The 144,179-nt window shown below is 39.5% G+C and overlaps 2 protein-coding genes across 9 annotated transcripts; one reads left to right on the forward strand and one right to left on the reverse strand.

The window, feature by feature from the left end:
- Positions 1-26,258: 26,258 nt before the first annotated feature.
- On the reverse strand, positions 26,259-81,021 carry Wac (WW domain containing adaptor with coiled-coil). Of its 8 annotated transcripts, none has more exons than XM_052157729.1 (14): positions 80,931-81,021; positions 80,497-80,533; positions 78,789-78,984; positions 53,634-53,740; positions 49,009-49,124; positions 48,338-48,450; positions 43,470-43,778; positions 37,777-38,022; positions 36,229-36,351; positions 35,368-35,516; positions 33,599-33,717; positions 32,292-32,478; positions 31,914-32,041; positions 26,259-27,251 (listed from the first exon to the last, which is right to left on the reverse strand). In XM_052157729.1, the coding sequence occupies exons 1-14, from the start codon at positions 80,969-80,971 to the stop codon at positions 27,182-27,184; spliced, it is 1,941 nt and encodes a 646-aa protein (XP_052013689.1). In that variant the 5' UTR covers positions 80,972-81,021; the 3' UTR covers positions 26,259-27,181. The 8 variants fall into 8 exon arrangements, with proteins under 8 accessions (XP_052013689.1, XP_052013687.1, XP_052013688.1 ...); XM_052157727.1 differs by having other exon boundaries at positions 48,344-48,450; positions 78,789-79,001; positions 80,496-80,533; XM_052157728.1 differs by having other exon boundaries at positions 36,229-36,342; positions 78,789-79,001; positions 80,496-80,533.
- On the forward strand, positions 80,994-93,590 carry LOC127665268 (translation initiation factor IF-2-like). Its single transcript, XM_052157736.1, has 2 exons — positions 80,994-82,097; positions 93,329-93,590. The coding sequence occupies exon 1, from the start codon at positions 80,994-80,996 to the stop codon at positions 82,032-82,034; it is 1,041 nt and encodes a 346-aa protein (XP_052013696.1). The 3' UTR covers positions 82,035-82,097; positions 93,329-93,590.
- Positions 93,591-144,179: the final 50,589 nt, after the last annotated feature.

Raw genomic sequence — 144,179 nt, forward strand, 5'->3', positions numbered from 1 at the left:
TCAGTGCTTTGTAGTTATTATACTGTTCTGTAAAGTGTGGGGGTGGGGGAAGGGCAGAAGGCACTGCTAAACTAGAGCTGTTTACCACAGAATTCACTTGGTTCTTGAATTTCTTAATGCTTTGCTATCCAGCCCTCCTCTTTTCTGTGACTGTCTGATGTACCTGTTTCTCTCTCAGGCTCTATAGTAGGTTGACCTCATTTTCACCCACATGCCATTAAATTTCTTTCCTTCAATCCCCCAAAGTAACTCACTTTAAGTAATAGGCACCCTTTCAATTTATAGTCTAAGAAAACCCATGGGAAGTAGACAGAGAACCAAACCAACATGGACCCCTGAAATGTGAACTTTACTCTTTGGAGTCATTTTCAAAAGGTTATTTCTATCTGAATTCCAGGCTTCTGGGAACTATGGTCTTGTCATGTAGCCCAGGGCAGACATTCCGGACTACATTTTATCCTTTGGAAGGCTCATCTCTCCTTGTCCAAGGGAGAGCCACGCAGGCTGCTTCCCCTCCCTTCACTCCTACCTGACCTTGCTATTTCTTTGTGATTTCCATCATTTGCAGACTCTACTGTAGCTCTGGTTTTCCCTCAGCTCTTTGTTTGTTTCCTTCATTTTCTCAATCTGTATATCACAAAGAGTTCACATTCAATATACCATCCTAGTAAGATGGCACCTTTACATTATAAAACAGCTGTTAATGCAAAGCTGATGGTTTATTAATTTTTCAGTTTATTATATATGCAATATAACTAGACATCATCATTTTAGTTTCAGTTTGCTGAAAATAAGATACAGACTATGTATATGTCAAATATAGGTTTTCTTTACATTTATACAAGTTTTCCTTCAAGAGATTTAATGGCTGTAGTCATAATAGTGAGCAAGAGAATATAGCTTTAAAAGTGAAAAGCTGTCCATTTAATTTGATATTGACAGTTGGTTTGCTGCATGTTGCTTTTATTATGGATAGGTATGGGCCTTGAATTCCTGATCGCTCCAATACTTTTAACATAAAGGGGTGTCATATTTTGTCAAATGCTTTTTCAGCATCTAATGAGATGATCATTAATTTTTTCTTTGAGTTTGTTTATATAGTTAATGAATTTTCATATATTGAACCAACCTTGCATCCCTGGGATGAAGCCTACATGGTCAGGCTGAATGATGGCTTTGATGGGTTCCTGGATTCAGTTTGCTAGTATTTTATTGAGTATTTTTTTTTCATTGATGATCATAAGTCAAATTGATCAGAAGCTCTCTTTCTTTATTGGGTCCTTGTTTGGTTTATGTTTAAGAGTAATTGTGGCTCCATAGAATTAATTAGGCAGTGTTCCTTCTGTTTTTATTTTATGGAATAGTTTGAGAAGTGTTGGCATTAGCTTTTCTTTGAAGGTCTGATAGAATTCTGCACTGAAGCCATCTGGCCCTAGGCTGTTTTTGTTTGAGAATATTTTTTTAATGACATCACCTATTTCCTTAGGGGATAGGGGCCTATTTAGATAGTTTACATGCTCTTTATTTAACTCTAGTATGCGGTATCTCTTTAGAAACATCATCCATATCATTTAGATTTTCCAGTTTTGTTGAGAATAGGCTTTTATAGTATGATGATTTTTTTTTAAATTTCCTCAGTTCCTGTTGTTATATCTCTCTTTTCATTTCTGATAATTTGTATACTCTCTCTGGTCCCTTTGGTTAGTTTGGATAGGCATTTTTCTATCTTGTTGATTTTCTCAAAAAATCATCTCTTGGTTATGTTGATTGTTTGTATCATTCAGAGAAGGCTAATATTCAAGATATATAAAGAACTCAAGAAACTAACCACCAAAAAAACAAATAACCTAATCAAAAAGTGAGGTATAGAACAAAACAGAATTCATAACAGAGGAATCTCAAATGGCCAAGAAACACTTAAAGAAATGTTCAGACTCCTTAGTGATCAGGGAAAAGCAAATCAAAACAAACCTGAGAGTCTATATTACACCAATCAGAATTGCTAAGATAAAAAACTCATGTGACAACACATGTTGGTGAGGATGTAGACAAAGAGGAACACTCCTCCATTGCTGGTGGTACTGAAAACTGGTACAGCCATAAATCTGGAAGATCCTCAGAAAATTAGAAATAGATATAACTGAAAACCCAGCTATACCATTCGGGCATATATCTAAAAGATGCCCCACCATGCCACAGGGGCACTTGTTCCACTATGTTCATAGAGGCCTTATTTGTGATATCCAGAAGGTGGAAACTTGTGATTCATTTACAAAATGGAATATTACTTAGCTATTAACAATGGGGGCATCGCCAGGCAGTGGTGCACACCTTTAATCCCAGCACTTAAGAGGCAGAGGCAGTCAGTTTTCTGAATTTGAGGCCAGCCTGGTCTACAGAGTGAGTCCCAGGATAGTCAGGGCTATACAGAGAAACCCTGTCTCAAACAAACAAACAAACAAACAAAAAAGAATGAGGACATCATGAGTTTTGTAAGCACATAGATGGAACTAGAAAATATCATGCCGAGTGAGTTAACTCAGACCAAAAAGGACATGTGTGGTATGTACTCACTAATGAGTGGATATTAGCCAAAAATAAAAAAGTACAGAATAATCAGGATGCAATCCTCAGAACTCAAGAAGGTTAACAAGCTTAAGGGCCCAAGTGCCTCAATCCCACTTGCAAGGGAGAGGAAAGCAATCTTGTGGAACAGAAAGGCAGGGACCTTGGTGGGAGAGGGGACAAGGGAAAAGGGGAACATGATCAGGTATTCATGATTGGGGGAAACAGGACTGAAGCCCTGAGGGCTAGCAGAAAGAATGGAAACAGTCAACACGGGGAGGTAGGAGTTGGGGAAACCCCATAAATTTACCAGAGTCCTGGGAGACAGGAGTCCAGCATGGCTGCTTTCTGAGAGGCACAACAAGCAGCTGAAAGAGTCAGATGCAGATACTTACACCCAACCAATGAACAGAAGCTGAGGACCTCTATGGTGGAATTAGAATAAAGCTGGAAGAAGCTGAGGAGGAGGGTGACCAGCAGTCTCATCTAACCTAGACACCTGAGATCTCTCAGGCTCTGAGCTGCCAACCACACACCAAATGATATGAAACCCCTGACACATATTTACCTTTCATTGTCTGGGTAAATGCCTAATTTTGTAAGTCCATATGTGAATACCAGCAGTTTGAAAATCCAAATGGTGTACTTTATGACAACCTTATTCTCTCTTAGGGAGAAAATACAATATACAGTGTTGTATATATTATTCATTGCCATTGTCAAACTCATATTTCTGGTACATTTTGTATTTTATCCTTAAGATCAGTTATTCATCATGAAATGCCTAACTTTAAGGGGTTATTTGGCTTAAAGTTCTAGGTTACAGTTCATTATAACTGAGAAATCAGAGACAGGATTTGGTCATACCACATCCACAGTCAAGAAATGAATGAAACAAAAGCAACCAATGTTTTCTTTTTTGTTTTTTATTGGTTGGTTTATTTATGTACATTTCAAATATTTTTTCCCTTCTTGGTTTTCCTTCCACAAATCCCTTATCCCACCCTTCCCCCTTCTTGTGTGAGGGTGCTCCCCAACTCACCTGCCCACTCCTGCCTCACAGCCCTACCATTACCCTACACTTGGACATCTAGCCTCTTCAGGACCAAGGGCTTCCAGATAAGGCAATCCTCTGCTACATACAAATGCAGCTAGAGCTATGGGTCCTTCCATGAATAAGGAACAGAGTGGAGCAGAGACCAAAGGAAAAGCCATCCAGAGATGACCCCACCTAGGGGTCCATTCCATCTGCAGACACTAAACCCAGACACTACTACTAATGCCAAGAAGCACTTGTTGACAGGGGCCTGATACAGCTATCCCCTGAAAGACTCAGCCAGAGCCTGACCAATACAGATGCTGAAGCTCCCAGCCAACCATTGAAACACAATGGTCTCCATTAGGTTAGGGGAAGAACTCACACACTACATGCTCACACACATACACACACACACACACACACACACACGTGCACACACACACACACACACACACACACACATAAACACTTTCATACACACTCAAAAACTCACAGGCACACATACAGACACACACACATGAAAATAACTTCAGTCCAAAGAATCAAACTAAAGTAGAGCCAAATGCTAATGTAAAGGTTTTGCAGTTAAATTCATGTATTCTTTTGTTAATGTCATTTTCTCACGTTACAGAAGAAAATGATTACAGAGAGTATGTTAATTTATACCTCACATGGCCTACTGATAAAACAACTATAAGTGCAGTCTTGCTAATTTCTTGATTTATGGTTTGTGAGTGATAATTAATACAATTATTAATTAAATTTATTAAAATGCTTACAACTTTAAATATAAATCATTGAACTCCTAAACTTTATCTATTCTTTTTACTCAGTAGTTCGACAAATTCACTGTGATTCTCTATTATGTAGCACACTTATTCTATAGCCTGTAAATGCCTCTCACCCTTAATGTGTGCAGATTTTTCTGTGCTGAGTAGCAAGTTTAGAGAAATGGTACATTTACACAATGGAATACTGCTATTAAAAACAATGACTGCCGGGCGGAAGTGACGCACGCCTTTAATTCCAGCACTTGGGAGGAAGAGGCAGTTGTATTTCTGAGGCCAGCCTGATCTACAGAGTTCCAGGACAGCCAGGGCTATACAGAGAAACCCTATCTCAAGAAACAAAAAACAAAAAAACAGAAAACAAAAACAGAATAAAACATGACTTCATGAAATTAACAGGCAAATGGATATCATCCTGAGTGAGGTTTCTCAGTCACAAAGGTGACATGTGATATGTACTCACTGATAAGTGGATATTAAGCAAAGAGTGTGGAATACCCATGATACTGATAGACCACATGAAGCCCAAGAGGAAGGAAGACCAAAGAGAGGATGCTTCAGTCCTACTTAGAAGGGGGACTCAAGTCCAATAGAAACTTGACCTATTTATTTTCAAATAATATTTCTGAAATTAGGACATTGTAACAAGTAGCTACTTTGAAGAATTATACCACTATCTGAAACTACTATTAATTGAAATATTAGTTAAGAGAAACTTCTCATTTCTTCACATTGTATAAATCTAAATAATGAATAAAATTATCCATACTTTCCCATTTGAGTCCTGGTTTTTCTTTAGCTAAAGATTTAGAATTCAAAGAAATAGTTAGGTTCAGATATAATTTGCTATTATCATATCCTCTTTTTACATATTGAATGTATTTAAATATTATGACTAGAATTCCCAGAATTCTTTATAATACATCACATATGATTTAATGTAACCATAGTTGGTTATGATTTCTACACACTTTATGAATTATGTAACCTAAAACCCGCTATCAGGAAAAATTAATACCTCATGAGTTATAATCCATATCCTAATGTAATGTTGTCAGAGTGTGAGAAGAACGGGGTCATAAGCCAAGCAGAGTGTGTTCACTTGTGTAGTCATGTACACGTGGCCTACAGTGGGAAGATTGCAAGTTTAAAGCTCCTGAGATACATGGTGAATTCAAGACTAGCCTGAGCGCTGTAGCAAGACTATGTCTCAAAGAAAAATATCCAAGCATCGAATTGCTGAGCAGTTTCATGCTAGAAAAAGCTCTAAATTCTTTGCATGATGTTTGTCCAATAATTCCACTATGACCTGTAAGATGAGCTTATTCTGATTCCCTTTTTATGTATGAGGGACTTAGGTATGCAGAGAATAAAGCTGTGGGTAGCAACAGAGTTTAAAGTAGGAATAGAATCCAAATTGAGAGTTCTACTTTAGAAAGGTTATTTTGGCCAACTGTGCTGGATAGTTTATGTCAACTTGATACAAGCGAAAGTCATCTGAGAGGAGGGAACCTCAACTGAAAAAAATTCTCCATAAGATCTGGTTGTAGGCAATTCTGTAGGGCATTTTCTTAATTAGTCATTGATGGCATAAGACCCCGCCCATTTTGGGTGATGCCATCCCTGGGATGGTGCTTCTGGTTTCCGTAAGAACTCAGGCTCAGGAACAGATGGAGAGCAAGCTAGTAAGCAGCACTCCTCCATGGACTGCCATATTCAGCTCCTGCCTATGGGTGTCTCACTGTTTGAGTTCCTAACCTCACAGCTTTTAGAGATGAACTGTTTTCTGGAACTATGTGTGAAATAAGCCCACACATCTCCAAGTTGTTTTGGTCATGGTATTTCATCACATAATGAATGGAAATCCTAAATATGACAAATTGGTGCTAGCTTAGAGGGGCATTGCCATGACAGAGCTGACCATTTTTGAGGGGAGAGGATTGCAGAAGGATGTTGGAATATTGTGCAAGAAATACCACTGAGTGAGTTTTGAATGTTTGATGAGCTGTTCTGTAGAAGCTTGGCAGTTAAGAATGAATTCAGTGGATGGAGGTCTGGCTTGGGAAGCTTCAGAGGAATGATGAAAGACTCTATCAGGGCCATTTCTATTTTCCTCCCCATGTTGCTTTGGTTATGTTGTGGAAACCTAACTAACACACCAGACATTTTGCTCAGTGATAGCATCCTCTCCTCCCATACTATGTGCCATGATTCCAATATTGGAAGCAAAAAAAATTCTTTGAATTGGCTGCCCCAAGTTAATGAGAATTACATGAATAACTGGGTGATTTTGACCTAGTTTTATAAAAATTCTTAAAAAGTCTTCATTTTCACAGAACTATTTTGCACTATGCCTGTGTGCATGGCCATCCTGATGTAGTTGCCCTACTAATAGAATGCCCTCCTAATAGAATTGTGACATTGATCTCTGTGACAGTGACAACAGCACAGCACTAATTAAGGTAGAAAGCAGCCAACAGTTTTAGTGTGACACGGATTGGATGGGAATTCTGGTAATAAACATGATCTCAGCTAAATGCAAACAATTAGTGAAATCTATGAAAATTTTGTTTTTCTCATCTTTCTGATCTATTTCTTGATGCAGTGCCCACAGGCTTCACAGTATTAGCATGAAGAATGTGTGGCCATGTCATTAGAACACAGTGCTGATCCAAATATTAAGGACAACAGTGGGAACACAGCACTGCACTATGCTGTTTGGCATAACAGCACCTCAATGAGAGCCAAACTGCTGGCACACAATGCTGACTTCAGTATAAGGAATGAGGTAGAGAAGACACAGCTTTGATTTATAGATTATTTGCTACATTTTTAAAAATATTACATTGGGATCCTGATACAGCTTTGACATAAGAATCGATCAAATGCTAAATGTAATAAGTGAATTTTATAACACTTCTTTGATGAGAACTCCTTCTTCCCAAGCTTTCTTTCCCCAAAACACTGCATGCTCTCTCTCCTTTACTCTTCTGAGGAACATTCTAAAGAGAATTATTACCTCCATCCATGGCAATTCTGAAGGTCTTTGTAATTTCCTTATGGGCACTCTCTTAACTGTATCCTTTCAGGATTTTATGTTGTCTCATACTTGAATGCATCAGATGAACAAACATCAATAAGACACCAGGTTTCTACATTACAAATGTCTAAATTACAAATGCACAAAATGGCTTGTTTGATGGAACTAGTGAACATCCATGATGTAGTGTGGTGTGCTCAGGGCTTTGTGCTCCTCATATGCTACCATTTTCAGTAGTATGATAAAGGACTCAGTGAAACTTATGTAAACTCACTGTCACACTACCTAACAGATGATCAGTTGCAATAATATTAATGCACTCACACTGTGATGAGTGTGCAATCATATAATGTAGCTCACACTGTGATGAGTACTCTTCGAAGGCTTTTATTCAAAGTTGCTAATTCAAGTTAGAAACTTCATGTCCATTTTTCATACGAAAATCTCAACACCACAAATATTACCTTACCTTGTCTGAGCCACAGTGCATAATGTATGTTTAAATCATAGAGAGGTGCATATATAAACAAGTCACTATAAGGGATTTTCCTGCTTATCATACTTGGCAAATTTATTCAAGGACTGTGCAGTAGTCCGTGACTATGGGTCTTTAAATACCACTGAAATTACCCAGATGATGTGACATTAGGCATTGTGGACAATGACATTCCTACTACAGTTGCTGAATGGCATTATAGGTGTAGCTTTACATAGCCACAGCAACATGCAAAAGAAGTGCTGGCTGTGTTCTAATTTAATATCAGCACAATATGCAGGGTAGACATGTTGATCCAGAATGTAACAAAAGTTATTTTTCCTGGTTCTTTACAAAAGTTCATTGGAGTTCATAGTGCATGAGACATGTTGGGCAAGTCAATGGAATGAGTCCAATGGTAAAGCTTCAAATCATCAAAACATGGTGACTATATGAGATTTAAACTATAGCACTCTTCTTCTGACCCCCCAGAGGCTCGTGGACATCTCACAATGCAAAATTTACTCAGTCCAAGTTCAAAGGCCAGATAATTTTGATAGTTTCTACATTATTCATGATGGCATTTTCCTCTAAAACTCAAGTCCAAATCCTAGTTAAGAAAACTTCATAAAATATGAAAATTACTTAGGTTTTTATGTCTATTACTTAACATACACCAAAAGATAATAATAGGAAAATATTAATGAATATTATACCAAGTACAGCCTGAAACCCAACAAAACAAACATAAAAAAAACACAGTCTGTGGTACATGGTGATACCACCTACACTCCACCAGGACTGGGCAGCCCTGCCTCTGCAGTGCCATATAGTACATGTGGTCTGATTCTTGGGCCAGTTCCATTCGTTTGCTGGTACTTCCATCACTTAAAATCTTCTATTTCTGACACCTGCAACATCCTATTACTTCTTAGTATCTTGACGACTTAGGTGTCACCTTCACTCCTTTATACACAAGCCACTCAGACATTCTGTATATGAACTCTAACAGCTTCACATGGTCTTGTCTCACTGACTTTTCTATGCAATACTGCTTCATCCCACCATTGCCAAGTTATGCTTGACATACACTGCAAGACCATCACAAGAATGGTTACTACTTAGTGATTTTGCAGCTCAAGTAACACCCAGGTCTGTGGACACAGGGCAGCCATACTTTCAGACTCACTTCCCTATCTGGCTTTTTGCAGCAGAGTGTCACAGAGGCTGTCTTCAAGGTGCCCTTGAGAGTCACTGCTATCCTAAAGACTGCATTGCCACTTCGTTTTCATTTTATGCCTGTACTTTTGAAGGGTGGCCTTGTCTCAAAGGCAGTCCTCTTAATGCAAAGTGGTCTAACCTGTTTTACTTAGCCATCTTTTCTAAACTTTGTCTACTTCTACCAAGATGATATCACATTTCTTTCTAAACTGCATACTTTTAAACTCACTTGCTTGCCCTTTTTACTCTTGAATATCACTGTAAGCAAAGCTAAAACTATGAGCATTAACAATGTGATAGCCCGAAGTGTAATGACTTTTGGAATATTTCCTCCATTAAATAAAATAATCGACTACTTTGTTTTGTTTTGTTTTTGTTTTTGTTTTTTTTATTTGGTTTTTTTCAAGACAGAGTTTCTCTGTATAGCCCTGACTGTCCTGGAACTCATTCTATAGACCAGGCTGGCCTCGAACTCAGAAATCCGCCTGCCTCTGCCTCCCAGAGTGCTGGAATTACAGGCATGAGCCACCACCGCCCTGCAATCAACTACTTTTAAACTCCATATCCCTGAGAATTTTAGGCATGGATACATATTACAAGACAGAATCTAATGTGTATGACCTCGGGTCAACTCCGTAGAAGAGTTCTTTATTCCACCTGAAAGCTCATGATCTGCATTTATGTAAATAAGGTTCCTGGTCTCATGAACTCATGCAAGAGTGATTCATTAGTCCAGCCTCATTTTGAGCCAACTGTAAACCACAGTCCCCATATTTTCTAAATACCCACAAATCAAGTCTTCAAAGTCTAATAAGTACATGAATAGTTTTATTACAGAAGTGATTATGTGGTACCAACTTCATTTTTAATCACTTTCCTCACTACTAAGGTGATCTCTCATAAGTCATCTTGATAGAGCAAAATGATATTGACTCAGTGTTTCAGAGAATTTCGTCTATCATGACAGGAAAGATCTGATGGCAGTGTTCAGTTTTGGCAGCAGGACCATGGGGCACTGTCTACCTAGTGCTTCTTTTAATTGCATGACGTACATTATGAACACACAGACACTGTATCATGAGCTTGGGACATGAGGGTCACTTCACAGAGGCCTATAATGGTAGCACTGTGCTGAATAGCTCTACTGTTTTCAAGGAAGTAATGAAGAAAGAGAAATTGCATTATTCATATTAATTACACACTTTTGAAATCAGAAAATTCTGGTCTTAGGTACTCAAAATTCATTGCTTACATTGGTGGATGGTATTCACGCCATGTGTATGTGCTTTGTATGCTTGAAAGTTTGATAACCACTAAGACAAAAATGAAAATGTGTATTTCTTCAAATTACCTCTAAAGTTTATACAGACAAAGGGACACACAGAAAGGAATACAATTTCCAAATCACTATCTTTCACATTTTTCAGAATTCGTGTAATCATTCGCATGTTTTTTTCAGAAACTAACTTGGTATTTTCAAATGTGGCAAGTTATGCACAATCATTGTAAAACACATTTTTAGGCTCACAGCTGAAAATTCAGAATTAAAAGCTGCAATAAGGCTCCAAGCAGTGGAGAATTCAAGAACCCTAGTAAGTACACACTTATGAAGTCCATTTTGTATTAATTCTCTAAGACTCAAAATATATGTTCCTGTGTCCAGAAGTAGCATATAAACACATTTTAGGAGATACAAATATTCTCCCTGTTCAAATATTTGATATGTTCATATTGCTGCTATTTGTTAGTAGTCATTAGGAGTCAGTTTAATTCTCTGCCCACAAGGCAGTGCAGTAGTAGAAGGCTCTCCATTAAGGATATGATCTATTTAGTCACAGGTTCTTGGCTCTGACAATGGTTCCAGGTATGGGTTTGACATATAGAATGGTTTTACATCCAATTAGAAAATGGTTGATTATTTTCATGATAGTCAAGAGTCTTATTGAACACCAGCAATGCAGTCATAGTTGCAGGCAGAAGGGTTTACATCTGGGTTAGAGTGGTGATTTCTTTTCTCCTCTACCAATATGCATTGAAGCTTCTAGGACTATGAAAGCTAGCTAGTGGGAATAATGCTTCCAGGTTAAATTATAGAATTCCACATGTAATAGGACTCAAGATGTGAGGCCTCTAGGAATAAGTTCTTACCATCAAGGTCTAGAGGGTAATTAAGAGCATTAGTAATTACCTGAATATTTGGGGTTTCGTATGACTTAGCTTGTCAAAAACTGCAAAAGAAGAAACCCATTCCCAGAACAGCATTTTTTTTATCCCTACTGTGTTGAATAGATCCATCATAACCCCATTATAGGGTAACTTTTTTTTCCACTCATTTTATTGCTTTCTGCGTGATTATATTATCAATTTTGGAGAAGGTTCCATGAAGTGCTGGGATTAAAATATATTCTTTTCTGTTTTGGAGAAAGGTTCTGTAGATGGCTGTTAGATCCATTTGGTTCCTATCTGTTAATTTCATGATTTCTGTGTTTAATTTCATTCTTGATGACCTTTCCATACCTGAAATTGGAATGTTGAAGTCTCCCATTATTGATGTGTGGGGTTTGATGTGGTATTTAAGCTTTTGCAGTGTTTGTTTTACACATGTGTGTACTCATGTGTTTTGGGCATAGCTATTCAGAGTTGAGATATCTACTTGGTAGATTTATTTCCCTTTCATTAGTGTGATGTGTCCTTCTCTGTCTCTTTGATTAATTTTGGTTGGAAGTCTATTTTACTATATATTATAATGGATACCCCAGCTTGCTTTTTAGGTATGTTTGCTTAGAAAAATTTGTTCCAGCCCTTTATTCTGAGGTAATGTTTGTCTTTATTGCTCAGATTTGTTTCTTGTATGCAGCATAATGATGGATTTTTTTTTACATCACTTCTTTAAGCCTGTGTCTTCCTATTGAGTAAATTAGTCCATTGATGTTGAGAGATATTAATCACCAGTTATTGTTATTTCCTGTTATATTGATGATGATGTTGTTAGTGTTTGTGTAGTTGTGTGGGATTCCCTTGTATTTGCTGGTATGTAATTATTTATTTTCTGTGTGTTCTTTGATATAATTATCCCCCTTGTGTTAGAGTTTTTCTTGTGTTTTTTGTAGGAGTGGATTTGTGGATAAATATACTTTGAATTTGGATTTGTCTCCAAATATCTTGTTTCCTCTGTCAATGGTGATTGAGAGTTTTGCTGCATAGAATAGTCTATGTGAGGTTGCAAGATACCTGACCATGCTTTTCTACTGCTTTTAGAATCTCTGTTGAAAATTTTGTATAAATGTGATAGGTCTGCTTTTGTATGTTACTTACCCTCTTTCCCTTGTGGGTTTCACTATTCTTTCTTTTTTTCTATAGATTTTCTGTTTTAATTATTATGTGTTGGTAGAATTTTCATTTCTGGTCCAATCTAATTGGTGTTCTATATGTTTGGTCTATGTTTATACCCATCTCCTTCTTTAGATTTGGAAATTGTTCTGTGATTTTGTTCAGAATATTTTCTGGGCCTTGGAAGTGAGACTCTTTCACTTCTTCTATCCCTATTATTCTTAAGTTAGGTCGTTCAATGGTATCCTGGATTTCCAGGATGTTTTCTGTCAAGAGATTTTTAGATTTAATATTTTCCACAAATTTATTTCTTCCATTTTATCTTCTATGCCTGAGATTCTTTCTTCCATCTCCTGTATTCTGTTAGTTATGTTTGCATCCATTGTTCCTATTCTCTTCCCTAGGTTTTCCACCTACAGGATTCCATCAGTATGTGTTTTCTTTATTGCTCCTATTTCCACTTTCAGGTCTTGTATGGTTTTATTTATTTCTTTCACCTGTTTATTTGTATTACCCTGTATGTTTTTAAAGGATTGATTTGTTTCCTCTTTAAAGACCTCTACCTATTGGATTGTATTTTCCTGTATTTCTTTACATGATTTATTCATTTCCTTTTTAAAGGCCTCTATCATTTCTATAAGATTGAATCAAAGGTAATTTTCTCATGCTTCAGTTGTGGTAAGATATCCTGAGCTTGCTGTAGAAGTTTATCTGTGCTCTAAAGGTGTCATATTGACCTGGCTTTTGTTAATTATGTTCTTTTAATGGCCATTATTCATCTGTATGGCTTTGGTCCCTTGAGGTATCTTTTATTGTTGGTATTGCAGGGCTTAAATACAATAGTCCTGGTATGGTAGGCCTCTGATCAATATCCTTGGATTGTATGGTTCCAGATCTGCAGGTCTCTGGTTAAGTAGCTGCAGATCTATTGAGGGTATACAGAGAGAATGGGGGAGAATGGAGGTTCCCCTGGGATATCAGGATGCTCAGAGCAGCTGGGTTTGCTCCAGGGGACTCAGAAAGCAGGGAAGACGGGTAGGGGAAAGGAAGGTTACCTGAATGGTTCCTGCTCAGCATATCTGAAGAAGGTGGGCAGACAGGAGAGTGGAGGTCCAGCAGGGATATGAGGCTGCTCAGGCAGTTTAGACATTTTTTTTGTCTTATTGATTTTTGCTTGTATTTTTTGGTTTCCAACTTTATGAATGTGGGTATATGTATGTTTCTTGGTCTATTTTGTTTCTTGCCTTTCACAAAAAAAAAAAAAAAAAAAAAAAAAAACAGAAAGAAAAGGCATGAAGTTGGGTTTGTAGGGAAGGGGGTAAGACCTTGAAAAATATGAGGGAAATGAAAATTATGATCAGATTGCAATGTTTTTCAATACAAAATAAAAATATGTAACATATCATTGTTAGACACTTATAAATAGTATTCTAGATTTTTTAATGTACATATATGAACACTACATTTTTCTTTCTTTTTTATTAGATATTTTCTTTATTCATATTTCAAATGTTATTTCCTTTTCTGGTTTCCCCTCTGAAGTCACCCGATCCCATCCCCCCTCCCCCTGCTCATCTATCCACCCACTCTAGTTTCCCTGTCCTGGTATTCTCCTATTCTGGGGCATTGAGCCTTCTCAGGAACAAGGGCCTCTCTTCCTTTTGATGTCCGACAAGGCCATCCTCTGCTGCATATGCAGCTGGAGCCATGGGTCCCTCCATGTGTACTCTTTTGTTGGTGGTTTAGTTCCTGGGATCTCTGGGGGTATCGGTTGGTTCATAGTGTTGGTCCTCGTATGGGGCTAAAAACCCCTTCAGCAACCAACCAAACAACCAAACAACCAAAAAAAAAAAAAAAAAAGAGCCGGGCATGGTGGTGTACTCCTGTGATCCCAGAGGCAGGCAGATTTCTGAGTTCAAGGCCAGCCTGGTCTACAGAGTGAGTTCCAGGACAGCCAGGACCTCACAGAGAAACCCTGTCTCGAGGAAAACAAACAAACAAACAAACAAACAAAAACCCCTTCAGCTCCTTGGGTTCTTTCTCTAGCTCCTCCATTGGGGACCTTATGCTCAGTCCAATGGTTGACTGAGTGCATCCACCTCTGTAGATACTGGCAGAGCTTCTCAGGAGATAGCTATATCAGGCTCCTGTTAGCAAGCATTTATTTGCATCAACAATAGTGTCTGGGTTTGGTGATTGTATATGGGATGGATCCCCCAGTGGGACAGTCTCTGGACGGTCTTTCCTTCAGTCTCTGTACCACAGTTTGTATCTCCTCCCATGGGTATCTTGTTCCCCCTTCTAAGAAGGACCAAAGTAATGATACTTTGGTCTTCCTTCTTCTTAAGCTTTGGTTGGTCAGTGAATTGTGTCTTGGGGATTCTGAGATACTGAGGTAATATCCACTTATCAGTGAGTGCATACCATTTGTGTTCTTTTTTTATTGGGTTACCTCACTCAGGATGATATTTTCGTGTTCTATTCATTTGCCTAATAATTGCATGAATTCATTGTTTTAATGGCTGATTAGGATTCCATTGTGTAAATGTACCACATTTTCTGTATCCATTCCTCTGTTGAGGAACATCTGGGTTCTTTCCAGCTTCTGGTTATTATAAATAAGGCGGCTATGAACATAATGGAGCATGTGTCCTTATTACATGATGGAGCATCTTCTGGGTATATGCTCAGGAATGGTATAGCTGGGTACTCAGGTAGTACTATGTCCAATTTTCTGAGGAACCGCCAAACTGATTTCCAGAATGGTTGTACCAGCTTGCAATCCCACCAGCACTTGCTGTCACCTAAGTTTTTTATTGTAGTCATTCTGAGGTATGAGGTGGAATCTCCGGGTTTTTTTGATTTGCATTTCCCTGATAACTAAGAATATTGAACATTTCTTTAGGTGCTTCTCTACCATTTGGTATTCTTCAGTTGAGCATTCTTTGTTTAGATCTGTATCCCATTTCTCCCCCCACCCCATCCCTGCCCCCAAGACAGGGTTTCTCTGTGTAGCCCTGGCTGTCCTGGAACTCACTCTGTAGGCCAGGCTGGCCTCGAACTCAGAAATCTGCCTGCCTCTGCCTCCCAGAGTGCTGGGATTACAGGCGTGAGCCACCACCGCCCAGTTCTGTATCCCATTTCTTAATAGGCTTATTTGGTTCTCTGGAGTCTAACTTCTTGAGTTCTTTGCACATATTGGATATTAGCCCTCTATCACATGTAGGGTTGGTAAAGATCTTTTCCCAATCTGTTGGTGCCGTTTTATCCTATTGACAGTGTCCTTTGCCTTACAGAAGCTTTGTAATTTTATGAGGTCCCATTTGTCAATTCTTGATCTTAGAGCATAAGATCTATGGTATTCTGTTCAGGAAAATTTCCTTTGTGCTCATGTGCTTGAGCCTCTTCCCCAACTTTCTTTTCTATTAGTTTCAGTGTATCTGGTTTTATGTGGAGGGCCTTGATCCACGTGGACTTGAGATTTGTACAAGGAGATAAGAATGGATCCATTTACATTCTTCTATATGTTAACCATCAGTTGAACCAGCACCATTTGTTAAAAATGCTGTCTTTTTTTCCACTGGATGGTTTTAGCTCCTTTGTCAAAGATCAAGTGACCATAGGTGTGTGGGTTCATTTCTAGGTCTTCAATTCTATTCCATTGATCTACCTGCCTGTCACTGTGCCAATACCATGCAGGTTCTATCATGATTGCTCTGTAGTACAACTTGAGGTCAGGGATGTTGATTCCACCAGAAGTTTTCCTATTCTTGAGAATAGTTTTTGATATTCTGAATTTTTTCTTATTCCAGATAAATTTGGAAATTGCTCCTTCTAACACTATGAAGAATTGAGTGGTAATTTTGATGGAGAGTGGATTGAAGCTGTAGATTGCTTTCAGCAAGATGGTCATTTTTACTATATTAATCCTGCAAATCCATGAAAATGGGAGATCTTTCCATCTTCTGAGATCTTCAATTTCTTTCTTCAGACATTTGAAGTTCTTGTCATACAGATCTTTCACTTGCTCAGTAGTCACACCAAGGTATGTTATTATTTCTGACTATTGTGAATGGTGTCATTTCCCTAATTTCCTTCCCAGCCTGTTTATTCTTTAAGTAGAGGAAGGCCACTGATTTAATTTTATATCCAGCCACTTTGCTGAAGTTGTTTGTCAGGTTTAGTTCTCTGGTGGAATTTTTGGGGTCACCGAAGTATACTAACATATTACCTGCAAATAGTGATATTTTGACTTCTTACTTTCCAATTTGTATCCCTTTGGCTTTTTATCTAATTGCTCTGGCTAGGAATTTGAGCACTATATTGAATAGGTATGGAGAGTGGGCAGCCTTGTCTAGTCCAATTTTAGTGGGATTACTTCAAGTTTCTCTCCATTTAGTTAGGCGTTGACTGTGGGATTGCTGTGTAATGCTTAGGTATAGGCCTTGAATTCCTGATCTTTTAAAGACTTTTATCATTAAGGGGTGTTTTATTTTGTCAAATGCTTTCTCAGTATCTAATGAAATGATCGTGTGGTTTTTTTTTTTTTTTTTTTGAGTTTGTTTATATGGTGGATTACATTGATGGATTTCCATTTATTGAACCATCCCCAGGGGGGATGAAGCCTATTTGATCATGATGGAAGATTGTTTTGATGTGTTCTTGGATTTTACTTGCAAGAATTTTATTATTTTTGCATCAACATTCATAAGGGAAATTGTTCTAAAGTTCTCTTTGTTGGGTTTTTGTGTGGTTTAGGTATCAGGTAACTGTGGCTTCCTAGAACGAATTGGGTAGTGTTCCCTCTGTTTCTATTTTGTGGAGTAGCTTGAAGAGTACTGGTATTAGGCGTTCTTTGAAGGTCTGATAGAACTCAGCACTAATCCCATCTGGTCCTCGTTTGTTTGTTTGTTTGGTTGGTTGAAGAGTATTAATGTATGTTTCTATTTCTTTAGGGGTTATGGGATTGTTTAGATGAGTTTATCTGATCCAGATCTAACTTTGGTACCTGGTATCTGTCTAGAAAATTGTCCATTTCATGCAGATTTTCCTGTTTTGTTGAGTATAGGCTTTTGTAGTAGGATCTGATGATTTTATGGATTTCCTTGGTTTCCGTTATTATGTCTCCCTTTTCATTTCTGATTTTGGATACTGTCTCTGTGCTTTCTGGTTAGTCTGGCTAATGGTTTATCTATCTTGTTGATTTATTCAAAGAACCAGCTCCTGATTTTGGTTGATTCTTTGTATAGTTCTTTTTGTTTCTACTTGGTTAATTTCAGCCCTGAGATTATTTCCTGCCGCTACTGTTCCTGGGTGCATTTGCTCCTTTTTCATTCTAGAGTTTTCAGATGTGCTGTCAAGCTGCTAGTGTGTGCTGTCTTCAGTTTCTTTTTGGAGGCATTCAGAGCTATGAGTTTTCCTTTTAGCACTGCTTTCACTATGTCCCATAAGTTTGGGTATGTCATGGCTTCATTTCCATTGAATTCTAAAAAGTCTTTAATTCCTTTCTTTCTTCCTTGTTCAAGTTATCATTGCATGTTGTTCATCTTCCTCCTGTATGTGGGCTTTCTATTGCTTTTGTTGTTATTGAAGACCAGCTTTAGTCTGTGATGATTGGATAGGATACACAGGATTATTTCAATCTTCTTGTATATGCTGAGTCCTATTTTGTGACAGATTATATATATGGCCAATCTTGGAGAACATACCATGAGGTGCTGAGAAGGTGGCATATGCTTTTCAGGATAAAATGTTAAATCCATTTGGTTCTTAACTTCTGTTAGTTTCACTGTGTCTCTGCTCAGTTTGTTTTCATGACTGGTCCATTGATGAGAGTGGGAAGTTGAAGTCTCTCATTATTGTGCGAGGGATAATGTGTGCTTTGAGCTTTAGTAAATTTTCTTTTATGAATATGGTTGCTTTTGCATTTGGATGATAGATGTTCAGAATTCAGAGTTCATCTTGGTAAATGATTCCTTTGATGAGTATTAAATGTCCTTATGTTTTTTGATGACTTTTGGCTGAAAGTCGATTTTATCTGATATTAGAATGGCTATTCTAGCTTGTTTACTGGGACCATTTGTTTGGAATATTATTTTCTAGTCCTTTACTCTGAAGCACTGTTTGTCTTTGACACTGAAGTGCATTTCCTGTATGCAGCAAAATGCTGGGTCCTGTTTACACATCCAGTCTGTTAGTGTATGCTTTTTTATTGGGGAATTAATTCCACTGGTGTTAAGATATTAAGGAATATAATTGTTGCTTCCTGTCATTTTTTAATGTTATTTTTATGTTTGTGTGGTTATCTTGTTTTGGGTTTGTTGAAAGATTACTTTCTTGCTTTTTCTAGGGTTACTTTCCCTCCTGTTAGCATTTTCCATTTATTATCCTTTGTATGGCTGGATTTGTGGAAAGATACTGTGTAAATGAGAATGGTGGTTTAAGCTTTATTAAAGTTTCTTTTATGAATGTGGGTTTCCTTCCATTTGTAGCATAGGTGTTCAGAATTGAGAGGTCTCTTCTTGGTGGATTTTTTCCTTTGATAAATATGAAGTGTTCTTCCTTATCTTTTTTGATAACATTAGGTTGAAAGTCGATTTTATTCAATATTAGAATGGCCATACCAGCATGTTTCTCAGGACCATTTGCTTGGAAAAATCTTTAGCTTTTTACTTTGAGGTAGTGTCTGTCTTTGTCACCGTGGTGGGTTTTCTGTATGAAGCAAAATGTTGGGTCCTGTTTATGTATTCAGCCTATTAGTCTATGTCTTTTTGTTGGGAAACTGAGTCCATTGACATTAAGAGATATTATGGAACAGTGACTGTTGCTTCTTATTTTTGTTGTTAGAGGTGGAATTCTGCTTATGTGGCTATCTTTTTTGTGAAAAGAATATTTTCTTGCTTTTTCTAGGGTATAGTTTCCGGTCTTGTATTGGAGTTTTTCACAAACAATATAAAGTATCTTGGTGTGACTCTAAACAGACAAGTGAAAGATCTGTATGACAAGATCTTCATGTCTCTAAAGAAATCAAAGACCTCAGAAGATGGAATGACCTCCCAAGCTCATGGACTGCCAGTTTTAATATAGTAAAAAGGGTTATCTTGACGAAAGCAATCTACATATTCAATGCAATCCCCATCAAAACTGCAACTTGATTCTTCATATAGTTAGAAAAAGCAATTCTCAAATTAATTTGGACTAACAAAAAGCCCAGGATAGTAAAAACTATTCTTAACAATAAAAACTTCTGGCAGAATCATCATCCCTGACCTCAAGCTGCACTACAGAGCAATCCTGATAAAAACTGCATGGTAGTGCTACAGTGAAAGGCAGGTAGACCAATGAAACAGAATTGAAGACCTAGAAATGAACCCACACACTCCACACACCTATGGTCACTTGTTTGAAAAAGGAGCTAAAACCATCCAGTGGAAAAAAAAGACAGTATTTTCAACAAATGGTGCTGGTTCAACTGGTGGCTAACATATAGAAGAATGTAAATGGATCCATTCTTATCTCCTTGTACAAATCTCAAGTCCACGTGGATCAAGGCCCTCCACATAAAACCAGATACACTGAAACTAATAGAAAAGAAAGTTGGGGAAGAGGCTCAAGCACATGAGCACAGGGGAAATTTTCCTGAACAGAACACCAGTAGCTTATGCTCTAAGATCAAGAATTGACGAATGGGAGCTCATAAAATTACAAAGCTTCTGTAAGGCAAAGGACACTGTCAATAGGATAAAATGGCACCAACAGATTGGGAAAAGATCTTTACCAACGCTACATGTGATAGAGGGCTAATATACAATGTATACATAGAACTCAAGAAGTTAGACTCCAGAGAACCAAATAAGTCTATTAAAAAAAAATGGGGTACAGAACTAAACAAAGAATTCTGAGAATGGCTGAGAAGCAGCTAAAAAAATGTTCAACATTAGCCGGGTGGTGGTGGTGAGTGCCTGTAATCCCAGCAGTCTGGGAGGCAGAGGCAGGCGGATTTCTGAGTTCGAGACCAGCCTGGTCTACAGAGTGAGTTCCAGGACAGCCAGGGCTATAAAGAGAAACCCTGACTCGGGGAAAAAAACAAATCCAAAAAACAAAAACAAAAAGTTCAACATCCTTAGTTATCAGGGAAGTGCAAATCAAAACAACCCTGAAATTTCACCTCACACCAATCAGAATGGCTAAAATAAAAAAACTTAGGTGACAGCAGATGCTGGTGAGAATGTGGAAAAAGAGAAGCACTCCTCCATTGCTGGTAGGATTGCAAGCTGGCACAACCACTCTGGAAATCAGTTTGGAGGTTCCTCATTTAATTAGACATAGTACGAGGACCCAGCTATACCACTCCTGGGCATATACCCAGAAGATGCTCCAACATGTAATAAGGACACATGCTCCATTATGTTCATAGCCGCCTTATTTATAATAGCTAGATGCTAGAAAGAACCCACATTTCCTTCAACAGAGGAATAGATACAGGAAATGTGGTACATTTCCACAATGGAGTACTACTCAACTATTAAAAACAATGAATTCATGTAATGCTTAGGCAAATGGATGGAACTAGAAAATATCCTGAGTAAGGTAACCCAATCAGAAAAGAACACACATGGTTTGCCTTCTCTGACTAGTGGATATTAACCCAGAAGTTTGGAATACCCAAGATGAAATTTACAGATTACATGAATCTTAAGGAGGAAGATCAAAGTGGATACTTGGGTCCTTCTACAGGGAAACAAAATAACCATGAGAGGAGATACAAAGTGTGGAGCAGAGACTGAAGCAAAGGCCATGGAGAGAATGCCCCACCTGTGTATCCATCCCATATACAGTTACCAAACCCAGACACTCTTGTGGATATCTTCAAGTGCTTGCTGACAGGAACCTGATATAGCTGTCTACTGATAGGCCCTGCCACTGCCTGACAAATACAGAGGTGGATGCTTACAGCCAACCATTGAACTGAGAACAGGGTACACAACAGGGAAGCTAGAGAAAGGACCCAAGGAGCTGAAGGGGTTTTTAGCCACGTAGGAGGAACAATTATGAACCAACCAGTACCCCCCAGAGCTCCCAGGGTCTTAACCACCAACCAAAGAGCACACATGGCTCCAGCTGCATATGTAGCAGAGGATAGCCTTTTGAGACATCATCCTGTGAAGGCTCCATGCCCTAGTGGAGGGGAATGCCAGGACAAGAAAGCAGGTGTGGGTGGGTTTGGGAGCAGGGGGATGGAGGATAAGATAGGGGGATTTTGGAAGGGAAATGGGATAACATTTGAAACATAAAGGAAATATCTAAGTTTAAAAAAAGGAAAAAAAAAGTTGGCTCAGCAAGTAAAAGCACTGCCTGCCAAAGTTAACAGGGCTGAATTACTAGGAGAAAGCATACTCCCTTTGTTCTGACCTCTACAGGCACAGAACCACACGTAACTAAATGTACCAACATTTAGAACAATACAAAAAACAATGCTACTGAACCTACTGGAACTAAATTTTTAGATGAATAAAACACTCAATTTAGTCATGTTTGTCTTTTCTCTGTTCTGGTAGAGGTCACTGTTTGAACAACAGCTTTTACTTGCCTCTTTGGCTTAAAAAGTTGAGGGTGGATGGCTATGACCCAAAAGGTAATGGATGCTTGAGGCACTAGCCTAATAACATGAGTCCAAATCCTGGAACTCACATAAAGGTAGGGAAGAACTGGCAGTACAACGGTGCCCTCCACATGTGAGCATGGCACATACATACCCATATACAAATAGTGAATACAAATTAAAAGGGGATAGTTGGGAATGGCAGGAAGGCTAATTAAAGGCTAGGCACACAAGCAAAATTAAAAAATAGGAGAGAAAACACTTATATATGGGGGAAGAGGAAAAGTCTGAAATGCATAAACAGAAGGAGACACTACCTGTAGGAAGAAAACAAAAATTGGAAGCAGAGGAGGTGATTAATCAGGTATGGCATGTGTTATAAAATCCGCCTTTACACACAAAAAATGCACTTTTAAAACAATTTTCTTCCCTTCTGGTGTTGCAGAAAATGGCCCAATGCTGCCCCCTAAGGCCTGCCACTGAGGAGGGAAGGTGTGGCTAGAATCCCATCAGCTTAGGGGGGCACCCTGGTCAGTAGTGTCTTTATCCTTATGTGCTATCTACCCACAGGCCCAGCTTTCTAACGTTTTAATTCCCCACTTAACTCATGATCCTGCCTTGGGGGTGATTACAAAATGTGTGTGTGTACTCATGTGCTCTTATAGCCATCGGTTCTTGGATCATAAAGGAGGGTTGAGTGATTTTTATCTGTGTGAAACAATGTCCTGTCATTTTAAAACCTGAAGCCATTTTGACACTTTCAGCATGAATTCATCAATTATTTTAAGTAGGACCTTTGAAAACCCACTTCTGGAAGGTATCCACGGAAAAACAGCCTGTCACAGGATTGAAAGTGAGTCGATGCTGTGACAATGACTGTCAGGAAGCAGACGAGGAGGGGGATAATGGCTGGACTGTAACAAAAGATTAAAGATAATTTAAAACAAAACAAAAATGAGTATACTGTTATCTTAAATGTCAGAAGGAACTGGTTGGGTGAATGGGAAATCCCCTGAACCTAAGTATAGGTCTATTATCTTGGGAAACCTAGAGCCACCACCTCCTCCCATGTCTCATACCATTCTATGCATGGTGGTCCAAGACTTCCTGGTTCATACCCCAAGGGTGGTCCCAGGAGTAGCACTGTCTTAGTTCTCACTGGCTTAATCTCTCACAGGCTTCTGCTACATGCTCAGTTGATTCCTCCTGCCCCAATAAAATATAGTACCATGCTAATAATTAAGGCACATGGGGAGTTTAGTATTTGGTTGTTTTTATTAGACTCAACCAGTATCAAACCACCTCATCTCTCTGTTCTTTTCTTGCTTTACCAGTACTCAAAACAATATCAGAGAAGAATCAATTTTAATAACCTTTGCAAATTCTAAATTCTGTCCTAAAGCCTCTGACAGATGGAATTCATTCAACATTAAGGAAGTATTATGTATTCAAGACAAAATGCATAGGGCTGTTTAGAGTGGAGAAATGGACATACTATGAATAGACAGCAAGATTTCCTAATTCTACTAAGTACATATGGCCTGCAAACACGCAAGGAAAGCACTGAGTTGGTGTTTCAGGCTTAACTGAGAAGATCTGGCAGATTCCCTAAACATGTAGTTTTACTTCTCATGCAGGCAAAGGCAATGTATGTATAGAGGCATAGAATTAGGGCAACAGCCTGTGAGAACCTAAAGCAGAAACAGAAAGGTCTCTGTGCCAGGATCCTACCTGGTGACAGCAGAGCAGACTGCTATTGTCAGTGCTAAGTGCATTTTGAAAGGCAAAGCTGATGAGTGGGTTACACATGGCAAGCAGCAAACACGTGCACTTGAGTCTTGAGTAACTACAGGGACCTATTCTGAAGAGAACTTTTAAAGGTGCTCACCTCATGAAGGTAAATATCTACAGATTGTCAGCCCCAGTTCAGAGGCCATCTGAACATAAATTTCCAAGGCATAAGCCATTCAGGCAAGCTGGATACAGCATACCCCAAAGGTCAAGGATTCAGGACAGGCAGTGAAACACAACAGGACCTCTAAAGTCTGAGCAAGCCCTCTGGGGAAGGAGGGGGAAGAGATGGACATCAAAGTCTGGATTCATAAATGCAAGCACTAGACTGGACCTGCATGCCTATAATTGCAGAAATATTCAGGCTGAGGAAGAACATTTTAAAACAATTAAAAGTAGCTATCTTGAACAAGTGTTTCAAATTTTCTTCAGAAATACACAATTTTGTCCTGAAGTCTTTTTTACAGTTCTGAAATAATTACACCATAGAGTCAAAACATTTTTTATTACTTTTTTGTATCATTTTGCACACTTCTGTACAAATACAAGAATAAAAGCAGTGTTTACAGGTATTGAAAAGAACTCTGGATATTTAAACTCAGCACCTAAACACAGTAGCTTGAAGCAGGAACTTCAAGGCTCTGGTAGGCGAGTAAATGGTCTTTCCTGCACGTTCCTCTTTGAAGAATTCCCTTAGAGCTAAGGTATACAGAATATTAAATAGGAAAAGAAATCTCATTTGCTTGTTTTCAGCACTTCCTCCAGATGATTTTACAAGCATGAAACAAACATAATGCTGTCTATTTAGGGAGCAAAAAATCTTACTTTTTAAAAAAAGTTTTTGTGTATAGAATATTTTGGTTTTTTTTTTTTTTAAGTTACAGTCCCAAGTTTTAAAACTAACTTAAGACTAAATAGATCAAGAAAAAAAAGGAGACATGCTGGTTCTTTAGGGAAGATTTTTCTAGCAGATTTATCACAACCCCATGGGGCAAGAGCAGTTAAATAGGCAAGAGGGGGAGAAAGGTCTTCTTGAGCTATGCAGAATTTCTATTTCAAATTCCTTAACATTTCCTTCAAATTTCTAGTTCAAATTCATGGGACTAAGGATAACCCAGGATATTGAACCTGCTCTAACAGATATGCCATAGTCACTTCAGGAGGTCAGGAGCCAGACACCAAATGTAGATAAAGGGCAATGTTTAAAGTTTTACTACAAAAATGCAATTGGATCAAATATTACAAAATACTTCAAGAAATTTCAAATTAATCATTTTTTCCAAAATATTTAACTTATCCACTTAGGGCTGTAAACATTAAAACAAACAGGGATAGATGGAGTACAGACAACAGATATGACTTATGCAACTCACAAGTCAGCTGCACCTGACCAGGAAATGATACCCTCTTACACTACAAGCCTGTAGCACTTTGCCCCAAAAGACACTGTACAGGATTTACTTGACATAGCTCCTCAAGATACCATTAACACATATAAGCACAGTTCAGCAAATGGTAATAACTGCATAGATTTGGACATTTCATTGTAACTCATGACATTTGTCATTTCTTAATGTTTAAAAAGTGCTCGAGAGTAACAAGGACAAGCCAGCTTTCTGTAACCCTGTGCTTCAGCAAATACCAATACTATCATTTCAGATTTGTTAAAGTTATAAAGTCTTAATGTTACCTTCTGTACCTTAAGTATAATTAAATAAATATAGTCAAAGCAAAGAAGTAAAGTTTAGATTTCAGTATTTCAGAAAGTTAACATTGATTCTGGTATAAAACAAAAACCATCCCTTAGTGACTATAGGAAATACACACCTGCCCCAAAAATGGCATTTCTTAAGTCGGATGTTACAATTTCCATACATACAAAAACTCTAATATTTGGTACAATCCTGAAGTGTCATGCTAAGGTCATGATGATTAAAAATTTTAAGCTAACAGGGGGAGAAAAAAAAGCCAAGGTAGCTTTATAGTAGCAATAGTTTTTTTTTTTTTTTTAATTTTAATACACTTTAGGAAACACTATACAAAGCTGAGCTTTCCCACTGTTTCTCAATGACAAAAACTGTTTTGATGCTAAGAGCAGTCAGCACCAGACTTGAAGAGTTAGGTACAACACAGACATTCTTCAAAATGAAGAGTCAGAATAGCAAGACAGGTAAATCAAGTTGAACAAATGACACTACTTGGGAAGTGCTTCCTCATTCTTGTTGAATCTCACTTTCATTAAATATCTTTTATACAACTTATTGTTAATATGCTTTAAACAAAACCTCCCTATAAGGAATTATTACTTGCAATAAGATATATTCAACAAGAATAGTTTTGATAAAAAATCCTCACGTAGTTCAACTGCAATATGTACTGGCCGAAGGAAAAAAAAGTAACAAAATGTATTTGTTTAAACATGTTTATTACAACAGATACAGGTCACATCTGACTAGCGTCGCTCTCCTTTCCCCTCCCACATCCATGTTCATTGGGCCGCTTCCTCATATTTGAGCTGTCAGTGTCCTTTCAGCACACCTGCCCAGCAGTACTTTTAAGTCCATTCTTACAGGGTGAAAATGGATTTCAATAATTTATACAAACATGGGTTATGCTCAATCACTGCAACTTCCAGCTACTGTACACAGGAATGAGAAGGTTATAGAAAAGTGCCACAGCAACAGTGCCCGAAGAAAGGAAGGGGGCACCTTTAAAAAAATGGATAAAATCAGGCCAAGGGACTTCAGAGGGAATGGAACATACAGGAAATGAAAACATTTCTTTGCAAAACAAATGGAGCAGCACTGCTCTGGATCAGGTGCAAGTGCTGTTCAGTTGTCTCATGATATTTGTACACTGCTCATAAGGTTCAACATCGTATCCTCAGACACAGATCACCTGGCGCTTGCACTGGATTTTTGGAAATGCAAGATTTCTGAATGATAAATTAACCCCCCAAATTTTTTCTTTTTTTTTTTTAAAAAAAAGCTAATTTTGCAGACAAGTTTTCATGTAAAAGGCTAGGTATTTAGCCACCTCAGCATTGATTAGTTTCAGATGTCTAAGCTCTGTTACACATGGCTTCCCATGGCTTCACTCTACAAAACATATTTACAACGTGAAGATACATCTACAAGAAATCTACATTTCAAGGGTTTTACAAATCAATCTTGTATCTTCCCCCTGAATTGACTCTCACAGACCCCGTCCCCATGTCATTTCATTTGCCCAGCTTAACGGTCCATGGTCTACTTAAATGCAGCTCAAAATGTTATGACTGGGCAACAGATTTACAGTTCCTCTATGAGATCATGTGCAATTATTCACATCTTCAAACCATGAAGGAATTCTGATTTTTTAGCTTTTCGAGTTCCTTAATTTGTTGTCTCAAAAATAGTATCCTGAAAAATAAAAGTAGATATTAAGATCTATATGTTACAAAAAAACTTTGTAAACATTAAATGAGTGTACTGAATAATAACATTTTAGTAGACAGTTAAAAGTATTTAACACACACATTAAAATACTGAAAAAGAAAGCTAGAAATTTTATTTTCTGGTAAATTTTCACTATTTACTTCAAATATAGAGAATGATTTGAAATGTATGTGTAGTGTAAGCATTAAAAAGTTAGGTAGTAAGTATGGGGTGCATCTATACCTCTTTTATTCTTCCTTATTGTTTCAAATGTACACCTAAGGAAAAAAATTTTTGCTGGGCAATGGTGGCATACACCATTAATCCCAGCACTTGGGAGGCAGAGGCAGGCGGATTTCTGAGTTTGAGGCCAGCCTGTGTCTACAGAGTGAGTTCCAGGACAGCCAGGGTTACACAGAGAAACCCTGTCTGGGGGGTAGGGGGAGGCCCGGTTAGAAACAAGAAACAATTTTTTTTTCTCCCAAACATATTTACTTTATTTTCTACGTGTGTGTGTGTGTGTGTGTGTGTGTGTGTGTGTGTGTGTTTCAGCATCTTCTCAGTACAGGTGTTTATTACAACTAGGACAGCTACTCTCACAGTCACAGATGCTTCTACTGGACCTGCTCCTTCCTATATATCTACAGACTCTGGACAGCAAGAAAATGGCCTACTCACCTGAGACTAGACCAACAACTCCATACCCATTTTCCTAGGTTCACCCCAAAGTCAGCAGGATGTAGCAAAGATCACCACAACCCTATTCCTGCTCCACCATTGATTCTAATTTTTTTCCTCTTTTAATTAAACCAAACCAGGGGAATACTGGTATCTGCCCCGCAGTTACCTGGCAACAGTCAGATGTGCCTGACTCACTACAAAAGAGGCTCTGCTCCTTGCCTCCACTTCCTCTGTCCTGTTGCCCCTCACCCCCCTCTGTCCCCATTCCCCTCCCCCACCTCTCCATATGCTAATGCTCATGGCCTGCCTTATTCTTTCCCTCTGCTACTCTCAACTCCCCTTTCCCATTCCCTGAATAAACTCTATACTGTAACACAGTATGGCTGGTCCCTCAGGGGGAAAGGATGCCTCAGCATGGGCCCCCAGAAGCACATCCTTCCCCCACACCTGACTGCACATCCAACAACCATATTCCTTCTTTCTTCTTATCATTTTATAAAAACACTTATAATATTCTTAAAATTAAATAGAGAGGCCAAAATTACTACAAAATAATTACTGCAGATGTAGATATATAAAGCTGATGCCAAATAAAATGTATCATTTCAAAATTGCTACTTAAGGTAATTTGAGTGTGACAAATTAGCCTAAGCCTCTTTCAGGGAGACATTCAATGAATATATCACAATATAGCACAAGAATACATACGATTAAATTATAACAATTAAAAATGTACCTAGAATCAGTCTTTAATCATTCTCCCATCTGTACTTTTAAAGTGGAACACCAACTGATTAACACACACACACACACTCACACAAACGCAAATACTTAAGAGATAAAACACAAATTACACAGTCATATATTCTCTCATCTAGAGTCTATTCTCTCATGTGGAATACAGTATTCACTGCCTGTACTGCCAATGAATTATGTACTGACTTGATACCTGACCAGGGAATTTTTTTTACAATTCTCTTATATATGTGTGCACACTGTCCCTGTTTACAGACACACCAGAAAAGGGCATCATATTCCATTACAGATGGTTGTGAGCCACCATGGGGTTGCTGGGAATTGAACTTAGGACCTATGGAAGAGTAGCTAATGCTTTTAACACTAAGGCTCCATCCCCCAGGGAAATGGTTTTAAGACACATTAACCAACTGAAAAAGTCAAATGCCTGACTATTAAGTCACAATGCTGTTTGAGTGGTAGAGCTAATTCCTAAGCAATCCTACAATCAAAGAATTCCAGCTGATATTTAAACGTAGTAAATATCACTAGGCTAACAAAATCTAGGAAAAAATTCAAGATTCCAAGTTAACTGAATAAATCACAACCCTATGCATATTGATAAATTGGAGACAACAATAATTATTTCCCCTGAATCATGATGTACATAGACAAGCTATAATATGTCACTAAGAAGTTTGCTCTCACCCAGATGTCCCTCAAGAGAGGAATGGATACAGAAAATATGGTACACAATGAATACTACTACTCAGCTATTAAAAACAATGAATTCATGAAATTCTTAGGCAAATGGATTGAATGGATAGAAAATATCATCCTGAGTGAGGTAATCCAATCAAAAAATAACACACATAGCATGCATTCATTGAATACCCAAGATACAATTCACAGACCACATGAGCCTCAAGAAGGAAGGCCAAAGAGTAGATACTTTGGTCCTTCTTAGAAGGGGAAACAAAACACCCAAGGGAGGAAACGCAGAGACAAAGCGTAGAGCAGAGACTGAGGGAAAGGCCATCCAGAGACTGCCCCACCTGGGGACCCATCCCATATACAGTTACCAAACCCAGACACTATTGTGGATGCCAACAAATGCCTGCTGACAGAAGCCTGATAACAGCAGTCTCCTAAAAGGCTCTGCCAGGGCCTGACAAATACAGAGGGGGATGCTCTCAGCCAACCATTTAACTGGGCACAAGGTCCCCAATAGAGGAGCTGGAGAACAATACCCAAGGAGCTGAAGGGTTTGTAGCTCCATAGGAGGAACAACAATATGAACCTACCAGTATCCCCAGAGATCCCAAACTAAACCACCAACCAAAGAGTACACAGGGGGGGGGGGGGGTGACGGACAACTTATGGCTCCAGCCACATGGGTAGCTAGCAGAGGATGAGAAGAGAGGCCCTTCCACCTGTGAAGGCTCATTGCCCCATTGTAGGGGAATGCCAGGTCAGGGAAGTGGGAGTGGATGGGTTAGTGAGCAGGGGGAGGGGGCATGGGATAGGGGTTTTTTTGGAGGGGATAACATTTGAAATGTAAATAAAGAAAATAGCTAATAAAAAAAAAAAGAAGAAGTTTGCTCTCAAAGCACATGTTTCAAATATACCTAAGCTATCTAATACCAGATAATATCATAAGCTCAAAGAAAGCTAAGATTACACAGATACACTCCATTTGGCTAGACAGTATAAAATCATCTTTATTTTCAAAGGATCTAATAATATAAACAGTAATCTAAAATTTTACTAAACCAATTTAATCACAAAATGTACATACAACTTAAATCAAGAGGGGCATTTCTAATTAGCTACCAGCAACATCTCATTTTTAAAGTAACATATCCTAGTGAAGAAGAGTTATAAACCAAGGAGTATAGTGTTATAAACTTAAGAAAAACCCCAACAAAGTGACTATAAATGAGAAACCAAGACACCGTAGCATGCCACAGGCCAACTAAATTATAAAAATATTGGTAGAACATGATATTACAAAGACCATAAATTGACTCTTCCAATTCCCACATCCAAAACCATGTGAACTTCACCATTCTGAAGTGGATAATCATGTGGTTCTTCCCACAGAACTTTCTGTTCACAGGCTTATCTAAAGTCATTTACTCACAAGCTGTCCCTTCCTTAAGGGTTAAAGACACCATCAAAGGTACCCTAATCAAACAACTGTCATATCAAATCACCTAGACCTTTTTTTTTTATGTTATTTTTAATCTCAAAAAACCCAGGAAATGAATTTCTGTGTTCTTTGCTGCATGGGTCCCTTCATGCCCCTCTCGTCCTGCCTCTCGCTACGATATAAAGCACCATCTTGTACAAGCTGTGCATGGTATCCCCACCTATTACTCATGCAGTCCCTTTCTTGAGTATCAGATTGGTCTGTGCAATATCGAAATGCTTGTAATAAAAAAAGCTATTCTTTTCCTAAATAATACACCTAACACAGATATGATGCTGGAAATTCCACATACAGATCCAGAAACATCCAACAGGACATTACCAAGTCACAAAGTGTATCCTTAAATGAATAAAAAGATAAGGTTGATTAATTTAAAAAGAAAACAACAAAAAATACTGTGGATCAGTAAGCTTTAGAAAGTATTTTCTTTCTAAAAAATTGACTAGCAAGTAAATAAGAATCATGCTAATTTTACTACTGTAACCCAAACTGCAAAAGCTATGAAGACAGCCAAAACTTGTGTAGGTAATGGTGAAGGCATTAAATTAAATGGTCTCCATTAACCAGTTATAAATATCTAGTGGGGGCAGGAAAAAAGCATTATACTCATTTCTAAAAAGACAATGTATGTCAGGGGCTAGAAAAAATGGGTCTGGTAAGAGAAGACTAACTGCACAAATACAAGAATCTGACTGTAGCCGGGCAGTGGTGGCAGAGGCAGGCAGATTTCTGAGTTTGAGGCCAGCCTGGTCTACAGAGTGAGTTCCAAGACAGCCAGGGCTTAAAAAAAAAAAAAAAAAAAAAATCTGATTTTGTATTCCCAGTACACGCATTAAAAAGCCAGGTATGACAATATATCCGTGATTCCAGTATTAGAGAGGCAGAGACAGGAGGATCTCGGGTTTGCTGGCCAAATCTGACTTCCTAAGGTCATTCAAAACCAAAAACTATATATAATATATATTAATATCATGTAGAAACACATATACAGAAACATACACACAAAGTGAAAAACTTACCTCTGCTCTCTCAAAGTTGCTTGAATTTCACATACTCGAACTAATGATCTCAAATTTTTTAACTCAGTACATATTTCTGACATGTGTACACTTCCCATATTATGGGCTTCTTCACGCAATCTTGATGCCTACAGTTAATGAATTGAAGCTCACATAAAATATGAACATACATGCAAAAGAATGTAAGTCAGAACTTACACTAAAAAGGCCATTCAGATAATCCCAGTGCTCTAGCAGATGAAGTGATTTAAGATACCAATTCAGAGCCACCTTGTTTACACACTAACTTTCAGAGCATCATTACACAAGAAACAAAGAGAAGTAAAAAAGTAGAAAAGAGCGGAGAGGAAGAGGAGACATGGTAAGAGAGAAACATACCTGTTTCTCCGCATGGTCTGCAGGCCAACCTTGCACATGTTTTATGAGATTATCATTGAAGTGCGCTGCTAGAGTTGGTGTTAAAGAGCACGCAGGCCTAGCAGATGCATTCTGCGGTACAACAGTTGCAGTCGATGCGTTACTACTACAAGTATGATTTGGACCAGGTGATGGACTTCTCTGGCTACTGCAAGACAAACAAGTGTATGTGGGCTTCTAGATGGCATAAAAAAGTTCTAGAAAACAGTGTGTGTAAATAAAAACTATCAAATAGAACTGCTGGTCCATGTATTACTGAACAGCCTTTGGAACATTAAGAGTTTTTACAGTTAACCTCAGAACATACACAAAGAGAAGGTCAAATTTTTATAGCCACAAATAAGGCACATGTGAATATTTCATTTTATAAACACCTAATTAGCAGCACATGTGTCTGTTCACTAGCAAAATATTCTTGAATCAAATCTATGAAATAACATCAGGAAAAACATAAGCACGTCACTGGAGAACTCTCAACAATTGATAAAATGAGATCAAAAAAAGAACACAATGAGATTAGTTGTCTTCCTTAAAATCTGAATACTTTGGGCCAGGGTTTGGGAAAGACATGGTAATGAAAACCAAAATCTCAGCCATCCAAGTTGATTTCCTACCTGCTTGACCAGACTTGGCTCTGAACGGATTTCAGTAATTCCCCACAACTAAATTTCTGAAAGGATTTTCATCATTGAAGATCATATAAAGTAATACTGCATCCTCTAAACATTATTTAACATAAGAATTTCCCAACACTGTTCTGAGCAATGGCAATGCTGCCGACTGTTGAAGGGATGATGTGGAATGAAGAAATTATCATTTCAACGTATAAATTCTGAAATACTTGTTCAGAAAGGAAGTATAAACAAATACCATTCAAAATGAACACAGAAAAGTACAAACACAATATAACCATAACAATATGAAAAGTGATCTGTATAAGGTCAGATTTAAAGACTTTAAGGATGTGTAACATCAATTTTGGACGTGAGGGTTTTTTCTTTTCTTCTACTTCATCAATACTCTCAAAATTTCTTTGAGTAGGTTAAAGAGAAAACACAGTGGCAAACATGATGCCATGTGCCTTTCTTGTTGTACAAGTAACCATATATCTATTCTAGTTACATCTTAAACAAGGCAGTCTTTGTAAACTGTGTGACCTGTTCAGTAAATTCTTCTGTGATGAAGTACCTGTGATCGGGTACATCGTGCTCAAACAACATAAGATGCCATATTAAAAATAAGTAGTAACACAGTCTCAACCAACTAACCTTAAGCGCTGAAGACTTCGTGGAGAGACAGGATCATGACCCTGCTGCTTGTCAGCAGTTACAGGCTGCTGTGTAGCCGAATGTGACACTGGTCCTTGCTTAACTACTGGAGTACTAACCTAAAATGTCAAAATCTGGTGAGACAGGCTTTTATCAAATGAGAAAATCAGATTACATTAATACTGGTAACTCAAAGTTATACATATATCCACATATCTACTTTATAAGCATAAAATTAGCAGTTTGCACAAAGTCAAAATTAAAGTTGCTCTGTGTGCACCTTTGCCCGTGTATGTGTGATCTAAGTATTAGATCCCTTGCACCAAGTTCTGGGTATCTATAAGTCATGGAAATTAAAAGCTGGGACCCAAACTTCCATCTTTATTCAGTAATTACTCTTTAACAATTTAGCCATGTCTCTGTCCCAAAAGGTAAGTTTTAGACCATTCTTTTTACAAAGCATCTTATAGTAAAAATCCTAAAAGCATATTATTAATGCCAGCAGCTTTCTAATACAGCATTTCTTTTTATGAATTCTATAAAAATACCCATTTCTGGTACACAGATACTCTGATTTCAAGCACATATCAACATATGTTCGCAAGTATGTATAGTGTATGTGTATTCTATTTGCGATATCATAGAAGCTACCCTATAGACAGATAAAACAAGAGGCCCATGACTGAAAATGGTGAATACACAAATGCACATACGCACACCCTAGACAACGACACACACACACACACACACACACACACACACACACACACATTCAGATGTCCTACACAAAAGAATGTAAAGTTTTAATAATTCTCTCAAAAAAGTTCTTAACTTTCTCATTAAAAACAAAAGACAAGCCCAAATACATTGCAATCTCTAAAGTTTACTTACTCATGGATAAAATCTTAATTTTAAAAAAAGTTGGAGACATGACTCAAATGGAGAAAGCCCCTGCTATACAAGAAAACTTAAGAGTGAATAGAACTCCCCAGAACTTATGTAAATGCCATACTAGCAGAACAGCCAACCTATAAAATCAGCACTCAAAGGACAGAGGCAGGACTCCCAGATTAAATTAGATAGCCTGCCTAGCCTTAATCAAAAACTCTTGCTTCTTGAAAAGACTCTGCCTCGATAAATAAGGTGATAAATAACTGAAGATGAGTCCCCACATGTACTCGCCAGCATACATACATAAACCTATTAAAACACCGCCCCCAACTGTGCACACACACAAATACTCACCAACAAAAACAAAATCAGAGTGAATAGTGGTCATTATTAGATACATGACAGGGGCAAAAGCTATTGTACCATTAGTAAAATCCAGTCATATTTCAGTTATATTTCACACTGAGTACTAAGTAGGAATTTATAGGTTTTCCTTACCTAAACATAGCCATTCATCCCTACTACTTCAAAAACTAGATTTACATAAAAATTTTATTAAGTGAAACAAAAAGAATGTGATTCTCTAACAAAAATTTTAAAATGTCATATTCTTACTAGAGACGCTGGTTCAGTTTTAAAATGAAATCATAGGAATAAAAAGTTGCAAGTCACCAATCAAAAAACCAATAAGGAATAAATCATGAAGTACACAAAAGACGTTGAGATTCAACTCACCCCTGCTGCCCCATCTAATGTCAGCCATCTGCCCTTAATTCCACCACTACCTCATTCTCAAAGGGCATTTCCTGGGCCTATAGATTCGAAAATCCTATCATTTGTAAACATTAGTCAATTCTATAATTAGTACAATGACATACCTTTGGCTGTGATGAAACAGGTGGAGTACTAATCAAAGGTTTAAGAGGGACTGTGTTAGTCTGAGGTGTGCTTATTCTTGGAGACACATAGGATCTTGGGGATGAAGCATCAGACGTCAGAGACATTGGAGACTGATTAGATGGCTGGGCTGCAACAGAATGGTGTAATCAATTTCAAATGACCCCCAAAATTTCATGTATGCAGTGAGGTTTGCTATGTTACTCCATACACTGCAAAGTATACACAGATGAATCTATCAGAAACCGATGTCCTTACTGAACAAACAAAGCTTCCATTACGGCTTCTGCTCACACTGGAAAACTAAGCCCATACCTAGTCTCACACAGTAGCCTCCTGAGCATCCGTAGTTCATATTACTCTCTATATAAGCATAGGAACTGTCTATCAGGCTAGCCAAAGAGTTATGAATGTTTACCATTAAACTTCTACTCCTCACTATGCTGTGTCTGCTTTCTTTGTGGACTCTCTGACAGAGACCCTTATACTGCAGCATCTCCCCTTTTGCATACATTTGAGAAGAGATACAATTAATTCAAATGCATACTTCTGCATATTTCTGCTTCCTCTACTCAAAAAGTTTCCAACAACAATCCAAAGAAAATTTTCACTTCAAGTATGTGCGGTGTTTCAAAAAGACTGAGGGTAGATAGTTTGTTTTTTGCTTTCAGTAAAATTTATCAATACATTTATATTTTGATTAAAATATATGATTAGATGAATACCAAAGTCTGCAGTGAAGGAAATAAACAGACATGAGAACACAAAAATATTGAAAGGCAAACAAAATTTCAAAAAAAAGGGAAAGGCAATCTTTCAAGCAACCCAAGAGGAAAAACTACCTTGTGTAGAAAGCTGGGCAGCTTGAGAAATCAGCGAGGTGATGTTGAAAGCAGATGGTCCAGCAGTAAGAAACTTGTGGATGATAGACTGCAGGGAAGCTTGTGTTACAGCTGCTGTAAGAACTTTAAACATTCAAAGTCCAATCAAAACAAAGAAAATCATCTTACATTACTAACTTAAACTCATAGCTAACAAATAGTAACAGTAAAAATACAAACTGGTTTCATAAAATTTTTAAAATGAAAGCTTGGCAAACACAATAAGTCAATAGGCACAAAGACTGGAAATGGGACTGGAGAAATAACTGGATAAAGAGCATTATTGTTGCTTACTCTTCCAGATGATCCAACTCAGGTTCAATTCCGAGCACCCACAGAGGAGTAACTCTAGGATTTGACCCCTCACATAGAAAAACATGCAGGCAAAACACAAATGCCGATAAAAATCAATTTCGTAATTTTTAAAAAATAAAAACTTGAAAGGGTCAGAGGAAGAGAACGGGCTAACAATAAAGGTAAGTTGATAATCTCAACTCTAAAACTGCTAAGACATGTTAAGAGCAACAGGAGCTGAGCTGCCAGTGGTGGCACACACCTATAATCCCAGCAATGTGGGAGACAGGCGGATTTCTGAGTTCGAGGCCAGCCTGGTCTAGAGAGTGAGTTCCAGGATAGCCAGGGCTATACAGAGAAACCCTGTCTCGAAAAAACCAAATCCAAAAAACAAAAACAAAAACAAACAAACAAAAAGAGCAGCTGGAACCTATGCATGTTATTCCTTACTGCTTGATTAGCAAGAAAAGGATGCTATTTCACATGACTATTTATAACAAGCTGACCAATAAAGCCTGTATACCAATACAATACTCACCATGTCTTAAAAAGGTATACCAAAAACAGCTGGCATTTAGGAATACCTTATATTTTTGATGCCTAAGAATGTTTTTTACAGCTGGCTTTATATAATTTCAGACTGTTTATACAAAATATTTAGCCAAAAACAAAAACTAAAAGAATTACAGTTATCTTAAAGAATAAGATAAATACACTGAAGTTGAGAGTAACAAGAAAATCAAGCAGTTTGAGAAGGTTCTAACTTTTGGATAATTAAAAACCAATTAATACCTTCTATTATGAGAAAATGCATAGAGAGACTTAACATTTGAACTATAGTGGCTTCAAATTAAAACCAAATCCATTTTTGCTCGGGCTTCTATGAGGTGTTGGTTTAAATACATTAGAAATGGGGCGGGGGGAATCAAATTCATATGATTACACAGACAAAACAGACAAACACACTACTAAAAACAAACAAAAAAATTACTAGAGATATTTCTAAGATCTTCATATTAACAGTCTTGAAAACATCTACAAACACTACTAACTCAATTATATAACCAAGTACATTGGAGGTGGAGATACTAAAGCAGAAAATTGTAACATAAATTTGCAAAGAAAACTAAGAGTCATTTCTTGAGTTGAGAATTTTAGAAATAATTTTACATAATGCAGATAATAATGTTAAAAACTGTAAGTATGGGTATTTACCTTCATTTATTTTGGATATGTCCACATTAGAATTATTAAGCTGTAGCGTGGCTTGCAAAGCAGGAAGCAACTGTCTAAAAAGATTTGGGTCCTGGAGTAATGGAGGTATTGTTGATTGTGGAACGGGAGAAACAGGTACTGCTGAAGCAGATGCTGGAGGTGCAGATGTAGGGTTCAGGCCAGGGGCTGAAGATGTGGAAGGAGTTGTGCAAGAATGTGATACTGATTTGTCTCCTGGAGCAGACTCTAAATGAAAGGAAGAGAAGGGTCATATTAAAAAAAAAAAAAAAAAGATAGATAGATAGATAGATAGATAGATAGATAGATAGATAGATAGATAGAGATACAGACGAAGGAAGGAAGGAAGGAAGGAAGGAAGGAAGGAAGGAAGGAAGGAAGGAAGGAAGGAAGGAAGGAAGGAAGTTTCAACATCAGAAACTAAGCCAACTATATCACAGCAATTATCTTCTGTGTGCTACACTTAAACTATATTTGAACCTCAGCAAATATGTCTGTCTGTAATATACCGAAGTAGATAATCTTATAGCCCTATTTATCAGTGAGAAGATAGAGCATGAAAGATTCTAGTTGCTTAACTTTAAAAAGCTTAAAAATGATCTTCATGTATGATTTGAAAATCATACTGCTTTTATACCAAACATACACACAAGATGTTAATTGAAGATAACAAGGCTACAAAAGTACTTAGGACTACAGTAACAACCAGCAATGACGTTAAAAGACAGGTATCAGGTAGGTACTATACCATACATAACCAAAACAAACTTACATAAAAAACCATAATGAATGACAAGATTCACAATATATTTTATGGAGGTTAGGATTTAAAATTTTTCAATGAATATTAATATCTATAAACAAGTTCTTTAATTAAATAGTAAAAATAAAGGAGAACCCATTTTCTAGTATCTGGTAATAAACGATATTTGACTAGGCATGGAAAGCTCCAAGTTCTTCTTTTTCAATGCACCTGAACACAAAGCATCAATAGTGTAATCTTTATTGTATTTGACAAACTGGAAATATAAATCCTCAAGACTTTTATCAACTTCTGATGAAAGAGAACACACCAGCAAGCCATACCCTGCCAGATTAATAACAACCCAATTTAACTTGTATGACTGTGTCTTTAGTTATGAGAGCTGGATGGGACTGTAAATAACACGTCTCCAAGGCCTGTGGGCTGCAATAGTGAGACACTGTCACATAGTAATAGTACACCGCTAGATTTTATTAAACAGAGAGAAAAATGCCAACTTAGAAAAAAAATGAACTTAACATATAACACAATTTAAGTCAAACAATATACTAGATTCATACAGATTAAAGAGAAGCATTTATTTAACATTTATGAAGGAGACTAAAGTCACACTGAATACAGCTCATGTCATCTAGAACTTCCTTGACGACTGTCACAGAGACTGTGACACAGACACACACACACTCGCATTCATTTACATATGAGCACACATACACATCCAATCATAACTAAGCACTATTACTTTAGCTCAAAACTGGTAATAACTCAAGCTTACCAACAAGAAGGAAAGAGCAAGTGTTCCTTTTGTGATATCTAGTTCAACTCACGAAACATTAACCATGTAAAGGATTTAAGAAATATGGGCACTTAGATAACATCAGATTAGACAGTTCAAAATGTTCAGTTTTCCTACCCTACTAACACTGACATAAAAAGTCTATCAACATTTGCTAAAGCATCACTTTCTCTCTACATTCACTTGTAAGAATCATATACATGTTATGACTAATAAGGCTGCAAAAATGAAGCCAAGAGTTCAAGTGTAAGATTCAAGAGTGCTGCATGAGAATTACACTGTTAATTAATGTGAGCATAAACATCTAGACTTAATTCTAGAATCTAAAAAGGAAACCTTCATGGCCCCAAAGAGCCAAGTACAGTCTTTTTTCACAGTATCACTTCCATGGAGAAATATAGGAATGACATCTTTCTAATGTACAGGTTCTAAAACTATTATAAATACATTTCATGGACATGCTAATGAACTTATCAGCTCAGATGTTCTAAAGAATCTTTCAAACTTTGAGACTAGAAGACTAACTATCACTTCTAAGCACTGATGCTTTGGGTCCTTAGACAAAGGAAAGAAACATTATTGAAAATAATTCTCTTCAGGAAAATATGTTGTTACAAATTTGGTTTATACCTTAAACTAAATTGTAATTTTTAATTTTCTTTATATCCCATGCCTTAAAGACATTTTTCTTTACCTTTCTTCAGAAAGACGAAGGTGCTATTTTATTTACTGTATAAATTATTAAATCAGTACTTGTATTCTTATGGTATTACCCTCTCCTTTGTTAGATTGCCAACGATTAGGCAGGGTAATGTTTTTGAAGACACAGAAAGTTCAGTTTTGTTTCATGCTACTTTATCTAATCAAGAGGTTTGAAATATAAAATCACCAAATAACTGAAAAATCAACAAAATGACAGTAGTAATTATCACAGTAAAGATTATAAAATGGAGAAATGGAGTATAAATCACTACTAGAGAATATCCTTAAAGCTATGGAAAGCTTTAACTTCTAAATTTAATATCATTATTTACTAAAAAAAGATGTATATAGTTTGGTGAGACAAAACAATGTGTCTGGAAGATCAGTTGTTCCCACTTAAAATTTATGGTTTCCTTGGGCAAGTGTCGTCTTTCTCTCTCTTTTTTATTTTTTAAAGATTTAATTATTATTATATGTACGTACACTGTAACTGTCTTTAGACACACCAGAAAAGGGCATCAGATCTCATTATGGATGGTTGTGAGCGACCATGTGGTTGTTGGGATTTGAACTCAGGACCTTCCGGAGAGCAGTCAGTGTTCTTAACAGCTGAGCCATCTCACCAGCCCAAGTGTCATCTATTAAGGCTTGAACTCTCTATTCTGATTTGGGTATAAGTAAGTATACATTCCAATACTCAGGAGTCGGGGTAGATGTAGCTAAGTCTGCAAGCAGCCTGGGTGACACAGTAAGTTCCAGGCCAGTCAAAGTGACAAAGAGAGTGATTCCACAAAATGCAAAACAGTGTTTGCTCTGAATGCTAGTTCTTGAATCACCTTAATTATGTAATATGTACTGAAATACATAGCAGGGAACAACACTACATTTTTTAAGCTATATGTCCAAAAGAGAGATACCAACTCACCTTCCTTTATGCTTTTACTTATAAATTGTTGATTTATACTCTTCCAACTTTTGCCAGAAGAGAAAAGAACTTGTAGTACATTCTGTTCCTAGTTATTCCAAGCTATCCAACACTGGTCAACATATAATTCTGATCCACACTCTTCTGGTTTGACAAATAACTCCCTACTGGTACATGGTAAGATTTTAAGGCTCAGGTAATAATACTACTAACCAATTTCCTGTGGTGTTCTAATAAGGTAGCACACAGAACTCAAGTGTTTGTTTCTTGACCAACATTATTATATAACAGAACAACAACATGGTGCAACAGTAATGGCTATTATGTGCAGATACAGGCGTATGTTATGTGTGCGCACAGAGACATGTATAGGTATACACACTTTTTTCTACACATGTATATAAACATACATGAATGTTTACAATTATTACTTTAATTAAACTGAAAAAATCTGATTGTTATTTGCCAACTTGTTTTTCTCCTTTTTTCATCTGTCACAGAGTCTTAGTAAATGTCTAGCACTGTAAAATTCATCTAGTTGTAGAGCAGCAAACATTTCTGGTATATTCCTTGCTCCCATTATGAGCAATTATTTTCTAATATTCTTTTTACAAGGTTTCTGTTACATTTTTCAAATGCCACCAAAAATGTACAAGATAAGCATTTTTTCTGAAACTTTGCAAACATTTTTAAGTTGATCAAATATAAACTAATTGCAAATAACATTTACTTTACCATATTGACTAAGATATATTCAAGAATTGTCTATCTCAACCAATCTCTCAATTTTTATGAAAATACTTAGGATCCTTAAAAGAATTTTTAAAACAAGGAGCATAAGACTGAGGAAGGTCCACTTTAGTTAATGTATTCTTTATGTCAGCAACAAAAGGGCATTACTGCCTAAACACATAGCAAATCTAAGGCTCATTCGTTTGTGTTTGGGGATAACATAAAACAGAATAAGGAATTTTACACTAAGTACCTGATTCACCCAGCATATCAATGAATGACTATATGTTCCATTTCTGAACTGGATTGTTAGCTATTAGACTTAGTTGTGTTAAGAGCTCACTGAACAGGTCTGCTTTTACAGCTGTTTTGTGTTAGCAAAACAACATAAAATACATCATACCTTTACTTACTAGATGAAAAACTTGTAAACTTACATCTAGGGCTTAACATGGGCTTACTTGACCATAGCAAGGGCTCACTATGGGTGTGTATCCATTGTTTGTTTTATGATTTCTCAACTCTAGGAAGGACTTTACAACTAAATGGAACATGAAAGCAATTAAGATTAAAATGTATTTCTGATATAGCTATCACTTCTTCCTATGTTTGTATTTTAAGACAAGATAGCAAAGAAGTATTCAATCTCACCTAAACACACACACACACACTCTGTAGGACAAGCAGACCCCTTTGTTTCACACTCACACCAGTATAATTTCCTGAAATACTGATGAGGTTCACCTTTCCCTACACTTCTGTCCTGAGAGAAACACAAATGGCTTTTCCTCAAATTATATGACAACATTAAATAGATCTATACCTATTGTGAGATCCTTAAATTTTATGTACAACACATACATTCCTCTCTTATTATAAGTACATTTTAAAACCATGGCCAATGAAGGTATTTCTCCAACTCAAAACATATCACCATTACTCCAGGCACCCTGTTCCACCATGTAAAACAAACCACAAATGTCTTACTGTTTGTCAAGGCCCAGAGACAGAGCATCACTAAGAGCACACAACCAAAGACCCTGCTCATCCATCACTTAATATAGCACACTACCACAGACCAACAGATTAACCTGATGTGAAGCAGCAGTTCTAACATAGATGTAATTGGGATTATTTTCATATTGAATTATGAAGTCCTTATACATGAGGACTTTTCATGCTGTTTATGTTGGTCTACCACCCCAAGCAGCTGTTGTCACAATGTAACTTTGTGAGCATGCTAAAGTTATTACCTATGGTGTATGGAGGAAATTTGTGTTGCAATGTTTACTTCCAGTTCTCAGATCTGAGGTTTAATTAGAAGTGAGGGATGATTCCTTTTATTTTCTGCCACACACCTTAGCTTTCTAATATACAAGCTGAAGACAGAAATTCTTGAACTACAAAGATAATATCCACAAAAAGTAAGAAATAATTTTAAGAAAACGGGAATGCATTGTGCTATCTGAATTTAACATGTTATTTAAAACAACTAAGCATTACAAACTAAGTAAAAACTAGGTTTCGGTGTCTAAGCAAAATAAATGAGAAGGAAAAAACAAACAAACAAACCCGAAAACGTTGAGTTCTGAGAATTGTAAACTAAAAGAAAACCTAAACTACTAATTTTAGACTAAGCCTACCTAATAACACTCTGAAAATCTGAAAAAGAATGAGTTAAGAGTCTTATTTGAGCCAAAGGAAAGACTATTTTACAACTACAGTTCAACATGCAGCGTGTAGCAGTAACAGCATACCTTTTCTCTCTGTTTTCTGTGCAGGGAGAGAAGCTGTGGGTGTAGGCAGTTTTGATAAAGTAGATGCTCCATTAGCATCAAATGATTTCTTTGGCTGGTGATCAGACTGAAGCGTAAATGGACTAGAAGGAACAGTGCTTGGGGTAGCGGTTGGATGAACCACTGGTTTGATGGGGTGCTGTACTGGCGTAGAGCTACTGTGAGTCTCTGCTCTTGGCAGTCTGTAGTCTTTGTCATTGTGTCTGCTTGTTTGAGACAAAATATTCTGTGGGAGCAAACTACTGGCATCGCTGGAATGCTTGTCTTCCACTGTGGTTCACAGTTCCCAAAAGAGATGTTGGAATGACAGAAGGGGGAAGAAAAACAAATGCTGTTAGAATCCTATATCACGAACATCAGCTAATTGAACAATACACCTCAACTTATTTTCCTTTCCATAAAACTGCAAGCCCAGTTAGTGGCTGCAATGTTAACACTGGCATACAGCAATACAGCAAAAGTTTTAAGAACTATAGATATTAATCTATATTCAGATTCTAGTCTGACATTTTACTAAAAAAATGTTTCTAAAAATAAAAAGGCAAACTTTTTTTTTCTTTTAAAATATCGATCACAGGGTCAAATAATTATCCAGTAGTTTAATTACAAAGGACCACTGGCTTCATTATTTCCAGATTTTTGAATACCTAGGCAGCTAGCTTATGTGGGCTCTAAAGTGTTTTATTATAAGTCTTTCAATGGTACACGATGGTTTAACATATAATATACTGAATTGTACAACACAAACAAAACCAAGAAAAAATTTTAAATAATGCTGACAAAAGTAACAATCACATTTCACATGTTATTCTGAAAAGAAAAATCCAAGATATGTATGCAGGCATAATCAGAAAAAAAAAACAAACAAACGTGCTTATTGCCAGAATAACTGACAATAAACACCAGCAATTAAGCTCAGAAAGGGTACAGGAAATAGCAAAAACTCTGCCAACAGTTTAAATACTAGTACTTTGCTTCTACAAAGTAATACAAAAGGAGGAAATTTTTAAACAATTATGTGGACAAAGATCATTTCATTAAAAAAAAAACTATTATTCCAAAGTAATATCTAAGAAAAGAGAAACCATAGATTAAAAGATTAAAAGGATGTGCCCTTTGATCATGGTAGTTTTATAAAGAATGTCAATCAGTGAATATGCATGTATTTCCCACTCTATAGCTCTTCTGACTAAGAAAAAGAAAGTAAAAAAAGAACAGACACTTCTATGAGTCAATTTTCACCTTGGCACTATACAACTACAACAGTACTTTTAAAACAGTGGCTTACCACCAAAAAGTCCTCAACTGTATCTAAAGAAACTCTCTAAATGTCTAATATGTTATACATTGAACCAATATTGAAAGCAGATTCAACTGTGACAGTGGTATCCAAAATCCTGTATAGATACATATATATAGTTCCATCTTGTATGGGCACTATTTGAATCTTATTCTAGTTTCTTGATACAGTTTGTATCACTAGTGTAGAATACTAGTTTCTCTTCATTTGTAAGAAGATGCTACTCTACCTGAAACATCAGGAATAACACCATGCCTAACAACACAACACCACTTAATTACCTACAATTTTTATTTCATTAACCAAGAAAATAATTCTTTAGTTGTATATGGCTAAAGCAAAACAGTAAAAGTCAAAGTGTTCAGAAGACAACATAAAATGATGCTTCAAATACCTGTTAAGTCAAAAGGGCAGAAGATTATAGCAACTGGGGAAGATGGAGCTGCAACTGATTCCTACCATCATTACACAGAGGAAATTTATGAAAGTGCCTCTATCTGCACCACTGCTCCCCACTCATTTCAACACCATTGTGGGAGGTGTTTGGCTAATTTAGCATTGAAAATACAGGACAGTCTCTCTAGCGAGGAATTGCCTGATCCAAACTGTCACTAGTGCTATAAGAAATCCAAGGGGAGGGTTCTATGAGCTTAGAAGAATCATACTATTAAGTCTAGAAAAAATATAATCAAGATGTATCTTTAACACCAAAAGAAAAATTGCAAGCATACATTTCTGAGATTCAGATTATTATAACATTTTTTTCTTCTTTTTGTTGTTTTTGTTTTTTTCGAGACATGGTTTCTCTGTATAGCCTTGGCTGTCCTGGAAGTCACTCTGTAGACCAGGCTGGGCTCGAACTCAGAAAGCCGCCTGCCTCTGCCTCCTAGAGTGCTGGGATTACAGGCGTACTGTAACATTTCTCTTCATTTGTAATAATCTTCCAACTTTTTCCATTTCTTGAACACACTTGAACCATTATTCCACCCAAATTGCCCATAAACACCTAACAGTTTTGACAATGTCAAATAATTAAATGGGACACTGATTGTATTACTACAGCACTTTATATGACTTAGTGTAGAAATTCGACATAAAAACTAAGGTCATGGCCTAGAGAGATGGCTCACTGGTTAAGAGCACTGACAGCTTTTCTAAAGGTCATGAGTTCCAATCCCAGCAACCACCTGGTGGCTTCTCAACCATCTGTAATAAGATCTGACACCCTCTTGTGGAGTATCTGGACAAAGCTAAAATATACTTATAGTAAATAGAATAAATCTTAAAAAAAAAAAAAAAAACCAAACTAAAATCTTTCAACCATTACATAAAACTTTAAAAATAAGAAAAAATAAACATACAATTATCACTTCAGCCACAAATATGCTGACTAACCATTTATGCATATAGGAATTTAGTTTCATTAAGAGACAGATATGTAAACTAGCTGAAAAATCGACCCAATACTCACACAGCAGAATACTTATGGATGGTAAAATGAAACAGAATGGTGCAGACAATAATTTAACAGATATAGAATCAAAATAAAAGCAGATCCAAGAAATACTACTGAACAAGTAGGCTAAAACAATAAATCTCATTTTTGGTTTTAAACAGGTCTGATTTCTACACACACACACACACACACACACACACACACACACACACACACACACAGAGAGAGTGAACAAAGCATATACATCAAAATATTCCTGGGCATGAGATTAAAAGTCTAACATTCTAACTTTTATATATATCTGCCTGTTTGCCTCCCTAATGCAATAATTAAAGGAGTACACAACCACATTAGGCTTTTCTAACTCTTAAAATAATGAACATTTAGACTTTGAATATTTGCCAACATATGAAAACATTCAAAACTCTCCTCATCTCTTGTTCAGAATTAGGTCTCTTAAGTGTTTACCTTTATAAACTCTTAACCTTAGAGAAGAATGACTTTAAAAGGTGGTTTGTATAGAAAAAGTTAGAAAACAAAAAAATATAAACAACCATGAATCCAGCTACAGACCTATGGACTCATTATTTGTACATATATGAATTCAGTTAAGGAACAGATAGAAGTCAGACTGAAATTAATGAAAGCCACCCAATATTCCTGGAAACCAAGACTTCCCTCTCTGGGAACTACTAGTGAGAACCACCTGGTCCGGCTTAGCACTATCTAATTCTAGGATCTAGTTCACAAGCACAACAGCTTTCATTGTTTCTTTTCAGGCACACATGTCACTTTTCCATGCTTCTTGCCCACCAACTGCACTAGCAACAATATGCTATTTAATTTCTTCAAAATAAAAACCTTGGCTTTTTTTTGTTTGGTCAAAGTTACCTGAGACAAGGGGCAACGCAGGACTAAACCTCTACATCTTATGCCTCAAAAAATAATTATATAATTCCCTAACTAAATACTTAATATTTAACAAATCAGTCACTAAAAACCAAAAATAATTTTACTCATATTCTGAAGATTTAATGTTGCCGTGTTACAAGTTCACACTAAATAAATTTGCCATTAAAAAAATAACCCTTACCGAGAATCAATTACCCACATAAATAGATAAATCTAGCTAAAACATAATCTCAGTTTACCATTCAGATCAAGAGTCCCTTAAACAAGAGTTGAAAAATAGTTTCTAAAAGATTTAAATGGTTCTGCAAAGCCTCAGTACCCAGCTTACACAGATCTCTAAACACAGTGGAATTAACACCTAAGTAGAGATAATAGGGTTTTAGATCTCAACAATACTACTGTAAACCAAAGACATGTTGAATACATACCACATGTACACTACAGGAGGAGGGGAGGTGGCATGTAGGCTAACCTACACGATGTCAACGCAGTACAAATTCAGGCAAAACATCTACCATGAAATTTATTTTGTACTAAAGAATTACTACCTGATGTGATTTTTCTAGTATTACTGTGAAAATGAAAACACAGAACAGCTTTTTACATATACTCTCACATCACTGTAATATCAAAAAAACATCAATTTTAGGGGACCATCTACATACTGATTGCTTCTCATTGATAACCAAAATGACAGAAATGCACAGTAGGATACAGAAAACAGACTAAGAATGTTTCTCTCACTAAAGGGGAAAGCTGTCAGATATTTCTACTAATCCTATAGTTAAAACCTCCAAGAATATTATCAATGTGCACGGCTAGGGCTCAATTATTTATTACTTAAGACTATAAGCTAATCCTCTTTAAAAAAAATGGAAATCTTGTTCTTTACCAAGTCTATACTGTAGACAACGTGAGTAATGAGAATCACACAGACCTCTATTTCACCCGGCAGCTGTTTCCCTTTCCAGGAAACTGAGAGAGCTAAAAAGCCATTCAGCATAATAGAAATCATGTATATTCATGCCAATTTAAATATGCAGATGGAACTTATGAGTTGTTAAATTAAAACAAACAATAGTAACAAAGAGAACATTCTGTTTCGGAGACAATGAAAAGGAACAGGAGCAGGAAAAGGAAAGAAAGCAGGAGAAAACTCACTCCCACCGGCGAAACCACTGGCGGCTGTGGCCTGCATCACCTCTCTTCTGTAATCCCTGTCTTTTGGGAAACTATTAACTGCCAGCTTATTTGCTTCCTTTTGTCTCTGTTCTCTAGAAGTAAAAGAATAAATAAACATCACTTTATGATAAAAATGACATTAAGTGCTTGAGTCTCTGTACTAACTTTTTTTGCCAAATGCTCCACAAAACCGTACATCGAATAAAAAGAAACACAGTTTACAACTGAAGCTGGTCTGGAAGATGGGATATGCAAACACACTACTAAAAATGGTTCTCACTGAAGGGAAAACTGACAGCTACATATCTTACTAATTCTACAGTCTACTGAGTGTTCCCAGGCTTCTACACATTGTTGCTCTAATGTCCAAGAAATACTTTTATAAGGGAGGATACAGAAATATGACCATGACTAAAACTGAAAAATAATATAAAGGGATTTATTGGACCTGCTGATCTTCAGAAAAGTAGGGAGTATTACTAGGTTAATGCCGCTTAACCTAGTAATATTATTAGCAAAATAGTATTACTAGCAAATACCGCTTCTCTTCTCTCTCTCTGAACATGCCCCTTCTCTCTCTCCCTCACTTCCCTACCCCCTCACCTGCTTCCCAATAAATCTACCTTTAATGTTAAAAAAAAAGCAAATACCTTTCAAGCCACTCTTTTGGTTTCTCCCACTGTGAAACTTCTGTGCGACAATTGTAGTAGTATTTTTTTCCAGATGAGCTAATGTGCTCAGACCAATCATCTGCAGAATCATAAGGCTTAAAAATACATTTTAAAAATTAGTCTGCCATTTAAGCATTTGACATGAAATATTAAAAATTATAATAATTCTCATACCAAATACACACACACATACACACACACACAGAGAATCTATTAAAACCTTTATGCATTAAGAGTGTCTATGAAAGATTATAGTATAATCTATAGTATATCATATTAGGCATATGAAAACATGAAATTATTAACATCTTGAATTTATTTAGAAAGAGAAAAATGGAACACAAGGTAGCAGTATAATTCTACAACTAACAGTGTTCTTTTAAACTTCTCAGTTGGTCTTACACATATATTTGATAGGCCGATAAAGTCATGATGAAATAAAAAAAAAATCTGAGGGGTGGTTCCATGGAACTAGTGTCTAAGAAAGGCAGGTTAATAGTAAGGACCTGTTTATACAACCCTATTAACATAGGAACCTTTCAAACTATCTTTGTTTTAGTCCTCTCCTTTAAATATTTGTTCAGAGGAGGTTAACATTAGCCAAGGAGTAATATGTGATTGAGAGACTGATGAGAGAAACAGGTAAGATTCAAGGCTAATAATAAGTGGACATGGGAACTGAATAGGCAGACACATGCCAGTGTCTAAACAACTGGTGTTCTTCAAGGAATAGTCTGCAAATTGTCAGCCATCAAGGTTTTTTAAGCAAATATCTATTTATATTTAAGCTAGCTCCAAAATTACCTAACATATAATCCTCATTGGCTATACAGTAAATCCATCTAGCCACCATACAACAAGCATACATGGAATATAGTAGCCGACAACACTATCAAATCTCAGCTTGTACAAAGGTGATATTTTATAAAGTGCAAGACACTTGTAAATGAAAACCAGTAAACTATTATCTCAACCCATTTCTAGTAAGGAGTTAATACGCCACCAAGTAATGGTGTAACTTAAAAATACCATTGTGCAATGAATGGCAGTAGCCAAGTTTACTGACTTTACAAACAGAGTATGTAAAAGTGACAACTCAAAAGTCCTACATACACATCACATTTTCTAATTAGCATGTAGTCACAATCAGTCTTCAGGTATTATCAGAAACATCTGAGCTAACTTGAACTTGTTTCATGTGACTAAAATACTTCTGAAAATTACTAAAATGAGTTTGCCTTTTTTCTTCCTTCATCTATCATAAGAAAATGGGCCTTGACCCAGAAGCCACACAGGAAGAGTGTGGTGTCTCTCTCTCTCTCTCTCTCTCTCTCTCTCTCTCTCTCTCTCTCTCTCTCTCTCTCTCTCTCTCTCTCTCATACACACACAATAGGAGACACATGAAATTCTATGATACTTCAACTAAATCAAAAAGATTTTAAGTAGTTTTTTTAAACTCTAGGTTATGTTTTATTAAAATGCTACACATATTAATACAGGATAGACTTAATAGGCATTCTGAAAAATTTGTTTTTAAAATACTGTTATAATATATTCAATATAATACACATCAAGCTTATAGAAAATGTCAATGGAAAGTGCACAAGAATGTGTGCCTTTAAAAAGGACCCACTAACAGGAAGGAGGATCTCTAAGGCTTTGAAGCCAGTCTAGTCTACACATCAAGTTCCAGGACAGCTGAGGTTACATAGTGGGACAGTCTCAACCCTCCCCACAAAAGGAACTTTTACCAAGACACCTATCTATTGTTAAATTCAAATTTGGATAGATCTCTGACATGAATGTGGCTGTTTCATAAACATCTTCATTTTTCTTAGTAGTTCAAATTACCAATGTTCCGAAAAAGTACAGAAATGTGGCAACACTAAAATTAAATCATGAGTTACTACTAGCGGCTCACTGACACACAGTCTTTCCTGTAACAAAGAATTTCATAAAGTCCCAGATATTCTTTGATAAATTTCCTTAATTTGTAGACTAGAGACTATCTCTAGGCAAAAACTGACTGCAGAGCCAAGCATGGTTCCAAACATCTTTAATCCCAGCACTTAGAAAAAGACAAAGCAATTAGAATTTTCAGTTCTAGCCCACCCTGGTCTACATAAGTTGTAGGGCTGCCTGGTGAACTGATGCAGTAAAACCCCGTCTCAAAGGGAAAGATTGCAAAGATCTAATATAAACAAATGCTCCAAAATTATGAAGGCTACTTAGTGAATAAGTAAGGTCTGACACATGCAAAAAGTCAAGGTTGCATTTATAGCACTTTCCTGCCACACAAAAATCAGCACAGGATACTGGGGGGCAAGGGGCTGGATGTGTGTGTTACTCAAGTGCATACACACAAGCCTGAGCATGAGGGCTGGAGGCAGGAAAGCCAAGGTGAGCATGTCAATGACAGAGCAAACAGTGGAGTCAGTTCTCTTTTCATCTTTCCTTCTTTCCTGGGTAGGAATTGAACTCAGGTCTTTGAGGTGCACAGCAAGTACCTTTATCTACTGAGCCTTCGTGATTAGTGCAAATAATTCAGATTCTTGAACTGACTTATAGGGACTCTCAGCCACCTTACTTACATCTTCTGATTTATGTCCTGTTTTTCCTGATTTACTGGCATCATTGTAAAATGTAGGGGCTCCAGGTATGGGAGTTCCCTCTGTTATACAAGGGAGAATCTAATTAGTTCTTTTTATGAACTGAAGTCGCTTGCTTTTAAGGTATCTGTTGTTAAGCTCTCCCAAGTAGTTACCGCATGTTCTTAATGTTCATCTCGTGCACATAACGAGGCAATCTGTGTTAGTAAAAGGAACCACAATTTCAGCAAGATCCATTACAACTAATTATTGAAGTCGCATTTTTCCTTTTATTATCAATTCAGAGAACTTCTCAATGTAGGTTTTAAACTTCTTGCTCTATTTATGTGCTAAAAATATCCATTCTAAGATATAATCTTCCCTCTGCATAAGAATTCCTACAGGGGAATGAATAGAAGATAAGATAACTAAGATAGATGTAGGCCATCTTTGGATCAATAAGATCTAGATGTGTATCCTGCAAGTTCCTTTCTACCAAGGCTAACACCTTCTCAGCCTCAGCTGATAATTTCCTTGGGCTATTTAAATCTTTATCACCTTGTAAGGTTTGAAATAAATTGCTTAGCTCTTGAATGATCAAGCCAATCGCAGGCCACAGCCAGTTGATATCCCCCAGTAGCTTCTGAAAATCTTTTTTAAGGGTCCTTAGTTTTATATGATTTGCACCATTTGTGGCCTAAGCCTTTGTAGACCTATTTTATACCCTAATCTCCTCTTTGCATTTTTTCAGGGGCAATTTGCAATCCCCAGCAAGACAAGGCTTTTTATTTATTTTTTACTTCACCAAACATTCTGTCCAGGATATTTATATCTGGATCAGCCAAAAAGATATCATCCATATAATGATAAATAATAGATTGGGGAAATTGTTTGCACCTACATACTCTGTGCAGAGCAGGTGCCCACAGAGCTAAAAGGCAACATCAGTTACAGTTTGTAAACTGTTGGAACCTGAACCCAGGTACTCTGGGATAACAGCAAGTGCTTCTACACTACCACTTTTCATTTTATTTACTCTTTCCTGTATTTTAAACGCTTCTGATAAGTTTTGAAATTGCAAATCTGTGTTTGCTACACATTATATCCTTTATTCAATACTTTCTTTAGTAAAAGACACAACTTGATTATTCACACCTAACTTCTAAGTTCTTGCTATTTATGGCAGGCTATCCAAAGTTACAGCATTATGGGCCTGTACCATCCTGTCCATCAACCTCACATGTCTATGTCTTGTTTTTTTTGTTTTGTTGGTTTTTTTGGATTTGGGGTTTTTTCGAGACAGGGTTTCTCTGTATAGCCCTGGTTGTCCTGGAACTCACTCGGTAGACCAGGCTGGACTCGAACTCAGAAATCTGCCTTCCTCTACCTCCCAGAGTGCTGGGATTACAGGTGTGCGCCACCACCACCTGGCTCATCTATGTCAAATTGCTATTTGATCTCTTTACTGGTAAATGGCATCTTAAGCTCCCTAAGGTAAACTCAACTTGTTGGACGAGATGGGAAGTCACCTTAACGATTTCCCCAGTTTTAACAGCATTCTAAATTGATACCCAGAAAACAAGTTCCAATAAAACGAGCCACACAGTCTTAGTGTTATGGTACCTTAGCATATATTTGATTAAAGTATTTTTCTAAGTGAATATATTAAAAAAAAAAAAAAACTCATTTGAACCCACAACACTAAAAAGTATCCAGTTATTTCATTAATCTAAGCCTGCCTGAGTATTTAAAATTATGGTATGTTTTTTTTTCTTTCCTGCCTTTGAGAACCAGGATATTGTCCTCATTGTCTAATACAGTAGTACAAAGTACAGAGCAGAGATTAAATAAGCAACTTACATAAATTAAACCTTAAATAACTTAAATGTGTTAGTCTGGTATTATTTGTACTTCATACATTAAGCTCAACTACAATTGAAATTTTTAAAGCAACATCTAAGAATATTTGCAGCATACATTTTAATCTTGGCAGCCCAGCATCACTTTAATACTTACTGCATCTGAAGTTTTGCTTGGATTATTGCTTGGATTAGAAGAATGTGAATTTGAACTATGAAGAGCACTGTGGTTGTGTGAATTTTCTTGTGGAGAGTAACTGGTCCCTTAAATAGAAAGAACAAAGAATAAGCAGTTATATTTCATTTTATATATATTAAGATTTATTTATTTTATTTATATGAGCACACTGTAGCTGTCTTCAGACACACCAGAAGAGGGCATCAGATCTCATTACAGATGGTTGTGAGCCACCATATGGTTGCTGAGATTTGAACTCAGAACTTCTGGAAGAGCAGTTGGTGCTCTTCACCACTGAGCCATCTATCCAGTCCCTCATATATATTTTTTAAGGCATGCCACTGTAAATACTGGTTGAGTATCATATCCTATGAACATAAAAACATATAATCCCTGTTTAGTCCAGACTGGCACTGAATTGATACAGCCTCAGCACAAGACAGCTGAAATTACAAGTGTATGATGTAACAGTGAACATAATTCATGCTTCTCACACTACAGAAAATGTCTGATCTTATCATAGACAGATACGGCTTAAAAGTAACAGTGCACAGCTAAGCATGATGGTGTATGTCTTTAATTCCAAAACTCTATAGGATGATGCAGTGTGATCTCTAGGATTTTGTACATAAGTGAGTTCTAAGATAGCCAACAGCCAGGACTAACTAAGAGGCTTTTTTTCAAAACAAAAAAGAAAAATTAAAACAAAGAGAAGCAATCATTTTATCAGACTGTTTTTAAAAGAAAAGTGAAAGGAGTATAAAAATTCAAATAATAAAGAACAAGAGACAGAGAACCAGCTATTTTCAGTATTTTTGGAATCTGATTTTTAAAAGATAATCTCTAAATCTGCTTTTTAATAGTCTTGAAATTTTTTTAAGCTAAAATAACTTTTCTTAAAAAGAGTTTAAAATCTAAGTGAGGATCCTATACTCTGGTCGGTAAAGATGTTTCCTCTTGACTTAAAAGTAATGTGAGTCATAACCAATAATCTACACATCCCAACAATCACCAGGAATAACAGTTTCTCCACTATTGTCTTAGGGAAAACCAATGTAGAGCTTTGAGAATGTAATTCAGTACCGAGTTCTTGTCACTCACACCAGGGCCACAGGTTTACCCGCTAGCACCTGGAAGTGAAAGAGGAGCCAAGCCACACTTTGTAAGCGATGTTATGACCAGACTCAAAAGCTTAAAAAAAAAAATCCACTGATGTCACACATGATAAGAAAATCATTTAATCATTAGTACGCTAACCAAATTAACACCAATGTGATGAATTTAATAAAGAAATTCACCCATAAGTCTCTAACAGTAGAGACGCCTGATGGCTTTTATGTGTACTTATACATTGCACTTGTTATCTTATATGGTATTAAACCATTTTTCTAGATAGAGTAGATAATAAATAAATCCAACAACCCAACAAACTCAGAAACCAACCAATTAGGCCCACAGCTGGACAGAAGTAGGCAAATATCCAAGTTTCAGGCCATACACAGTGTAATCATATTCATTAGAAAACCTATATTCCAAAAAAAATTCCTTACTAAGTGCTGCTCACCATTTCTAAGCCACATGCTCATGTTGAAAGTTCATGCTGAACATCAGTTTCCTACTAAGAGTATAAATTTTTGCATGTGCTAGGCAAAAGATAAGGGTAAAACTATTCTAATCTTATTTACAATTTAATTGAATCCAATTTGAGCATGCTAGAGACAGCCTTCCAGAACTACTATCAAAATCTAATGCTGGAAGAATGAAGGATATTTTTCAGGGGTTCACTGGTAGAAGACACTTGGAAGCACAGCCCTGGAATCTGCCAGACTGCATCATGTGGATCTCTCTGCTCTAGGAACTCAGTCAACATCACATTAAGGCCCTGACAGTGGGACTCACCCTCCTGTGTGCTGAATGGCACACATAAAATGTACCCAACATAAGCCAAAGTGGAAAATGAGATCTCCTTAAGATAGTTTTTAAGTGCAATGAAGAACTTTCTGAACCACAAGCTATCTTATCTAAGTCCTTGCCTGAGAGGATAATTAATCAAATACTACAAACTTCAGAGAAAACAATCTCCCCACTTGTCACTCCACTCCAATAAATTTCTCAAGCTTTCTTCTGTATTTGTATGAGATTATAAACAAGTATAAAAAGAGAGTTTAAGGACATAAAAAATTATATTAAAAAATAGGAATGAAAGAATTAAAAAAAACCTATATACAAACACATTTAAATGTACAAGAATATGGGGAAGTACACATAATCTTAGTAACATAGACCAATGGGTTTACAAAATAAACCAGTCAAGAAAACACATTTCAAGAAATCTTAGAAACAAGGGTGTCCCACAAGCTAATGAGTACACGATTAAAAAAAAAAAATCAAAGAGGGCTGGGAAGTAAAGTTCAGTGGTAGGGTATGATCCTATTCTGGGCACAAAAGACAACACAAAAATAAAAATTATCATTGCCTGTCAGAGACTTGAAAAGGTTATGAGGTAAGCAACTACTTCTAAATTTGACTGAGAGCCTGCTTCCACAAGAGGAATTCATACTTGGTTACTATAAACCTGGTGAAAGCCCTCAACTTAGAGGGCCATAGATTAGTAGATTTATCTTACTGATGTCATTTAGCTAAATAATGTTGCAAAACTGCCTTCTAAGTATTTATGTTTATGCCTCTGGAGGTACTGCTGTTCTCAACCTTGTACAAAGTTGCTTCTCTCTACAGTGAGTATAAGTTGATACAGAAAGGTAAAACTGGTCACAGTGCTAACAAGTGAATGTTGAGTGCTGAGACACCTATACCACCCAGCCCTGTTGGGGCTATTGGAACCTCACAGACAATGAGAAGGCAAGAGTGCAAGAGCACATACACACACACACACACACACACACACACACACACACACGAAACAAATGTTAATAAGCTTAGAACAAAAAAGAGGAGATTATTAAACACGTGTGCACTTACATTCACAAGAAGTAGTATGCTTTTGTTCTTTCATTTGCCTAAAGAAGACACTTTCTGACATTCCACAGACACTGCTAACTACTAACCATTCTTATTAACTGTTAATATAATGGCTCTTCTGAATCTTATTCCCTCTCCAACTTCAATCAGCACATTTAAGTTCCCTGTAGCTACAAATATCAGTCAAATTAATGACATTTTCATTTTCTACTCCTAATCTTCAATTTTTCCTTCTACTGTACATGTGTATTCATAGGAAGGCACACATGTGTGTGTAAAGTGCAATGTTAAAGAAGAGACCAGAGGACAACTTTGTATGTCATTCTTCAGGTATCATCCTGAGATTGCTTCAGAAATAAAGAGCAAAGTATATAATGCCTGAAGCTGGTCATTACCACGCCCAAAACTTCCCTGTTATACATACCTCAACAAAAGCATCGAGTTTGGTTAAAAAGCCAAATTTTATAGTAGGTGCTTTTATAACCTATTTTTTAAACAATCAAGTTATTTGAAAAGAATATGCTTAAAATGATTACGAAAGGGTTTGCTGCTGTTGTTATTTTATCTGATTTTAATTTGAGATAGGGCCTCACTCCATAGTTCAGGCTGATTTCAGTTAATAACTCGGTCATTTGTCCTAGCCTGACTTTTTTGTTGTGTTTGTTTTTGACAGCATGTCACAAGCTTGAGCTATTTGGGAAGAGGCATAACCGTCACTGGCAGTTGGTGCTATGAATAGGAACACCAAGAGTATTCTTAGATGTCTGCTTATTTGCTAAAGAGTCAAACAAATGCTTCAGATTAGGATAGAAGGGAAGATTAGGAGGTACTGGGGAAGCCAGGATCAAATATATAGTATGGCCGGGCGATAATGCCACTTGGTGGTGGCAAACGCTTTTAATCCCAACACTTGGGAGGCAGAGGCAGGCGGATTTCTGAGTTCAAGGTCAGTCTGGTCTACAAAGTGAGTTCCAGGGCAGCCAGGGCTACACAGAGAAACCCTGTCTTGAAACAGACCCCCCACACACAGAAAACCCTCCTCAGACATAAATTGAACAGAACCATTAACGATCATGTAAATTAAAAGGTATGATATATAATTAAAATCCAATCTGTCATATTTGTCAATTAGATAAAGTAGTCTGCCATCATTCTTAACTTGCAAATTACAATTCTATCCCTGAATTATGTTTAGATTTTAGCCTGTAATACCATCTGAAAACTGTTTTCCACTCTGTATCATGTTTTTAATGGTAAACAATTTAAGTTTGCTTATAGGACTACAAGTAGTCTTCAACCCTATCAGAAATGTGAGAATGAATTAAACATTACCTGAGTATATATAGGAAACACCAAACATAGCTTCTCAAAGTTAAACAATTGTAGAGACAGCTCAGTACTTGGACAATCCTCCATTTCTCAAAACATTGGAGCCTTTTGGCCCAGGATCATCTGACAGACCTTTGTAAAACAGAATTAAAGGACTGTTTACCCTGTCTAGACAGAGCTAACAATCAACTATTCCGCATAGCGTATCCATTTTGGGAAATGTTTTGTTTGTAGATGAAATAGGCATTTTTTGCCCAGTGGCCTTGCAACTTCACCTGGAGGTAAAGATGTGCAGTATCTTTTCTGAACTGTGAAGGGAGTGCTGTCAGGAGCAGATGTGTCGCTAGTCAAAACTTTTAATAATAATGAAATTACTAAATGTCAGACATTTAGTCTGATTTCTATGTGGAAATCAGAAATGTGGATTTCTGATGTTTTTGAAGACTATTTTATGTAAAGTATATTTGAACTGTTAAATCTCAGCTACTCTTAGTCATTTCTACTTGAGTAACGAAAGCACTTTATTATAATTAAATCAGAATCTAACCTAATCACGAGTTTACTATCTGGTCCTCAACTTGCATTAATCTTGTTCTTAAATGAGTTGCATAGGCACAATGTCTATCTAAGAGTAACAATATTAATTTTAAGTTTTGTACCAATATATAGATTCGTGTCAATGAAAACCTTAAATTTTATCAATATAAATTCTGTACCAATGTAAAAGATCATAACTTTAATTTTACATCAATTACAAAGATTTCTACCAATGTAAGATTTTGGCTACACAACGTTTAAGAAAATTTAGCTACCCTTCCCATCTATTTCCTCCCTGTTCAAACTTATAAACAAGAAGACAGAATCTGGAGGACTGGAGAGATAAAGAGACACAGTAGTGAAGGAGAAAAGCCAACCAGCCATGTGAGTTTTCAGGAAAGCAGCCTCTGACCACTTCCTTGACTGAGCATGGGGTAGCAGGGGAAATGTAGGAGTACCCACTGAGTTAGCCAAGACATTTTAAGAATAACTGGTGTGTGTGTGTGTGTGTGTGTGTATATGTGTTTTCTAGTTGCAGATCCGAAATTGCTTCTGGGTGGGTGTATGCATGGGGCTGGCCAGAAACACAAAGCAGTGTAACAAAAACTGCATGCTATAGAGCTTATATAACGTATGTGTCTATATATGTATGAAACAACAAAGAGGTTATGAATTAGAAAGGGAGTCCAAGATATGAGAAGTGTTGGAAGAAGAGAGAATGGGGTGGAAATGAACAATACTCATGTATAAAAGTCTCTCAAATATCTACATTATATAAGAAATGTCCACTTACATATGTACAAACAACCAAAGAAAACCAAGTCAGGTTATCTATACCTTAGCTACTATTCGTGCCCTGCTTCCAAGAGCCAGAATGTATAGTCCTTAAGTAGTCACTAAAGAAAATATGGTGTATACATACAAAGGAATACTATAATTCACCTACTTACCAAAGGAAGAGCCTACCATTTGTACCAAGACAGATAAATCTAAAGAACATTTTGCTATATAAAGACAGAAAAACAACATATGACATACTATTTCCCTATGTGGAAACTTTAGCTGAACTAATAGAACAGAAAAGACAGGGTGGGGTGAGGCTGTAGAGGGCTTGATCAAAGGATACAAACTTTCATTTGAACACAGTAAACTCTGTGAGTCTAATGCAAGAGCATAGCAATGAGTATTATTTTTCAACTATACAATTGTCATTTATCAAATAATCACACTGGAGAATTTTAAAACACATTCATGTTGGTCAATTAAATATTTAAAATTTAACAACTGACAGCTATTACTAAAAATTTAAGTCGGGCAGTGCTCATGCAAGCCTGTAATCCCAGCACTTGGGAGGCAGAGGCAGGTGAATTTCTGAGTCTACAGAGTGAGTTCAAGTACAGCCAGGACTACACATAGAAACCCTGTCTCGAAAAAACAAAACAAACAAACAAAAAAACAAAAAACAAAAAAAATATTTTGAAAAATACACTACAAATCTAGGTAGTTTCCCACCTAAGTTAAAAAAAAAAAATAAAATCAAACTATTGTTTTAGCATTTTTTCCAAGGCTATCAACAAGGGGTATCCTAGAGAGTGGAGTTTATAGCAATCTTACAATACCCTATGCCCCTTTCTGTCATCAAAGTGTCACCCCAAAGTATATGATTCAAGAGTCAAAATGTCACTAAGAATGAAAAGGCAAATGAACTCCAAATTGGTCCTTCTAGATTTCATTAGAATTGCTTACAAAAAGGAAAAAGAGGAGGATACAAGTCAGACCTCAGTATCTGGGAGTTCCTTATCTTTAATCAATCACAGCACAGTATTGGGGGTAAAAGGACCAGTAAGACAGCTAGGTTGGTCAAGCTGCTTACCACATTATCTATATACCCAAAATCCAGAGTGGAAAGAGAAAAATTCCCTAAATGCCCTAAATGTAAATGCCACATGTACACACAACATACTCCAATCATGCACGGAAAATAAGCATTTTAAAAGTTGGGAGAGTCATACTGAACATGCATGCAGACTTTTCCTTGCTACCATTACCAGAAAAACAACTATATAACATTAATGACCATGTCAATAAAAAGGAAAAGTACAGGGCTCCCTCTGTGAAACTGAGTGAACAAAAATGCACACTGAAAAACTGACAAGACTAATCACTGGCTGTACATGTTAAATCCACTGCGAAGAGAGGGAAATATGTTTAAGTGCCATGTAGAAGAAGACTTTAGGGAAACGAAGCATTTGACCATTCTGTTCATGTTGTGAATACAAAATGTGGTTGTATTAGAATAGTATATATTATATACTAGAATAGATAGATAGATAGAAGATAGATAGATAGATAGATAAACAGACATAGATATAGATATATAATTAGAAGGGTCACTGTGACCCTTCTAATTACTGCATTTCAATAAACTTGTTAGTACTCTCTAGAATTCATTTCCAACACTATATTATCATCTTCAAAAGTCTGAAATGACAGGATATACATCAAATCATTCAAAAAAGCTAAGATGTAAGGCAATGAGCTGACTTATACACTCTCAGGACTACAAGGAAAGTGTGGCTAAAACCCTGAAAGTGAAGAGTAGAACTCAAAAGACAAGAGAGTGTAACAGGGGACCAAACAAGCTCAGTCTTGGAGTTAACCATGAAGACAATGAAGAGGGTTTTTTAAACAGGAATAGTAACAATCTGCTGGTCACATGTGGCTAATGAAGACACAAAGGTTAAAACAAGTCAGTACTATGGGCCTATATAATAAAAGGCACCTTTCATCATTTAAAAATTAGCATGAATGGCACAGGAAAACAAGCAGCTAATTTTAGACATTACAATTTAGGATGTTTGGTAGTGTGTAGATATACATACACACATATATACACATACATACACACACATATATATGCACATATATACTATATACTATGTCTGATATATATCAGACAATATATATGCCACAACTGACATGTTACATTATTATAGACTCAATTTGGCTGGTTAGAGAAAGTAACTTGCAAATTAAGCCCTAAAAAATACAAAGCAATGTGCAAAGGGGACCGGAAGGGATTAACATTTAATACACCCAGACTAGGTAACTACCAAGAACTAGGAATTCAAGCTAGTCACTCCTTGAAATGTTTCTACTCAAGGCCAAAAGGAAGGTATTGAAAGATTTTTACATACATTAGCAAATGTGCTTTTCATAAAAGTGAGTCTTTCAGGCAAGCCTGGTCTACACAGTGAGAGTAGCTGCAGTGTTGAGAATAAACTGTAGGAGATGGGGAAGGGTATAACAACTATTTAATTCAAGTCAAGAAATGTTACATGGAAAGGTGACTTATAAGCTGCTTCAAACAGGTAAGAATAGTGGTCAATGCAATCAAGGTCTAAACTGTGGAAGCTTGTGAATCAGGAACTGAAGGCCAGCCTCAGCTATACATTTAAGTCTGGCTAAGAAAAATAAGTGAAGATAAGTAAATTTCATTAAACCTTGGTACCCGCAACTTAAGAGTTACAGAAGACTGCAAGTTATACTAATCCTAGCTATTTGAAATATCCATTTCTAAAAATCAATAATGAAATTTAGGTTTCAGTATTCACACCAAGGAATAACAAGTCAGGACACTTATCTCAATCTTAAATGATCAGCCCTACATACATGCAATTAAGGGCAACATAACTGAACTCAGGTTATATGTGTATATTAAGTATATATAAAGCAAAGACAAATGGAATAAATCACAACTTTGAAAAGGGGTGGCTGGGAAAATATAGAAGGAACTAAATAGAGTGAGGTACAAGTAAATGCAAAGCCAGTGTATTTATATACAACATTCTCAAGTAACTTTTGAGTTTTAATAAATGTATAAAGATTAGGGCCAAACAGATGACTCACAGATTAAGACCACTGCTGTTCTTGTTTTTGCAGAGGACATGCATTTCATCTCCATCACTAATGGGGCATATAAAATACATGCAAGCAAAATCCCCATCACACAAAATAAAAATCTAAAAAACACATGAAGACTGAAGGAGCTGGAGGGGGTAGCCATAGAAACAATCCAAGTATAGCATTCTCGTGTATAAAACCATCAAAATAATTTACGAAAGTTGTATATATATTTTTTTATATTACAGTAATGTGTGTGTGCATGAGGATGTCAGAAGAAAAATTGTCAGAGCCTTCCATTCACAATAAACATCCTAGAGACTGAACTTAGGACTTCAAGTTTGGTGCAAGTGCCTTCACCCTCTGAACTACCAACACCCTAGTATCTTCAGTTTAAAATTAAACCTACGAGAAACAGAAATTAGTATCTGATTAACAGCCAGAATTTTTGAGGGTAAAAGCTACTCATTCTGATATTAAGTATTTTTTAATTAACATACCAAATATTAGGTTTCTTTGTGGTGTTTTAAAAAATACAACTTGTTTCTGAAGATCCTCCCCCCATATTCTCACCCATTTGCTCCTTTCCTTCCCAAATAAGACTGTTGTTTTCATGTAACAAGCACTCTTTTATGACCCTCCCAATCTCATTCTAGAAACCTATATTCCCTTTCTCCCTCATAGTTTCATGACCAGCCTACAGCCACAGTCACTGATAGAAATACATATATAAAAAGCTAAGTTCTAGGAACTGAGGAGATAGCTCAGTCAGTAAAGTGCTTGTTAGATAAGCATGAGGACCTTGGTTCTACTTCAGAATCCATTTACAAAGAAGATGGGCATGGTGGTCTGAGTTTGTGATCATACAAACAGGAACAAACAAGGAGATGCTAGCCACCCAATAAAATCTACTAGAATTCCAGGTAAATGAGAAAAATGCAAAAACCTAGGAGGTATATATAAGAACATGCAGCATTTTACTTCCCGAGTCAGGGCTACTTCATCTATTATTTCTACATTTATCCATTCTCTATGAAACTTCACTTTGCTTATGAAGCACTTATCACCATTTATCAGCTGATGTACATTGAAGATAATTCCATTTCCATACTATACTAAACAAAACATGAATATGCAAGAATCTGTGGTAACAAAAATGTAGCTCTCATCCTTTATCAAAGTTTCTCTTGGCAAGGGTTGGGGTAGGGAGGTAGAGATCATTACAGAAAGCCAAAATTGGTAAAACACAAACAAACAAAAACACCAGAACAACTGATAAAGGGGTGCTCAACTGTAAATGATATGAACCTACAATATGATTTACAAACTGAGTCTCAAGGAACATCCATAGATGGAGCAGAAAAGATTTTAGGAACAGAGAACCAGGAAGTCTGTGAGACTGTTTCCTACAAATGACAGGGAAGCTGCACCCATGTCTCAAAAACATGACTGCCTAACAAGACCTAAATGAAGACACCAAGAGACATGCTAAAATGTCATGGATCCCACCCCTAGAATTAGTGTTCTATGCCGAGTCAACAAGACTTAAGTCTTCCCCAGGGATGAGCCCTTAAATCTAAGCCCTGAAAACATACAAGCAACCCCAAATGGATTCAGCAGGTTTTATTTATATGTTTATGTATGCATGCATATATGTATATATGTGTATGTAGATAAACATACAAATACAACCATAATAATTAACAAGATGGAGTTGGAGTGAGGGGTGAGCAATGATTGAATGGTTAAGAGGAATAAGAGGATGAAATTATTGGTTGGGATATCAATTTGTGCACCACATAAAGGTTCTTTGTGTTATTCAAATATTGATTTCTGAACTGTCAGAGTTGAGTAGAGGGCTGACCTTGGTATTGTTATTTTTCTCCTTCACTTTGTGATTAGTTTTAATAAAGAGCTGACAGCCTATAGCAGGACAGGAAGAAGAAAAGCTGGAACTCTGGGACGGAATCAGGCTCAAAGGAAGTTGGATGTTCAGGGACAGAATGAAAGGTAAGAGAACACATGGCAAACAGGGCCTAGTTCACACAGGATTATTACTAAGTTATATAAGTTAACTGGGAATAAACTATTAGCTATAAGGCCTAAGCTTTCATAAATAATAAAAATTGGAGTCTGGGACAGTACAGGGATAATAATTCAATTATATTTTAATTTAAAATTGTAAATTTAAAAAAACAATCACTCCGGTAGAATAGAATCCTATGGATGTATGTCTAGGAAAAACAGCTAGTTCTAGCTGTTGGGGAGGTTGGGAAGAGGGGGGGTGGGTCTGAGAAACCTCTGTTCTTGGAAACTTAACAAACAAGACAAACTGGAAGCCATACTGATAAAACTAAAGTAATGTTACTCACCCATCCCTGCCTCTTCAGGGTTGGGATTAAAGAAGTATATCCCAAATCAAAATATTTTCAGTCTTTTTAAAGTTTATTTGGCACCTACAGGAAAAATTAAAACTGAGTTCTGTCTACAATATTCTTGAAGCTTTAAGCCTTCCTCAATTTAAATTTGGAAACCACAAAGGTTAACTGTTTTGGTGTCTGCTCTTCTCTACATTACCTACTAAAAATGAACATCTCCACACCAACAAGTAAAACCAAGATATAACAAAAAGAAACACTACACTTCTGGCTACAAGTTTTTGTTAGCATGTGCTTATGGGGTATACAGCAAACCCCTGTAAAGCAGAAATTCAAGCAAAAGTTTCATCTCTCCTGATTTAGTTATTTAAAAGTGAGTTTTGTAGTTATACATTTCAATCTTGTTCTGTATTTTGTTAAATAGTAACCAAGAGATTATCTGTTCAGTCAAAATGCTAAAATCTAACCAATGTTTAACCTCCAAATTTTAATTAGGACCTGCCTAGTGTTCTCTCCACTTAATTCTTTACCTCCACACATATTACCAAGCTCAAATGGGCCTCCTTTCACAATGTAAGAATCCAGTCAGCACTTGAAGATTTCTGGGTTTATGAGTTGACTTCCCTGCCCTCAATATTGTGGACAGACACACACATTATTCACTGAGTAAGATGCTCAGCCCTACAGCATTTTCTTTTTCACGGTTCCTTCCTAACTGTGATACCCAGACATGTACATTACAGACCCAAAGATCAACTAATGAGTCGTCTAAAACTCAAAGAGAACTCATATACTTGTCCTTTTCCACTGACGCTAACATAAATGATACTAAATAAAAAGTTAAAGTATAACACAAAGATACAGGACTACTATGCAGATCTCAACTTTAAAATGTCTAACATTCATTCCTGATATCCTGAATCTCATAGAAAATGTGGAATGTGCTTCATTTTATCATCACAAGAAATGACTATCTGAACAGGGCACAGGTAGATATTAAAACCAAAACTGACAAATGGGACTCCTTAAACAAAAGATATTGTCACTTGACCCAAAGGCAGCTTACAAAATTGGACAGGGTCAAAGACTTCACTAGCTATACATCTGAGATAAGAATGTATTTAGAATGTATAAGATATTTAGCCTATAATCCAGTTCACCATTCTTTAAAAAAAAAAAAAAAAAAAAACAGTTATCCCATAAAGAAGCAAGGCAGGGAGAGATGAGTTTGTTTTTGTCTTTTAAAGATTTATTTAGGCCGGGCAGTGGTGTCGCACGCCTTTAATCACAGCACTTGGGAGGCAGAGACAGGTGGATTTCTGAGTTTGAGGCCAGCCTGGTCTACAGAGTGAGTTCCAGGACAGCCAGGGCTACACAGAGAAACCCTGTCTCAAAAAACAAAATAAAATTAAAAAACAAAAACAAAACAAAAACAAAAAAAGAAAAGAAGATTTGAATCTAAAATCACTACTCATGATGATTACAGAGGACTTTAAGAAGGACATAAATAACTCCCTTAAAGAAATACAGAAGAACACAGGTAAATAGCTAGATGCCCTTAAAGAGGAGGAAACACAAAAATCCCTTAAAGAATTACAGGAAAACACAATCAAACAGGAAAAGGAAATGAACAAAACCATCCAAGAGCTAAAAAAGGAAATAAAAACAATAAAGAAATCACAAAGGGAGACAATCCTGGAATTAGAAAACCTAGGAAAGAGATCAGGAGTCATAGATCCAAGTATCACCAACAGAATACAAGAGAGAAGAGAGAGTATCAGGAGCAGAAGATACCACAGAAAATATTGACACAACGGTCAAAGAAAATGCAAAAGGCCCCTAACCCAAAGCATCCAGAAAATCCAGGACACAATGAGAAGACCAAGGATAATAGGTATAGAAGAGAGCAAAGATCCCCAACTTAAAGGGCCAGTAAATATATTATAGAAGCAAACTTCCCTAACCTAAAGAAAGAGATGCCCATGAACATACAAGCAGCCTACAGAACTCCAAACATACTGGACCAGACCAGAAAGTCCTCACTCATGGCATGTAATAATCAAAACACCAAATACACTAAACAAAGAATGTTAAAAGCAGTAAGAGAAAAAGGTCAAGGGACATATAAAGCCAGGCCTATGAAAATTACATCAGACTTCTCACCAGAGACTATGAAAGCTATAAGATCCTGGGGAGATGTCATATAGACCCTAAGAGAACACAAATGACAGCCCAGCCAGGCAGTGGTGGTGCACACCTTTAATCCCAGCACTTGCGAGGCAGCAGCAGGCAGATTTCTGAGTTCGAGGCCAGTCTGGTCTACAGAGTGAGTTCCAGGACAGCCAAGACTACACAGAGAAACCCTGTCTTGAAAAAAAGAAAAAAAAAAAGAAAAGAAAACAAACAAACAAACAAACAAAAAAGATTTATTTATTATATGTGAGTACACTATAGCTAGACACTCCAGAAGAGGGAGTCAGATCTCATTACAGATGGTTGTGAGCCACCATGTGATTGCTGAGATTTGAACTCAGGACCTTCAGAAGAGCAGTCAGTGCTGTTAACTGCAGAGCCATCTCTCTAGCCCCAGTTTATCATTCTTGTGCATACAGTTATAGCAGCAGTGTCCCAAAGGACTCTATATACTACTACACAGCTATTTGCTCATTTGTGTTTACTGCTGCTTTATTTATAATAGCCAGGAAATGGAAGCCACCTAGATAATCCATCTACTAATATGAATAAAAATATGGTTTATATTATTGGAGTATTATTCACTTGGAAAAATGAGATTTCCAAGTAAATGGGTGGTACTGGAAAGCCTCATTCTGAGGGAGATAACTCAGTCTGAGAAAGACAAAAAATGCATGTACTCTCACATACAGATGATACCTAGCCTTGTAAGTTGAAGTACCCAAAAGCAGGAAACTAATAAGGGCTCATGGTAAGGTTGAGGGGGATGTGATGTACAGAGGTGCAGAATAAAAGGTAAAAGACACTAAACACATTTAAAGATACCATATGGAAAACCATAGAAGCTTCATAAAATATTTACGTAAGCTTAATACAAAAATATTTTGTAAATACACTAACATGTTCACACAGAAAAGTAAAAAACATCATGGAATTTCCAATTAAATGTGTGGATTGGAAATTACCATACTGAGAGAGGTAACGCAGATCTAGGGGAAAAACCTGCATGTTGTTCTCTTTCACTTGTGGGTGCTAGCTAGTTTTGTGTTCGCATTGTCTCTTCCCACCCCCAAAGCACAGCTTTTCAAATAAAGAGCCCAGTGACAGATATGAGTTACCTTTTTTTGAGTTGTTGGTCAGTGGTCCCCTTCTTGCCCTCCCAACATCACTGCTAAAACCCCTACTGTTGAAGACACTACATACTTGAGTCACAGGACATGGAGAAACCAAGGTGGTACCAACTGGCTAGCTTTCACTGTATGCTGCAGGACCCTGGTACACTATAATGACTAACCTGGATAAATATGCCCACTGGTGAAAAACAAAGGGATTAATTCAAATCAGAACTCACACTTGACACTGTTAACTTGGCACCCATATCCATAAAGGAGGGAAAAAGAAACAAAAAACAACAAAACAAAACAAACAGTAGCTGGCTAGGGCGTGCCCCCCACTAAGAACCTATTACTGCTTAGCTAAATACACAAAAAACACTTAACTGCCACTTTAAATTGGCTTCATACCCATATATAAGTGTACCTCTCAACCCTCATCAGAAACCCACAGCAGTAGATAATAAAGACTGTGAAGCAGTCACATCTGAAAGGGTTATCTAAATTTCAAACCACTGCCACCGAGACTGGGATGGACCTGAAACAAGGGGCAGAAACAATGCCAGAAGCTGTTTAGAATAAAACAGTATTTGGCAGACATGATATCATAGGCATAAATGTTATTTCATACTATGTAGAGATGTATGTGTTATTCAAATGCTGGTTTGCTGCCCCAATACCTGGTTGCAATCCTAAGTATCTCCTGCCTGAATGTTATGTAAATACTGTCCCAATTTATTCTCTATTTGTCAATAAAAGTTGATCAGCCAATGGCTGAAGCGAAGAGAGAAGAGGGCTGAACTTCTGATCCAGCCAGGGGAAAGAGTTGAGAGGATATGCCAGAGGGTGGAGGAGATACTTGGAGCAGAGAGCACCAGACCAATATTAAAATGCAAGTATCTCAAGGCTAAAATGTATCCAGATTATTTTAGAAGAACAGAATTGATTAACAACTGCTCAGCTACTATGCTGTAAAATAAATCTTAATCTCCTGTCAAATTTATTTGGGAGCTAGCTGGGATAGAGAAAAATTATCACTTTTATAAATACATTTACATGCTGTCAACATAGCACCAACGCACACATGAAACTCATCAGTGACTAGGAATGAATGCACAAAATGAAGCCTGCAAAATCCCAATATAAATGGTGGAAGAGCTCATGGAGTCCCACCCCTATCTCAGAGACTCTTGGCAAATCATGGCTTCAGCAGAATGTTGTTTTTTATAATTTTTTTTTTTTGAGAATGTTCTTTAGGGATAGGGTCTGAAAGGATATCTGTGCTCCCTCCAGGAGATGGTCTTACCCTATGCACATACAAGTCAGCACTAAGTGAACTAAAGGAATCTAAATGCAGCCTATGAAATTGATTGAAAAATAAGAGTCAGGGGCACAGAAAGGGGGATTGGGGCATAAGGAGTGGACCTGATCAAGATATAGCCGCGTATGAAATCTTCAAATACTAAACAGGGAATAAAATAAGGCCAACAAGCCAAAACATAAGTATCTCTGAGGCAACAACCCTGAATTTCTCAACATGTTTTTGGTCAATTGTGAGCCTACATAGGAAGAAAGCAACATGACATACTACCCTAAGAGCCTATGAAAAATAAGGAATGAACTCTTCTTAAACCCAGAATACCTCTTTTTTTTTTTTAAGGATACACAGCAAAATACTGGAAAAGTGACTGTGATTTTTCAAAAGCAAACATTTTTACATTAATATTCAAAAGTGAATAAAGAAGCATAAACTCAGTAAATAGTATTCCTCTGAAAACAAACCTAAGAACTTCACTTAAATATAGTCCAATTCCTTTATCACTAAGGACAGGTATGACTACTAAAATCAGTGAATTCAATGAGCATATATGAAGCAGAACACAACTCGGTTTACCATGTTTCAGGTGAAAACTCAGATGTGATTCAAGAAACACTGATTTATCTAACAGCTTTGCAACATAAATCAATCTGCAAAATTTTTTAAACATTGAACCCATTCATTGCTGAATGAGAACAGTTTTTATGCACTGAATGGATTTACTTTTGAAAGTCAATTTATTGTAAAAAATATTAAAGGATAAAGTTTACCCATGTAGGACTGGCATTCTCATTTTTCCTGGTTCAAAGAGTCTTTCAGTTAATATTAGTCACTTTAGGAATAAAATACACACAATAAATCACTAGTTTAAATAAGAATAGCTATTCTCAAGAATGAAGAGCATAGACCACAATCTCTCAGCACTTTTGGGGATAGTAATATACAATAATCATCTCTGACTATATTTACCACACTATAAAGGCACTATATAATATGGATTGGGGATGTAGCTCAACTAGTTGGGAGTGTTTGCCTAGCATATACAAAGCCCTACATTTAATTTAGCAGCAAAACTTTTAACAGTTCTGGTAGTGGTGCACTTAAAATCCCAGTACTGTGATATAGAAAAAATTTGAGACACAGTGAGTTCAAGGTCCACCTCGTCAATCTGAGAGCCTGTCTCAAAATACTGAACAAAAAACAGGCATAATATAAAGCAGAGTCAAGATCAAAGCAAGTTTCCTACAATCGGAACAAAACAAACTAAGGCTCTGGAGCAATGGCTCAGAAGTTAAGAGTATTGGATATAGCGGGGCGTGGTGGCTGTAATCCCAGCACCCTGTCTTGGGGGGGGGGGGAGAGTATCGTATACTCTTTTAGGGGATCTGAGTTTGATTCCAGCACCTACTCAGCAGTTCACAACCGTCTTTAAATCCAGTTGCAGAGCATCAGACATACTCCTCTGGCCTCCTTTTCTATACCATCAGTCACGCAAGTGGTAAACAGACAGACACATAGGCAAAGGAAAACAAACAACTAAACATTCATTATCTTCTTAGTCAAACCAGACAGGAGTTGCAACATGACAGTTTACGATATAACGCTAAAGCGGCAAAAGTATATAAAAGCATATACCAGGACTATATATGCAGTTTTACTAAGCTGAATTAGAGACAAAGGGAAGGATGACAGAAAAAGGACAACTGGAAAAGGCAAAAGAGAGAAAGCAGTGAGACTGACATCATAGTCTGACAGACTGTTGAGGACACTCCTAGACTCTAGCAATATCCAGTCTCTTGCTTACATCACTGTTAATCCAGGGGCCCTACATTCACTTAGAGCAAACTACAAGCTGATCCTAAAAGTCAAGCTGGCTAGTAGATAAGTATTTTACTGGGCACACACCTGTAATCGCAGCACTTGGCAGGCAGAAGGATTACCCCAATTGTAAGAGCAGCCTACTCTACATAGATGAATTTCAGGATAAAACTACACCTAGCAAATATGCTCAAAAATGTCAACTCATTAATTAAAATTTTTAAAACAAGATTAATATAACTTAAATCATTTTTTAAACCTTGATGACAAGACCTTCCTTATATGTAGTTCCATTACTATCCAGAAAAAAATGCTTTGAGTTCTATGTTCTATGTAGATGCCTTAAAAACTAAGACATGAAATCTAACTGTAATTATTCCACTGTGAGGAAACCCACAAATCAAGTACAAATACAAGAGATACTAAGTAGCTGGGCAGTGGTGCTGGAGGCCTGTAATCCCAGCACTCTGGGAGGCAGAGGCAGGCGGATTTCTGAGTTCGAGGTCGATGGTCTACAGAGTGAGTTCCGGGACAGCCAGAGCTATACAGAGAAACTCTTGTCTCAAAAAAACAAATCCAAAGAAAAGCTTGATCTATTTACTGAGATCACAGCAATGAAACAATATTTTCAAACATCAAACAAATTATTGCCAAGGAAGGGTATAACTCAGTGGTAGAGCAACTGCCTAGCATGAGTCCCTGCCTGTATTTCACTCACAACACAAAAAGTTATCTAGTATAATGAAACATAAAAAGTATCTAGGATAATGGAAAATAATGATATGCAAAGAATCATTAGTTGCAAGAACCAGTAAAGCTTAACAAAAATAATATGAACTAAATGATAACTAAACTAAAATGAACTAAATAATAACAATGATTTAGAATTCATGTAGACATGGATCAAAAGGACTAATTCATGTAGACATGGGCCAAAAAGGACAAACAGCAAACTGAACTCACATAGACAGAAATAAAAAGGATAACTTTGGACTCTGAATCAAAGCCTATACAGTATGAACAAAGAAGCAACATGTGCATATTTTACATGTTCCAATAATAAGCTTATATAGGGGAAGGGAATTAAGACAATCGCTCTAGCCTACTAAAGATCAGATCTCAAAATAAATTAAGTCAGGCCCAATGTTTTTTAGCCCATGTATGTTAACTCTACTTTTTAAAAGCACAACCAAATTTCAAAGCACAAAAACTGTGGTCATATAAAAAAGTTCTCCGCCAGGTGTGGTGGTATACACCTTTAATCTCAGCACTTGGACGCAGAGACAAGGAAAGACAACTTTCTTTCAGTTAGAAGGCAGCCTGCTCTACACAGCAAGTTTCAAGCCAGCCAAGGATAGATATTGAGACTTTGCCAAAAAAACTAAATACATGGCCAGGCCTGGTGGTATAAGCTTCTATTCCCAGAACTTGGAAGGCAGAGGCAGAAAGATCTGTCTGTGAGTTCAAGGCCAACCAGTACAATGCAACTTTGAAGACAGCCAAGGATATATAAAGAAATCTCCAAAACGAAACAAAAACATGTCAAAATATCATTATACCAAAATATTAACATGAACTATTGCTCAACAACCCTCAAGAATCTTTCCAATTCAACTGTCTCCAACAGGCATAGCCTTCTTTGGTATTGATAAAGATTCAAATGTATTCTTTTTCTTTTTTTCTTGTTTTTCTTTTTTGTTTGTTTGTTTTTTTCATGACAGAGTTTCTCTGTGTAGCCCTGGCTGTCCTGGAACTTACTCTGTAGACCAGGCTGGCCTCGAACTCAGAAATCCACCAGCCTATTCCTCCCAAATGCTGGGATTACAAACATGTGCCACCACTGCCTGGTACAAATTTAATCTAACAAGTCACAAATACTGAATGCAAAAAATATTTTATGCATACTTTCTTCATACTAGGCAAAATATTCTAAGATCATACTTTTCAAATATTTTACCAATACCAGAATAGATTAGTTCTATGAAGCTGAAATAAATTAGAACTTTTCAGAAAATGCTGTTATGTCATACAAATTCAAATTAAGAATTCAAAAATGTTGCAAGTATTCTTGAAGTGCAAATACTTTGAAAGCTTGTGCGTGTGTCCATGTGAAAGGTAAGTTAGTTTAGGTTCATGCTACACCTTAAGTGTACCAGTCAGTGAACAACTTTCAGGACTTGGCTCTTTCTACCATGGGTTCCCAGGATCATGTTGTTGGGCTTGTGCTACAAAGTGCTTTCACCTGGTGTCTCATTTCAATGTCTTACAAATACACACTATATAAGTTGCTGCCACCTAACTCAGTAAATATGCTAACCTGTACGCTTGTTTTTCAAACATGCAAGAACTCAAATTTACTACTGAACTTTCCTAGTGCTTAAAGTAATTATATCTAAAATAACAGTAGCTACAATTACCAAAATTTGGTATATCCACTGATCTATGCAGTTGTTAATACCAGTTAGAAATCTCTCTAGTGGCAGACATTAGCTAGATACCTTTTCCACTAGACATTAAGTTGGGTATTTAAGAAGTATATAATACCATCTATTTGTATAGGAAGGTGACAAAGAAATCCTTGAGCTATAAAACAGGAGAATACATATTCTAGCAAATAATCACTCAAATGTGCAGATTCCTCCTGTTGTCAAGAGTTGGAAACCCTAGAACTGCAGATTACAAATAGATTAAACTAGTTTTATTTAAAATAATTTTCTAGGGTCCATCTCCTAACTCGTATGACTCAGAGTAATTCAGATGTTATCAAATAAACTGTAGCAAGCTCTTCTTGTAATCCTGACAAGCAGCCAAATTTGGTTACCATTTCTCCACACTCATTGAACTTTTAGATCAACCACCCCACCCAAATTTGCAAAATGGCAAAATGGATGTGAACAAAAGCTAACAACAGTCTCTGCAGCCTGATTTATAGCTCTTTACTCAACTATCCACCACTCTCTTTTCTAACTCTAAAATAATCAGTAAGCCTAGCTCTTTAAAACTGACACTAACTTTTGTTTGTTTGTTTTTGCAAGACAGGGTTTCTCAGCATAGCCCTGGCTGTCCTGGAACTCACTCTGTAGACCAGGCTGGCCTGGAACTCAGAAATCCACCTGCCTCTGCCTCCCAAGTGCTAGGATTAAAGGCCTGTGCCACCACCGTCTGGCTCTGACACTAACTTTTAAGTATTCAGAGAAATGCATGGCATGTAACTTGCAGAAGCTGGCAAGCAGGCAAACTGCCATGAGCCAGAGGCCAGTCTTGGCATACAAGACCCTGTCTTAAAAAGAAGCAAGCAAGCAAGCAAGCAAGCAAGCAAAAACTCAAAAACCCCTTTCAGAATACCAAGAGCAGGCCTAAGAATTCCAAAACCACGTGATAGGAGAGAAAGAATTTCTGACCTTCTTACATGCTCCCTACACACAAATGTGAATGTAAATTTAAAAAAAATAAAAGTAGGGATGCTGATGCAGGATCATCAAGACTAGGTAAGGGTACTACATTGAAACCCTGTGACACCAAAAGGAAAAAAAAAAAAAATCAGACTGCTATCTTTCAACCTTACTCCATTGATCACAAAATATTTCATATTTTTTAACTAGCCTAAAAAGATTCAATGACTATATTTCTGTCTATACTATATGACTTTTTAAAAAAAGTTGTTTTCATTAGACCAAAATTACTCATATATAAGCATATTAAATTCTGTACCAAAGTAACAATTCACTTTGCAAAAGAAAAATAAACAAGCTTGATTCTCAGGTGAGAAACTAGAGTTTCTTCCTAGAGAAAGTTTTGGTAAATAGAAAACACTAACATGTAACAACTTGGCCTAGAACTATACATGTATAGTGTACCTTAATGTCCAGTCCTACCTTTGATATTAAAATTATTTAGGTAATTAAAAACTAACCACTAAAAAAAGCTTAACGAAAGGCTAAGCAGTGGTGGCGCACGCCTGAATTCCAGAACTTGGGAGGTTGAAGAAGATGGATTTCTGAGTTCAAGAACAGCCTGGCCTCCAGAGTGAGTTCCAGGACAGCCAGGGCTATATTGGGAAACCCTGTCTCGGAAAAAGAAAACAAAACAAAACAAAAAAAACAACCAAAAAAAAGCTTAATGGTACTAAGACAATAAAAGCCAAGTTTTAAACTAACCCATCCATCCCATATTAAACACTACCAAATGAATTTTTAGTTTGTCTCACTTCTGAGTTTAGAACTCACCAGTAGAAAGAGACAATTTCAAGACACATCTATCAATAGTTTTCTTCTTTATTTCCTTTTTTGTAGAACTGTAAAAATAGAGAAACTATTTGTGCTACTTTCCAACGTCAAAATGCAGCCAAGTACAACTCAGAGCTTTCTATTAATGATGGAGAAGCCTTATGTCTAAGATGGACCGTGATGAACACAGGACCACACTGAATAGGCTTATTTTATTAAAAAAATGCAGACATTATTAAACTACATCTTGAAAACTTAAATTTCCAGTGATCAATACTGATTAATTCTTCAAAACACTACAATGTTACCCAAAATGTTCAGTGCCTTTTGAGGTTTGGGGAGTTTTTTTAGATTTTACCAGCTGAGCATGTATCATCATCCAAAAGGCTTTTCAGATTTTTTGATGAAGCATGCTCAACATACACAATCAACTTATTACAAGATGAGAACATTTCTAGAACTGATGGGATAAAAAGAACATATAGCTAGAAACTTCAAATCCTTAGAAGCAGTACTTACTCGCTAAAACATACAGTTTTTCTACTAAAAACAATTTCCAACTTTGACAAAATATGTAATTGTGTAATTTTACCAAGTTTACACACATATATGTAGATACATACATACATACATAAATACATACACATACATTCATACATATATATTTCATCTAACCAAGGACTCCAAATATACTTTTTCACACATGGAAGACAGGAATGAATATTCTAAGACAGAAATTCTGTGAAGTTTCATAGAATTCCTACAAAGATTATACACCCTAAGTCATTAAGGGTTATTTTCTTTAATTATTTAAAACTCTTAAGGATTCTCTCAAAGACTTTCTTTTCTCTTGTTTCTAAACATAATGAAAACAAAAACAGATCCGGAAACTGTGGGTCATTCCTCAAATCCCAGAACTCTGAAGAGGCTATCACATAAGGCCTATAACGCAAAGAAAAGCTGTGTACTCTATATATACATGTATAATGAACTTCAAAGATTTACTCTGAACTAAAGATTGATTTTATAAGATTAATCCTCTGTGGATTTGGGGCCAGCCTGATCTATATCAAATCCCAAGCCAGCCAGTAAGACCCTCTCAAAAAACCGAAATTTTAATTTAAAAAAAAAAAAGAAAAGCAAGAAAGATTATTTCATGTTCTGTTCCATTCAAATTTTAATTTAAAAAAAAGAAAAACAAAAATGATTATTTCATGTTCTGTTCCATTCCTACCACAAAGGACTATGAATGAATAGTTATGATATCTGTTACACTCCAGAATAAGTCAGATAAGAGGGGGAAGTGAATTAATTACAAAGGATAATTTAGCAAATGACTAGGGAGAAAAATTACTAACAAACTACTTGCAAATGGAACTAATCAACAAAGACACAAAAATAAAAAGTAAACAATGAGTATTTAAGTTCATTTATGAAGGAGAATGAAAATCAAAGTGAAGAAAAAAACAATACAGAGAAGGCAAGCAACTAAACCACTACTAGGCCTAAGTGTCAAGTCAAAACCCTAAGGAAGGCTTCCAGGCTATGATCACATCATAGCTTGACTTCCTAGAGTATCACACAATTCTTGGCACATAATATATGTTTAACAGTTGTTGAACGAATAAACAACAGAATTTGGTGAGTATTAATTCAACTCTAAATGAATTCACTGCCTCGCTGTAAGTGGATGAAAAATCATTTATAGACACTTTCTTGAGTGTGGATTTCTTCCTGGATTTCAGAATGGATGGCAAAATTGGGTCAAGTTGTTACAAAAACAACTTAAAGAGTTTATCAAACCATATCCTATTGTGTCAATTACCAAAATGAGTCCATACTAAAAGTATTAGTCTTGCCTTCCAATGGTTAACATGTAAAATGAACATAGAACAGTGATTGATCAATAGTACTACCCCAGGATGCATGAAAAACTACAGAAAATTCACCCATAAAACTGGCAATCATCATTTTAGTACCCAGGATTTCCTAACACTTGAATAAGCTACCTGCTACACTTACAAGCATGTAAGTTTATCTACCACAAAGTGATATCTATATTCAATACAATCTTCCTTCCAATTTACTCCATCCCAAGGCAATATTCTGACCATTAATAATTCCTCAAACCAGTAATTAATTATGCAGAGGTCACTGTTTCTCAATATGATTCTTCCCTAAGAGGTAAAAACAATAACAACAACAACAAAAAAAGAGTAAAACATAAGATGCAAAATATTTTCAAAAAGTAAGATACCAATGCCAGGCGGTGGTGGAGCACGCCTGTAATCCCAGCATCTGGGAGGCAGAGGCAGGCGGATTTCCAGAGTTTGAGGCTAGCCTGGTCTACAGAGTGAGTTCCAGGACAGCCAGGGCTAAACAGAGAAACCCTGTCTCGAAAAACCCAAATCCAAAACACCAAAAGAAAAAAAAAAAAAAAAAAAGACATCAAGAACTAGTCAGAAACAAAAGCAATAAGCCCCTGGCATTCTACTGCGAGTCTTTTCCAGTATTCAATCAATACTATATGAGTAAATGTTATCATCTACTTAAGCAATATGAGGTCTTACTGTCAAAGAAAAATATACAGCTTTTAATTACCTTAGTGAAATTATTTTATTCCACAATGTAGACTTTATAAGTAAATGTTACAGTCACAAACTGTAAGTCAAGTGAGCCTGAGAATGTACTTATTCCCAGTCCACCACAGGTTGTGAACAGGTAACAAGACATCAGCACTGTAAAAAACAAAGCTAGCCTACTCTTCCTCAGCTGTAGAGCTCATCTGAGGCCAGCCTCAAAACAAAATGAGAATGAGAATTAAAGAAAGGACTGAGTGTTCATCTAAACAACAACAGGCCCCTCTGGCTGGGGGGGGGGGGGGGGGGGGGGGTGGAATATAAAATCTTAAATGGTTATGACAAAACTAATTTCCTGAATTTCAAAAAACCAAGGTAGCTATCTTGATAAACCTCTTCTTTAAGTGTATAATCCATGATTACAATTAAAACTTGAACACCTTAGGAAATAATTTGAAGGATCAGTGGTTTCAAACTAAAACCAAACTTAAACTTAAAGTTTCTTTCTTGGGGAAACTGTTCAGGAACTCTCCCATCAGTAGTGAACATTTAGAAGACTGTTTATAAACCCACTATCAACACTGTGTGCTCATGCTTACACTATATTCCCATAGTGCCTGCTAAATATAAAAACAAACCAAAAGAAATGGATTCAAAGTGATAACATTAGCACATGCCAACTTCTTTAAACTCAACATGCTGAATGCACTGTTTAACTCTCCAAGTACATAGAATGATAGTTTAGGCCAGAAAGCTACTTACCACCATCCCTTTCTCTAACTCTTTGAGTATGCACATTTTTGGCCTTATTGTGACCTGTGCTGTCACTGTATTTGTTTTCAGGACTATTAGATCTCCGCAACATTTTGTTTGGTGGTGAAGGATCTGCGGCGTCTCGCATCTTTTCATGTCTGTGATCACCACTACTGGGGTGACTCTTTGATGAATATTTAAGTGCCTGTAAAACATCACCCCCCCAAAGAGAGAAAAATTGAAAATTTAAACTCAATTCCCAATTAAAATTTCAAATTTTGATGTGTCAAGTTCCCTTACATCAAAACTCGGAATTTCTATTTTCAGTATCTCCCTTATTCTGAGATGTAAATGATCAAGAGTTACTATGCAGCTCCTGATAACAAATGCAATCACAAACCCCCAAAAAAAAACCAAAGAAAAAAACATATTTGATTATGTAAACTTTTTTTAAACAGTATTTTGGCATAGTAATCCACCAGAAAAAAAAAAAAAAACTTCAAAACTAAAATAACTTTTTGAGAGCTTAAACTACTATCCATTGAACCTCTACAACTAATGCATCCCAGCACAACTATACATAAACAGTTTAATAACTGTATTTTCTTTAAAAAGTTCTTTTTTTTAATTCAAATACAGTACTATCCCTAATTTATAAGTTCTTTCAGGGATAAAATAGTTTTTAAAATGTGACAATATGTGCCAAAACAAACTGATACATGAACAGTGTTTCTAAGAAGGCATAATTCCACATGCCCTCAAAATAATGGTTTTACACTGCAGGTCTGAAGATGAACACAATGTTCACAGGAGGGGTGGAAATAATGTTTGACAGATACAAATATTCAGACATGCCAGAAGCTCCTGTACAGTAACAAGTATCAGGTTGGAGAAGTGCTTGCACTCTTGCCAGGCTGGTGGCTCCGGGGTGTAATGCAGCATTCAGAAGACTAGACAGGAGTAAAATTGGAAGCAAGCCTGGACCACAGAACCGTGAGGAGGACAGAGACCTGTTCCTATTCTTTTTTCTCTTTTAAGGGTGACTAGAGGCATAAAGTATTTACTTCTATTATCTTCACACAGTATCCAGAGGACACTTCGAACTTTATATGCAAAACCTTCAGTGGAATAGACACCCAGAATCATGACGTACTAAGTAACAGAGGGTTTAAATGAACTGAAGCAAAAACAAAACCTTTCCCTTGAAATAAAATAATCTGAACTGAAGAAAAAGAACAAAATAGTAAGAGTCTTGTTACTAAGAGTAACTCAAGTTACTTCTCTCTAGCTGTTCACCTACTTTTAAAACTTTCACATATATCTTTCGGCTCCCCAATAGGATAGAGTAAACGGGCCTCTGAAGTCACCTATCACTACACCTCAGTGACTCCTTCACACTTAAACCAAGGCAGGTCTTCCTGCTTCCGAGTTTTTTTTTTTTTTCTTAAAAACAAACAAGCAAGCAAACAAAAAACAAAAGGCAAAACAAAACCCTGAGCTTCCTCTAGTCACCTCTCAAGATAAGTCCCTAGATGCGTTTGGAGAAAGCTACTAAAAGCCAATACCGAATTTTAAGCGGACCAGTGGTGCTACTTTCAGATTTGTTGCACCAAAGGGCCTGTAGCGACTTCTGAAGCCTGAGCTCGAGTAGCAGTCCCTCCCTTCCCCCCCCCCCCCCCAGCCCCATCAATCCCTTCACCCCAGGATCGGCTGGTACCTGGAAAGGCTGAGAGTCCCCCCTCCGGTCGTGACAGCTGAAAAACAGTAAAGAAGGACCGTCCAGTGAGACATCGCGGGAAAGGAAGAAAGCGGGTCTCCCCGCCGCCCCTCCCCGCGGGCCGGCGTCAAACGTACCAGCGCGGATCTGCGCGCCGCGGACGCTCCCCGGGCTCAGAGGCCCGGGTTCGGACTCGGGCCGCAGGCGCAGCCCGCTCGCCAAGCCCTCCAGGTCCCCAGGACGCCCGCCTCTCCGCCCGGCCCGGCCCGGCGCCTCCTCCGACTGATCCCGATCAGGGTTAACAACAAAAATGGCGGCGCGGCCAGCTCCCGATAAGGACGCCCGCCCGCCCGCCCGCCTGCCTGCCTGCCTGCCCGCCCGTCCGCCTGCCCTCCCTCCGCCGCGGTCCAGCCCGAAACGAAAAGACGATTTACCCATCACTGAGTCTCTGCTGTTTCCTCGCATACATTACCATCAATGCCCGGCTGTGTGTGTGTATGTCGGGGAGGGGGAGAGCGGCCGCGAGGCGGGCGGGCGCGCGCGCGGTCGGCGGGCGGGCGGGCGGCGGGCAGCCCAGGCACCAGGACTCGGCGCACCCTCGGCGGCTCGCGGCACCTCCCCGTTACTGGCGCCGGCGGTCCCGGGCCATCTCCCTCCGTCACCACCGCTTAGGGTCGGCTGGGGCAGAGGTGCCAACTACGGGGCGGCAGCGCGAGGCGGGGGGAGGGGGCGAGAGGCCGTGTTCCGGTCCCCGCGGAGAGCGAACGCCTCCAGCACCTTCCCTCCTCCTGCTCCGCCGCCGCCTGCCCTCCTCCCCCCCGCCGCCGCCGGGTCCTTCTCGCCGCCTCCTGCCGCTGCTACAGCCGCCGCCGCTCCACCAACTACATCCGGGCAACTCGGACGCAGCCGCCTTCGGGAAAGCTCGGCAGTTTCCGCCACACCCCCTCCTCCCCACCCCGCGAGGCTCGAGAACGCCGCCTTCGGCAAACCTCGGCTTGCTCCCGCCCTCCTCTTCCTCTGAGGCCTGGGCTCCTAGCCCCGCGACCCGTCAAGCCCTTCCGGTTGCTGCTTTCCTCACTCTCGAATCCGGCCACTCCCGTTCCACTTTAGGGGTAGTCGTGCTCGGGAGCCTGCGGGAGGCGGGCCCCGGGGCCTCCGGGCTGCGCGGGGTGGGAGCCACCTTCGGGAGGAGAACCGTGGGGCGCGAGGGACGCCATCTCGGACCAAATGCGGAGCGGCGGGAGCTGCGCGTGCGCCCAGAGGCGCAACGGCGGCGGGGGCGGGGTGCCCTCCGCGAGGCGGCCGCGTCCCCCGCCCCTCGGGCTCCGTGCGGGGGTCGGAAAGCCCCTAATTGGGCGGCCGGGACGGTTGTCGCGGAGGCTCGACGGGGCCGCGGCGGAAGTCGGCCTCGTCCGACCGGGAGAACCCAGAACCGCGGCTCTTGCCGCCCCGACCAGTGCGGAGCGCGCGCCTGTGGCACCGGCCTCGGCACTGCAGACTTAAGAGCCCAGCCGCCCGGCGCCACGGAGCCCTCCTAGTTCTTCCTCTCCCTGGAAGGAAATCGTTTCGAGAGGACGGGTGTACAGAAAATGTGCGGTGTAGTGAGTGAGGTTGCTCTAAGTTATTTGCGATACATGGGGAGGTAACTTATCAGTGACAATCTTTCCTTGGTAGCAGTCAACTGGTTTATTATTATTTCCCGGAACATGGGCCTAACCGAAAGAATTGCAGTAAACAGTCTGGGGCAGGATAAAACACATAAAGAAAGCAAACAATACCTCTTCAAGGATAAAAAAAAAAAAAAAGGGCAAGGGCATGGAAAAGACTATTTGCTATCCAAAAAGTTACAACGTTAATTCTAAATAGTGTAATATGGGAAGAGACCTTGAAATCTTAGCTAAAAAAAAATTTAAATGATAACAGTCTTGGCTTGTCAGATCCACTTGTCAAAAGGTGAGCCGGGCGGTGGTGGCTCACGCCTGTAATCCCAGCACTTGGGAGGCAGAGGCAGGCAGATTTCTGGTCTACAGAGTGAGTTCCAGGACAACCAGGGCTACACAGAGAAACCCTGTCTCGAAAAACACCAAAAAAAAAAAAAAAAAAAAAAAAAGTTAAGGTGATAGCTGGGCAGTGGTGGAGCAAGCCTTTAATCCCAGCACTTGGGAGTTCGAGGCCAGCCTGGTGGTCTACAGAGTGAGTTCCAGAGCAACCAGGGCTACAGAGACCCTGTCTCCGGAGAAAAAAAAAGTTAACGCATTTTATTATGGCAACTAGTAAAATCCTGCTTAATGCCAACAAAAGCTGTCAGTAATTAAGAAGAAAAGGTTGTTGGTGCCTGAGGTGACAGGGGAGAACTAGAGGGATAAGTCATTTGTAACATTTTTTTTTTTAGCACAGATTAAATACAAGAAACAATTAAAATGCCCTTGATGGGGGTGGTCAGATCTTCTATAAGGGTCCTTTGGTCCAGTCCTAAACACTGAGTTGAAAGAGGAAAAAATATTACATGTCTTGCACAGAAATTCTAAAGGCTGGCATCGTTCTTATCCCTCGTTCCCTTGTGATGAAGTAACACTGAGCTATGGAGGAAATGTTCAGATGTAGGATTGGTTGATACTCATTGTGTTTGCAAACTTAGTACGATTCATTTGTCACCCCCACATCAGCATGCGTCCAATGTACATAGATGTGAGAATGACATCCCTGACATTGTCTGCCTCATTAGTTGGTGTCTCATACTGTAAACTGTCCTTTACACTTTATATGTAGTGCTGTGGACTTCACGGTCCTCGTGCTTGTCTTAGTGATCTTGTTATTTAAATATCCACCAGAGCTAGTTCTGATGCTGTCTAGTGTTTTAGACACAGTAAGAATCTACTAAGTCTTAAAAAAAAAAAACTGGACTAGATTAGTTTTATTATTTATACTCTCAATGCTTTTGGCCATGAGTGCCGTGTAAATGTTTGTTATTTTCAAGAACTTATCTTCAAACAAACCCATAAAATTATCTTACATATTGGCCAGTTGATGAAAACAGAACTAGAAACTTACATGTCTTAATATTGTTAATGAAAAAATAGTGTTTATGATTACTTTATTAATTATAACAAAGGTTGCATATCTTCACTAGGGAGTGAAGAATACTTATTTAAAAGACTATGGCAGGAGATAAATAGGCTTAGTGGTCTAGAGCACTAGTTGTTCTTCCAGAGGGTCTAAGCTCAGTCCCTAGCACCTGTAAAAAATATATATAAATAAATACTCCATTGCTTAGCTTAGATGACTCCTTGGAAAATAATTGCAGTTCCTTTCCTCCTTAATGGCCTATGGTACAATTCTGTTAATTCTCTACAAGACATAACTTCCACAGGACAGCTGAACTTGGCTGGAAAAAAAACAGCTATGTAAAAGTGAAGTTAGTTATTTTCCTGATTCCTGAAGTGCACATGGGCAAACCCCTGGGTCTGTTAATCCATTTGTCCTGCTTCTTTAATGAGCTATGTAGCATCTTCTAAACCTACCAATGCTTCCTCAACTAAAAAGGCTTTAATCTTGCTTCTTACCCCAGAAAATAGAAATCAAGAAATTTCTGACGTTCCCAAACTACCAATTTTCTACATCTGAATAGAACACAACACTCTGGTAAACTGCACTATGCAAAACCAAACTTGTCACTTACAGATAATTGTCTGGTGTATTTTACTTGCTCAGTTGGATCACTTAAGTCAACTTAAAATGTGTTAAATGAATTACCATCTGTGAAAGGGGTGGGAGGTTGATTTGCTTTTCCCTCTAAAGCAGTGGTTCTCAACTTTCCTAATGCTGCTGACTCTTTGATACAGTTCATCATGTTGTGGTAGCCCCCAAACATGTAAGACCCTGACCCTCAGTCAGTGATGCCCTGGAGTGAGACACAGAGACGAAGACCAGTGCAAAAGCAGGAGGTTTTCTTTTCCTGTGCATCAGGGTCAACCTTCAATTAGTTCCTCAAGTAACTAAGAAAGCGACCACTAGCCAGGTGGTGGTGGCGCACACCTGTAATCCCAGCACTTCTGGGAGGCAAAGGCAGGTGGATTTATGAGTTTGAAGCCAGCCTGGTCTACAGGGTGAGTTCCAGGACAGCCAGGGCTATACAGAAACCCTGTCCTGAAAAAACCGAATCCAAAAAAACAAAAGAAAAGAAAAAGAAAGCAACCACGAATGGCTGTTACAAGCCGTTTTAATACTTTTTAGGGGCACAGGTTACATCAGCAAGGTTACAATTCAAACTTACTGGCTAAGTATATTGACCTTTAAATCTATTGGCTAGCAAGCATGACACACATTTGAACTCTGTCTGGGACTTTCCAGAGAGTCAGGTAACTATCAGTCAGTGCTTTTTGACAATTTTTTACTCAAGAATGTACCTGTGGGTAGAAAAATGGAACTTGGCCTAGCCTTGACTCCAGATGGGAGGGGGAAACTGTAAGGAGTGTGGGACTGGAAAAAGCCCTTAGGGTCCCTCACATTAAATCATTTACATTGCTATTTCAAACTGTAATTTTGCAACTGTTGCGATTTGTAAATATCTGTGTTTTCTGATGATCTTACGTCACCCTTATGAAAGGGTTGTTGGATGCACAGGTTAAAAAAACACTATTCTGAAGACTTTCCTATTTTGTTCTTGATCTGAATTTTTTTTACTGGACTCCTCCCTCTCCCCCTCCCCTTCCCTGTCTCTTGGACCCAAAAAAACTATTCCCTGGACTTTGCTCATCAGTATTCTCTAGTGTGTGTGTGTGTGTGTGTGTGTGTGTGTGTGTGTGTGTGTGTTTCAAGACAGGATCTCTCTAATATAATGTTGACTGTCACAGAACTCACTTTGTAGCTCTGTAGACCAGGCTGCCCTTGAATTCACAGTGATCCACCTGCCTCTGCCTCCAAGGCATGCACCACTGCTGTTACCACCAACCAGGCTTTAAACCTAATTTAAATGTCTAACTTTTCCCTCTGGGATCAAGGTGAAGTCCTTTGATCTGCCAGACCTACAGTTTTCAGAATCAAGCAGGCTACCCGCTGAACAGTGTGGAACAGTGGAGCCATCACCCACAGAGCAGACTTTTGACTTTGGGAGGAGGGTCTCGCCCCAAAAGCTTAAATTGTGAGATCCCAAATGAAGTTAGAGTCTTGAGCAGGAAATCAAGCCTTGACTCCATGTATTTCTCTTGTCACTCTGTTTCCCATCCCAGCTCTTCTTCCAGAGAACCCGGTAAACCATTCATATGTAGCCTTGGGCAGCTACACAGAAAAACCAGTCACCTTATAATCCTGCCAATGAACAGACCAATTCTCAACATGATGGGCTGTACACCCTTTAGCTTGTACCCCAAACAACCTTTCCTGGAGTGGCGTGTCTGACAGTTTGCCACTTTAGTGATAAATACTGATCCACAAAGTGAGTCTGCATATGAGCAGACAGCGGGAGAGGCTTGAGGTGCCTTCATTTAGTTTGGAATGAAGGAAGCAATACTATCAAGTAAGTGAAAATCTGGTAGGGCAATATGGAGAGAGCCTAGGGAGGACGAGGATTTGAAAAATACCATAGAATAAGTGAAAGAAGTTGAAGACAGAGATGGCAATACTACAGCTCCATTCGAGTTTAGCCAGCATGACCTGTCTTTTTATGTTGTATTGGGATCTGAACTCAGCTCCTCATGCTGGCATTGCAGGCACTACCAATGAAGATAGCTTCCCAGTTCAGACCTGTTATTATAGTCTGCAGTAGCATATTACTATTTGTGTGACCAGAGACTGAAATTTCCATTAATTTGAGTTGAAGTTTTTCCATACACATACTCTAGCTCTCAGTTTGAGAAGAATATTAAGATTGGCCAGCACTTCTCTGTGTTGCCAACACATCACTCAGGAAGTAACCCTCCTTATGAGGCCTCCTAACTGCATTACTTACTTTATTCCTATCCAGGATAGGTCATACCAATCCATTGCTATCCTAGAGGCTTTAATTTCCCTTTACGAAATATTAATTTTGTTGGTGTTATACTAATTTTACTCGTAATTGAATTACCACCAACTTGAGAAACCAAAGCCTCTCCTTGCAGTTATATTTCATATGCTTGAGGTTTTCTTTTTTTTTTTTTTTTAAACTGGGCACAGCATTTGTACCAGTAACCTAGCACCCAGGAGGCTGAGACAAAAAGGGTGCCTCAAGTTCAAGGCCTGTATGGCCTACAGTTTTGATACTTTGTTTCAAAAACCAAATAACTGATCAAAAGGCCGGTTTTAAAAAATCAAATAGATGGCAACCACAAATGTTAGGGACAATCACACTTATTTATCTAATTCAAACAAAATAATTCACTTTTCAAACAAAATAATACCCTCTTCGAGTTTAAAGACAAGAAAACTGTCAAAGCAAAAGCACAGTTCTCACCTCAGAGGTTAAGAGCTTACTCTCTCCTTCCCTCCCTCCCCTCCCCCACCTCCCTTTCTTTTTTGTAAGGTTTGGCTAAGGGCCAGGGTAAGATTTTTGCTCAAGATACAGTTGCAAAGGGAAAGAAGGGACAATATAGGTAACAGGTAACATTCTATATACATTAATACCATAATTCTAAGTTCAGAAATTATCCTAAAAGTGTGTGCTTGTGTGTTCACGCACACCCCTTCCCTTATATTAGGCATCCTGAGTATAGTGACATTAGTGCATCCTAAGTTAAAAACAGAAAACTGGGGCTGGGCAGTGGCAATGCACACCTTTAATCCCAGCACTTGGGAGGCAGAGGCAGGCAGAGTTAAAGGCAAGCCTGGTCTAGAGTGAGTTCCAGGGCAGCCAGGGCTACACACAGAAACCCTGTGTAGAAAACTGGGGCTGGAGAGATGGTTGGGGGGTTAAGAGTATTTTCTGCTCTTGCAGGGGATCCAGGCTCGGTTGCTGGCACCTACAGGATGCTCAGAACCATTCATAACTCCAGTTTGGCCTGATGACAGTTTTTGGCCTCTGTCAGCACTAGGTATCTTGTCATGCACATTTATACCTACAAGCATACACATGAAATAAACCTTTGTTTTGTTTTGTTTGTTAAGTATAAAATTGAGAATGAAATGAAAATGGAGAAAGGTTTGCTGCTTGGTCATTTTTAGAAAATTTAAGGGCTGGTTTAGATTAATGCAACCACCAAACAAAAAACAAAAAACCCCAACTGACAGAGTGCATGTCATAACCTGCACAAGCACAACTACATTAGACCATCATTCACAGAAATACAGTAGAAATGTTATGTAGTGTCTGTGAAAACAAAGGTGAACACACGAAGCTTGGTATATAGACTTCCGTCAAGTCTGTTTTTAACAGTGTTTGTAGAAAGGGCTGCACTTACAAATGGATATTTCTAATTGTTGATGTCAGAATATGCTTTATTGTGTATGTAGGGTGACTCAAAGTTCCTTGCAAATTCCACCAAATCTGACTCAGTTTTTCAGTTCAGATGTGAAAACTTAGGTTCCCTTGGAACTTACCCCCCCCTTTTTTTTTTTTTTTTTTTTGGTGTTTTTCGAGACAGGGTTTCTCTGTGTAGCCCTGGTTGTCCTGGAACTCACTCTGTAGACCAGGCTGGCCTCGAACTCAGAAATCCACCAGCCTCAGCCTCCCAGATTATAGGCGTGTGCCTCCACTGCCAGACTGCATCTATACTTTTTTTTTTTTTTTTTTTTTTTTTTTTTTTGGATTTGGATTTGGTTTTTTCGAGACAGGGTTTCTCTGTGTAGCCCTGGCTGTCCTGGAACTCACGCTGTAGACCAGGCTTGCCTCAAACTCAGAAATCCGCCTGCTTCTGCCTCCCAGAGTGCTGGAATTATAGGCATTCCCTACCACTGCCCAGCTCATCTATACATTTTTATTTCCAATCCTTTAATACCTTTCTTGAAGTTTTCTGAATTCTCTTATTAATCTCTTGTGAGCTGTCAACTTTTATCATTTCTTCTTGGGTGGACTTAAAACTTTGAATAAAGCAATCAGCTCAATTCCTATCTCACTCTACTACACATAATAAACTGCTCAGTTACCATCGATAATTCTACTACACAGACCTTGTTTAGAGTGCAGACACCCAAATCAACCAGCCTAATGGAAAGAAAAAACTAGTTACAATAAGGAAAAGTATACAACAAGGAAAAGTATACATCAAGGCGTGTACATCAAGGCGTGTACATCAAGGCGTGTACCGAATGTATTGGTGGGGCAAGTGGGAAGTTACAGCAAAGGAGAAGTCTGTGCTAGCCATATACTATCTGGTACAATTCTTAGATTTGGATTAGTGGAAGAATTTTTAAAGGACTTAATTGTCACAAAAACATTTGGTCAGACAAGGAAGTGAATAATGACTGGCTATCAAAGTACCTAAAATTAGCCCAGATAATTTCTTTGGTCTGCAACATTTTCATTCTCCATAATCAGTCATTTGGCCTTGAAGAGTCTCTAGAACAAGTGCAGTTTCTAGTGGGGAGGGCAGGGTGAGGGGTTGTGCTTCAGTTTATAAAACCCTAGGACTGGGATTACAAGTGAGTGCCACCACATCCAGTTCTCTCCTGTTCTTTTAAAAATACAAAGGAGTTAGAAAACCTTCTCTTGAGATTTCTATAATTTTGTTACTTTTTCTAGCTTTTCACTTAAATATTTTTAGATATTTAATAGGTAGCTTTCATTTTAGTGTAAAACAATATTGTATAGGAAATGGTGTAAAACTAGGTTAAGCGCCAGTTGTAGATATTGAATCCTGGGACACACTCTAGGCTTTAGGGGTGAAAAGGTTTAAGGATTTTCTCAGAAAAATCTCAGAAAAGATCTTCCTGACAAGAGGAAATTTAAGTAAAAGCCACAAAGAGGACTAAAAAGAGCCAAAGGGTAGGTTAATATGTAACTTTAATTTTTTTTTTCAAATTCTATTTTGTTTTTGGGTTTTTTTGGGGGTTTTTGTTTTTTTGTTTTTGTTTTTGTTTTTTTTTTTGGTTTTTTTTTTTGGTTTTTTTTTTTGGTTTTTCGAGACAGGGTTTCTCTGTATAGCCTGGCTGTCCTGGAACTCACTCTGTAGACCAGGCTAGCCTCGAACTCAGATATCTGCCTGCTTCTGCCTTCCAAATGCTGGGATTAAAGGTGTCAAATTCTTTTTTTTTTTTTTTTTTTTTTTTTGTTGTTTTTTGTTTTTGGTTTTTTGAGACAGGGTTTCTCTGTATAGCCCTGGCTGTCCTAGAACTCACTTTGTAGACCAGGCTGGTCTCGCCTCCCAAGTGCTGGGATTAAAGGCGTGCACCACCACCACCCGGCGTCAAATTATATTTTTAATGATGGTTCTCAAATGCTTTAACCTCCCTTGTAGCCCAACACCTACCAGAGGAGTGGAGAAGAAAGGATCGGGTGGGGTGGGTGGGAATAGTGGACCTGTTTAAAAAGGTTCTTTGGAGCAACTCCTGTGTTGTCTGGAAATCGGCAGTTTAGTTCATAGGTTAATAGGCAGTGGCAGCTTGATCCACTCGCAAACACTTCACAGATAGACCAGCAGTCTAGTTCAGTGGAGTCATGTTAGCAACACGACCTAGCAGAGACAGTCAGGCCTTAGCTCGGCTAGAGGGACCTGGAGGGACAGCAGGAGAAATTTTTAGCTGTGCCTCTCAGGAAAGCCATTATCAGCGAAGATGTGAGACCCACAAGTGTCGCAGAGCTAGCTGCACCAAGAGGTGTGTGCAAGCCAAGAGGACTCCTTAGCCCTTCCCTAGAACACTGCTTCACCCGTGTCCAGTGAGCTGCTTCTCTGTGGTTCCTGCAAACACAAAGAGAAATCCTATCTTACCTGGAGCCCTTTCCATGAAGGCTCTTCCAAACCAAAAATGAGAAGAGGCAGAGGGAGAGGAGGAGGGGGAGGGAAAGATGAAGGGGGCGAGAAAAGGGGATCCAGTCTATCAAAGGTCCAATTGCTTATAAAAGAAGTCTGTAGCTCCTATTAACGCCCTTGGCAGGCCGAGCACCCCTCATGGTGGTGGTGTAATACAAGTCAGTAGGAGCTGAACTCTTTTACCTTTAGGGTGGGGTAGCTTGAGGTCACCCCATTGTCTCCAGTCATACATCAAAGACCACAAACAAGACCTCTCCCAAGCAACTTGCCTTAAAATCGCCTGGAACTTTACAATTTTAGCATTCTTATCTATAGAGGCTATTAGAGGCACACCCAAATCGCGACACCTCAGGACACACCTAACTGCATCTGACAAGTGCAGTATCTACTTAAACTTTTATATTTTGCTAACAACTAGGTTTCTCTCTGTATAATAAAGAAATATCCTCTAACAGCAATAGTTCAAAAGTTCTAAGGGAGATACATTTTTTGGTATACTGAAGAAGTACAGGGAACAGTGTAAAGAGAAGTGAATCATTGAATGAAAAATCAAATCATGGAATGACAAGCCAGATGACACCACAGATGGGACAGTTTACATAGCACTTGCACATTATAGTGTTACCTTCTGAAATAGGAACCCACTGGTGTGTTCGTTTGGGAAGAGACAAAGTTTTTGTTAGTTTTTTTGAGACAAGGTCTCACTATAAAGCTGAGGATGGTCTAAAACTGCCATGTTATCTAGGCTGATATTTGTGATCATCCTGCTGTAGCCTATGTGCTGGGATTACATGATGATATTTGGGGGGGGGGGGGCGGGGTTTGAGACAGGGTTTCCTCTGTATAGCCCTGGCTGTCCTGGAACTCACTCTGTAGCCCAGGCTGGCCTCGAACTCAGAAATCCACCTGCCTCTGCCTCCCAAGTGCTGGGACTTAAGGCGTGTACCACCACCACCCAGCTGATATTACTTTTTAAAGAGATCACTTTGATTACTGTGGTGAATGAAGTAGATCAAGTGTACACACAAAATAAATGGGAAACTAGAAGGCTATTTTCCTGGTCCAGTGGTCGGGTAACAGAGGTTTCGACCTGAAAGCCTATGCTCAATGCACTTTTATATTACAACTGGTAGCCGTTGCTAAAGGGGCTAAAGTATGAAAGAATCAAGGATGCCTCCACAGACTTACCAGTCTATGGGAGATTAGATTCTTTTGGGGAGTGTGTTTGAGTGTGTGTGGTTGTTTGTGTGTCATTTGATTTGGGATATATTAACTGGTAATGTACTGTAGACATCTGAGTAATGTTGCTGAGTAAGTCTGAGTGTAGTGTTTAAGGATGTGTGGGCTGCAGACTTAAGTGTGAGCCATCCAGCTAGTTTTGAGTGTTATCACCTAGAGAAATAATAGACAAGTACCAGTAGTACAATTTGAATCTTGGGACAATCCAGGTTTCAGGGGTAAGAAAATGAGGAGAAATGAATGAAGAAAATAAGGAATAGCTTAATTAAGCAGGAAGAGCAGCAAAAGAGAAGAAAATCTTTGAAGGCAGGACCTCTGGGAAGAAAGCTGCTTCAAATGCTGATGACAATGAAATGACCCAGGCTAGCTCATCAGGTGTTAGCTAGTGGCATGCTGGTATTCACAGGAAGCAATAAGTTCTTTGGAGAACAATGGGCCAGGTCTTCAAAGGCTGAGAGATAGTAGCTAGCCCCGAGGTTCAGTTTGAAAACCCCCACTCAAAGGCTGGGAGTACACAATTCTGCATCTTCCATCAAGAAGCAGAGTCTCGTGTGGTGGCTCATACTTTTAATCCCAGCACTCGGGAGGGAGGCAGAGGCAGGCAGGTCTCGAGCATTTTGGGTTCTTCAAGGCAATCTAGGCTTCACCTCCACAGTTTCATACAATGGCCTTTCTAGGCCTTCATGAAGGGACACCCCTGACATGCCTAGTCTCACAGGTTTTCCTTAGTCCTGGATGCCGATTCCATAACCCCTGTCTTCTATCCTTGCTGCTTGTTGGGGCTGGAACATGATCCCCCCTTCCCCTCCCACCTCCCCCCCTTTCAATTATATCTTCACCAGCTTTCTGTTTTCAAGGATTCCCTTTCGATGCTTAAGCTTGACTGTCCTGAAACTGGATCTGTAAACCAGCAGGTTGGCCTCAAATTCAGAGATCTACTTGCTTCTGCCTCCAGAGAGCTAGGGTTAAAAGTGTGTACCATCACACCTGGCTCTAAATTTCTTTTTTAAAAAAAAATAATTCCTTTTTACCTGTTAGAATCTTAGCTGGATGGGATCTTGCCCTGAGGTCACCACTCAGTTTATGCCATGCGACATCAGGATTTTCTTTAATCTGTTTATCTCCTTGAACACAGGATTTAACTCCATTCCATTTCCTGGTGCAAATTGTACATTTTGCAATTTTCCTTGCTCAGCCTATACCTCTGCGTTATTGATCTTCATGAGTGTGGCCACTAATAACCACAGGACAAGGGTCACACTAGGCTGTTTTGAAATATTGGCAAAAGCCAGTAATCCAAAACTTTCATTTAGCTTTAGCAAATTTTGTTTTTACAAGGGTAGAAAGCAGCAACATTCTTCATTAAAATATTACCAAAAAAAAAAAAAAAAAACCATCTCTAGGACACATAGTAGCATTTCCTTTTCCTCTGAGACCCCTTGAGGCAGGCCTGCACAGTTCAAGTCGCCCTCAGCACCACTGTCTCCCTTGCTCCTGAGATGGCCCATTAGTCCCCACTTAAAGTGTTCAGCTGCTTTTCTAATCCAAAATCCCCATTTTTCCAAACAAAATCATGGCCCGGCCTATCACAACAACACCCCAGTCTCTGGTACCAACTTCTGTCTTAGTTAAGGTTTTATTGTTATAGAGACCATGACCACAGCAACTCCTACAAAGGAAAACATTTAATTGGGGCTATCTTATGGTTTCAGAGGTTTAGTCCATTATTGTCGTGGTGGGAAGCATGGCAGCATGCAGGCAGACACGGTGCTGGAGACAGAACTGAGAGCTCTATTGGGAGGTGAAGAAAGAATGAAGAAATCCAGCCGGGCTGGTGAGATGATTTAGTGGTGAAGAGTACCGACTGCTCTTCTGGAGTCCTGAGTTCAAATCCCAGCAACCACATGGTGGCTCACAACCATCTGTAATGACACCCTCTTCTGAAGACAGCTACAAGTGTACTTTTATATATAATAAAATAAAAAGGAAAGCAGTTAAGAGGCTACTGACTTTCTAGGATCACTATTTTTAAAGTCATTTTCTTTATTTTTACTCTCCTTATACACTTTCAATTATCTATATTCATTATTCCTTTTCTTGCTTATTTTCCCCCTTTATTTGCTTTCACTTTCTGAATCCTACTTTAGGAAATTTCTTGACCCCACCTTTCTTGCCTTGAGACTGTCCCCTTCCTCAAGTCAGCCATACTTCCTGGAAGTCTTGTCTGTGGCCTTCACAGGCTTCAGTATTCTGTTCTTATTTCAGAAGAGTCAGTCAGACCTCCACCTCTGTGCTTACCAATGCTGATTGCCTCAGGATGCTGCTGCTTCAGAGGGAGGTGGGCAATAGCTCTTTGTATCTCTCGTATGGTTTTCAGCAACCTGAGAATAGGGGTTATTACAGACATTTAGCTGTCAGTGGTCAAAGATGCAAAAGACAAAAGATGTAGACAAACAGTCCTTTACAGCTAAGAATCACCCCACCCAGAATACCTGTATCTCCACTTTTAAAGCTATTTCTCCTGTGTGTGTATGTGTGCAGGTGTAGGTATGTGCATATAAATGTAGTGACCAGAGGTGTTACAGGAGCTGAATTACAGGTAATTCTAAACTGCATAATGTGTGCTTGGGGCCTGAACTCTGTTACTCTGGGAGAATAGTTCATCTCCTTGGCCTTCTTTCTAGCCCCAAGAAAAAGAAATTTAAGGTTGTCAATGATTTTGTTATATCTATCTCTACTGGGCATTCTTTTCCTGCTTGATCTCACAATATCTGACACCCTCTTTGCACCCTCTCGCACTCTTGTCCTATCGCTTCTGTGGTACAATGTATTCCATATTTTCTTTCTGCTGCACTATTTCTCTCATTCCTTTTCACAGACTCATCTTTTCTAATCTACTGTTATTCATCAGTCCTGTAGAGGTGATGTCAGCAAAAATGCCAAGAATGGAGGCTGGAGAGATAGATGGGAGGTTAAGAGCACTGGTTGTTCTTGCAGAAGACCCAAGTTCAGTTCTCATCACCTACATGATAGCTCATAGCCATCAATAGTTCCAATTCCAAGGCTGTTTTCTAACTTCTATAATCACCAGGCTTGTACTTGGTGCACATATATACATGCAGGCAAAACATTCATACACATTAAATAAAATAAAATAAATCTTTAAAAAGTTAAATGACAAATATGGAACTTTAGACCCATCTTTTTTTTCTAATTGAATATATTCTTCATTTACATTTCAAATGCTAAAACCTTTCCTGGTTTCCCCCATCCCCCAGAACCCCCAACCCCTCCTCCCATCCCCTGCCTACAAGTATATGCCCCTTCACCCGACCCACTCCCACTTCCCCTCCCTTCAATTTCCCTTTGTTGGGGCATCTATTAAGCCTTTACAGGACCAAGGACCTCTCTTCCCACTGATGCCCAACAAGGCATTCCTCTGTCACACTTTTGGCTGGAACCATGTGTACCCTTTGGTTCATGGTTTAGTCCCTGGGAGTCCTGGGGCATCTGGGTGGCCGCATCATTGTTCTTCCCATGGGGCTGCAAACCCCTTCAGCTCTTTCGGACCACCCACCAACTCCTCCATTGGGGACCCCATGCTCAGTCCAATGGCTGGCTGCTAGCATCTGCCTCTGTATGTGTAAGGCTCTGGCAGTGCCCCTCCAGATACAGCCTTAACAGGCTCCTTTCAGAGTGAACTTCTTGTCATCCATAATAGTGTTGGGGTTTGGTGACTGTTTATAGGATGAATCCCCAGGTAGAACAGTCTCTGGGTGGCCTTTCCTTCAGTCTCCGCACCACACTTTGTCTCCATAATTGCTCCTGTGAGTATTTTGTTCCCTTTCTCAGAGGAACCAAAGCACCCCCACTTCAGTCCTCCTCCTTCTTGAGCTTCCTGTGGTCTGTGAATTGTAACTTGTTTATTTTGAGCTTTTGGACTAACATCCACTTATCAATGAGTACATACCATGTGTGTTCTTTTGTGATTGGGTTACCTCACTCAGAGTGACACTTCCTAGTCCATCCATTTGCCTCTAGACCCATCTTACACACACACACACACACACACACACACAAATCCCATTGAATAAACTAGTAAACGTTGTCAAAATCACACTTATGTGAACTTTTGACAAATACTTAAGTAAAAGCTAACTATATCTCAGAGGACAGTTGTTTTGCTTATATTCACTATTCCCTTGTCCCTAGTTCAGCAGTTGAATATAACAGATGCATTTCTAGTGCCACAGGGTAAAGGACTGGACCTTGTTCTCAAAAGACTGTGGTGGTTTACTTTAGCCTGCATGGCAGCTCTCTAGAGGACTGCTGCAAAGTGCTTGCTTTAATTTTACCCAAATCTGTTTTGAAACACAGAGCTGACTCTTCACTCAGAGAACGTTAAAAGCATGTATATTATGTATTGCCTCCTAGACAAGAATTGTGGCTAGGGTAAAAAAAAAAAAAATAGATGCATCAAAAGTAGCTCAAAGAGAAAGTGTGAAGATAGGACTGAGGCTTCTAAAGCGCCAACTCTTACACTGGACATAATGAATGTCTTGTGCTGGAATCCCAGCACTGGCTAGAGGGAAATGAAAGGATCAGAGAAGCTCTAGGTCATCTTTCACTGTGTAGTAAGCTTAAGGCTATGTTAGACCTAGAGTTCCAATTCTAACTCACTTCTACCGAGGACTCAGGCTCACCTCAGGAAGGAAGAGTTTAGATACATCGTGAGCTGTTTACCCGAAAACTAAAGGCATGCTATAATGCAAACAGCCTATTGACAAAAACTTACTTTTCTTGTTTTTATTTCTGAAACTGGAGGAAATCTGTTAAGATACTAACAGATCATTGGACCAACAGAGCAGCGATTTCACAGGTGCATAATGTTCACAAGAACCACTGAGCAAACAATAATCAAAGACAGTGACCTTCAGCAGCAAAATCTATCCTTTTTCTTTTCTTTTCTTTTCTTTTCTTTTCTTTTCTTTTCTTTTCTTTTCTTTTCTTTTCTTTTCTTTTCTTTTCTTTTCTTTTCTTTCTTTCTTCCCTCCCTCCCTCCCCCTCCCCAAGACAGGGTTTCTCTGTATAGCCCCGGCTGTCCTGGAGCTCACTCTGTAGACCAGGCTGGCCTCGAACTCAGAAATCCACCTGCCTCTGCCTCCCAAAGTGCTGGGATTATAGGCGTGCACCACCACCGCCCAGCTAGCAGCAAAATCTAGAAAGGGGAATCTGAGAAGTATATTCAATAGACATTATTTGTAATGAAGACTTCCTTTTTGTAATTTATGTGAAAGTGTGTGCCTACTTGTGTGTATGTGTACTATATGCATAGAGGTGTCCATGGAGGCCAGAAGAGAATCCCTCTGAAATCTGCAAGAGAAGCAGATGCATTTAACTGATGACTCATTTCTCTAGTCCCTTACTAAAGAATTTCTGAGCAAGCGTAAGACAAAGCATGACCCATACACAAGGATCACACAATTTTAAATTCTGAAGGACAGAATTTAAAATACTATGTAGGCTCACATATCTCTATCTCTCCTTGAATTTGCTCTGTAGGTAAGAATGGCCTTTTGACTTCTGATCCTCCTGCCTGTACCTTCCAAATGCTACGGTTACAAATGTGTTCCACCAGCTGGGCGGTGTTGGTGCACTCCTTTAATCCCAGCACTTGGGAGGCAGAGGCAGGGGGATTTCTGAGTTTGAGGCCAGTCTGGTCTACAGAGTAAGTTCCAAGATAGCCAGGGCTACACAGAGAAACCCTGTCTCAAAAAAACCAAACAACAAACAAACAAATGTGTTCTACCATATCCAGTTCTTCCATTGATTCTTTTAAATATTGCAAGAGCTAACGTAGGTGATCAAACAAATGAATCAAAGGACAAAATCATAACCATTACAAATGTTCATGAAGAGACCAAAGCCAAGCAAGGAACCAAATAAAAATTCTGACGTCAAAAACTACTATATCATAAACAAAAACCTGCTGTGGAAATTTCACTGCACACTGGAATAGTCAGAATAGGGAATTTGCCAAATTTGTGATAAGTTGATTGAGATTGCTGATTCTGAAGAGCAAGAAAAGAAAAAGAATAAAGTGAATAACAATGAACAGACCCTCAGAGACTTGTGGGCCATCGCACAGCATACCATTATACATAAGGGGACCCCAGTGGTAGAACAGGAAAGGGGAAGAAAGACTAATAAAAGACATAATGACTAAACATATTCCATACCTGAAGAAAGTAAATCTGTATGTCCAAGATTCCCAGTATCAGGCAGGATAGACTAAAACTCATTCCAACTTACATAGTAATCAAACTGTCAAACTCAGGGACCAAGAGTACAGTCTAAGAGCACCAAAGAGAACCAAGTGACTTGCTCCCTCCAGAATCCTCAGTACAGTTCCTAGCTGACTTCTCATCAGAGGCCACAGGAAGACAGTGAGACTCCTGAAAGAAAACCCTTAGTAAAGAATTCTCTGTAATAAAAACCCTCAGTGTGAAGAGACACTTAATGACATTTCCAGATAAACAGAACCAAGAAGAATTTGTTCCTAGTACCTCCAAGGGCTACTAAAAGGAGGTAGATGAAATAGAAAAATGAGAGCAATAAAAACATATTTGTTTTGAAAAGTCTAATAAAGGTTGTATGTGTGTGTGTGTGTGTGTGTATGCACAAGTTAAGTACATACATATAGTTTTATATATTTAAAAAACAAATCAAAAGGAATATAAGAAAATGTTATTTTATTCTCCACTGTATATTCATAAAGTAAATTACTTGGCTGGATCGGGAAAATGCCTAGAAGCATAGAAATTTTCCAGGCTGACTCCAGGACTAGAGTGATGGCTCAGTTGGTAAAGTTATAAACCTGAATTTGGTGACAGAGCCCATGTCTTCAAAGCTGGATATGATAGTCCATGCTTGTAATCTCAGAGCTGGGCAGCAGAGACAGGTAGGTAGATCTCTAGAGCTTGATAGTCAAAGAGCCTAGCCGGTTTAGCTAGTTCAGACCAGTAAGAGACACTGTCTCAAAAAAGAGTGGATAATACCTAGGGTTGTCCTGGGTCTATACATGCATGTACACATGCATAGGTGCAGCTGTACACAGACAGACACACACACATACAGGTGCACACACAAAAGACTCTAACTCAAAAAGAAATAATTCTAGTGGGGAAGGAGGTTAGAAATAAAAACTTCTCTAGGAATGAAAAAATTTATACTAAATGATATCAAACATTTGTAAAAAGCAATAGTCCTCAAACTACTTTGTAATTTAACTTTTATAATCTTAATTATAAGTATGGGTATGTGCACTTGATTAAAGGTACCCTTGGAAGAGTGCCAGAGGTGTTGGATCCCCTGGAGCTGGACTTCCAAGAGTTGTCAGTCATTCACTGAATTACTCAGGGGTCTCCATATAGTAAGGGAATTTGTTGATGACTTACACTCTGTAGTCCAACTCCCCAACAATGGTCAGCAGCAGCTGTGGATGGAAGTCAAGGATCTTGCTAGCAGTTGCTCAGCCCCACAAGGCAAACAGACAAAGAAGAGAGAGTGAATCTTCTTCCATTGTCCTTATATAGGTCTCCAGCAGAAGGTGTGGCCCAGATTAAAGGTATGTGCTACCATACCTGGTTCTGGGACTTGCTTTGTCCCAGATGACCTTGAACTCAGAGATCTACCAATTTTTTGTTTTTGTTTTTGTTTTGTTTTTTTGTTTTTGGGATTTTGGGATTTGTTTTTTTTTTGTTTGTTTGTTTGTTTTGTTTGTTTGTTTGTTTGTTTTTTTTTTTTTTTTTGAGACAGGGTTTCTCTGTGTAGTCCTGGCTGTCCTGGAACTCACTCTGTAGACCAGGCTGGCCTGGAACTCAGAAATCCACCAGCCTCTGCCTCCCAAATGCTGGGATTAAAGGTGTATGCCACCACCGCCCAGCTGGATTTGGTTTTTTGGAGACAGGGTTTCTCTGTATATCTGGGCTGTCCTGGAACTCACTCTGTAGACCAGGCTGTCCTCCAACTCAGAAATCCACCTGCCTCTGCCTTCCAGAGTGCTGGGATTACAGGCGTGTGCCACCACTGCCCCGCTGGCTGAGACCTACCAGTCTTAATCTTCTGGGATTGGCAGCCACTATGCCTCAAGATCTCCAAGCCAAGATCCAGTTCAGAGTTCATTCCAGATATAGTCAAGTAGACAACCAGGACACTACACCCACCATTGATGTGGGAAAACGAAACTTGTCTTCTCTGCAAAAGCACTATGCATTCCTAATGGTTAAGCCATCTTTCCAGCCCAGTCCTTAAAGTCTTACCAAAAATGTCAACGTTTAGGGCAGTGGAAGCCAGCCAGGCCACCCTGCCTATCAAGCCTGTAAACTAGTAAGTGGTGGAATGTGGGAAAGATGGAGGAATGGAGGGGTGTGTGCACTGTGAAGAGAAACAGAACTGGAGCTGCAGTGGTGGTGATGGGTGTGAGAGGGCTGGCTGATGTCCTTGCTCACCCACTGGGTGGTGTGCCCCAGCCTGAAGCTTATACATTTGCATATGCAGATTCAGCCCTGGAAATGCTACCTGGGGCTACCAGGGGAAGGATCACCCCTGGGCAATGAAGCCTGGGATGAAGAACAGTTTCTGGTTTGGACCTCCTTGAAAGACCACTGTGTTCCATGATGCCAGCGAAGGTCATGTTGGTGTCTATGGTCCTTTCTGCTGCACCAGGATGTAATGAAGCCAGAGATCCCAGTGGATGTCCACAGTCTGTATGGCTGACTGAAGCCTTGGAGAGATCCTGGGCTTTTACTGCCTAGGGCTCCACAATTAAGTGAGTGGTCTGTGTGGTGCTGAAGACTGTGGGCCTTGCTGCCACTGAAGGCCGTGAATGAGGTTACAGGCTGGTCCTGCTAGACCCATCTTATCCAAGAGAGTTGTACTCAGCCATAAGGAAGAGTGAAATTGCATCATTTGAAAAGACAACAACAAAAAAGGATGGGCCTGAAGCTCAGAATGTTAAATTCAATAAGCCCTGCTAAAAGACAAATAGTATATATTTTGCCTCATGTGAAATCTAGATGTGCCATATATATATACAAATATATATAATATATATATATAAAATGATGTGAAGGTAAGAAACCACGGGAAGAGAGAGAAATGAGTCTAAGAGGGTTGAAGAGATAAACAAGAGGAGACAATGGGAGAGAAAGACCAACATAACATGCTTTGTCTCACAGAAGGTAGAGACATGAAAGAGGTCGTTTCTGGAAAAGATAAGGAAAGGGGATGGGCAATGGCAATTATGTGTGTGTTGGAAGATGTCACAATGCAGTGCATTGGTTCACAGGCCAAATCAGAGACAGCATGGACAGCATTCATTGTTAGGGAAAATCTAATCATAGCCACAAAGAGTCACCACTTCACATCTGCAGTGTTACAGGGATCTAGAAGAGCTGGAAACATCACGATTGCTACTGAAAGTGTAAGGTAACTAAATCCCCAGTACTGGGGATTCAAAAAGGGAAGTAGGAGCTGGGGACAGTGAAGTTGTTGAAGTGCCTGACACTTCATACATATCCACCACTTCCACATAAAAATATCTTTCCATTGTCATGCACATATGTACCTGAACCCTAGGGGAAGAAGCCTGTCAGGAATATCATAAACAAGAATCGGTAGGGTCAGCTAGCCAACCTAGACAGTGTCAATGAGTGCTAAACTCAATGAAAGGCCCTGTCACAAAAGATGAGGTGGAGACACCTGATTGCTGCCTCTGGCCTCTGCACTCTTGCCAGTGTGCACACCCTATAAAATATAATTACTGCAGCTGCTGTAAAAGGGTCTGTGCTTCCTCAGACATTTAAATACTACTTGGGGCTACAGAGATGGCTCTGCAGTTAAAAACACCACTTTTGTTTAGTTCTTGAGGACCCAAGTTTCGTCCCCAACACATTCATATCTGGGTGTCACAACTCCAGCTCCAGGGGACCCTGTGGCTCTGAGGGCTCTGCAGCACTCACGCGCAGTGCAAGGGCCTCCCCCCTGGTGTGTGCATCTATTGCACGTGTTTGACTATTGTACATAGAAAACCCAATTGTTAGCAAAATATAAAAGCTTAAATAGATGTCAGGTGCAGTTAGGTATGTCCTGAAGAGAAGCTGCCACAGATAAGAAGAATGGAAATTTCCTGCTTATTTTAAAGCAAGTTGCTTGGGAGAGGTCTAGTGGTCTTTCCTGTATGAGCTACCCCACTGTAATGGTGAAATGGTTCAGCTCCTAATGGCCTAGCTTGGAGCACTGCCTCCACCACCTCCACCACATCTACCATCGCCTCCACAACCTTCACCACCTCCACCTCTACCACCTCCACCACCTCCACCACCAACTCCACCTGAAGGGGGCTTAAAAAGAGAGAGGGGGTTTAGAGAGTATGGCATGGCGGTGTGGGGGAAGGGAGTGCCTAGGTGGGCCCATGCCCAGGCACCTCTTCCCCTGAGGGACCACAGACATGGTATAGAATAGAGTTTATTCAGGGCAAAGGATGGGAGTTCTGTTTTGTTGGGTTTTTTGGATTTGGTTTTTTTCGAGACAGGGTTTCTCTGTGTAGTCCTGGCTGTTCTGGAACTCACTTTGTAGACCAGGCTGGCCTCGAACTCAGAAATTTACCTGCCTCTGTCTCCCAGAGTGCTGGGGTTACAGGCGTGTGCCACCACCGCCCAGCCAGAGGATGGGAGTTAACAGTATAGTGGAGGCAGAGAAAGGCAGAGAGAGAGAGAGAGTAGAGAAGTGGAGGAGTGGAGGGTGGCCATGACCACGTGGAGAGAGGGAGGAGAGAGGTGAGAGTGCCAAGAGGTCAGAGGGATGAGAGTGTGAGGAGCATGAGGAGAGAGGGGGAGGGGAGGAGAGCCCAAGGGGTAGAGAGGTGAGTGAGCGATGAAAGAGAGAGAGGAGCCCCTTTTATAGTGGGCCAGGTCTATGGGGCGGGGCATACCTGGCTGTTGCCAGGTAAGTGTGGGGTGGAGCTTAGACAATACTAACACCACCTCCATATCCACCACCTCCACCATCATCCTCCTGTACCACCTCCACCACCACCACCACCATTAGCATTCCTTCTAGGCTCAGCCCCACAGTTACCTGGCAACAGCCAGGTAAGCCTGACTAACTATAAAAGGTACTGTTTGCTCCCTCCTCAACCTCTTACTTTCTTACCCTCCCTGTCCCTTCACTCCCCATTCTCCTCCCCACTCTCTCCACATGTTCTTGCCCTCACCCCCCTGCCTTTTTCTGCCTCGACTCCCCTCTCCATGCCCTAAATAAACTCTAAACCCTACTCCATACTATATCCATCCTATGGCTGGCACCTCAGGGGGAAGGGATGACTCAGGATGGACCCACAGAGGCACCCCTTCCGCCTCACCATACCTTACTCTACCAAACATATCCTGGCTCTTTCTTCTTTTTTATAAAACACAACATTGGTGCTGTGTGGCTCCGATTTAGAAACGCGAAGGTTCACATCTCCTGCTGTTACATGGACTTGGCCTCCACAGGATAGCTCATTAGACCTCTCTACCCAAATACCAGCAAATCAGTACGTGCCCCCCCCCCCCCCCCAAGAGCGTCAACATCCCCTGATCCCAAGGGAGAGCTATTGAGCTCCACACTGTGGTGTCCTTAAGGACAGAGGCATTCACAGTCATGACTGGCCTTCTCACTGAACCTTCATTCTAGGACATCTACCCCTGGGTGACTCCCTCCCTTTCCCTCTTGTTGTTCTCTCTTGCTGCTGAAAATAATCTTGAGCTTAGGTAAATCATTCTCCCTTGAGCTCAGAGCCCCCCAGCTGGCGATCAGGTGAACTGGCCTGGCTGTTATCTCTAGCTACCTTGTCCTCATAGGTTAATTTGGCCCCATTATCCACAAACCAGTAACTCTACTTGGCCGCCCGCTTAAAGACACTTTTATAACTCACTAGCGATCCAGCAATCCGGACCGCCCCCTCCCCCATTCTCCTGCAGCTTGCTCTTAGCTCCGGTTCCCTGGCCCTTGATTCTGCCACTACTGTGCACCCCGCTACACATTTTTGCCCCACTCTCTCGCTCAGAGCAGCTGGCTGCCACCTGACTATCCTCAGCTCTCTACTTTCTCCCTCGATCTCTTGCTCCCTGCCTGGTACTCTGCTCGGACCAGCTAACACCAGCACTCCAGCGTCCCCACGGCTCCTGCTGCCTGCACAACCCTGCCACCTGGTGCTCCACGGTGCAGGTGCAAGCTCTCTCGACCTGCATTGCCCTGAGCGCCGGGAGAACACTCACTCTCCTGCCTGAGCTGAGCTGCTAGAAGACAGAACACTGCTTCAGGCAATGCTCTCTGTCCCACCCCCGCTTGCTGATATTCTGTTCTGCCGAACAGCAGGCACACTCCTGCAGTCACCACTAAGCTGTTCCACAAGCTCCTCACACTGCGCTGCCTAGATTCCTCTGAATGTTTGTCTTTGCCATACTTCTATTTGTTCCATTCTTAGGTACACAGGCACTTTTTTCACAGCTCCGTTCTAAGGTATAACATGTGACTCGTGTTGCTATTTTAACTAGGGGCAGGCCTGTGACTGCCATCTTTGCTGTGGGCAGATAAAGTTTTGCTATGCTATTGCTTCAGCACCATCTTAGATAAGGGCAGTCCCATGGCTGGCTATAGCTTCAACGCAATCTTTGTTATGGGCAGTCCCCAGTTCTGCTTCCTTTAAGAGTACTGCATATCAAAGTCATTTAACAACTAAGATAAGGCGTTTGTTCTATCCTGATTTGGTAAACAATGATTTCTGAAGGGTAAAAAGTTAAAGATCACAGCCTTAAATAAATGTTTAGTCTGTTTTGCTAATGCCATCGAGCTACAAAGTTCTCTATTTACTAGATAGATCTAGAACAAGTAAATAAGCAAACACAGGTTGTCTAACTCAGATATACCTCATAGATACTTACTCTCAATCTCATCAGAAATCTGCTAAATATAACATTAACGTATTTAAACTTATTATGAAAGACAGAAACTGCCAAATCCTGACAGTTTACACCCCCACCCCCCAAGGTCTCTGAAGAAGATATGGGCACAGCAACAAGATTCTACCTGGATTGTGGTATGATAATCACTAAGGGACAGTGCTTCATTGCCTTGCCTGCTGCCCGGGCTTGGCCTACACTGTGGACAGACAGAGGATACTCAGAGAATTGAATGTCTCGTATTACGTCAGTCAAGGTGGGTCATGTATCTACTCCAAAGGAAAACGCTTTTCATCTTCTGGGCCTGACAGCCAAACTGACTCTGCCCAAGATTTGGTAGAGACCACAGGGGCCTGGAAACTGTTTAGGTAGTGGACTATATAGACCATCCTCTGTCATTTTTATTTACTTTTTATTTTTTTATTTTTATTTTTATTTGGATTTGGTTTTTTGAAGATGGGGTTTCTCTGTGTAGCCCTGGCTGTCCTGGAATTCACTCTGTAGACCAGGCTGGCCTTGAACTCAGAAATCTGCCTGCCTCTGCCTCCCAGAATGCTGAGATTACAGGCGTGTGCCACCACCACCTGGCCTCTGTCATTTTTATTTATACCTAGATTATAACTTATTCTTCCTGGATTTCTGACTACATTGGCAGTTAATGTAACTCTAACTTTACAGCTAGAAAACAAACTTCTAGCTCCTTACCCCAAGGTAATCCACCACCTTATTAGCTCATTAGTAAATTTGTTAACTAGCTAAGACTGCCAGAGCTCTCATCAAAGTCAAATAGGTTTGCCTTGTACACAGACTTCACAATAAAAGATACAGAAGTTCAGATGTAAGATTTTACAGATGTAACCCTCTGTTACTTGTAGGGGTGGTTCTGATGCTGTCCTGTTCCCCAGTTGGTTATTGATCTGTCAGTAAAGAAGCTATGTACCAATTGCTGTGTGGACAGGAGAGATGCAAGGGGCGGGGAGAGACGAGTTCTCCATGCTGGAGAAAATTGGACCATTCATGTGAGATCTCAAAATGGAGTGGACACACAGGCCGCCCCTATAGGCGGGTAGTCAGGGATGTTCAGCAGGTACTACATGTAACTGAGCACTAAAGTTTAGGGCAAGCAGGAAGTGTGGAGCTAGGAGTATTGATAAAGGCATGCTAGCAACGGGAGTCTAATAATGAAAACAAACAACTAACTGTGTGTGTCTTTTATCTATTGATTCAAGGGAAACTGTGGGGGGGAGAGCTGGTGGCACGGCCTGTTCCCAGGGCTTAGGTGAAGCAGCAAAAAGCTACATGCAACAGTTACTTCCTTATCTAAACTCAGTTTCCAGTGACTAAATGCTTCATATTTCCTCTCCTTGCTATGCCATTGTCCTAACATTAACCAATAGAGTTCTTAAAAATTAGCCTAACTCTAAAAACATATTCCACTATGTAATCCACTTTTATAAATACAAGTTCAGTTTCCTTTGGTTGCCTTTTAACTATAAACTATAAACTATAAAGTGTTTCTCATGCTAAATCTATACCACAAGTACCATAGTTTCAACCATAAGTTTCCCTTTGGTTATCTTTCAATTATAGATTTAAGTATTTCTCATATTCACAAGGTCAAGGTCAAGGTTTTGAGTTTCCTTTGTTTTATTTTATTTTATTTATTTATTTATTTATTTATTTATTTATTTATTTAGGGTTTTTTTGGTTTTTTTCAAGACAGGGTTTCTCTGTGTAGCCCTGACTGTCCTGGAGCTCACTCTGTAGACCAGGCTGGCTCCCAAGTGCTGGGATTAAAGGTGTGGGCCACCACTGCCCGGCTCCTTTGTCTTTTAAATGTAAACTTAAAAATGTTTCTCATGCTCTTCAGTCTCCTAGACAGAAGAAAAAGACTCTTCTTGTTCCTTCTGCTCCACAAAAGGTTTTTTTTTTTTTGTCTTTCTAAGTTCATCTTTAAAAATTATCATGTTGCTAACAAATTTATCTCTTTTGTAAACTTATAAACTATAGGAAACCCACTCAGATCTACCTCTCATGGACCAAATAAACTCCATCCAGGTAAGTACACCTGCCAATCAGTAGCCTAAATTCCCACTTGCTACCTATTCCACAGGGTGATATTCTCCTGCTGTGTTCCGGGACTGGGTCTCCCCTCACCCCCAACCACCAAAACCTAAGGGTTTCAAATGAACACTGAAGAAAATATGTTTTCTTTCAAATGTACTTAACTTTATTCTCTACCTCTAATGTATGCGCCTGTGTGTGTGTGTGTGTGTGTGTGTGTGTGCCTTTGTGTATATGTGTGCCTCTGTGAGTGCCTGTACGTATGTGTGTGTTTCAGCATCTTGTCAAATCCAGGCATTTACTCAAAATCTACATCCAGGACAACTCCAGAGAAGCAACCCATAGATGTACCAATCTACTCTCACAGACACAGCACTTATACTGGACCTACCCACAGATGGTTCCACAGACCCTGGACAGCAAGAAAAGAGCCAACTTTCCTAAGACTGGATCAATATTCCCGTACCTATTTTCTTATGTTTCCCAAAAACACATTGTCCCATAGTCAGCAGGAAATAGCTAAAGATCATGAGGACCCTATTCTTGCTTCATTATCAGTTCTTTCTAGTTTTTTTTTTTTTTTTTTTTTTTTTTTTTTTTTTTTTTTTTTTTTTTTATTAAACCAAAACAGAGGAATGTTAGCATTCCTTCTAGGCTTTGCCCCACAGTCACCTGGCAAGAGCCAGGTGTGCCTGACTCACAATAAAAGGGACTGTTTGCCCCCTCCTCGCCAACTTACTTTCTTTTTATTTATTTTTTAAAGATTAATTTATTTTATTTATTTTATTACATGTAAGTACACTGTAGCTGTCTTCAGACACTCCAGAAGAGGGAGTCAGATCTTGTTACCGATGGTTGTGAACCACCATGTGGTTGCTGGGATTTGAACTCAGGACCTTCGGAAGAGCTGTTGGTGCTCTTAACTGCTGAGCCTACCATTCAGCTTTCTTACCCTCTTACTCTCTTACCCTCTCTGTCCCTTCTCTCCCCATTCCCTTTCCTCATCTCTTTACATATTCCTGGCCACCCTCTCCTCCTCTCCTCTCTCTCTCTCTCTCTCTCTCTCTCTCTCTGAATTTCTCTGACTCTACTCTTTCAACTCCCCTCCCCATACCTTAAATAAACTCTTCCATACTATACCCATCATCCTATGGCTGGCACCTCAGCGGGAAGGGATGCCTCAGCATGGACCCTTCCAGCTCACCATATCTTACTCTACCAGATATATCCCAGCTCTTTCGTTCTTTTTTATTAAACAGAACCTCCACCTCTAAGAGCACCACCTCCATCACCACCTCCACCACCAACACCTTAATGGTGACGTGATTCAGCCTACCAGGGTGTAGGGAAGTAGCTAGAGAGGTCTTGGATAAGCAATTAAACTTTTGAGAGCTATCTTTTTTGCCTTGGAAAAGCTTTCGAGGAAGGAGCTCCAGGTTAGAGATAGGAGTTTTCTCTTTGAGTTTGTAAAAACATCTGAGAAGCAGCAGGCAGGACACATGTAAAACAGTATTTTAGGAAAGAGCTATAGAGTCCTCTTGGATTTGGAGGCGCTCAAGAGAAATGTAAACTATCTAGAGAGAATGACATAGAAAGAAAGAGATTTCTAATGAGCTAGAAGCTTAGTTATTTATAGAATCAGGCTTATATATCAATATTTTGTATATAGTTAAGAAAATAAAGTTATGTCACAGCTGGGCGGTGGTAGCACACACCTGTAATCCCAGCACTTGGGAGGAGAGGCAGGCGGATTTCTGAGTTCGAGGCCAGCCTGCTCTACAGAGTAAGTTCCAGGACAGCTAGAGCTACACAGGGATGCAGAGTAAGGGGAACACTCAGGCATACTTGTATAGCCACTTTGGAAACAAATATGGTATTTTTTCAGAAAAATTAGAACTGACCTACCTCAAGACCCAGCTATACTACTCCTGGGCATATAACCAAAACCCAACCAAGCAAACAAACAAAAAACCCAAAGTGTTCCATCATCCCACAAGGACGCTTGCTCAACTATGTTCATAACAGTTTTGTTGTTGTTGTTATTGTTTTGTGATATCCAGAAAATGTAAACAACTTAGATGTCTCTTGACTGAAGAATGGATTTTAAAATGTGGTACATTTACACAATTAGTCAGTTATGAAAAAATAACATCATGAAAGTAGCAGGCAAATGGATGGAACTATAAGAAAATTATCCTAAATGAGGTAACCCAGACCATGAAAGACAAACATGGTATATCCTTGCTTATAGGTGGACATTAGCTCTAATGTAAAAGACAGTCATACTGCAACCCACAGATCTAGAGAAGCTAAGTAACAAGGCCTCCTGGAAAGGGGAAAGACTGTTGTCCGGTGGGATGGGAACAGGAGGGATGAGATGGGGATTGGAGAGGAATGGAGGGAGAGGGTAGGTATATGGGGGTGATATGGAAACCTAATACAGTCAAAACTTACTGGAATTTATGAGAGCCTAGCAAAGACCCCTAGTCATGGAGCATACATGGCCTGAAACAGCCATCTTCTATAACCAGTGAATAGTCTTAGAAATGGACTGGAACACCAACACAGAAACAGATCCTTTGACCTGTCCTGCCTACAGATGCGCCGGGGTAATGTTGTAGCAGAACTTGTGGGGGTGGACAACCAAAGACGGATCAACTTGAGTCCCATACCATGAGAGGGAGCCCACTGCCTGGATGGCCAGAAACCAGAAGGGGGACAGCCCAAAGACCCAGAATATAACCAAACGCTGTAAGAAAAAAAGATCAATAAGACGATTACTAATGATATTCGGCTTTACAATTAGATAGGAATCTAGTAAAATAGTCATCAGAGAGGTTTTGTCAAGCAGCTAACTGAAACAGATTTGTTTCAGCAAATAATAATGTGTGGCTGACACCCACAGCCAAACATCAGGCGGAGCTCAGGGAATCCCATGGAGGAGGGGAAGGAGCCAGAGGAGCCAAGGACAGCACAGGAGAAACCATAGACTCAACTCACCTCAGCCCACACGAGCGCACAGAGAGCCGGCATGGTTTTGATGTAGGCCTTCCGCATGAGTGTTACAGCTGTTCTTGTAGAAGAAGTCTTCTTGTCTCCTCCTCCTCCTCCTCTTCTTCCTCCTCCTTCCTAGCAGTGTGAGTGGGAGCTATCTCTGACTCTTGCTTGCTTTTGGGAACCTTTTCCTTCCACTGGATTGCCTTGTCCAGTCCAGCCTTTATCCTAGGGGAGGTGCCTAGTGTTGTTGTAACTTGATATGCCACGTTTGGTTAATATCCCTGGGAGGCCTGCCCTTTTCTGAAGAGAACCGAGGGGGAGGGGTGTGAGATTATGTGTAAGGGGAGGGAGGAGAGGGACTGGGAGGAGAGGCAGGAGGGCGCTTCGGTTAGGATATAATATATGAGAGAAGAAAAAAAAGTTAGCAATTATAACAAGAATATGGTTGATTATACTGCAAGTGCTATGGTACGGGGACAAATGAGGCGTTTGGGGCAGCCATGCAGTGCTTGTGAAGGACTGTTCATGCTTGTTCATTCTTTCAACCATGTGAGACATGTGGATTGAGTTCACTGAACTCAGGGCAGCTGATTTCGGTTAAGAACCAACTTGCTGGCCCAGTATATGAGTACTCTTTGTCTACCCTAAGCCTCTTATGAGAATTGAGGGCTCATTCAGATCAAAGAAAACTATGAGAGCCAAGTACCCCTTGCCTTGTACAATCTCTCCAGGACCCAGGAGGCTGAAGGACTGCCAGTAGCAGCTAGGACAGGCTTGGTGATAGGCAGTGACATCAGGACCAGGGATCTGCCTTTTCCTTCTTTGTTCCTAAGTTCATCCAAACAAAAAGGGAGTAATTCCTGGCAGAGCCAAGTAAAATAAAGCACACATTGCCCAACCTGAAGGTCTGGCCCACTGGGAACCTTGCCAGAGTTCATCTGTTTAGAAGTCCTGTGTGACCATCGAACTCACACACATGCATATATGCATATGCACATGCACATATGCATGCACACATACAGGCACACATACACTCATGCACACACACACACACACACACAAGCACATGCACTGGCACACATGCAAGCATACACCCATGTGTGCTCATGTAAAGCAGAGTCTTGGGTTGAGCTGCTTCATTTTCATATATGAATGAGTTTCAGTGAGCTCAAGTGTAAGGGGTGTTCTATTTAGCAACTTCCAACAACATGATCGCTGATCAGGAACCAGAGTCTGTGGTGAGCCTGAGTTACCACCTGCTTTAAAAGTAACAACAGAGACTATTTCGATAAAGTTAAAACGCAGGAAAGGGTGAGTAGCGAAAATTGTGAGAAAATATTCTTTTTGTTTGTTTGTTTTGTTTTGTTTGTTTGTTTGTTTTCTGAGACAGGGTTTCTCTGTGTAGCCCTGGCTGTCCTGGAACTCTACACAGTGTAGACCAGGCTGGCCTCGAACTCAGAAATCTGCCTGCCTCTGACTCCCAAGTGCTAAGATTATAGGCATGCACTACCATGCCCCGCTGAGAAAATATTCTTATTCCATGTTCCCTTAATTTTTTCCGCCTCTTTTAAGGAGTGTCTCAGCTGTGGTCAGATTTTACTCTTATGTTGTTATTAAATTTTTAAAACTTTTATCAGAAAAAGCAACCATGAAAACTTAAAACCAAGAATACCTGTGTTATGAATGTTTTCATAACTCTGTGGACTAAGGAAATAGTTGCTTTAGGCTCCATACTAGAGTACAGAGGGCTGTAGGCAAGGCTCAGAATGGTCTAAAGGACTTAAATAGTTAGATTGAGTTTCTTTTAGCGCTAGGCCCCACGTTTAGGGTCTTATAGTACTAGAAGAACTCTTTACTTTGGAACCATAGCCTTTTGCCTTTTGAGATGGGTTCACTCTGTAGCACAGTCTGGATTCAAACTCAGAGTTCTGCCTCTCCCTCCCACTGCATCACAGGTGGGTACTACCTGTGTTCAACTGTTTGGATATTTGATGATAATTTTTCTTTTTTTTTCATAAGTAATAAAATGTCATTTTGTTATTTTTAATAAGAAATCTCTTATTGTTATTACTGTATCCTCATATGTGTGTGATAAACATGTGTGTGTCACAGTATGACTGTGACGGTCCTTTTAGGACTCAGTCTTCTCCTTCTGTCAAGGAAACCAGGCATCAAACTCAGGCTGTCAGGCTTCTATACAAACAGTTTTACCAGCAGAGCCAACTTGTTGGCCCCAGAAAAGATAAGTGAGTGTCTTAGTTAGGGTTTTACTGCTGGGAACAGAAACCATGACCAAGGTAAGTCTTATAAAGGACGACATTTAATTGGGGACAGCTTACAGGTTCAGAGGTTTAGTCCATTATCATCACAGTGGGAGCATGGCAGCATCTAGCCAGGCATTGTACAGGAGGAACTGAGAGTTCTACATCTTCATCTGAAGGCTGCTAGCAGAATACTGGCTCCCAGGCGGCTAGGACAAGGTTATCAAAGCTCTGAAGCAGGGGACAACTTGAGAAGAAAAGTCCAGTTTTAAAGAATTTCTAGAAGGAAGAACTGTATTTAAGGAAAATAGTCTTCAACTGGATAGTTATTGGGCAATGAATGATGCATGGTTACTGGTATTGAGAGGTCAGACTCAGGGCCCACATGGAAAAAGATGTCCTTTGCTGGTACGCAAGGCTCTAATACAGAGAATCATAGCAGTGGCTTCTTTTTTTTTTTTTTTTCTTTTTTGGTTTGGTTTTGGTTTTTGGTTTTTTCGAGACAGGGTTTCTCTGTGTAGCCCTGGCTGTCCTGAACTCACTTTGTAGACCAGGCTGGCTTTGAACTCAGAAATCTGCCTGCCTCTGCCTCCAAGTGCTTGTATTAAAGGCGTGCGCCACCACTGCCGGGCAATGGCTTCCTTCTTAACGACATCAGGTGAGTATATAGCTAAGTCAATCAAATAAGCGGCTCTAGTCTCTTGCCTGGAACTACGCTGGAAGCTGGAAGACATTACAAACACGGGCCTGGTTGGTGATGTGCATTGAACAGCTCTAAGCTGTAAGTTCATTGACGTTCTCTATGCTTAATGATTGAACTAAACTAGTTGATTGGCTCTAAACAGTGATGCCGAGAAAGAGCTAGAATGTACAAACAGCATGATTCCAAAGGCATATCAGGGACAGGCTGAATTCTGCAGGTAATTAGCTAAGCACTCAGTACAGCTTTGGTAATAAGTCAGTTAACCCTAGAAGATCCAGAACTTCCTCTCTGAGTCAGGCCTGTTTACTGTCTCCTGTTCTTTTCCCAGTTTGTAGGTAATCTTCTATGTCATTGGTTGTGAAAAACATGGCTATAAATTCTACTTACCTGTCATGGTATAGGAGAAAGCATGATTTAAGCAGAGGGTTGGCAAGTGTTTGTGGCCAGGGGCAAACTTTCCTCCTGATGGGGAGCTAAGTCTCCAACAGGAATAAAAGTCCCGTTCGGAACTGGGTGATATCTGGTGTTGGCCAGTCTCCAAGAAGGCCGCCATAGCCATCACTGACTGCTCCATAGAGGGGGAGAAAAGAGTGAGTGCAGCTCAACGTCCAAGCAGCCGTTGGTCTCCAGGCAGGAAAAGGAAAAGGATAGAACTGAGAAGCAAGGCCCAGGCAGGCAGCGCAAGCAACCTCCAAAGGAGCCCAGAGAAGTGCCAACACTGAGAGACCTCGAGACCAGAGGTCTAAAAGGGAGCAAAGATAAAGGTGCTGCCAAAACATGGAAAACTGCCCTAGCTTCAGGGATGAAACCAAGGGGCAGATCTAAAACCATGGAGAAGGAGAAGGAGAAGGAGAAGGAGAAGGAGAAGGAGAAGGAGAAGGAGAAGGAGAAGGAGAAGGAGAAGGAGAAGGAGAAGAGCATCTCCCAGGGTCCTCAGAGGAAGAGCAAGGCCCACACATAGTGAGTGCCGCATTCTCCTTGGCTATCAAGGGCCCATCTCATCCCGACAAGCCCCAGACAGCTGACCTGACAGCAGCAGGTGTGACCAGTGCAGAGAATGCTTAGATGCCAGCACAACCCCACCGAATTGGCATTGGGTAGGTTTCACAGCCACTGCTGCCTTGCTTTACCTAGATCCTGCACTAGGTTGGCTAAGCCCCTTGGACTACAGAAAGTGGGACAAATGTTGGCCCCACCCACCTTGCTCTCACCTAGCACCTGATGAAGTGATGGGTAGAACGTACCACCTCTCTCCAGGGTTAGAAACCATTCTCCAGCTTCCACCTAAGGCAGCTATAGCACTAACTTGCCTCCACTGCTTCAGCATCAGGTGTTCCCTTGCTCCAGTGGGGGCACTAACGAGGATCTAGCCTTGCCCCTCCTCCTCTTGATCCTCTCTGCCCATAAAGGTTTGGCTTCCATCGGTTTCCTCTGTTCACAAACTACCTCTGGACAGCTGTGTTGATTTTTGTGTTCAGTTTTCGTTCTTCGACACCCATCATTGTAGCTGCTCCTGGCGCCAATCATTCCTCTTTCCCAAGACACTGCAGGGGGAAGGGAAGCTGGGCTGCAGCAGGCTTGTTACTGACTAATCCAGCTCAGCGAAGAGGGGTGAGGTGGGGTGGGGGAGTGGGGAGGTAGGCTGACCCTTGGATGTTGCAGCAGAGAGGAGGGGCATTTTGATGAGAAAGAGATACAGGGACCATCTTCTTCCTTTGTTCTGTGATGGGGGTGGCTTTTATTTGTCCCAGCCTGGGGAATCCCCCTTTGCTTTCCTATTTGTAGTTACTTGAAAAAAAAAATAGTCTTTTCCGGAGGAAAAAAATGAAAAGTAGCTATTGAAACCAGTTCAGCCCCCTCTAGGTGAGTCCAATACTTACACCTAGCTGACCTAGGTAGAGCAAATATGCCCAATCTGCCATGCTACAAAATTATGAGGAAAGAATTGGTCATTGCCTTAAGCAGCTATATATTGGAGGTAATTTTTTTTATATAATGAACATGATACCATTATTCAAGAATAGATAGCCAAATTTCATTGTTCAAACAGAAAAAAATGTATTACGGATTCTAGCACATACACATCATGTAGAGGTTGCTAAGAGACACAAACTGGAAGCTTAACCAGCAGTGGGACAGCATTGGAAATAGAGTCTAATAGGAAGGGTTTGTGAATGGGCTAGTTCATGCTTCGGAAAAGCCTGGGTGGCAAGCTCACTCTCCTGCACTGTCTTTGCCTTTTCAGCAAGGGCTAACAGAGCAAGAAGACCTTTATTAGATGCTAGTCACAGTCACCAGAATCACAAGTCAGTAAGTTACTGTTTGTTTTAAATTGCCCAGATCTAGTCTGTTATATTTTGCTACAGCGCTACATAATGGATCAGAGTGATCTTTTGAAAGACTAAAATCAGTGTAATATAACTTTCCTTCTGTATGAATTCATTATGGTTTTAAAACAAGAATTAAAATATGACATGACAGTCAAGCAATCCTTAATGACTTGAATATTTTCAACAACTAAACCCAAGGAGCAGTAACCATTGTGTCTGGGTCCTGATTCTGGCCACTGCATCTGTGAATGAAGTCTTGTTGGAATATATTCTGCTGATCATGTTACCTGCTATCTATCTGCTCTACTTTTGTCCAGCAACAACAGAGCTGAGAACTTGAGACATAGACAATAAGAATGCATGGCATGAAATACTTACAATCATCCCTTAACAGAAAATGTTATCAACTCCTGTTACATACATAGTTACAATACTATACTTACTTACCTAGTGTTGTACATTCTTTGTTTGTTTGTTTGTTTGTTTTTTGGATTTGGTTTTTTGGAGACAGGGTTTCTCTGTATAGCCCTGTCTGTCCTGAAATGCACTCTGTAGACCAGGCTGGCCTCGAACTCAGAAATCTGCCTGCCTCTGCCTCCCAGAGTGCTGGGATTACAGGTGTGCACCACCACCGCCTGGCGTGTTGTACATTCTTACCATTACCACCATTTTTGTAGCCCACAGATGCAAAAGGAAAGTAACTTTCTCTTCCTTTAGGGATGTATTAGTTTTATTTTATGTGCATGAGTAATTTTTTTCTGTAAGTGTACCACATACATGCAATGCTCAAAATGCCAGAAGATGGTGTCATATACCCTGGAACTGGAGTCTCAGGCATTTGTGCTAAGAACTGAATCCAGGTTCTCTACAAGGGTAGCAAGTGGTGTTAGTTGACAAGCCATCTCTTAGTCCTCAGTAACTCTCTTGATGAAAGAGGAGACCTCCACATAAAACCAGACACACTGAAACTAATAGAAAAGAAACTGGGGAAAACCCTTGAGGACATAGCACAGGGGAAAAGTTCCTGAACAGAACACCAATAGCTTATGCTCTAAGATCAAGAATTGACAAATGGGATCTCATAAAATTACAAAGTTTCTGTAAGGCAAAGGACACCGTCAAAAGGACAAAACAGCAACCAACAAATTGGGAAAAGATCTTCACCAACCCTACATCTGATAGAGGGCTAATATCCAATATATATAAAGAACTCAAGAAGTTAGACCCCAAGGAACCAAATAACCCTATTCAAAAATGGGGTACAGACCTAAACAAAGAATTTTTGCCTGAAGAAATTCGGATGGCCGAGAAGCACCTTAATAAATGCTCAATATCATTAGCCATTAGGGAAATGCAAATCAAAACAACCCTGAGATTTCACCTCACACCAGTCAGAAAGGCTAAGGTTAAAAACTCAGGAGACAGCAGGTGTTGGCGAGGATGTGGAGAAAGATGAACATTCTTCCACTGCTGGTGGGGCTGTAAGATGGTACAACCACTATGGAAATTAGTTTGGCGGTTCCTAAGAAAACTGGGCATGACACTTCTGGAGGACCCTGCTATACCTCTCCTGGGCATATACCCAGAGGATTCTCCAGCATGCAACAAGAACACATGCTCCACTATGTTCGTAGCAGCCTTATTTATAATAGCCAGAAGCTGGAAAGAACCCAGATATCCCTCAGTGGAGGAATGGATACAGAAAATGTGGTATATATACACAATGGAGTACTATTCAGCAATTAAAAACAATGAATTCATGAAATTTTTAGGCAAATGGATAGAACTGGAAAATATGATCCTAAGCGAGGTAACGCAATCACAAAAGAATACACATAGAATGTAATCATTGATAAGTGGGTATTAATTAGCCCTGAAGCTCTGAACACTGAAGATACAATTAGCATATCAAATGATTCCCATGAAGAAGGAAGAAGAGGGCCCTAATCCTGGAAAGGCTTGATCCAGCTTAGTAGGGGAGTACCAGGACAGAGAAAAGGGAGGGGGGGGGGAAAGACAGGAGAATGGATGGAGAGAAGAGGACTTATGGGACATATGGGGAGGGGGGAACTGGGAAAGGGGAAGGCTTCTAGAATGTAAATAAAGAATATAGAAAAAAATTTTAAAAAGAAAGAGGAGATATCTAACACTGTGTGTGTGTGTGTGTGTGTGTGTGTGTGTGTGTGTGTGTGTGTGTGTACCTGTGTGCATATGTGTATGCATCTGTGCATATGTGTATGCATCTGTTCATATGCATGGGGGTCAGAGGACAACTTGAGAGAGTCAGTTCTCTCCTTCTACCATGTACACCCCTGGGGACTGAACTCAGGTCATCAGAACTGGTAGCAAGGGACTTTACTCTCTGATATATTTTGTAAGACCCCTAGTATTCTATCTTCTTTAAAATCCTTTTTCTGCCTCTGAAACCCCCATCCCTAGGCTTGGGTTTACTTTCTCAGCTATTGAAAAATTACTTAAGATATTAAACACTGTGTTTGTCATTGCCTGAACGTTATGTGTTTAATAGTATTTATTTAAAGTCCCAAGTAAGCCCGCATACCTCCATGTTGCCTATTTGGATAGTACATACCAATGAGAAGAATGAACTTTAAGGAAATATCAGAATCCCACTCAGTAAAGGTCTTCAAGTATCTTAGACAGCTCAGCCATTAAGAATGGGTAGTAACTCTAGCTCAGAACCTGGGTTCAGTGTCCAGCATCCTTTGTGGTTCACAACTGCCTGTAATTCCAGCTCTGGGAAGACTCAAAGCCTCGACCTCTGTTGTGCACCTGAACGAACACAGCCTTGATTTAAATAATAGTAATAATAGTAATACAACAACAATAAACCTTACAAATAAGGTGTCTTCTTAGGCAGGAAGTAAGTGTACAAAAATTACAAGAAAATACAGAAAGTTTTAAGAACAAGGCTAGGAGAACACAGACCCAAGATCTGGAGAGTAGGTAATTGTGACTACAATGAAGCACTAAATTTTGTCTCAGAACTGTGCAAGCATGCGTACTAGCATACTTCTTGTGTGTGTGTGTGTGTGTGTGTGTGTGTGTGTGTGTGTGTGTGTATAAAAGTCTGTTTCTACCATGAAGCTTCCAACATTATCACTCTTGTACAGTTTCAAGATGATGCACCTAGATACCAGATTTGTCTAGTTAATTCTATTCTGCCTATGCAGATTTTCTTTGAGACCTCCCCGTGTTTCTGTGTCTGTGTGTCTGTCCCTTGTCCCACTCCTCCTACTTTCACATACACATATTGCGAGTATGTGCCTGCCTGCCATCTGTCTGTCTGTCTGTCTCTGTTTCTGTTTGCCTCCTTTACCTCTAATCTCTCTTACTGAAATTATAGTCTTTCTGTACTATAAGCTTAATTTATAGCTATTACTTCTTATCTTTGATAAAATAGAAAATTCTATTTGGGCTATTTCCTGACTAGCTTTCAATTTTTTCTAGTATAATTTTATTTTTAAAGAAATTTTCCTTTCCCCCCCTCTTTCAACTGATATGTATTTACTATAGGTAACACGAGATTTCATTCTCTCTCTCTCTCTCTCTTGGAATTTAGACACATTCTTTGTTTCTTTTTTCAATTGGATATTTTATTTATTTACATTTCAAATGTTATTCCCTTTCTGGTTTCTCCTCCAGAAACCTCCTACCCCATCCTCCCTCACCCTATCTTCTTCCCCCCCCCCCACCTTGCTGGCCTGGCATTCCCTTACACTGGGTAATTGAGCCTTCACAGGACCAAAGGTCTCTCCTCCCATTGATGTCTGAAAAGGCTATCCTCTGCTACATATGCAGTTGGAGCCATGGGTCCCTCCATTTGTACTCTTTGGTTGGTGGTTTAGTCCCTGGGAACTCTCGGGGTGGGGGGTGGGAGGGGGTCTGGTTGGTTGTTACTGTTGTTCTTCCTATGGGTTGTAAACCCCTTCAGCTCCTTCAGTCCTTTAACTTTTCCATTGGAGACCTTGTGCTCAGTCCAAAGGTTGACCTATGTTTGTCAGGCTCTGACAGAGCCTCTCAAGAGACAGCTCTATCAGGCTCCAGTCAGCAAGTACTTCTTGGCTTCTACAATAGTGTCTGGGTTTGGTGTCTGTATGGGGGATGGATCCCCAGGTGGGACAATCTCTGTATGTGCTTTCCTTCAGTCTCTGCTCTACACTTTATCTCTGTATTTCCTCCCTTGAGTATGTTGCTCCCCCTTCTAAGAATGCCTGAAGCATCCACTCTTCAGTCTTTCGTCTTCTTGAGGTTCATGAGGTCTGTGAATTGTATCTTGGGTATTCCGAGCTTTTAGGCTAATATCCACTTATCAGTCAGTGCATACCATGTGTTATCTTTTGTGACAGGGTTACCTTGCTCAGGATGATATTTTGTAATTACATCCATTTTAAGACTTTCATGAATGAAATTGTTTTTAATAGCTAAATAGTACTCCATTGTGTAAATGTGTTACATTTTCTGTATCCATTCCTCTGTTGAAGGACATCTGGGTTCCTTCCAGTTTTGGGCTATTATAAATAAGGCTGCTATGAACATAGTGGAGCTTATGTTCTTGTTATATGTTGGAGAATCTTTTGGTTATAGGCCCAGGAGTGGTATAGCTGGATCCTCAGATAGCACTATGCCCAATTTTCTGAGGAACTGCCAGACTGATATCCACAGTGGTTGTACCAGTTTGTAATCTTTCTTAGTCAGGGTTTCTATTCCTACACAAACATCATGACCAAGAAACAAATTAGGGAGGAAAGGATTTATTCAGCTTACATTTGGGTTTTTATCCCCACCCCACCCCAGACAGGGTTTCTCTGTGTAGCACTGGCTGTCCTGGAACTCACACTGTAGACCAGGTCAGCCACGAACTCAGAAATCCTCCTGCCTCTGCCATTGAGGGACACCTGGGTTCTTTCCAGCTTTTGGCTATTATAAAAACCCCAAAATAGGGCTGCTATGAACATAGTGAAGCATGTGTTCTTATCACATGTTGGGGAATCCTCTGGATATATGCCCAGGAGTGGTATAGTGGGGGTCCTCTGGAAGTATCATTCCCAGTTTTATGAGGAACCACCAGACTGATTTCCAGAGTGGTAGGTGTACCAGCTTGCAAAACCACCAGCAGTGGAAGACTGTTTCTCTTTCTCCATATCCTCGCCAGCACCTGCTGTCTCCTGAGTTTTTGATCTTAGCCATTCTGACTGGTGTGAGGTAAAATCTCAGGGTTGTTTTGATTTGCATTTCCCTGATGACTAAGGATGTTGAACATTTCTTTAGGTGCTTCTCAGCCATTCAATATTCCTCAGATGAAAATGCTTTGTTTAACTCTGTACCCCATTTTAAGGGAGATATTTGGCTCTCTGAGTCTACCTTCTTGAGTTCTTTGTATATCTTGGATATAAGCCCTCTGTCACATGTAGTGTTGGTAAAGATCTTTTCCTAATTCGTTGGTTGCCATTTTGTCCTTTTGACAATGTCCTTTGCCTTTCAGAAACTTTGTAGTTTAATGAGGTCCCATTTGTCAATTCTTGATCTTAGAGCATAAGCTATTGCTGTTCTGTTGAGGAAATTTTCACCTGTGCCCATGTCCTCAAGGGTCTTCCCCAATTTCTTTTCTATTAGTTTCAGTGTGTCTGGTTTTATGTGGAGGTTCTTGATCCACTTGGACTTGAGCTTAGTACAAGGAGATAAGAATGGATCAATTTAGCTGGGTGGTGGTGGCGCACACCTGTAATCACAGCACCCTGGGAGGCAGAGGCAGGCGGATTTCTGAGTTGAGGCCAGCCTGGTCTACAAGAGTGAGTACCAGGACAGTCAGGGCTATACAGAGAAACCCTGTCTCGAAAAAAACAAAACAAAAACAACAACAATAAAAAACAAACAAAAAAAAGGATCAATTTGCATTCTTTTGCATGCTGACCTCCAGTTGAACCAGCACCATTTGTTGAAAAGGCTATCTATCTTTTTTCCACTGGATGGTTGTAGCTCCTTTATAAAAGATCAAGTGACCATAATTCTGTGGGTTCATTTCCGGGTCTTCAATTCTATTCCATTGATCTACTTGCCTGTCACTGCACCAATACCAAGCAGTTTTTAACACAATTGCTCTGTAGTATGGCTTGAGGTCGGGGATACTGATTCTCCAGAAGTTCTTTTACTATTGAGAATAGTTTTAGCTATCCTGGGTTTTTTGTTATTCCAGATGAATTTGAGAATTGCTCTTTCTAAGTCTATGAAGAATTGAGTTGGGATTTTGATGGGGATTGCATTGAATCTGTAGATTGCTTTTGGCAAGATGGCCATTTTTACTATATTAATCCTGCCAATCCAAGAGCATGGCAGATTTTTCCATCTTCTGAGGTCTTCTTCGATTTCTTTCTTCAAAGACTTGAAGTTCCTGTCATACAGTTCACTTGTTTGGTTAGAGTCACACCAAGATACTTGGTGCTGTTTGTGGTTATTGTGAAGGGTGTCATTTCCCTATTTTTTTCTCAGCCTGTTTATCCTTTGAATATAGGAAGGCTATTCCCAATCCAGAGACGGAAACCGGAAGACTCTTGCCAAAGTTCTCTGGACTGGATCTTCTGCTCTGCAGGGCCCAGAGGGGTGTTTCTTTTCTTTTCTTTTCTTTTCTTTTCTCTTCTCTTCTCTTCTCTTCTCTTCTCTTCTCTTCTCTTCTTTCTTTCTTTCTTTCTTTCTTTCTTTCTTTCTTTCTTTCTTTCTTTCTTTCTTTTTTTTTTTTTGTTCGTTTTTCAAGACAGGGTTTCTCTGTGTTGTCCTAGATGTCCTGGAACTCACCCTGTAGACCAGTCTGGCCTCGAACTCAGAAATCCACCTGCCTCTGCCTCCTAAGGCGTGCACCACCACTGCCTGGCTCGGAGGAATGTTTCTTTCTTCTTCTTCTTTTTTTTTTTTTTTCTCTCGAGACAGGGTTTCTCTGTATAGCCCTGGCTGTCCTGGAGCTCATTCTGTAGACCAGGCTGGCCTCGAACTCAGAAATCCTCCTACCTCTGCCTCCCAAGTGCTGGGATCATAGGCATGTGCCACCACCACCAGGCAGAGGTATGTTTCTTAATGGCTTGCTTCCCCTGGCTTGCTGAGCTTGCTCTCTTATCCCAAGACTATCAGTTCAGGGATGGCACCACCCACAATGGCCCTCCCCACTTGATCACCAACTGAGAAAATGCCCCACATCTGGATCTCATGGAGGCACTTGCCCAACTGAAGCTCCTTTCTCTGTGATAACTCCAGCCTGTGTCAAGATGACACACAAAACCAGCCAGTATACAATCCTACCAGCAATGGAGGGATCTTTCTCCACATCCTCACTAGCATCTGCTGTCACTTGAGTTTTTTATCTTAGTCATTCTGACTGGTGTGAAGTGGAATCTAGGGTTATTTTGATTTGCATTTCCCTGATGACTAAGGATGTTGAACATTTCTCTATGTGTTTCTTAGCCATTCAGTATTCCTCAGTTGAGAAGTCTTTGTTTAGCTCTGTACCTCATTATTAATGGGTTTATTTGACTCTCTGGAGTCTTAACTTTTTGAGTTCTCTGTATATACTGGATATTAGTCCTCTATTGGCTATGGGATTAGTAAAGATCTTTTTCCAATCTGTTGGTTGCTGTTTTGTCCTATTGACAGTGTCCTTTGCCTTACAGAAGCTTTACAATTTTATGAGGTCCCATTTGACAATTCTTGATCTTAGAGCATAAACCATTGGTGTTCTGTTTAGAAAAATTTCCTCTGTGTCCATGTGTTAAAGGTTCTTCCTCACTTTCTCTTCAATTTGTTTCTGTGTATCTGGTTTTATGTTGAGGTCCTTGATCTACTTGGACTTGAGCTTTGCACAAGGAGATAAGAATGGATCCATTTACATTCTTCTACAAGCTGATCTCCAGTTGAACTGGCACCATTTGTTGAAAATGCTGTCTTTTTTCCACTGGATGGTTTTAGCTCCTCTGTCAAAGATAAAGTGACCATAATTGTGTGGGTTCATTTCTGGGTCTTCAGTTTTGTTTTTTTGTTTTTTTGGTTTTTTTTGGTTTTGGTTTTTTAGAGAAAGGGTTTTCTCTGTATAGCCCTGGCTGTCCTGGAACTTACTCTGTAGACCAGGCTGGCCTTGAACTCAGAAATCCACCTGCCTCTGCCCCCCAGAGTGCTGGGATTACAGGCGTGTGCGCCACCACCACCCGGCTTGGGTCTTCAGTTCTATTCCATTGATAAATGTGTCTGTCTCTGTACTAATACCATAAAGTTTTTTTTCCTTTTTTTAAATTTTTTTATTCGATATATTTTTTATTTACATTTCAAATGATTTCCCCTTTCCTAGCACCCCCTCCCCCCCACTCCCCGAAAGTCCCGTAAGCCCAAAGTTTTTTTTTTTAAATCACTATTGCTCTGTAATACAGCTTGAGGTCAAGGATGGTGATTCCTCCAGAAGTTCTTATATTGTTGAGAATAGTTTACACTATCCTGTTTTTTTGTTTTTGTTTTTTTGTTATTCCAAATGAATTTGCAAATTGCTCTTTCTAACTCCATGAAGAATTAAGTTGGAATTTTGATGAAGATTGCAATGAATCTGTAGACTGCTTTTGGCAAGATGACCATTTTTTACTATACTAATTCTGCCAATCCATGAGCATAGGAGATCTTTCCGTCTTCTGAGATCTTCTTCAATTTCTTTCTTCAGAGACTTGAAGTTCTTGTCACATAGATTATTCACTTGCTTGGTTAGAGTCACAGCAAGGTATGTAATATTATTTGTGACTATTGTGAAGGATGTCATTTCCCTAATTTCTTTCTCAGCCTGTTTAATCCTTTGAGTACAGAAAGGTAACTGATTTGTTTCAGTTAATTTTATACCTAGCCACTTTGCTGAAGTTGTTTATCAGGTTTAGGAATTCTCTGGTGGAATTTTGGGGTTGCTTAAGTATACTATCATATATATCATCTGCAAGTAGTGATATTTTGACTTCTTCCTTTCCAAGTTGTATCCCTTTGACCTCCTTTTGTTGTCTAACTGCTCTGGCTAGGACTATATTGCATAGGTAGGAAGAAAGTGGATAGCCTTCTCTAGTCCCTGATTTTTAGTGGGATTGCTTCAAGTTTCTCTCCATTTATTTTGATGTTGGTAACTGGTTTGCTGTATATTGCTTTTACTAAGTTTAGATATGTGCCTTGATTTCATGATATTTCCAAGACGTTTATCATGAACGAGTGTTGAATTTTGGCAAATGCTTTCTCAGCATCCGATGAAATGCTCATGTTTTCTTTTCTTTGAGTTTGTTTATGTAGTGGATTACATTGATGGATTTCCACATATTGAACCATCTCTGTATCCCTACAATGAAGCCTACTTGATCAGGATGGATGATCATTTTGTTTTGTTCTTGGATTCAGTTTGCATGAATTTTATTGAGTATTTTTACATCAATATCCATAAGTTAAATTGGTCTGAGGTTCTCCTTTGTTGGGTGTTTGTGTGGTTTAGGTATCAGAGTAATTGTGGCTTCATAGACTGAATTTGGTAGTGTTCCTTCTGTTTCTCTTTCATGGAATAGTTTGAAGAGCATTGGTATTAGGTCATCTTTGTAGGTATGATAGAATTCTGCACTAAAACCATATGGTCTTGGGCTTTTTGTTGTTGTTGTTGTTGGGAGACTTTTAATGACTGTTTCTATTTCTTTAGGGGTTATAGGACTATTTAGATGGTTTATCTGATGCTGATTTCACTTTGGTACCTGGTATCTGTCTAGAATATTGTCCATTTCATCCAGATTTTCCACTTTTGTTAAGTATAGGCTTTTGTAGTAGGATCTGATGATTTTTTTGGATCTCTGTTGTTATGTAACCCTTTTCATTTCTCATTTTGTTAATTTGGATACTGTCTCTGTGCCCTCTGGCACCATGAGGTGCTGAGAAGAAGGTATATTCCTTTGTTTTAGGATGAAATGTTATATAGATATCTGTTAGATCCATTTGGTTCATAACTTCTGTTAGTTTCACTGTGTCTTTGTTTAGTTTGTGTTTCCCTGATCTGTCCATTGATGAGAGTGTGGTGTTGAAGTCACCCACTATTATTGTGTGAGGGGCAATGTATGCTTTGAGCATTAGTAATTTTTTTTATGAATATGGGTGCCCTTGCATTTGGAGCATAGGTGTTCAGAATTGAGAGGTCTTCTTGGTGGATTTTTTTCCTTTGATAAATATGAAGCGTCCTTCCTTATCTTTTTTTTTTTTTGATAATTTTTGGTTGAGAGTCAATTTTATTCAGTATTAGAATGGCTACTCTAGCTTGTTTCTTTGGACCATTTGCTTGGAAATTTTTTTTCTAGCCTTTTACTCTGACTCTTTTACTGAGGTGTGTTTCCTGTATGTAGCAAAATGCTGGGTCCTGTTTACCGTATCCAGTCTGTTAGTCTTTGTCTTTTTATTGGGGAATTCAGTCCATTGATGTTAAGAGATATTAAAGTTGGGCGGTGGTGGCACATGCCTTTAATCCCAGCACTTGGGAGGCAGAGGCAGGTGGATTTCTGAATTTGAGGCCAGCCTGGTCTACAGAGTGAGTTCCAGGACAGCTGGGGATACACAGAGAAACCCTGTCTTGAAGAGAGAGAGAGAGAGAGAGAGAGAGAGAGAGAGAGAGAGAGAGAGAGAGAGAGATTAAGAAAAAGTGATTCTTTCTTGCTTCCTGTTATTTTTGTTCTTAGAGACAGAATTATGAGTGTGTGGCTATCTTCTTTTTGGGTTTGTTGAAAGAAGATTACTTTCTTGTTTTTTCTAGGGTGTAGTTTCCTTCCTTTTGTTGGAGTTTTCCATCTATTATCCTTTGTAGGGCTGGATTTGTGGAAAGATATTGTGTACATTTGGTTTTATCATGGAATATCTTGGTTCCTCCATCTATGGTGATTGAGAGTTTTGCTGGGTTTAGTAGCCTGGGCTGGCATTTGTGTTCTCTTAAGGTCTGTATGACATCTGCCCAGGATCTTCTGTCTTTTATAGTCTCTGGTGAGAAGTCTGGCGTAATTCTGATAGGTCTGCTTTTATATGTTACTTGACCTTTTTCCCTTACCGCTTTTAATATTCTTTCTTTGTTTTGTGCATTTCGTGCTTTGACTGTTACATGACAGGAGGACTTTCTTTTCTGGTCCAGTCTATTTGGAGTTCTGTAGGCTTCTTTTATATTCATGGTCATCTCTTTCTTTAGATTATGGAAGTTTTCTTCTGTAATTTTGTTGAAGATATTCATTGGCCTTTTGAGTTGGGAATCTTTGCTCTCTTCTATTATTCTTAGGTTTGGTCTTCTCATTGTGTCCTGGATTTCCTAGATATTTTGAGTTAGGAGCTTTTTGCTTTTTGCATTTTCTTTGACTGTTGTGTCATTGCTTTCTATGGTTTCTTCTGCACCCAAGATTCTCTCTTCTATCTCTTGTATTCTGTTGGTGATGCTTGCATCTATGACTCCTGATCTCTTTCCTAGGTTTTCTAACTCCAGAGTTGTCTCCCTTTGTGACTCCATTATTCTTTCTATTTCCATTTTTAGATCCTGGAAAGTTTTCTTTAATTCCTTCATCTGTTTGGTTGTGTTTTCCTGTAATTCTTTCAGGAATTTTTGTGTTTCCTCTTTAAGGGTTTCTAGCTGTTTACCTGTGTTCCCCATGTATTTCTCTAAGGGAGTCATTTATGTCCTTCTTAAAGACCCTTATCATCATCATCATGAGATGTGATTTTAAATTGAATCTTTCTTTTTTGGTTCGTTGGGGTATCTGGGACTTGCTGTGGTGGGAGAACTGGGTTCTGACAATGTCAAGTAATCTCAATTTCTGTTGTTTAGGTTCTTGTGCTTGCCTCTCACCATCTGGTTACCTCTGGTGTTAGTTGGTCTTTCTGTCTCTGACTGGAGCTTGTCCCTCCTGTGGGCCTGTGAGCCTGTAATGTTTAGATACATCAGCACTCCTAGGGAGACCAGCTTTCTCCTGGGTGGTATTTGGGTGTTGAGGTCTGTGGAACAGACTTAGCCCTGGGGTGCAGATTGAGACTGGAAGTATTCTGTCCCCAGCTGCTCTGTTCTTCCTGTGCCCTATGTGCTCCTGGAAGGTCTCTCTTTGAACAGTTATTGGAGCAAAAGTGGTGATCTCACCTCTGGCCTTAGAAGTGAGAGCACTCTTGGAAGACCAGCTCTCTCCTGGAAGGATTTGGGTGCAGAGGGTTGTGGGACAGCCTTAGCTCCAGGGTGCAGATGGATTCTGGAAGGATCCTGTCCCCAGATGCTCCGCTGTTCAGTCTGTAACCCAGCTCCCCAACAATGGTCAGCAGCAGGTATGAATGAAAGTCCTGGGATCTAGCAGTTGCTCTGTCCCACAAGGCATGCAGGTGAAGAAGAGCCATAGTAGACTATTAATTAAAATCAATGTCAGGACATGGAAAATATGGCTGGGTAGTTAAGAGTACTAGCCACTTTTCCAGGTGTCTGCACTTCAGTTCTTAGCACCCACGTGGAGGCTCATAACCACATAGCTTCAGTACTAGGGATCTGATGCCCTCTCTGGCTTCTCCAGAAGCCTCATGACCATGGCACGTAGACATAACATTCAGGCAAAATACCCATACATGTAAATAAAATAATTTTTAAGCAAAAAAATAAAAATAAAAAAGCATGTGGGAATAGAGATGACATACCAAGTTATTTAGAAGTAAAGTTCAATATAAGTTAATTCTGATAATATAATATTTAATAATATAATACTATAAACATAATATAAGTTTAATTTGATGTTGTAACTGTTAGCATTTCTTCTAGGCTCTACCCCACAGTTACCTGGCAATATCCAGGTATGCCTGACTCACTATAAAAGGGGCTGCTTGCCCCCTCCTCACTTGCTCCCCGTCATCTCTTCTCTCTTGCTCTTGCTCCTCTTACTCCCTTCCTCTCTTCCCTTTCTGTCTCTTCTCTCTCCGTTCCCCTCCCCCTTCTCTCTCCATGTGTTCATGGCCAGCCACCTCTACTCCCCCACCCTCTCTCTGCCTTTCTCTGTCTACCTCCTCAACTCCCATCCCCATGCCCTAAATAAACTCTGTTCTCTACTATACCATATCTGGTACCTCAGGGGGAAGGGATGTCTCAGCATGGACTTGCAGAGGCACCCCCTTCTCCCACACCATACTGCGCCTCTAACAAACATATCTCTGGCCTCTTTTTTTTTTTTCTTTTCTTTTCTTTTTTCTTTTCTTTTCTTTTCTTTCCTTTCCTTTTTATTTTCTTTTCTTTTATAAAACATAACAATAACTCAATTATGTGAATTTATGAACTATTAGGAAGCTCAGCAAAGCATGGATATTTGGACCTTATGGCCTACAGTTTTATGTAAAAACTGGATCAGTCTGGGAGATTGAATTTTAACAAACACAACAGAGGGTTATCAAGCAAGTGGTCTTCAAAGTTTGGTAAATATATATTAACGATTTCTGGTTTCTAAATTCATGCTTCACAGTTTTGGCAAGTGTTTGTATGTGTACGCTCATATGTGCATATGTACAATGTTCTGGTTTGATGAGCTGGGTCCCAAGCGGTAAATAGCTGATCCATATTCACACTAAGCATTGTGAGAGGAAATGCCGTGGTGGAAATGGATTCCAAACCATATACCTCAGTGGCTCAGAACACTGGGAAATGAGTAGATGCATAAAGGACAGGGCCAGAAGCTGCGTGAGACTTCAGGACCACTAGAGGATGCACAGATAGTCATCAATGAAGACACTAAACTTCCTGGTAAGGCAGTCCACGTGGGTCACCATATGGTCTTCTGGAAAGAGAAGGTAAAGAGAGTTCCACAATGCAGCAAGGAAGATGGTCGTTAGATCTAGCTCCTCTTAACAGAGCTAAGACAGGGTTAAGATGGGGTAAACTATAGTTAAATTCCTTATCATGCCTGACAAATAGAATTTACCAACAAAATGATCTTAAATACAGTTAGCTATAAAATACATATTAGACACATAAATTTATTAAACAAAACTTATTTAATAGGCATGAATGTTTTCTAGCAGGTATGCATGTTGAATATCTGTGTGCCTTGTCTGAGGCACGAAACAGGACTGGTCCCCTGAAATTGCGTTCCAGACACTTGTGAGCCTTCATGTAGGGGATTATAATTGAATGCTGGGTCCTCTGGAAAAACAGTAATTGCTCTCAACCCCTGAGCCATCTCTCCTGCCACACTTGTAATATCTTAATAATGATAACAAATTGAAATCCCCCTAGAGGTATGCTAGCCGGAAAGTGCCTGAACACACTCAGCTTCCCCCATATGGTGGGTGGGGGAATGATCGCCAGCAGTGGACTTGGCAAGTGCAGAGTTGTGTTAACAGGCTTACGAAAAGCCCTTCCACAATGACTAAAATGAATTAAAAAAATACACCAAAGAAAACATCATCTATCTTTGGTCTAGGAACCATTCCCAGCCTTGTGCCACAGACGCCTTGATACTCAAGTATGAGAGAGTTAAGTCTAAACTGAAACAAAATTCTGGAACAGGATTCACAGCTCCCTTTTGGACCAAGCTATATCGTGTAGTGGTAAGAGGTTGAATTTCCCAAAACCCTATTCATATATATATATTGTGTGTGTGGAGGGATGGGAAACAGATGCTTGAGTTGGCAGGAAAGAGATCTGGAGCATTTGATGTGAGGTCCTTTCCTCAACTGTAAAGCCAAAATCAGTTCAAGGCCACAGTGATGGGAAAGAGATAGAAATGAGCTTCCAGTGGCTCTGGGATCTGCAGACCCAGCAGCTGCTGACAAAGCAAATGGAGAAGAGGAGAGCACAGTGCCGAGGCAGGCACTCTGACACTGCTCAGCTCTCTCTAAAACAATCTGATCAGTCAGAGGAGAGAAGACAGACCTAGGTCTGTGCCCCATGCCCCTACCCACCCCACCACCCGCCACCAACCCACAGGGCAGAGTGGGTTCTCCATGCACAGGACTGCTGTCTAGTCAAAGGCTCCAGAAATTTAAAAATAAAATGAATGTAACTGAGTTTCCTGCTCTACCTCCCCACAAAGCCTCAGAGGTTCTGTTCTGACTGCTTCATTATCACTAAATGTAAATGACACCGCTCCAAGTCATAGCTTGTGCACTGTGGGGAAGGTGCGCATTACACTCATGCAGCCAACCAGCAGCAAAGAGACCACATGTCCAGAACAGCTACTGTGTTAAATTAATAACCAAGAATTGTTGCCTGTGAAATAACTTTTCCTCTTCCCTGTCTTGTCCACAGAAGAAGGCAGAGGATGAAAGTAACACAAAACAAACAAAACATACAAAAGTCAGAAAAAGATTTCAGGCAATTCTACACTTAAAAAGTTTTTAAAAAGAATAAAACCAATATAACCGAGTGGATCCGCTTACATGTGCTGGCAATCAGGGCTTACAATGCCTGCAACAGTTGGAGGATGCACCTCAGTGTCCCCCTTTAAGAAGAAATTAGTAATCTTTTACAAGGCCGTGGATATTTTTTAAATTGATATCTGGGGAAGGGTAGAGAGAGATGATGGGCAGGCACAAGGACGCCGAGGAAGCTCACCCTCCACACACCCTCCTTCCTGTCACACCCTCCTTCCTGTCTCACTCTCCTTCCTGTCCCAGCTGAGTTCCTAGGGAATTCTCAAGTCCTCTTCCACTGAGAGTCAGTCTCTTTAGAAACCTCAAAGCCCACCTCAGTGACACACCTCCTTCAACAACGCCACATCTCCTAATCTTTCCCAAACAGTTCAACTAACTGGGGACCAAACATTCAAACATGGGACCCTATGGGAGCCATTCTTATTCAAACCACATGTACACAATAGCTCAGATCTGAGCTGAAGTGTTCAGGCAGTGTTCTTTGACTCTGTGCAGAGTCACAACACATGCAGTACAAAATGCACAGTCAGCCGGGTGGTGGTGGCACAGGCCTGTAATCCCAGCACTTGGGAGGCAGAGGCAGGCGGATTTCTTTCTTTCTTTCTTTCTTTCTTTCTTTCTTTCTTTCTTTCTTTCTTTCTTTCTTTCTTTCTTTCTTTCTTTCTTTCTTCCTTCCTTCCTTCCTTCCTTCCTTCCTTCCTTCCTTCCTTCCTTCCTTCCTTCCTTCCTTTCTTTCTTTCTTTCTTTCTTTCTTTCTTTCTTTCTTTCTTTCTTTCTTTCTTTCCTTCTTTCTTTCTTTCTTTCTTTTATTTCATTTGATATATTTTTTATTTACATTTCAAATGATTTCCTCTTTTCTGTTTCCCCACTCCCCAAAAGTCACATAAACCCCCTTCCCTCCCCCCTATTCTCCCACCCACCCCTTCCCACTTCCCTGTTCTGGTTTTGCCTTATACTGCTACACTGAGTCTTTCCAGAACCAGGGGCCACTCCTCCGTTCTTCTTGTACCTCATTTGATGTGTGGATTATGTTTTGGGTATTCCAGTTTTCCAGGCTAATATCCACTTATTAGTGAGTGCATACCATGATTCACCTTTTGAGTCAGGGTTACCTCACTTAGTATGATGTTCTCTAGCTCAATCCATTTGCCTAAGAATTTCATGAATTCATTGTTTCTAATGGCTGAATAGTACTCCATTGTGTATATATAACACATTTTTTTGCATCCATTCTTCTGTTGAGGGATACCTGGGTTCTTTCCAGCTTCTGGCTATTATAAATAAGGCTGCTATGAACATAGTGGAGCATGTATCCTTATTACATGCTGGGGAATCCTCTGGGCATATGCCCAGGAGTGGTATAGCAGGATCTTCTGGAAGTGAGGTGCCCAATTTTCTGAGGAACCGCCAGAATGATTTCCAGAGTGGTTGTACCAATTTGCAACCCCACTAGCAGTGGAAGAGTGTTCCTCTTTCTCCACATCCTCGCCAACACCTGCTGTCTCCTGAGTTTTTAATCTTAGCCATTCTGACTGGTGTAAGGTGAACTCTCGGGGTTGTTTTGATTTGCATTTCCCTAATGACTAATGAAGTTGAGCCTTTTTTAAGATGTTTCTCCGCCATCCAAAGTTCTTCAGGTGAGAATTCTTTGTTTAACTCTGTACCGCATTTTTAAATAGGGTTATTTGGCTTTCTGGGGTCTAACTTCTTGAGTTCTTTGTATATATTGGATATTAGCCGGGTGGTGAAGATCTTTTCCAAATTTGTTGGTTGCCGATTTGTCCTTTTGATGGTGTCCTTTGCTTTACAGAAACTTTGTGATTGTATGAGGTCCCATTTGTCAATTCTTGATCTTAGAGCATATGCTATTGGTGTTCTGTTCAGGAACTTTCCCCCTGTACCAATGTCCTCAAGGGTCTTCCCCAGTTTCTTTTCTATTAGCTTTAGAGTGTCTGGCTTTATGTGGAGGTCCTTGATCCATTTGGATTTGAGCTTAGTACAAGGAGACAAGGATGGATCAATTTGCATTCTTTTGCATGCTTACCTCCAGTTGAACCAGCACCATTTGTTGAAAAGGCTATCTTTTTTCCATTGGATGTTTTCAGCCCCTTTGTTGAGAATCAAGTGGCCATAGGTGTGTGGGTTCATTTCTGGATCTTCAATCCTGTTCCATTGATCCACCTGCCTGTCACTGTACCAATACCACGCAGTTTTTAACACTATTGTTCTGTAGTATTGCTTGAGGTCAGGGATACTGATTCCCCCAGAATTTCTTTTGTTGTTGAGAATAGTTTTAGCTATCCTGAGTTTTTTGTTATTCCAGATGAATTTGAGAATTGCTCTTTCTAAGTCTATGAAGAATTGAGTTGGGATTTTGATGGGTATTGCATTGAATTTGTATATTGCTTTTGGCAAAATGGCCATTTTAACTATATTAATCCTGCCGATCCATGAGCATGGGAGGTTTTTCCATTTTTGAGGTCTTCTTCCATTTCCTTCTTCAGAGTCTTGAAGTTCTTGTCATACAGGTCTTTCACGTGTTTGGTAAGAGTCACCCCAAGCAAGGTACTTTATACTGTTTGTGGCTATTGTGAAGGGTGTCAGTTCCCTAATTTCTTTCTCAGCCTGTTTATCCTTTGAGTATAGGAAGGCTACTGATTTGCTTGAGTTGATTTTATAACCTGCCACTTTGCTAAAGTTGTTTATCAGCTGTAGGAGTTCTCTGGTGGAGTTTTTTGGGTTACTTAAGTAGACTATCATATCATCTGCAAATAATGATAGTTTGACTTCTTCCTTTCCAATTTGTATCCCTTTGACCTCCTTATGTTGTCTAATTGCTCGAGCTAGTACCTCAAGCACAATATTGAAAAGATAAGGAGAAAGAGGGCAGCCCTGTCTAGTCCCTGATTTTAGTGGGATTGCTTCAAGTTTCTCTCCATTTAGTTTGATGCTGGCTACTGGTTTGCTGTATATTGCTTTTACCATGTTTAGGTATGGGCCTTGAATTCCTGTTCTTTCCAAGACTTTAAGCATGAAAGGATGTTGAATTTTGTCAAATGTTTTTTCAGCATCCAATGAAATGACCATGTGGTTTTTTTCTTTGAGTTTGTTTATGTAGTGGATTGCATTGATGGATTTCCGTATATTGAACCAACCCTGCATCCCTGGAATAAAGCCTACTTGATCATGGTGGATGATCATTTTTTATGTGTTCTTGAATTCGGTTGGCAAGAATTTTATTGAGTATTTTTGCATCGATGTTCATAAGGGAAATTGGTCTGAAGTTCTCTTTCTTTGTTGGATCTTTGTGTGGTTTTGGTATCAGCGTAATTGTGGCTTCATAGAAGGAATTTGGTAGTGTTCCTTCTGTTTCTGTATTGTGGAATAGTTTGAAGAGTATTGGTGTTAGGTCTTCTTTGAAGGTCTGATAGAATTCTGCACTGAAGCCATCTGGTCCTGTGCTTTTTTTGGTTGAAAGGCCTTCTATGACCCCTTCAATTTCTTTAGGGGTTATGGGACTGTTTAGATGATCTATTTGGTCCTGATTTAATTTTGGTATTTGGTATCTGTCTAGGAAACTGTCCATTTCCTCCAGATTCTCCAGTTGTGTTGAGTATAGGCTTTTGCAGTAGGATCTGATGTTTTGAATTTCTTCAGTTTCTGTTGTTATATCTCCCTTTTCATTTCTAATTTTGTTAATTCTCTCTTCCCTTTGGTCAGTCTGGCTAAGGGTCTATCTATCTTGTTGATTTTCTCAAAAAAAAAATAGCTCCTGGATTCGTTGATTCTTTGTATGGTTCTCTTTGTTTCCACTTGACTGATTTCAGCCCTGAGTTTGATGATTTCCTGTCTTCTACTCCTCCTGGGTGAATTGGCTTCTTTTTGTTCCAGGGCTTTCAGGTGTGTTGTTAAGCTGTTAGTGTATGCACTCTCCATTTTCTTTTTGGAGTCACTCAGGGCTATGAGTTTTCCTCTTAGCACTGCTTTCATCATGTCCCAAAGATTTAGGTATGTTGTGCCTTCATTTTCATTAAATTCTAAAAAGTCTGATTTCTTTCTTTATTTCTTCTTTGGGCAGGCGGATTTCTGAGTTCAAGGCCAGCCTGGTCTACAGAGTGAGTTCCAGGACAGACAGGGCTACACAAAGAAACCCTGACCCAGAAACAAAACAAAACAAAACAAAACAAAACAAAACAAAACAAAACAAAACAAAACAAAACAAAATGCACAGTCATGTGATCCAACCCGGTAGCCTGCCTCACATCCCTGGAGGACATGGTTTGTGAATTTTTCTGTGTTGAAGAGCAGGGTCAGATGATACAAAAGTAGGCAGGAATCAGTCATTAGAATGTGCATAATCTATCAACTGAGATTAGTGACTTAAATTTTTTTTAATCACAATTAAAAGCAAGTAACTAATGGATGAAAGAGGTTAGACCTAGAGACTCTGGGGGGCAGGGGTCTTCCCTCTGCTCCCTGCTGAGGGTCACCTGGATGGATGCATGACTTCCCCTAGACTCTCTGGAAATCTGGTTCAAAGCGGGTCTGCAAGTGACTGAGGGGAAAGGGGGCCACGTGATTCTTATTGACTAACTCTTCAAACTGACTGTACCCTGAGCTAGTGGGTCCTGCAAACCTGCTTCAAAGGCTCCTCTGGGCTCCCCAAACTGCCCCTCCTTCTGCCTCTGGTAGTGACCCTCCCTTGTTACTCCTGAATCCAGCCTATAACTGTATTGTCCTTTCACTGAGTTCTCCTCAAATTATCCTTTCCTTTTTTCTTTTTTCTTTGGGGGTGGGTTCGAGACAGGGTTTCTCTGTGTAGCCCTTGGCTGTCCTGGAACTCACTCTGTAGACCAGGCTGGCCTCGAACTCAGAAATCCACCTGCCTCTGCCTCCCAAGTGCTGGGATTAAAGGCGTGTGACACCACCACCCGGCAAATTATCCTTTTCTAAAGCCTTGTGACCTGCCTGCTTTAGCACCGCAGTTAAAATGCTGACTATACAGCTAACACAAGAATGTATTCTTGCTGTGTGTGTGTGTGTGAGAGAGAGAGAGAGAGAGAGAGAGAGAGACAGACAGACAGACAGACGACTCACACCTTTAATCGTACCACTCATGAGACAGAGGCAGATGGATTTCTCGAGTTCCAGGACTATATGTTGAGTTCCAGAGACCCTGCTGTATTAAAAGTGGAGGAGAAGAAAAAAAAAGGGAAAACAAAACAAAACAATTACGTATGTTTGTGAAGTACATGTGAATACTTGTGTTTTTGTATTGTTCTCTATCTAGTTTGTTTGTTTGTTTGTTTATATCTTAAGGGTTTTCTAACTTCAGAACTATTTAGACTGACACACAACTTATGTGTGTGGCCTCTTATTCCATAGTGTGGACACTGCTGTATGATGAGTCTATTGACTGGCAAGGTATTTCCAGTTCTTTGGAGGCACAGACCACATAACTGAAAATGCTGTACCTTCCTGTCAATGTGCATGATTCCCTTAGGTGCTGAAATAATAAAATACTGGGGTGAGTTCATGATTCACTTGCTTTTGGTGTTGGCCATCAAGCTCAAGACCCTCTCCCTGCTCAGCACATGCTCTCCCGAGTTATATCCACACGTGTTTATTTTGCTTTCTTTTAAACTGTGGAAATGCCTTCTCTGAAGGTCAGAACTTTCCTATGTGTAGACACTTATGTGTGTATTATGGGATGCCAAGGAACACTAAAATATTTTAATTTACTTCCTGTTTTACTTTGTGTATGTTAAACATGCATGTATGTATATATTTGTGCATGTTCACATGTTCGTGGGTGCATGGAAGGGGCTTAGTATTATATTAGCCTTAATAATTTTCTATCAACCTTAATCATTTTCTATTTTATTTACTGAGTCTGTGTCTCTTGCTGAACCCAGAGCTTGCCAATTCTGAATAGTCAAGGTAGCCCACTTGCCCAGGGGAATCCCCTGTCCCTGCCTCCCAGTGCTGGGATTACAGCTGTCTGCCACATAACTTCTGGGTTTTTACATAACTTCTGGGGATCTGAACTCCTGTGCTTCTTTTGCGACAGATCTCCCTAGCCTCTAAGGCAGTAGTTTGTTTTTTTTTTAAATATTTTTATTTTCTATATTCTTTGTTTACATTCTAAATGATTTCCCCTTTCCCAGATCCCCCCTCCCCATATGTCCCATAAACCTTCTTCTCTCCATCCATTCTCCAATCACCTCCCTCCTTTTTCTCTGTCCTTATATTCCCTTCCCATGCTAGATCAACCCTTTCCAGGATCAGGACCCTCTCCATACTTCTTCATGGGAGTCATTTGTTATGCGATTTGTCTAAGGCAGTAGTTTTAAAAATGACACTTTCATTTAAAATCAAGAAGTAGTCGGCCTCCAGAACCTGAAACTCTAGGCAGATGCTTGAGATGTGTGGCTGCTCGAGAAAATGTCTCATTTCTTTGTCAAGGCCCAACATGCTTACTCCTGAGAGAGCTGCGGTTACATCAGGAGATGTCAGTGAATTCTGATTGTTGCTTGGGTTAAAAAAAAAGGTCTCTCTGCACCCCTGAGGGCTGGTTCCTTGAGTAGCAGATAAAGGGGTGCTGTAGGGAATGGGGTGAGGGGTGGGTCTTTACTCTTGTAGTGATCCATTCTTCAAGCCCCTGCAGGGCCTGCACTCTCCCATCTGGTCCTATTGGCCCATGCACCGCTCTTCTGCATGGCCTTGCCAGGCTTGGCTCTGCCCCAGCTATCACTGACCCCTTCAAGGCAGAGAAAACATTTGGCCGTGCTTCCTCGCCAGGCTGGTGTGTAGGACATTGCATCAGATTCCTTCCACCTCCATGGCGCAGCCAGAAAAGGCAGAAACACTGCTGCCCCAAAATGGTTGGAGAACCAGGGAGAGTTTGCACAGCTTAGGCTTTATACAGGCACAGAGGGACCCAGGCTCTCCTCTACGATGCCCCAGGCACGCCAAATCCTCAGTTCTGTTTGGTCCTGGGCAAGGTGTAGGAAGGTAGAAGGGGACACTAGGACCATTCTGTCTTAGAGCTGATCTTCTTGGGACCATCTTCTTTTGTGCCAGCAGCCCTAGCATAATCACGTGTGATTCTCATTTTCACTCTCTGAGTGTTCCAGTTCAGTGAGCCCTGTGCCATAAGAGCAAATTTATTTCCTTTCTAACTGTCTTTTCTAGCCTTGAGAGTTTTCATGGATCACTTTGGTTTGGACAACCTAGCTTTTACCATTACAGCCCACTTTTTCTAAATTTAGAGTTTATGGAACAAAATTTAATGTTAAACTTTTTCAAGGCCAAGCATTTGATACTAATGACTCCAAATGTTTCAAACTCCAAATACTAGCCTGTCGAGATGGCTCAGTGAGCATAGATATCTTCTGCCAAGTCTGGTTACCTGAGTTGATCTCTGGGACTCACATGATGGGGGGAGGGGGAAGAGAACTGACTACTGCTAGCTTGGTCTCTCTCTCTCTCTCTCTCTCTCTCTCTCTCTCTCTCTCTCTCTCTCTCTTTCACCCCCACTTATAGAGGTGACAAAACAATTTGCTAGAGTCTGTTCTCCCCTTCTACCTTGTGGGTTCCATGGCTAGAATTCAGGATCTCAAAATTGACCAATACTGTCTGCACCTGCTAAGCCAGAAGAACCACCAAAAGGAAGACATGAAAAAGAAGGAAAAGATTCACTCTAAAGGGAGAAAGCTGTGTAGCCTATTCCCCATCCTGGTCAACAGGCAAAGGGGCTAGGACTCTCCTGCCTGGCTTTCTCCACACTTTGTCAGGGTGTTATGCTCTGGAGGAAGGGTCAGTAGAATCAAATCTGGCTCGATTGTCTTTATGTGACTTTGCTAACAGGACACGCTGGTCAGTACCTGTTGAACAACGGTGTCACTGGTGAAAGGTGGTTCTTCTGTATAACAATATTTCCCAGCAGGATTTTGGGTAGGGAGACAAATTATCTAGATTAGGTCAGTCAGCACCTCTTCCATCCCTTGGCAAGAAGAGAAGTCACAGCACATACTTTGGGCATGGCAGTAACAGGAATCTGCTGTCAGGGGACAAATCCTCTCTTTTCCCTTGCCTCCTGCCTGGGTGGTAAAATCAGGGACTCTCACTAGCACTAGCTCAATGGTTTACATTTTAATCATAAAACGGAGTTTTTTGGTGTGAATTAACACTGTGTGGGAGACCATGATGGTGCATAAGCCATCTAAGGAGTCCACAGGGAGATTGTTAGCAGCAGGATGGTGGTGGCTAAAGAACCCAGTTCAAAATACAGAAGAAGAGGCTTCTCCAAAAAGGAACAGAGCATTCTCTACCCCCAGCCCCACGAAAGCTGGCCAATGTAATCAAACTGCCACCTGCTCACTAAATCTCATGCTCAGTCACTCCAGTGCTCAGGCCAAGATCAAAGCCCACTTCTTCCTTCTTTCTCATTCCCAATATTCAGCCCCATGAGTCTTTGCTATAGGTTAGGACAGACCCCAAACTTCTGTCACAGTAATCAAAACCACTGTCATCTTATTCAGAGTACTATGATGACTTTCATTGGCCAGCCTGATTCTTTCTATGCGCACGTGTGCATGTGTGTGTGTGTGTGTGTGTGTATTTTATATATGTACATATTTTATATATGTATATATGGATCTGTATCATCTCAGGACACACAAAGGTTCATTTGCCCAAGAGGGACAAAGGATGGGGAATAAGAGACAAAGACAGGAGATAGAGAATGAAGTGAGAAAGAGAAGGGACTAAGAAGGGAGAAGGGGTAGGGATCCCAGGGGACAAAGGACTGTCTCTAGATAGGAGGTAGATGTGGACCTTAGGGAAATGGCAGTTTATGAAGGTACAAGGGGAAACCCCGTGTTAGGATGAGGTGTTCGATTTTAGTTTAGCATGTTAATTAGGTGAGCCAAGGGGGCTTTTGATTGCTGAACTTCAATTGACAGCTGGATCTTGGTGGTCGTCTCATCCTCAGGGTGAGGAAGTAGCCAAATAAGGGAAGAGACCTTGGTGGCTACCTTTAGGAATGTAATCTAACAGATTTTAGCAAGGCAGAGGGAATGGCAGGGAAGGCAAGGCCTGCCCAAGCCACATGATCGAGGTAGCTAGTGTCTCTTCAGCTGGTTCTTTGAGAAAATCAACAAGATAGACAAACCCTCATCCAAACTAAATAAATGACTGAGAGAGAATAGCTAATTAACAAAATCAGAAAAGAAAAGGAGGATATAACAACAGACCCTGAAGAAATCACTAGGTCATCCTTTAAAAGCCTATACTCCACAAAATTGAAAAATCTAAAAAAAAAAAAAGATAATTTTCTGTATATATCACTTACTAAAGTTAAATCAAGATCAGTTTAAATAGACTTATAATCTCTAAGGAAATAGAAGCAGTCATCAAACATCTGCCAACCAAAAAAGCCCAGGGCCAGGCTGTTTTAGTTCATAAGTATGCCAGACTTTCAAAGAAGAGCTAATACCAATCCTCCTCAAAGTGTTCCACTAACTGGGAACAGAAACAATGATATGAAATTTATTTTATGAGCTCACAGTTATATAGCTATCTAAACCACACTAAGACACAAAAAAGAAAGATAATTACCGACCAATTTCCCCCATGAACATTGATGCAAAAATACTCAATAAACCCAAATCCAAGAACACATCAAAAAGATCACCCACCATGATTAAGTATGCATTATCCCAGAGAAAATGTGGGGATGGTTCAACATATAAAAATTAGTCAACATAATAGATAACATAAATAAACATAAAGAAAAAAATCACATGATCATTTTATTAGATTGCAAAAAGGCCTTTGATAAAACTCAGCACCTCTTTTTTTTAATTATTTATTTATTATATGTAAGTACACTGTAGATGTCTTCAGATGCTTGAGACTACGGCAACAGATCTCATTCTGGAAGGTTGTGAGCCATCATGTGGTTGCTGGGATTTGAACTCAGGACCTTAGGAAGAGCAGTCAATGCTCTTAACCACTGAACCATCTCTCCAGCCCATCAGCACCTCTTTATAATAAAAGTTTGGGGATATTAGGAATATAAGGGATATACCTATAACATAATAAGGGTTATTTACAGCAAACCTCTAGCTCAAATTAAATAGAGAGAAAGTAAAAATTCCACTAAAATCAGGACTAAAACAATGCTGTCCACTTTCTTCATATCTATTCAATATACTTGAAGTTGTTGCTGGAGCAATACAACAACTTAAAGAGACCCAGGGGTACACAGAGAAACCCTGTTGTGTTTTACAAAATAGCAGTGGTGAAGAGGAGGAAGTAAGTATCTGGGTGGGCCCATGCTGAGGGCTGACTCTGAGGAATCAGGCTTAGTATAAAAGAGAGTTTATTTGGGAGCTAGAGAAGGAAGTAGAGACCTAGAATGGGGGCAGAGAAGGACAGGGTGGGGGAAAGGGATAGAGAGCCCTTTTTATATGTGAGCCATGCTTGTACCTGGCTGTTGCTATGGAATTGTTGGGTAGAGACTAGAAGAAATGCTAATCTTTGACCTATAGAAGTGGCAAAGCCTTCTCCAAGTGAGACTCAGCCTTTCTTAGGTATCCAAGTGCAAATATTAATAGGATATGCAGAACATTTCCACCATAGCCTCTCTCCCTGATATACTCATGTTTGTCACCTACTCCCACACAGATCCTGCTCCTACTGAGATTAACTAAACCTGTCTCCTTGATCCAGTTATATACCATAGCCCCTGCTCCTTATTTATCTGTATGTAATAACCCTGCCTCCTTGCCCAGCTGTATATAATAAATATGATGCACTTCCTGAGTGCTGGGGTTTCTACATCAGAGAGCCCAGCCCACCTGATCCCTGCTTTTTCTGTCTGTGTGTCTGTCCTTTCCTCATTCCATTGCTGCCTCAGTCAAGTCAAGTCCCTAGAGCTGTGCTGTTAAACATAGCACTAATGGCCTGCAAGCCACAGCAGTGCTCTTGCTTTCACCCCCACAGTGCTGGGAAGATTTAAACTCAGTCTTTGTGCGCAAAGCACTCTTACTTGCTGTGCTGGATAGTTTTATATTAATTTGATACAAGCTAAAGTCATCTGTGACGAAGGGACCTCAGTTGAGAAAGTGCCTCCATAGGATAGGACTGGACAAAAACCTGTAGTGCATTTTTTTAATCATTTTTATTTTTCATTATATTCAACACAATATATATATTTCATACCAATAATAAAAATAATGTACATGTTATTAAATGAACATAAAAAGATAAAGGCTTTTTGTTTGTTTGTTTGTTTTATTTTTAGTAGAGCTTAAAATCTAGGCTCTGACTGTGGTAGAAACCCCCAAATAAGAACAATTTTTAGACATTGGAGTTCATTGTAATAAGTGTGTACTTCAATGTCTTTCTCATCACCAAAGGATTTTACCTCCATAGTAGCTAAGCTAAGAGTTGACAGTTCTGCTGCGCCAAGGAATGAATTGTAGGCACAATTACTTGGATACAGATTTCCTGTTATGGTCAAAGCTATTTGACTTGAGTGATTGTCATCATTCTTAGCCCACAGGGAACAGGTTGCATTCATTTAAGAAATGATATGTGTATTAAGATGGTCTATCCATGAAGTCATTCATCAACCGTTTCAATGAAGAATGGTTCTGCTTGGAGGGTGGCACAGACATTAGGTGAGGGTAAGATTCTGGTTCAATGGCTGTGATGATTGTGAAAAGCAGTCATTTTAGAAAAAGAGTAACTCATAAGGTCATCTTCTTCAAAATTGACACAATAATTATAAATATCAAGCAAAACATTCAGTCTCTTTGTTGTTCTTTTACAAGCCACCTCCCATATTAATTGTCTACATTTCTTTTGGCTGTATAATTTTGAAATATGTAAGCTGTTCTGAAAACCATAATATAGTGTAAAAACATCAAATAAACAATCCTACTTATAGAGAGGCTGAGATAGGAGAAGCATGATTTCCAGACCATTATGTGGTACACAGCAAGACACTGTAACATACAAACAAGCAGAAAGTGTATATGGACTGTATAATATTGGGCCTATCTCTCCAATTACCAAATTAGAGAGACCACTGGGTGGCAGCCAACTAATTTCTAATTCCTCATATTTTTGAATTTCAATCGACTAGGAAATGTTGGTAATATTAATTTTCATAAGAGATATTAAGGAAAAGTGATTGTTACTTCCTATTATTTTTGTTGTTAGAAGGGAATTATGTTTGTGTGGGTTTGTTGAAAGATTACTTTCTTGCTTTTTCTAGGGAGTAGTTTCCCTTCTTGTATTGCTGTTTTCCATCTATTATCCATTGTAGGGCTGGATTTGTGGAAAGATACTGTGTAAATTTGGTTTTGTCAAAGAATATCATAGTTTCTCCCGTAATTAAGAGTTTTAGCCGGGTGGTGGTGGCGCACGCCTGTAATCCCAGCACTCTGGGAGGCAGAGGCAGGCGGATTTCTGAGTTCGAGGCCAGCCTGGTCTACAGAGTGAGTTCCAGGACAGCCAAGGCTATACAGAGAAACTCTGTCTCGAAAAAACCAAACCCAACAAAAACTAAAAAAAAAAAAAAAAAAGAGTTTGTGCTGGGTATAGTAGCCTGAGCAGGCATTTGTATTCTCTTAGGGTCTGTATGACATGTGCCCATGGAGAGTCTTTCCTAGTCTCTGGTGAGAAGTCTGGTGTAATTCTAATAGGTCTGCCTTTATATGTTACTTGGCCCTTTTCCCTTATTACTTTTAATATTCTTTCTTTGTTTAGTGCATTTTGTGTTTTGATTATTATGTGATGGGAGGAATTTCTATTCTAGTCCAGTCTATTTGGAGTTCTGTAGGCTTCTTGTATGTTCATGGGCATCTCTCTTTAGGTTAGGGAAGTTTTCATCTATAATTTTGTTGAAGATATTTACTGGCACTTTAAATTGGGAATCTTCACTCTCTTCTATACCTATTGTCCTTAGGTTTGGTCTTCTCAATGTGTCCTGGATTTTCTGGATGTTTTGGGTTAGGAGCTTTTTTGCTTTTTGCATTTTCTTGGACTGTTGTGTCAATGTTTTCTATAGTATCTTCTGCACCTGAGATTCTTTCTTGTATTCTATTGGTGATAGTTTCTGTTTATTCATGTTTATTCTGTTTATTCATTTTATATCCCAATCTTGCATCTATAACTCCCGATCTCTTTCCTAGGTTTCCTAACTCCACAGTTGTCTCCCTTTGTGATTTCTTTATTGTTTCTAGTGCCATTTTTAGATCCTGTATGGTTTTGTTCATTTCCTTCGCCTGTTTGATTGTGTTTTCCTGTAATTCTTTAACGGATTTTTGTGTTTCCTCTTTAAGAGCTTCTAGCGGTTTACCTGTGTTCTCCTGTATTTCTTTAAGGGAGTGTACTAGTACATGTTCATGGATGGACAGACTTCGCATTGCTAAGACATCTGTATTAACCCAACCATTTCAGACTTTCAATTACATCTTTGAAGAAAAAGAAAAATCAGTCATTGGAATTCATATTTAACCACAAAGGATCCTGAGTATAATTGATCTCTCTCTCTCTCTGTCTCTGTCTCTGTCTCTCTCTCTCTTTCTCTCTCTCTCTTTCTCCCTCTGTCTCCTATCCTTTCCGTTTAATTTTTTTATGTATTTATTTATTTCAACAAAAGACTCTGATTCTTGAAACAGTCAACCATAAAAATGAACAGAATTAAAGAGCTGGAGACTTCACATGTCATGAATTGAAAACATCAATGCTTCCCAGACCTATGTTAATCA

The sequence above is a fragment of the Apodemus sylvaticus genome, chromosome 14 (assembly GCF_947179515.1).
Source record: "Apodemus sylvaticus chromosome 14, mApoSyl1.1, whole genome shotgun sequence".
In the NCBI taxonomy this organism is placed as follows: Eukaryota; Metazoa; Chordata; class Mammalia; order Rodentia; family Muridae; genus Apodemus; species Apodemus sylvaticus.

Bases quoted from the DNA above. Each gene is read 5' to 3' on its own strand.
- Wac (XM_052157734.1), bottom strand. From the start codon at position 80,971: ATGGTAATGTATGCGAGGAAACAGCAGAGACTCAGTGATGG. The intron at 36,352-37,776 runs GTAAATACCCAT...GAATGTTTAAAG, and splicing joins CATATCCAAAATAAATGAAG to TTCTTACAGCAGCTGTAACA. The intron at 27,252-31,913 runs GTAAGTTTTTCA...TTTATTTTTCAG, and splicing joins GCAACTTTGAGAGAGCAGAG to GATACTATTTTTGAGACAAC.
- LOC127665268 (XM_052157736.1), top strand. From the start codon at position 80,994: ATGTCGGGGAGGGGGAGAGCGGCCGCGAGGCGGGCGGGCGCGCGCGCG.